Consider the following 144,179-nt stretch of genomic DNA (forward strand, 5'->3'; position numbering starts at 1 on the left):
AAATAAGGACAGCTGGTTCAAACAGAATATGATTAGACCGTTTTAAACAAAGTATTTATCTTGCACAAGTGTGTGGTTGTGTGACTCTTGTGTACTGGTTTGACAAAAAAACCTGTGTTTTTTTAAATCTGGTTTAGCAATTGTAAAAAGAAACTGTAACACTCCAGCAAACATGCCTGGAGCAGCGACTTTGTCAGAAACAGAGCAGTATCTGTTTACAGCACAGCCAAACAACAGGAATAAAGATGTCAGTCAATAATAATGGCAACTGTGATCTGATTTCATGCTGCACAGGGTGCAAGCAGTTTTCCACACAACAGGAGTCTTTATCTAACAGCTCTGAGGCTTCCTGTTACTTCCTGCAATATTCAGACAAAACTATTGTTTTTGTAGAGATTTTGTGGATGCACTTAACTTACTGACAAAATACAGCATGGGGGACTGTCTAACACTAAAACATATTTTAGGAGAGGAAATTCAGAATGTAAATACACTGAATGGCTGTTGTTTTACAATTGCTGACCATTTACAGTATAAAAGTTTGGTTTGATGAAAATCTCAAGAATTAAAACAACAAAAGTCATTTTTGGTGTTCAGGGGCTGGGGGTAATATGCTTATGTTTCTGTCTGGTATGACTATACAGGCATTTAAGATAATTTCTGCAAAAATATTGTATTTGTTCGAAGCTCCCAAAGTCCCTCACCCTTTGTCAAAGAGGTGCCACTAATAAAGGCAACAAGTCCTCCAACTCATACGACCAAATAGGTTGATTGTTCAAGCCCTTATTACGACCAAATAGGTTGATTGTATCAAGCACAAGTACGGGCACGAGCAAAATTAGGACTCAAGAGCACAACCAGGCAAAAAAGGTCTTAGTCAAGCGTTTAATCCAAAAGGCAAAAATAATACAGGCAAAGATAAAAAAATGAACAGACTGGAAGCAACGAAAAACAACCAACTAAATTGGTGGAAAAATACTAAAGCAGCAACAAAAAACAACCAACTAAGTTGGTACAAACGCTAAACAGCTAAAACTATAGCTTACGTTAGGAGAGTATCTTGGAGTACTTCCTGCTAGACAGACAAGACGAACTGGTACTGACCAAGGCACAGACTAAATACACAGGAGAGGAGTAATGATTAGGGACAGCTGAGGCTCATTGAGGCCAGGCAGGTGATTAACAGGGAAGGAAACCACACCAGGCTGCCTCGCTCCTCGGTCTCGGTCTCACCGGAAGTTGATTTGTCTGCGCCATCTTGAGTAGCGTCCCAATAGAGTGGCGAAGTCCCTCCCCTTCCGGTTGAGCCCCATGGGACCTTATTTCGGAAAAGTTATGCATTGAAGTCAATGGAGAGAGAAAGATTATCTTTCGATCCCGTTTGAATTGTGCCACGAATTACACATATGATGTTTGTCAATTTAAAAGATAATTTTGCAAGTCAAAGAAAATAAAATGTGTCGTAAAACTGTGAAGTAACACATTTTTTTGTGTGAAGCTCTCAAAGAACTACAACTCTCGTATTGCACACGTCACCAACACCAAAATGGCCGTCACGTTAGCAGATTTCACCTCTTTCTTTCAGAATGAGGCGAAAAGTATTAAAAGAGGTGAAAATCACTACAAGTCTGGCCATGTTGAGAGCTGTACTTACGAAAAAGGGGAGTTAGTCGGTTCCGTAAGAGCCAGCATGCGGGACCGGCTTTACAAAGTTTCGGTGAGTAACACGAGTGTAATGTGTAACGTTAATGTCAGCTAGCTAACATTAGCTAACAAGGTGCACTCGTGTTTTGTTTTAGTAGTCGGATTGAAGCGGCCAGTTTTATATCGACTATACTGTATGTGTGATCTCCTTTTACATCTCGTTGTGTCCTTTGACTTTATTTGCTGTGATCATAGATCTCTCTTTCAAGGGAGACCTGCAGCATATGCAACACAGTCTCACGGCATTTCGTGTTATAGTCACGAAATTAATCTATTGATTCGTGTTCACTAACACGATTTCGCCATTTTTTTCGCAAAAGCAATGCAAATAATAACAAATTAGAAGGAAAAAGATATATAGGTTCCACATGAAACATAAAACAATAAAGGACATCATACATTATATTTACAGGATACATTTACAAGTACCCAATAGACATTTACAAGTACCCAGTGTGTGAGTCTAGATCCTGACCATCCTTTTTTTTGTTTTGATCAAATGTTTTTATTCATACATATTTAGAAAAATACAATGTACAATCACAACCAATACAACACAAATTACAAAAAATACAGAAAAAACTAACAATAACAACAATCAGACAAGAGGACAAAACTATGGAAAATAATACAAATAAACCCTCCCACCCCCAGATCCTGACCATCCTTGTATTATTGCTCATTCAATCTATTATAGCATGCTAACAAATGGTACTTACTTTATTTTTACAGATCTGCATGGGAGACGATGGCGCGATGCAGAGCGCTGTCTGTGATTGTGCACGGGGGGTGTATAAATGCAGCCACGCTGCAGCATTGGCAATATTTGCCATGTGGCAGATCAGCTCCACAGATGTTGAGTGCCAGTGGAGGAAGCCTGGCACTTCCAAAGTAGTCCAGCCGGTGTCTCAGATTTATCAACAGCGAGAGGAGACATACAACCCCCTGGCCAGAGACATCGCCACTGAAGATGTGGACTGGTTCAGGTCTGCACTGAGGGGCACACAGTGTGGCATGGCATGGCTTTTGTCACCTGAGCCAGAGCCGCAGCCTCAACAGGCCATTGTCACCGTGCCGGAGCTGGTGAAAGCGCATGGCGGTCGAGGAATTGAGGCTATTCTTGCCTCAATGCGACTGACAAGAGACCAGCAAGCTGCCATCCAGACAGCCACCGTAGGACAGCGGAAAAATCCTCAGTGGCAGTTACACAGGCGGGGCAGGTTGACAGCCAGCAATTTTGGTGCTGTGCTGCGGTCAGGACTTTCATCCACTCCGAGCCCGTCCCTCATGAAGAGGGTGCTTGGGGGATACAACCTAGACGGAGTCATGGCTGTCAACTGGGGGGTTGTAAACGAGGCCGAAGGGGTGAAGGCTTTTGTGGAGGCCTATCAAGTGACAATGCTCGAGTCTGGTCTCTTTGTGAGTGAGTCGGGTGTTTTGGGAGCATCACCCGATGGACTTGTGCAGCCATCTGCCCTGCTGGAGGTGAAGTGTCCACACAGCCAGAGGAACAAGACCATCGCGGAGGCAGTCCAGTCACCATCCTTCTATCTCCGTGAGCAGGGTGGGTCTTATGTTCTCAAGGAGAATCACCCATACTGGCACCAGGTCCAAGGACAGCTGCACATCACAGACCGGAGTCTCTGCTACTTTGTTGTGTGGACCACGAAGGAGGCGATCGTCATCCCCATCCCCAAAGACCCTGCATGGCATGGAAATCTCCTCCTCCTGGAGAACTTCTACACCCAGCATATGCTCCCTGTGTTGGCCAGTAGGGAGGAGGACATGTAAATAAACACACACACACACTCTATTGTGGCTGGACGCTGGCTTGTGCCCCACACACACACACACACACACTCTATTGTGGCTGGACGCTGGCTTGTGCCCCACACACACACACACACTCTATTGTGGCTGGACGCTGGCTTGTGCCCCACACACACACACACCACACTCTATTGTGGCTGGACGCTGGCTTGTGCCCCACACACACACACACACTCTATTGTGGCTGGACGCTGGCTTGTGCCCCACACACACACACACCACACTCTATTGTGGCTGGACGCTGGCTTGTGCCCCACACACACACACACACACACACACACACACTCTATTGTGGCTGGACGCTGGCTTGTGCCCCACACACACACACACACACACACACTCTCTATTGTGGCTGGACGCTGGCTTGTGCCCCACACACACACACACACACACACACACTCTCTATTGTGGCTGGACGCTGGCTTGTGCCCCACACACACACACACACACACACACACTCTATTGTGGCTGGACGCTGGCTTGTGCCCCACACACACACACCACACTCTATTGTGGCTGGACGCTGGCTTGTGCCCCACACACACACACACACTCTATTGTGGCTGGACGCTGGCTTGTGCCCCACACACACACACACCACACTCTATTGTGGCTGGACGCTGGCTTGTGCCCCACACACACACACACACACACACACACTCTATTGTGGCTGGATGGGGTGTTATGCAGAGTGGAGGAAAACAGGACACAGCAGATTGGGATTGTGGTGGAGACGCTGAGTGGTGATTTATTTGTCCATGTTAACATGGGACATTCTGACCAATAAAAACAACCACAGTAACAGACAAAACATAAACATCTCACTCCCAAAACATACCAAAACGGGTAATTAAACATTTAAACTAACCCACTAGTCACACTCTAGTCACATTAGTCCCCCCCTCCCCCCGGGGATCACAGGCTGAAAGGTTTGGGAACCCCTGGCTTAGTCAACCGTGAGGGTGCTGGCAACTTCACTGATGAGGGGATTTTGCAGGTTCACCAAGGCACAACACAGCTGTACCAGCACATTGGCAGAGTTCCTGAGGTGGGAAGGAATCAGGCCCAGAATCCTGAAATCCTTTATCCTGCCATTTGCCCTCTCCACATGAATGCGGTTCTTTGCGATCTCCCTGGTTGCTCTCACCTCACTCTCTGTGAACTTGCCCTTGTTCAGGAAAGGGGGAATGTTGACAATCACACCCTCAGGCACAATGTCTGAAATCAAAAATCCCTTATCTGCCAAAATAAGGTCGCCAGCCACAAGATGAGCCAGAATGCCAGACTGCTGCACAATGGACTTGTCTGACACAGAGCCTGGGAAGAGTGTGCTGCAAAAATGTATGACTCCATTTGGGGCAACAGAGATGAGCACTTTGAAGGAGTGCATCCCTCTGTAAGTGGAGTACATCAGCTTCGCTTGGTCCATCTGACTTGGGGCGGCCACGTGGATGTCGGTGCAGTCCACAATCATTCTGCAGTTGAAGGCAGAGGAGTGGAAAGAAGCAGGCATGCTGTTCTGGTTTTTTTTACGACTGGGCACCGTAGACATCATCGCTTGGAAGAGCAACTTGTGGAGCAGATGGACCATGGTGTTCACCACATTACTCACTGTTGCAGTACTGCAGTGGAACAGCTGTGCAATATGCAGGTGTGGGTAATTTTGGCGAATCTTCATTAAGGCCATGAAGACCTGGTCTATCAGCAGGATGCCCTCCACTTTCCATCCAGCAAAATAGACAATGGAGCCCTCAAAGCGCTCCACCAACCCCACCACCCTTTTAAACATTGCCATATCAGGAAGCCCTGTTTCCATTCGGATGACATCATCAGGTAAGCCTGCTGCTGAATATTTTGCCATTCCATATGACCTCTTACGATCATCCCCTGCCTGGTCTTCGTAGCGACTGGACTGCAAACCGGAGGGTCCAGGTTCGTCGTCGTCGTCTGTGGACTGCACCCAGGAGGGTTCGGGGTTGGTGCCTGCAGACTCAGGCCCTTTGCTGTAGCCGTGGTCGGTGGACTGATTTACAGGTAAGCTCACTTTCTTTTTTGTCCACTCAAATAAACATGGCCCTTTCTCTTTTCCATGTGGAAAATGGCAGCTGCATATTCTTGTGTTGTCATCTGGCTCCCTGTCTGCTCGTCTACAATGAGAAAATTATATAATGAATTACTAATAATTTAAACCTGCCAAATAGTCCCCCTACCCATAGTTTTAACAGTCTGCACTCTTCTATTTATCTTGTGAAGCACGTTTAACATTCAGCTTGTGTGTGTTTTGGTTGTCTTTATTTCCAGGTAGAAGAGGACCAAGAGCGAGGAAGTAAGACAGAGCTCTTAAAAGGCCAAACACAGTGTGTTAGGCCTTTTTATGTGTGACACATATATGTAGTGATAAATGGCTTCACCTGAACACTGTTCCTAAATAAAAGAAGTTTTCTGCATCATCAGTCATTCTTTCAAAAAAATTACCAATATTTCACAAATTATGCATGTAAACTTAAGAGCACAGCTGTATGTTGAGTATGTCAACGTTGCTTGGTTCATCTTACTGGGGGGCAGCTACATGGATGTCGGTGCAGTCCACAATCATTTTGCAGTTGAAGGCAGAATGAATTTATTTATGTATGTGCTTATTTATTTATGTGTTTATCCAGAGCGACTTACATTTAACTCATTTCAGGGACAGTCCCCCTGGAGCAAAACGGGGGCAACTAACTAAGTGCCTAAGTCCAGGGCCACCACCAACCCAAAATAAATGTATAAAAAGTACATTTAAATGTTTTTATTTCATATATTGACTGACATGTAATACCATTTCAACTTCAATGAATGTTGGAAACACAAATATTGGTTGTAGACTCAGAATGAAGCACAACTTCATGTCATACAATGAATTGAGTTTATTTGTAATTGTGTAAAAAATATGAGCATTGATTAGCAAGCAGGACCTGCAGGAACAGAGAATGGTGATGGATGGAGCTGGGAAGAGAGAAGAATAAAGAAAACAGATCAACTTTATTATCGGATATTAAACATTTAATTTTCAAAAAAAATTGCTGCTCTTACAGTTTTCAAGTGTGTAAAGATGATTTCACATGACTTATGCAAAATATCACACTCAATACATGTGTGTCTATGTGGGGTGCAGCTCTGGGGGTGCATTGTGCCTTTGATGTATATAAATAATATACCATAACCAAATACGTACAGTGGAAATCAGGTTGCCAGAGCAGGTCAGTCCAGTGTGCATGTTCCTCAATGTCTCAGCAGAGTTACAGGTGAGGCAAAGAAAAGAAAAGAGAAAAAGGTCAGTCACAACACTTTAAACACTTAGAATAATTTTCTCTCAGTAATCACTCAACTACTGTCTTGCCAAAAAACAGACTGACTCACCCTCACTATCATCACAATGAAACACGTCCAGAAGAATGTCATGCAAAGCTGCCTGCCTGCCTGCCTTCGACTCTCCCTGAACTGCCTGATATTTTTAATGTTCAATGTTAACCATTTGTGCAGATAGCATGAAGTAGAAAAAAGATCGCCAATGCTAATGTAGCGTTAGCCACAGACCCCTGGGACCCCAGTGGAGGGTGTACCCGGGCTTAAACCGGTGTGACAGTACTCTTCAAAGGTTTCACAAAATACTTACCATCATGACTACTCTTACTGTTTAACATTTTGGTTTACTTATGTTACTTCATGTTAAGGCTAATAAAAAATGACAAGGCTAACTAACGTGCTTGCTACTAGCTAGGTAACTAACTTGACTATGTTCCATGCACAATATGTATTTTACCTGATGTGTTTGATCCAGCGACTCCTGGCCCTTTTATCAGACGGGAAGCGAAAGAATGAGCAAGAGGTATTATTACTGGAATGATAACAACCTGGTACAAAGCACACAGGCATCTTGTTCAAGTAAGTAAGTACATTTATTTTAGCTATCTCTTATATTTAGTGGAGGGAATAAATCAGCTATGACATCACTTACGCGAGGATTCTGGGATCTGGGATTTGTAGTCTTTCTAGTTTCGTATTTTTCAAAGTCTTATATTTCAACAGTTTTAAGACAAACTGTGACTTTTTTGACATGGAAATGATTTTTTAAGATTGACAAACATCATATGTGTAATTCATGGCACAATTCAAACGGGATCGAAAGATAAGTTTTCTCTCCCCATTGACTTCAATGCATAACTTTTCCGGAATAAGGTCCCATACCCCGGAAGTAAGTGGGAGGGACTTCGCCACTCTATGGCCTTATTTTTGCCGGAGGACCGAGGATCGAGGAGCAAGGAGCGATAACGGAGGAGCTATAATCGAGGAACCACCAGACCATCCTTCGATGAAATCCTCAGACACTCGCCCCGCCCCCTTACTGTGTATCGCTCACTGATTGGACGATGCAGCGCATGCAATGATCTGATGCTTCTTGACATGAGAGCAGTTTCCCAGCGGAGTGAAGAAAACACATGAAACTCACGGGACACACTCCTCAGTTCATACTGTGTTTTGTTTCAATTAATGTATCATTTAGTTACAAATATGTGATATATCTGAACAACAAAGTGGTCAAAAATCATTTTATTCATTTATTGGAAACATTTTCATGATCGCTTTTTTCGTTTTACATTTTCATTTATTGTCATTTCCATTCAGTCAGTCATTAAGTGCTATTTAAAATGTTAATTTTCTACATATCCACACAAACAAACTAAGTGTGCAGTCCAATGAATGTTAATCTAACTGGGTTTTGATAGATAACATATCTCTTTTTCTTCTCTCAATTATTTTATTTCTATTGTGCACTCTAATCAATATTAATCCAACTAATGTTTGTTTATACATTTTAAGAATGGCGTTTATCTTTTTTGAGAATGAGTTCTTATTTGATTTTATATACATTTTATTTATTTGGGTCTACAACAGATTTAAATGAAGTGAAACGCAGCCCAGGTGAGGGAGTGAGGCGATCAGCCAGGGCCAGGATGTGACAGATTGTTCAAGCGCTTATTACGACCTATAATCACGTTTTAAAGTTTTCGACCTCTAGTGCTCCCGTTGAATGCAAACGCTCCGGAGGATCGTATATTCACAAATAACCCTCTCTGGAAAATCCTAAATTGTAGGATAGTTTGGCCAGTAAAATGCTTTTTGATTAGATTTCTAGCGAGAAGTGTATATTGTACTTTTAGAATCTACGTCCAGTGGATGTGTAGGATCTAGTTTGATAGATATTACGAAGATTATTTGAGGTCACGCCAGGAGAACGTGTAACGGCAGCGTCCATGTAAAGTTACCGTCAACCCTCACAGGGTGAAAACAGTATTTCCGGTCTCGAAGTTTTCATAACAAAACCGTATTCCCCTCACTGTCAAATGATTTTATAGCTATATATGTAGTACTCATTCACTAAAAAACATCAGTTTATCCTTGTTAATTACACAACATTAATTGGTTTAAATTGTGTACACTGCTTTTGTGTTTTTCCCATAGGTTTTTCCCTTTCGATTCTGAGAGAAACATTTCTTTTTTCAGAGGTTTTGCTTTTTTTTCTTCTATCATTACTATGGTAACACATGTAAATAACCTCTGCCTTCGATGTCCCCTGTGGAAAGTAAACAGTCAGCTTAGCGGGACGTCGATAGTGTTTCTCACCTGTTAGGGCTCATAAGTAGCTGGAAGCCCCCGGCGCCATACGGCCATCTTTCTTCATTCGAGACATCGATCCACAGTTGACATCCCTCTCCTTCTCCCCTTCTGTCTGTGTCTTCCTGTGAAGGTGCTGTAGCTGGTCCTGTGTCATATTCATCACTGACAGAAGATTAATGCAAAGCAATGATGACGCTTTGAAAGAAACCTGTCGAATTAGAGGAAGAAAAATGAAGTGTTGTCAGAGAGTGACAGAGTCAGGGAAAACAAGAGTGTGTCCTCATTAAGTTCTCATCCATGTTAATTCATCTGGGCCTCGTTTGAGGGACCCAGACAGAAACCTCCCCTCGGTCCTGGGAGAAACCTGGCAGCTGCTACCACAATAAATCCATTAATTGATTTAGGAGCCACAGCTTTGTTGTGACAATGCTTCGCCATTTGAGGAGAATTTTCTGTGCAAATGCCACCCACACAGATTGACAGGCGTGTTGAGGAATTATTGTTGGCAACTCCCCAATGAAACATCAATTAAACCCAGAAGAAGAATCAAAACAAGCAGGAAACTCTCCACCAGCGTGACCCAGTTCGAGAAAACAAAGCACCAAGCCATGTTTTTTATAGAAGCGCTGCTAATGAATGAGAGTTCTTAAAGGTAGACCTTTGAAAGGACCTCAAATTAGGTAATAATTAGGGCTGTCAGTCGATTAAAATATTTAATCGCGATTAATCGCATGATTGTCCATAGTTAATCGCGATTAATCGCAAATTAATCGCACATTTTTTATCTGTTCTAAATGTACCTTAGAGGGATATCTTTCAAGTTTTTAATACTCTTATCAACATATGAGTGGACAAATATGCTTTATATGTTTGTTTATTATCATTTGAACAATGACAAATATTCTCATGAATATTAAACACAACAACCTCTGAACATTACAAATATTCGCTTCAAATCAACCTGGAACCTCTCTCATACAATAATAGTGTGTGTGTGTGTGTGTGTGTGTGTGTGTGTGTGTGTGTGTGTGTGTGTGTGTGTGTGTGTGTGTGTGTGTGTGTGTGTGTGTGTGTGTGTGTGTGTGTGTGTGTGTGTGTGTGTGTGTGTGTGTGTTGGAGCTATGTGCAGCTCAAGGCATATATGCTCCAACGGGAGCTGCCTGGATGCTGCAATCATGTTGCGTGTGCTGACTTTTCGTACAATGTCCCACTGTCTGGCTACCTGCATAAAGTCAAGTGCTCGGCGCAGTTGTCCGCGAAATGTCATTGAAACAGCTCCTTATATCCGTTAGCGCAGCTAGCTAGCACCAGATGCTAACAACAATACGTAAGGTGTGCCTCGCTCGCGCGAGTCGCGCCACACATACACACTCCCTCCCGGTCCTCCCGATGGCCAGTCCGGGCCTGCCAGTGAGCGTGGAAGTGTGGTCTGCCACAAGCGGGCGGTAGGAGCGGGGCTGTCAGCATCAGCGGGGCTGTCAGCATCAGCTTGTCGATGGTATTTTAAACTTGATGCGCTCTGAAACTACGGCGGCCGAGGACAAAAAATACACATGCGTTAATCGCGTTAAAATAATTAGTGGCGTTAATCTTTTTTTGCGTTAACGCGTTATTAACGCGTTAACTTGACAGCCCTAGTAATAATACATTAGTTTCATATCCGTGTGAAAATAAATGAGGTATATTTACCTCAAAAGCATCATAGGGTTAAAAGCTAAATTCCCTTCTCCACCGGAACACTTGTAGCGTTAGGTCATCTTAGTCAAACAACTTAAGTCTTAGAAGGTTATCTTTGTCATAATGCACAAAGCTGAAAGTCTTTCCAAAACTGAAACGGCTGCTGATAGACCTCCGTTTGAACTTTTCCCTGGCTATGACCTAGTCAGGTGGTATTTGGGTGAAGCTAAGTTGGGTTTACATGATGTCAACCAATTATATGACAACTGTTAGAACAAAAAACTGGTAGAACCAAAATGGGAATGGAGATGTCAATCCAATTATCCTTCTACGCTAACTGTGTAGGGCACAGCAAACTAGGCAAGGACTCCGCCTCCCTCTTACAACTTCACTGAGAATAAGTATTTTTCTGGTCACAAAAAGAGAAAAGAAAAATATAGAATAAATATCAGAGTAAAATCAGCAATTAGGTAAATGTGTCTAAACTGTGATTAATCTCGAGACTTTAACGCCCACTATTTTTTTTAACTCAAATTAATCATAGTATCCAGTTTAGACGGTAGGCCTATACTCCCTCAGTATTTCCAGCTTGCATGTTCACCTGGGAATTAACTAAGAGGCAGGCAAGTTAAACTAGCAGGATGACTGAGGAGATGCACCGCGGAGTGCTGGGCAGAAAATGTCACTTTAAAAATCTTCCAGATGGAAGTTTAGACAACACCAAAGTTGTGTGTACACTTTGCAACACTGAGCTGTCTTTCCATCGGAGCACAACAAGTCTTAACCTGTTAAGCCCGAGAGACCCCGGTACCGGGGCACTGCCACAACATCTTGCAGGAAACAGTGTCTGAGGGCATGTTCATTTAATAAACTATGAATATTTTATATCCATGTAACAGGAAGAAACTCATCTAACTGATATTTTTTTTTTTTTTTCAAAAGAAAACCCACAATGCTAACACTGAGCCTCTGAATTAGCAACGAGCAAAAAATGCTAACAGATGACTGCACCGAAAATCACTCACAAAACCTTATTATTTATCTCTTCTCCACATCCATGACATCGATTCACATCGTGAGGTGACACAGAATCGATGGACACCCACATTATCACTGAATTATACGAATTTGCGACGTTATAAAACAAAAACAGACATCAAAACAGGTGACGCTAGGTAGCTAAAAATGCTAACATTTTTACCTTGGCTCTGTAGTCTCTCCAAAGTGGTCTTCAATGGCATTAAAACGATAAAAAACGCTGCTGAAGTTAATCCATAGGTTAATCCAATGTGTCTGTGTCCCTTTGAAATGATTTCTGATAATCCATGAGCAAACAGACGGATAATCCATGCTTTTACGTTTCTAGATGTCACAGCTAGACTGTAGCTTCACTCTAATGCAAAACTGCATGTGCGAAGCCCCCACCTTTTCTTTTCACAATGAGTGTGTGTGGGGGACTCCCCCTTCGATTCTATTGGCTCTAACGGTCAGAAAGAGGTGTCAACCATCAAAATCGAGCAAGGGGGGCCAGAGATATGGAAAATCCACCCAAATGACCCCAGAAGTGGTTTCTTTTTGCTAAATCTCTCTAAAAAAGTCAAATGTCACTTGTTTTGCATCAATCTTGATACGGGGTAATTATTATATGTTGTACTTTGGATTCCTAAAGCTTTTAGTCTACCTTACCATCATCCAAGGGTAGTTTTCACTATAAGTAAAAAGAATTTTTGGACGGACACTATAATCTACAGTTTTTTACTATGTAAAATCTGAGTTTTCTTTAAAATAAAAAACATCTATATTGATTCTGACTTCTCTACATCCAACTCACAGGTTTATCATTACTTTGAGAAAAAAGATTATTAATTTAACCCTTTTAGAAGGGAAGATATGGTCATTTGTTCTGGGAATGTCATTTTCGAGCCTGAGACCTGAAAAACAGGCTCAGGGCTTAACAGGTTAAGTACCATCTTCGGGCAAAGCACATTTTTGCTGATATTAGCAAAGATGCTACCACAGCGACGGTATCGAGCCACACTCGCCAAACCACACTGGCAGAGTGCAGCAAGGGCAGGTCTGTCAATAAGGCAACTACAACTAGGCTAACAGGTGCTTTTGCAACATGGATTGCCATGGACTGCAGGCCCATCAGTATTGTGGAAGATAAGGGGCTTCAAGACATCCTACAGATCGCTTCAGTCGACCCATCTTAAAAGCTGCCTTCAAGAGGAACTGTTGTCACAAAAATTCATGAACTGTATGGGAGTGAAAAGGCAACTAAAGCAAAACAGTTAGCACAGGCTAAATGTATTGCATTTACTGGAGACCACTGGACATCAGTAAGTAACCACAACTACCTCGGTGTTACAGCACACCTAATTGATGACGAATGGAAATGCTTCAGGTGTTGTTAAAAGGGAGGAAAGGCATTTTGAGAAGCATGCGCCAGTTTCTTGAAGTAGCAAACGAGTGGGAAATAACGGACAAAGTGACCACAATAGGTACTTATAGCGCTCGCAATATGATTGCTGCAGCAAAGAAACTTCCTTTTCAGCATATGCCCTGTATAGCACACATTATACAGAGGGCCATTGCTGTCTCCCTCCGCGACTGTGGATTTGATGGTGCTTTAGCGAAGTGCCGTAAAATATTTGGACATTTCAAACACAGTCATGCAAACACAGCGGAGCTGAAAGCCCAGCAAGCCTCTCACGGGCAAAAGGAGGAGCCACTCATTCAGGATGTACCCACCCGCTGGAAATCAACTTTTGAAATGATAAAGCGGGTCCAACACAACAAAGATGCAATACATGCAACCCTGGCACAGCAGAAGCACAAGTTAGCCATGCTAACCTCAGCTGAATATGAATGACTGGCAAACTTGGAAAAACTGCTTGAGCCATGCAGTTGGGATATTTTCTTTAACTCTCCTTTTCTTAAATATGAAATGGATATATTATAGATAGAGATAAAAAATGATGAGGGCAACATGAGCAGGGATTTGGTAATTGAAAGGCCTCTTGACTAGCTGAGACAACTATCTCAGAGAAAAGCTTTATTTTAGCTTCAGCTAAATATATTTTTCGACAGCACAAAGCCCTTCAAGGATCATGTGGTAATTATTGTAGTTACATTATTACATTACATGGTATTTAGCTGATGCTTTTATCCAAAGCAAATGACATACACTGGCATACTGCAGACATGCCTACAGGAGCAATCTGGGTTAGGTATATTTCCCAGGGACATTTCAACATGCCTATTAACGCTCCATTACATAGGACAATTGTATCAAAATAATGATAAATAAATCTGAACTATCGAACTACCATGAACCATACAAACAGATTGTTTGATTATTTTTCCACATGATTACATTTTGTATGGCCTTTAACAAAACTGTATATATGTTGATCGATCTTTCTTTAACTATAAATATTTCTAAAGTAAACCATTATAGGTTTTTGGCCCATCTGCTAACAAATTGTAACATGTGCATCACAAAGCATAATTAATACTGAGATGAAAAGAAGAGGTTTGGCCCATCGGAGATCTAAATTCTAATCCCAAGGTGAATGGATAGACTAGTTGATCGCGATTGACTGAGAAGAGAGAATCCTCGGCGTAAACAAGTCACTTTGGAACAGGACTATTATAGAGTATTCAGTTCCGTTTAACAATTCAACGGTTCATTAACTACATGATGTTTTTGGCAGCTCTGAACTTAACATGTCCTGCTAGTGTGGAGTACATCAGGCCTTCAGCTCTTGTAAATGAGCAATGATGCCTGCACGTAGTTGAAAGGGGAGCTCATTGACCAATTATGAAAATAATTGGTTGCGAAAGGGGATAAGAGAAAACTGACGGTATTCAGATCAGTGCTGGTCAATATCCAGCAGAGCACTGTTCTCCATAGAGCCTATTGATGTTCTGAAGGTCAGCCACAGTCCATCGGGAGTCACGTGATCTCTCTCTCTCACACACACGGAGGATAATACAGTTTAATTGTTCCATGGTCAGTGGAGAGATTGTCGGTTTAAAATATTTAGTGGAAAAATGTCAGATGTATGATTCATATTTAGTAGTTTTTTCTTACATTTTATTGATGCACTGTTGAAAAGGGAAATGGAAAGAAGAACATTTGAATGTAAGAGTTCTTTTTTCTATAAAGAGGTGTTTTTAACTTACAGTATGGGTTCTTCATCTCAAAGTCAATTTTGTTTGAATGTGTTTGTGGCAAGACGCATTAAATAAGGTTTGTGGTTAACATAAAATTAAGAGATTATATTTAATAACCCCACTTATAAATGTCCGAAGCTTCTCTATGGAATAAAACGGCGGTTGCTACTAAATAAGACTACTAATCATTCTGAACTGAATAGCCACCTTTTTTTTCATTTAATCGTTTATTTGGCAGGGACAATGCACAGTGATGAACACTTAAAACATTCAAATGTATCAAGCGTAACAGTGCCAGATTTAGCTTTGAGCTCATTTCCATCCGCAGTTCCTCACATAAAACATTTAAGAAAATTACATTTTACAAACATAGCAAAAACAAAATACATGATATGCAAAAAGTGCAAAAGAGCAAGAGCAGCATACACAAGTATTTATGACATGGTGATACAATATAGCAGCTACGACATATAAAGTGCAAGAGAAGATACAAGAGCTGCAAGAGGAGAGACCCCTGTGTTAAAGTGCAGTTAGCGGTGATCGCACGTCTGGTTGTTTCTCAACCATTCTTTGAGTTGACCTTTGAAGCTATTGAGAGTGGGACAATCCCGTATGTCAGTTGGGAGGCTATTCCACAATGAGCTGCCTTTAATGGAGAGGACATTTTGTCCAAAAGTGGTCCGTCTATGGTGGACTTCACAGTCTCCTCTGGTTTCTGACCTAGTGCAGCGTCCAGTGTGTCTTTTGTGGATGAATTCCCCTAAGGACGATTTACGCTTCAAAAATCTGAATGTGGTGTTAATACAGGTGCACCATAGAGAGCATCCTGACCTTCTACAGGTGCACCATAGAGAGCATCCTGACCTTCTACAGGTGCACCATAGAGAGCATCCTGACCTTCTACAGGTGCACCATAGAGAGGGTCCTGACCTTCTACAGGTGCACCATAGAGAGGATCCTGACCTTCTACAGGTGCACCATAGAGAGCATCCTGACCTTCTACAGGTGCACCATAGAGAGGATCCTGCATCACGGCCTGGTACGGCAGCTGCACCGACCTCAATCGTAAGGCTTTACAGAGGGTGGTGAAAACTGCACAGAACATCACCAGGACGGAGCTGCCATCCATGGAGGATCTTTACTCCCAGCGGCTCAGGAAGAAAGCCCTCAGGATTAAAAAAGACCCCCATCACCCCAGCCACAAACTGTTCTGTCTGCTGCTGTCTGGCAGGCGGTACCGCAGCATCAGGACTAAAACCACCAGACTCAGGGACAGTTTCATTTCACAGGCCATAAGACTGCTAAACACCTGAGATTGCACTATTTAAATTGTAATTGTTGTTTTTTATTTAAAAAATGTATGTCTTGTAAATTGTACTGTTGAGGAACCTGCGATCTAAGTTTTGCATACATTACATAATTGCAGCGAAGTTGTGTATTTGTCATGACAATAAAACCTTGAATATTGCATAGGACAATCAAGCTAAATATGCTAGCCTCTAAAACTTGCCACGTTTTCGCAATGGGGGATTGACATTCAGTTCGACAGACCAAATCTAACTTAATGGTTGAAATGACGTGCTAAAGACGAACTTTTAAAAACAAGTTTGAAATTGATATGTATTCAATAAGACTATTATAATAGAGCCACTAGTTAGGACAGTGTAACATCACTATCAATACACTGCTTGTGTAGAATGACTTGCATGGAAATTCACTTCAAACAATTACTGTCCCCCCCGTGATAACTTGGTTTATTAATGTTTCATCTACTACCTTCCTAGGGTTCAGTATCATTTGGACATTCGGTTGCGATTCTAGCTCTGCTTTTCAAGTTAACAGTGTTTCATATTCAATAAAGTCTTAATCCACCTGTCTGGAAAACCCCCATATTAGCGATTTAATAGGAGAAACTCTCATAAAATATTTTAGAACTTCTCTCAAAATAGAGAAACTGTCTTTTACATATGTCAAAATGTTCCACACCTTCTCTTTCTAGGGACGATTTTAACGTCAAATTGCTCTCTTTCTAGTCGTTCTTCCTCTGTGTAACCCGCTGGTAGAGGGGAAATGTATTTCTTTCATTTTCATGCACAGAGCAGAATTTTTACCTGAAGAAATGTTTCTCATTGCAGCATTTGCTGGGACTTTACTCTGTATTCATTGTTGTCTTTACCTTGGTCCAAGATTGTATCCTTCATGAGGGTACCTTGAAGTCAGCAGACCCCTACCACTGCAGCTCCAGCCCCCGTGCCTCCGCCTTTTAGCTCGTCTCCCTTTTCGTTTCGCCCCAAAACAGCCAGTCAGAGGCACTTTGAAGTGAAGGCAAAGGCAAATATAAAAAGAGTGAGCGTCCTCCGTGAAGAGGTGCCTTTTTATTGTGGCTATTCCCCAGTCTCGCCTTGCCTCGGGCCTGCAAGGCACCAGCCGGGCACGTCCCACACTTTATCCAGGGGACACAGATTATCTCCTAATGCTTTGAAGGGGTTGCATGTGAAGAGGACAAAACAGGAGCACCTCTGTTGCCTGCTGCCGTGACATAAATACTGATGTGGCCCTCCTTTCAAAACACACCTTGACTGTGGGGTAGCTAATGTGATTATCGCTAAGCTAAGGGCCAGAGGACACACAGCCAAGGTCTGACTGTGCAGAAGGTGTGTGAACTCAATGTTGCACTTCTTTAAAAATATTTTAAGCTGTGTAGAGTTCAGAAAACGACTATGTGTTATTTGAATTCCCCCTGTGACAGTTTCTTCAGTTGACGGAAGTAAGGACTCAAGGTCGGTACTCGGGTAAGATTTTGAGTGTTTGAAAATATTTTCTATATTTATCTACATTTATCTGAACTCTAGAGTCATTTATGGAAGAACATCTCTGACGTTAAAGGTTGCTAGTCCTTTTTTGAGTTATTATGTATGTTTTACATTTTGGCTGTGGCCATCTTGGTATTTTTGAAAAACCAGAAGTCTCACAATAAGGCGGAGCTAAGTACAACCGATCAAACATATATGGTTGACCAAATTGTTACAATTAAATGTAATGACCTAAAACCACACTCTGGGGGGTTTTTGGACATCAAACCATTTCAGAGAAAATCCAAATTGGACAAAGCCGTAGTAGAACAGAGAACATAAACTTGTTAGGGAAATGTTAACTAAATCAAGTGAGACATTTTCTCATAGACTTCTCTACAATCGGGCTTCTTTTTAAAGCCAGTGGAGATAAAGTATGCTAGTTTAAAGGGATAGTCTGGGTCTTTTGAAGTGAGGTTGCATAAGTAAGTAAGTAAGTAAAACTTTATTTATATAGCACCCTTCTCAACACGGATGTACAAAGTGCTTTACAGTACAGTACACAGGACACAATTCAAAGTACAACTATAACATGTAGAATAAAAGGCATAAAACAGCAGCAGGTAATACATAGGATAAAACATACGATAAAACACCAATAAAAGACAGCCACTAACTCACCTCCTCCGACGACCCAAAGGCCTGTCGGAAAAGGTGAGTCTTTAACTGCCCCTTAAAAATCTCTATTGAGGCAGAGGTTTTTATTATCTGGGGGAGTTTGTTCCAAAACCTTGGGGCCACCACCTCAAAGGCACGGCCCCCCTTAGTTTTTAGCCTGGTTCGGGGCACCCTTAGGAGGCCTTGCTCAGAGGACCTCAGGGCCCGGGTTGTGCTGTGAGGGTGGATCAGGTCATTGATGTAGGATGGGGCTTGGCCATGGACAGCTCTATATGTGAAAACCAATACCTTAAATTGGGTTCTGAGATGGACAGGGAGCCAGTGCAGGGCAGAAAGGATCGGAGTGATGTGGCATGTTTTTTTGGACCGAGTGAGTAATCTGGCTGCAGCATTTTGGACCTGTTGTAACCGGTTTATTGATGTTTTATTGAGGCAGGAGAACAGAGCATTACAATAATCAAGCCGGGATGAAATAAAGGCATGGATAGCCATCTCCATTTCTGCATTTGATAGAACCCCCCTGAGCTTGGCAATGTTCCTGAGATGGAAAAAGCACGTACGGGTCAGAAGTTTTATGTGTTTGTCTAGTAGCATAGACTGATCGAAAGTTACACCAAGGTTTTTTATGTTTGCCCTTATGTTACCACTGAATGAACCCAGGTGGCTTGCTACCTTAGAGGCGATGTTATCAGCCGCTAAGATCAAGACTTCCGTTTTTGATGCATTAAGCTGTAGGAAGTTGCTTGACATCCACTCCTCAATTGCAGACAGACATGTGATGAGGGGCATAAGACTATAGCCGGGTTTTACAGAGAGTACATGTTGGTAGGCATACGAAGAAGCACACAGGAGCACTGGAAACTATGTGATGTACTGATGTGGGCTAAAAATAGTTTTTCTAGCCACCAAAAACAAATGCCCTTCTTAAAATAATATCAGTTAACTTCTGTCTGATCTAAACAATAGGACGACCACACCCAAACAGCAGATCTGTTGCAAAAAAACTATGGATATTTGGAATAAAGAAGTTTCACAATTGCGAAAAGCTGGTACCAAAGTAAAGGAAATTTGAAGTGGTGATAATATTCTGTTCTGCACACATAAGCTGTTTTTGTAAGGTGGCTTTATTTTTCTCTTACTGCCGGTACTACCTCTTTTCAACCTCTGTCTGAGACCAGAGCCCAGGCTGAAGTCGAATAGTCCATTTAGCTTAGGAACCTTCCTAACGGAGTGAAATGACCCGGAAGTCCCTCAGTGGCAGCCATGATAAGTGCCGTTCGAATTCTCGAGATGATAGGAAAGGAGGTTTCAAACTTCCTTTATAACCTCCTTTAGCTTAGGAACCACTGGACCTCCCTAACCGAAAGGAGAGGAGAAAATGCTGCCCCACAATGCCTTGCAGCCGCAGCATTTGCCGTCACACAACAGTCGGCCGTTCACGGAAACAACCGATTATGACCGAGAAATGATATCATGAAAGTTACGGTGCTTATTAAGCTTTTTAAAACGTATGTGGTAAGTTGCCAAAGTGCTTTGTTTTGAACGTTCATCAGTATTATAATCAAAAAGAGAAATATGAACGTTAGTTTTTACTGAAATGATCAAATAAAGTCAACATTTCACAGTCTTTACTGAGCTGTGTGGGGTTTGTTCAACTTTTAAAAGATGTTTGAATGGTGATATACACAGTGATAGATGTTAAGGACTAACGTTTACAATAAATACATTTGTATTGATTTTAAGATCTTTTCATACAATAATACGTATTGGGATCATTTGTATTAATGTGGACCGGAGGGAGAGGGTGACGAGCATAAGTTTCACTTTCCTTTTTTATTTCAATTCCAACTTTGGTCATGAAGAATATGTTTCTCTGTTGTCCCCGTTCATAAAGCATAAAACAACAGCATCAGAGCACGGTGCAGAGTCTCTAGATGAGTTTACAGTAGTCCCTCGTTCTTATTAAACATCCATGTTGTAGTCCGCTGTATAGAAAACTGTAGTTTCCCCACAGCAGCAGGCGCACATTTATGACCTCCGCTGGCGCATCATAAACACGTCGGATAGTGAAAGTGCAGTCGGATTCTCTAAAGTACCGCAGTCTCTTCTCCTAAATCCTTTTGAATTCTCCTATCCACTATCCCTTAACCCCGTGACGTTTCACTCAGAGGTCAAGGAATAGACGATAGGGTTAGAACTTAGGAGCTGATTTTTGGACCATTCGACTGCAGCCCCAGTCTGCCGATTGGTTAGCTGGCCGGCTGTTGTGATTGGTCAACCGCTTAGAAATGTCCTGCCCCTGGCACGTATAAGGTGTTGGAGCGCTAGCCAATAGAGCAAGTGTTACAAAGTGAAAGGAAAAAGCCTACAAAGCATAATACAGCCCCTTTAAGCAATGATTGACACCTTTTTAAGATAAATGCGCCCTGGTCTCATTGTTAAAAGGTTAGACAGGTACTTAAATACATCATCTTTCAACTGCTTGTCCATGTTTCAGTATTTTCAGTGGACTGAAACATTTTTTGAATACCAAAAGGACACTGTTGGTTTAAAAGTTAATACAAATCAGTAGTTTTTTGAGTGGAAGGGAAACTGGGAAAATGTGCTGTTGGTCTTGGGATCCAGAAAGTTCAGAACCAACCACTACATGAAATGAGCAAGAAGAACAGAGGAGCAACCATTAGCTCGCTTCAAAGTTGTATGCCAATCCCAAACAAGCCTTTAAAGAGCCCAAACTCAAGTGAAAGTTTCAAGACTATTTGACATATCAAAAATGTCAAGCTCCGCTGAAGCAGCTTTAGTGGTTTATTATCAATAACATCAAATATTGTAATATGGGTCATTGTGGCAAGATCAGCTTTTACAAGATGGGTGTCAACAGAATCCCTTGGGTGGGTATTTATTGTCTAACTTTGCAAGCTAATATATAAACGTGCGTATTAACCTACCATGGGTTAATAATCTATACACAGAATAAATAGACGACTTGAGTCGAATACTCGATTCCGATTCTTCGATTTGGACATGGCAGAGTTTGTAAATTCTTGATAGCAGACCGTTGCTAAGGAGGATCAAGGGACTATTTGTACTCATATCAATCCGCAGAAAGAAGTCCGGTAAGTTAAATGTAAGCTATGGACAAAAACATTAGTTTTCCCAATCAGATAACACCATGCAATACTTTTTGATACTAATATTTATTTTTTTAATATTTGTAGAGAGAACAAAACTTTGGATTAACGATTGGTAAAATGTCCCCAGAAAAGAAAAGACGTTAAAACCAATGACCATCAGAGAAATCAACAGAAAAAGTCAGACAGGAGGTAAATGCTAAAGCGAACAGCAGAAGAAGACAGACAGGAAGGAAACATTGATGGGAACACGGTATGGACACTGGGTGTTTCTCAATCGCGAGTACACTTGCTTGGTAGCACATGTCTGCCGAGCATCTTGCTTCAGAAGCGAGTCAAGAATACTTCCTGGCATTCAGAAAACGAAGTGTGGAACACGCTAGCAAGTGTGCAGGTGTGTGTCATATGAGAGGCCCCGCCTTACATTTTCCGCCACAGATTTGGGGAAATTGGTCCGTGCGCAAAGCATTGTGGGGATTTTAAGACCGCAGAGTCTACTCATGTGCAGCCTCGATATTTCTCCAAACGGAGTACGCCGGGCTCAGTAGATTTCCAAGTATGCTGGAGATTGGAACAGTACTTCGGCGGCACTCGATGACATAGTATGCTTGAAATAATGGCTCTGAAGCAGCTTTACTCGCGATTGAGAAACACCCTCAGTTTAAAGACTGGTTAGCGTAAAAGAAAGCCGTTGGTACACAGTGGAGCGGACAATTTTTTCCTAGCTCACGCAAATTGATCATTTTTAAATCTATATTGTGAAGGCTTCAGTTTATTTAGTATGTATCCGTGTAATAAGCGATACATATTAACCCTATTTATATCATATTAATGTCTTGGACTTGGTAATTAATCCAAATCACTTAAAGGGGACCTATCATGCAAAATGCACTTTTGTACGTCTTTTATACATGAATATGTGTCCCCGGTGTTCCAGGGAACTCACCAAGTGTCAGAAAACACAACCCTCTCTATTTTCCTCCATACCCAAATCTCTAAAAACGGGGCTGCAACGGATCTGATAAAACTGATCCAGATTTGAACACTCTCCTGACGTCAGGACAGTGGCGCTACGGCTATTGGGCCAACTCCACCAATCAGGAGGAGACAGCCATGGCCATTGCCGTTCGAAAGCGCTGGAGACGCTGTAGTACATATGCCAGGCCTGTAGATGGTGCTGTTCTCACTGAATCAGCCCTTGCAAAAACAGAGACAGAAATTGTCAAATTGAGCAAAATGAGGCATGGCTAAAATGCATGATCTGTTTGGTATTTAAAAAAAAAAAAAGTATAAATATGCCTTATATAGGTATGGTCCTACACTATATTATTCAAATATAGCATGATAGGTCCACTTTAAACATTTATGGAATTTATATTTCTATATTGGTTTGGTGATAAAAGACACACACAGAAGTAAAACAAAAATAAGGGATACCTGAATTTACATTTTTAAGTGCATTTAATACAAAGATTACACAAACAGAGACAGCTGTAGCTTGAATACAGCATAAGAGAAAAAACAGACATACAATTAGAAAATAACATAAATAGAAAGTGATAAAATAAACAAAAAAAGTCTTCAAAAAATAAATATGTACACTGACGCAGCACTCCTTAGACATACACACAGATACTTTGTTAAAAGATATTTAAAAACATGGACAGCTGTTCAGAGAACTAGCGCTTAACAACTTGAATTCCTCTCAACTGAATCTCTTAAATGTTAAAATAGAAGCTTTATAAAAGCTGGAAACTATCTCAAGATTAAATGTTAAAAGGCAGGTTAATTACAATCACGAGTAATAATATAAATCAGGTGAAATCAAGTCTACCCCACTACGATAAAACAACATTAAATGTCAGTTATTATAAAGGACTCATCCAGAGTAAGGTCATTTAAAAAAACAACACAAAAAAGGAAAGAGAGATTTAACTTGCAACTAAATAGACCACAAAACACACAAAGAGCTTAACAACCTGCATTTGTTGAATAGAAATACCTTAGTTAGTGTTAACACTGCAAAAAAGGTAACTAAACTGGAAGCTGAACAGATGACGTATAAACCGAAGATGTGACAGTTGAAGTATGTAGACAAAAAAGTAGGTGTGTCAAGGTAATCCAATTACAAACACAGATAAAAAGCAGAGCATCCTTCATATTTAAGAGTACATTAAGCCTGTAGCATGGCGCCGTACCGTTCCAGTTAGCTGCTAGCGACAGCGTTGTGCATGTTTGGAAAGATGCACCTAACTGCCTTGTAAGGTGCACATTTCTACCAGCTGAATGGTACGTTCCAGGTTGATGAACAATTGGTCTATTGTTCTAACCCTTCTCCGTCCAAGCTATGAAGCACTTTAACAGTAGCTGGATAATTTGGACTCCATTTTGCTCTGATTTGAGTCTAGGAGGAGTTGCTATTTGTATGGACAAATGCTAGTTTGACATATCTCACAGATAGCTTCCACGTTAGACTCGCACAGGTCTATTAGTGGCAGTCAAAGGCAAAGGAAGTGAATAAAAAAAAGAGTGTGTGGCCCCTTGTTGGTGCTCAGTGTCTCAGATGAGGTGGGTGGTTGATCGGCTGAAGGTGTGGTACTTCCTCTCAAACATGGAATGCAGGTTGACCATGGAGGGGGAATGGCGGGCCTGTAAATATGAAACAGAGGAACACGTAAGAGAAATAACAGTGTGTGTGTGAGGCAGTTGAGAAGAACATGTTAATACCCACATGTGTTGTTAGAGGATCACTGATATTGACATGTATTCTGTCTTCCTACACATCAACAAAGTCCAATCAGGGAAAATACATCAGCAGTAAAAGAGCGAGAAACAGGTTAGTTTTTTTGTGTTAAAAACTAAGGTAAACAGTGCCATTAATACCCCATGCTGTACATTGCCAACATCCTACCCACTCCCCCTAATGTACTATTTGTGTGTGCAGTAGGGCTGTACGTTGAAATTGTACTTTGAAAACTAAATTCAGTTTGATGACCTTTACTTATAAAATGGGTATGGCTGATATGAAGTTAATAAAATACCACAATATTTTTGATCAAATACAATATGGGTATTACCCTGATATTGTAGCATCAACTATTGGAGCTTTCCAAAATATTTTTGAAATAAGATAATAATAATCATCATCGTCTTGTGGATGTAATGACTTAGGTTGAGACAAAAGACAGGTTGATTCTGACAATAACATCACTTTAAAGTAATGCAGGTATAAAAACCAGGAAAACACACTTGTGATATTAGGTCTCATATGACAATATTAATATATTGCTCATAGGGTTGGGGAGTAATGGATTATATGTCACAGGATTACATTATCATGATACCAAAAACTGTAACTGGAACAGTTGATCAGATGACTGTTACAATTCTAAAAATTGGGGATTACTAGCAGGAATACAATTTGAGAAAAAAACTAAAAAGAGCATGTACTGTTCTGTAGGCTAATACTCAGAGTGAATCTATACGCCTACTGCCTGAATCTGCTTTATGGTTTTCACTTTCTTTGCTTCATTTGTTCTGTTTTTAATTCAGTAGGTGAACCTAATATGTTCATAAAATAGTGTGTGTGACTAAAACAGAGCATTTTCTGTCAGCTCAGATTTTATTTCTGCTTTTTTAAACTGTAGTATGTGCTCATGTGTTTCAGTGTTGGTGTGTAGGCTGCTGCCTGAATATGCTGAATGAAAGGCAGCTTTTCTATCAATAAAATCCTTGCCTTTAATTTAGGTTATCTAAAAGCAACGTAAAGTAATCAGGTTACATTACTCTTACATTTCATACTCAGATAAGGATACTGATTACACTATTTTACAGGTAAAATTGTGTAACAGCATACAGAAAATATACCAAAAAACATAGGAGGACCAGCTCTCCCATTTGAAACAGGAAATTACCACCATCCCAACTCCCTTGAAATGCACACTTTAAAAATGCCTTTGCAACAAGATCGGTTGTCATGTGAGCCATCTAGTTCAGAGTGTGTGTGTGTGATAAGGTTGGTTCATGTGCCCCAGTCTAATTTGAATTGCTGAGCACACAAAGAAAAATGCTGTTACTTCCTACTCTCCGCCTTCAAATCCAAACATTGGCTCTGAACTCATCAAGAAAGGCAACTTTAGCCAACACAATTATAGTTTAGTAGCCTCCTACTAGGCGACACACGCGGTGCGCTACCAGCATGTAGGCAGAGGCTCCGTTTCTCTTTCCCTCTGTGTCAGCAGATGAAGATATCTGGTGAATGGCGGTTCAGATTAAACGTGAGTAAGTGGTACTAGAGCGCTTCAGAAAAACATTGCGGAGTGAGAGAACAAATTACGGCGCTGCTCTCACTGGAGGGGAAGGCCAGGTTGAGGGCAGTCCTGATCACAATGCAAACATATCTGACCCTCATTACCTGCCTGAACTACGCGTGCATTCTAATGAACTCTTGATTTATGCCAGTGTGCATGAATCATCTACATTTTGGATTCAGTCAAGGCACACACTCGAACACAAACATCAACAGATTGCCATCGCTTCCAGTGATATAAGGTCATGACCCGACGATACGTGGTGGTATCACTGGTATACGATATATGCTAGGAATACGGATTGATAGCAGGATGCTAAAGATAATACCTATATTTCACCATGAAAACCACAACCGCTGCACTCTGTGAGGAATAAATAACATTTCTTACAAATACCTTTCAAGTGTTTGAAAAGATGACCTTTATTAATTCACTTGTTTATTACAGTTCATGCATATTTATTTATTTTTTGGACCTGTTTTTGGTTAGATGCATGAAATAAGGTCTGTGATTTACACAAGCTTAAGATACTTTCCTGTTTGCTTTACGAGATAAAATGTCAGTAAATACCCCACTGGTGAATGTCCGAAGCTTCAATGTTACATTTCATTTTAATGTGTATAAATTAGATAACTAAACTTCATCACACCAAACATTAGCCACCTTTAGCTTAGCGATGTTGTGACTGTGTAGTTCGTTTATAGCCTAAAGTTGTCGATTTACTTCGGAAGATTGTCCTTTGTTTCAATCATTATTGAGGTAGTGTTAATGTGCGGGGGATAACCTTGCGAACAAAACATGTCATTATTCTAAACGTGTGTTAGTATCAGAGCTTGGTTCCTTCGATATTCGGAATGTATTGCTTTTTGTCAAGGGAGCCTATAGCCGCTTTCACACCAAGTACTTTGCGGTACTTAGTCTCCCTCCCCCCCCCGAACTCTTTAGTCCCTGTAGATCGCGTTCACACCGGAATAAGTCCCCGAGGGAGGATTACGCAAATGAAGCCGCTGACGTCACTTCTTCTTCTTCTGCTGCTTTGGGTTTACTGGCAGGCCGCAAACAACTTCACGGCGTATACTGCCACCCGAAGTCCCGGAGTCCCCCGGAGTTGGGGACTGGCTTCAGTAGAAGCTGCTGGGTAGCATCTTCCGAGTAAATCGCCAGAAGCGCCGACACCTCCTAATCACTCCACCGCTCACATGTTTTCTTTTGTGTTGCCATAAGTTAGTCTCTCTCCGTTGGTGCACTGGGCTAATGCTAATGCTAATAATGCGAGCAAATAAAATGGCAGCTTCACAAAACTTTTTGGAGTTTTACGGGGCGTGGTTTGCAATTTGCCCAGCCAATCAGAAATTGTTAGTGTGGCCGACACACCCACGAACCATTTCCTCCCCAGGAAAGTACCACCTCTCTAGCAGGAACTATCTGGGGGTGAAAAGGTTAGAGCGTACTAGGTTCTAGTTCCAGATCTGCAAAAAGCAGTTAAAGGTGGTACAAATACTGCATGACCTGTCAGCACCAGCTCAGATGAGAGGTCAGCCTGTCTCCCATGAAGACTGACATTTCAATTCAAGCGAGCTGTCTTTGAGTAAACTAGCCAAAGCATCCAAAACCAAAGGCTTGACATTTGGATTCTCACCCTTGATATTTTCTTCAAATGGAAGTTACCGTCGTAGTCCTTGAAGTTCTTACTATAATAAAGACTTAGAATTTAACAAAGACCTCTGAATTAAAGATTCTTTCATAATGTTCATGTATCAGCACGTACTAGGACTAGAAACACCTCACAGGAAAATAAATATGTTATATATAATGGAATGCTTTTAAAGGGGCCTCCCTCCCCCTGAAGAAAACAGGACTCAACCCGTATGAAATCTCTTTATGTCCCAGCTCTACACCAACTCGTTTACACCATTCTGAATACAGCACAATATTAATAGCAACCACTTAGTGAACATTCCCAGCCACCACCGACCGTTAGTCACCCGTGTGATTCCAAGGAGCAGCCATATTCCAAATCAACCCTTAAAATCTCTGCCCTGTGAACCTGATCTCAAATGGGGAGAATCCCTACAACACGTTCTAACCCCCTCTTATCTAGACCCTTATTAATCTAATCCATTTCTTCATAGGGTCTAAGCTTCTAAGGAGTTGATTTGGGACGGGGTATGCACCCTATGGTGATTGGATGTTAAAAAGGCCAACATACAGGTAGAAATGATTAATTTTAAATTAAAAATGTTTTATTGGTGCACCCCTACACCAGAATTATGTTTGCTCACATCAGAGTCCAGAGTTGGGTTTAGCGCTGGTTTAGAGCAGAGTCTCCCTGCGAGGACTGGTCATGGTAGCCTTGCATGGGTCCAGGGGGGCTTGGGGTTCCCTGCCTTTGACATAAATGGGCTGCTGAGCTGGGAACCTAGGCTGGAACCCTACGGAGGGGAGGTGTCTGGACACAAGCTGGCTAGACTTTGGGCGGGAGTTTGGGACAGCTAGAATGGAAGCGGAGGTTGGGCGTACTGAAGAAGACTGTCGGGAAGGGGAGCGGCCTGACTGAGCTTGTGCTGGTTGGGATAATGGAGCATGGAGAATGGACCTGGATTCTCTGTTACTCGGGTAAAACTTGGGACTTTGGCTGCTCTCAGGGGCAGCGTTACGGACGGGGCTATGTGCTGGGCTGCAGGGGGTACGGATACAGACGGGGACCCTGGCTCTGACGGGAGGGTGGTCCAGGGAGTTAGAGCGCTGCACCACTGCACTGCTCTTGGCAGAATCGCTCAAACTGAACGTGGAGGTAGAGCGACACATCTAGAGCACATGACAGAAGGGAGAAACATGGAGCAGGCATTTACACATGAGACATGCAGAGAATATACATGCTACAATTCAAAGAGAAAGGATATCCTTGAAATAAAAGACAGAAATGACTGCTTTAAAAAAAGGAATAAGAGGCAAAGGAGAGAAAGATTAAGTAAAGCTTTATGTTTGAGCAGAGCAGGGGGGGGAAATGTAATTATGGAAATACATCTTGATGGGCCAATAATGTATTTCTAAAAAGAAAATGCAAAACCTGCCCTACCCTGTTAAATTGTTAAACACAGACTTTAAAGAAAGTTCTAAAATGTAAATCCTTAGGGTTTTTGGTTGGATGCAGTATTTATAGCTGTCACTCAACTACTCAACTACTCTGTTTGTAATGAAGGAAGTGCTAGAGGGGAAAAATAATAAAGAACGCTTCCCGTTTTACTGAAGCTAAATTCAAAGACCAATTTTGACAAATATCAGTTAATTTAGCAACTTATTTAACTCAAATAGGCCAGAGATTTTGTTGCACGTCTCTGCATTTTATTGGACACCTCTGCCTATCATGTATGATGTTTGTTTTTCGACACAGCAATCATAATATGCTAATTAATGTAGTATTCCAAAAATGAGCCATGGACCTGCATTTATGCACCTGGCCACCCCCGATTGTTGCTGGTAATAACCAATAGTTTTTTTTTTTTTTACATACAATAAACTTGCCTGCCAGAATCAATCTAAGGACAATGTTGTTTGAAATGCATCCTAACTACAAGGCCAAACACACAATGCATTTACATTTGTGCGTCATTGGGAACAAGGTAATAAAAAAGTGGAGGTAGTGTTTTAATGTTGTGAAAATTGCAGAAATGTTTATATTCCTCAACTTTTAACCTGTTAAGCCCGGCAGCCCCCGCTGTGAAACTGTGTCTCAGGGCTTCTTAATATTTAACAACCTATTAATGTGTCATACCCACTTAACGGGAAGAAACTCAACTAACTGACGATATGAACCATTTTTTGTTAAACAAAACACAACTCTAACGCCAAGCCTTTGAATTAGCACTAAGCGAAAAAATGCTAACGCACTTAGCACAGAACTCACGGTAGAAATACTTTATTACTTATCGGATCTGCACAAACCCAGACATCACACAACGTAGCTTTACGGGACCAAAATGGAAAATAAGTCTTACCGTTGCTGTTTTCTGATCAAAAGTTGTGTTCAATGGCATTAAAACGCATAAAACGATGCTGAAGGTTAATCCAATGTGTCTGTGTCACTTTGAAATGATTACTGATAATCCATCATTCCATTTTTGTCAAAAACGGAGATTTCATATTAGCTGTTATTAGCACTATTAGAGCTACAACCCAGCTTCCGGTTTTGGGCATTCTGGCTACGCATCACTCATTCACCAATGGGTAATGTTTAGATGGATTTTAGGAACTTCCCCTCGATTCTATTGGCTCTAAAGGTTCAAAAGAGGTGTTAATCATCAAAATCGACCGAGGGGGGCCAGAGATATGGAAAATGCACCCAAATGACCCCAGAAGTGTTTTTTCTTTCTTCTAAATCTCTCTAAAAAAGGAAAAATGTCACTTGTTTTGCATCAATCTTGATACAGGGTACTTATATGTTATATTTTGGATTCCTAAAGCTTTTAGTCTACTATCCCATCATTCAAGGGTGGTTTTCACTACAAGTAATGTTTTTTTTTTTTTGGAAAACTATAATTAACATTTTTTTTTACTATGTTCAATCTGAATTTACTTTAAAATAAAAAAATTCTATATTGATTCTGACTTTTCTACATCCAACTCACAGGTAGAAAAGTCAGAATCAATATAGATGTTTTTTATTTTAAAGAAAATTCAGATTGAACATAGTAAAAAACTGTAAATTATAGTGTCCGTCCAAAAATTATTTTTTACTATAATATAGAATATAGAACATATAATAAGTACCCTGTATCAAGATTGATGCAAAACAAGTGACATTTGACCTTTTTAGAGAGATTTAGCAAGAAATTCTGGGGTCATTTGGGTGGATTTTCCATATCTCTGGCGCCCTTGGTCGATTTTGATGGTTGAGCCAATAGAATCGAAGGGGGATTTCCCCACACACACACACGGTAACAGAAAAAGGTGGGGGCTTCGCGCATGCAGTTTGACATCTGGAAACGGAAAAGCAGTTTTATTCCTTATGGATTATCAGAAATCATTTCAAAGTGACAGACACATTGGATTAACCTATGGATTAACTTCAGCAGCGTTTTTATCGTTTTAATGCCTTTGAAGACCACTTTTGACCAGACTACGACACAGGTAAGCCATGTTAGCGTTTTTAGCTACCTAGCGCCACATGTTTTGATGTCTGTTTTTGTTTATAAAGTCGCAAGTTCGTATCATAGAGTGATAATGTATGTACCCATCGATTCTGTGTCATCTCACGATGTGAATCGATGTGCAGAAAAGATAAATAATAAGGTTTTGTGAGTGATTTTAGGTGCAGTAATCCGTTAGCATATTTCGCTCGTTGCTAATTCAGAGGCTCAGCGTTAGCATTGTGGGTTTTATTTTTGAAAAAAAGAAAAAAAATGATCAGTTAGATGAGTTTCTTCCCGTTACATGGATATAAAACATTCATAGTTTATTAAATGAACATTCCCTCAGACACAGTTTCCTGCAAGATGTTGTGGGAGGGCCACGGTACCGGGGTCTCTCGGGCTAAACAGGTTAACAGGTTAACCTACAGTATTTAGAAAAGTATGAAAAAAAGTATGTAAATTGCTAAAATAACAAATAAATAACAGTCCTGAAATGCTTAAGCGCACAAGCCTTTTTCCTTCTTTTTATTAAGCCGGATCAAAACAACCAAGACTCACTAAAAGCTGGTTCATCATCGATTGACCGAGTGATCAATCGCCTGGTTTCTCAGCAAAGATAGAAAGAGTAGAAATGAAGTTAGGAACAGATATACGGAAAGAGACTTCTAATAGATTAAAACCTTCTAATAATTGTGTTATGATGTTGATCATAAAAGAAAAAGGAAATTAAAGAAGACTTTCAATCACTAAGAACTTGGACATGAGAGCATTTTATCGTGCATGAAACAGAAATACTTACAGCCAGAGTGGCGCTGCTGCCGATGCGGTTTTCACAACTCAGCCTTTTCTCATCAGGAGTGTTGTTGGCCATGAACGCCCTCTGGATCACACGCTTCGGGGTCTTAGTGAAGGAAAACGCCCTCGTCACCTAGAACACAGATACACACAGAATCTTAGCATTGCGTATTGTATTTAAATATTAGACGGCTTAGTTGAATACTGGATTCTGATGGTCAATTTGTCCATTTAGATCAATTAACCATCAGTTGTGGCCAAAACTGGGATACTTTTTGAATATTCATTTTTTTATATTTGTGGAGAACACAAAACCTTGTATTTATGCTGGCTAAACCGTCCTCAGCAAGGTAAAGAAAAAGAGAACAAGAATACAGCGAAAGAAAAGTCAACAGGTTACAAGACAAAGAGAGCTGGACGCCAGAGAAATCAGCAGAAGACAAACCGGAAGCAAACACTAAATTAAACAGCAGAGGAAGACAGACAGGAAGTGAACGCTAAAGGGAACAGCAGAAGAAGACAAACAGGACTTAAACACTAAAGCGAACAAAAGAAGACAACAGACAGGAAGTGAACACCAAAGGCAACAGCAGAAGAAGACAGACAGGAAGTATACACAAACGGGAACATGGGCCGTTTCTCAATGTCGAGTATACCTGCTGCAGAGCCACTATTTCAAGTATACTACGTCATCGAGTGGCGCCGAATGCTGGGCATTTAACATGCATTTAAACAGTCCTTCGGCGCCACTCGATGACGTAGTATACTTGAAATAGTGGCTCTGCAGCAGGTTTACTCGACATTGAGAAACGGCCACGGTTTGGGCTAGGGACTGGTAACTAAACCCAGTATTAAGTGGGCCCCGGGGCTACATTTTTAAAGATCGTGGTGTCAATAAGCTCTCATGTTATCGGTACTGGAGCAATTAAAAATAAATATTTAAAATTGATTTCATATTTATTATTTCGACATAAACGTTATCTTGCACATTTTGTCCAACCAATTTGCAATGTCATTATTTTCGCTCTCTTCACTGCATAAGAGCGATCTCTCTCTATGTGTGCGGGGGGGAGAAATGACTAGTTTGCGACTGCCATAACTCGAAGCTCTGTAGGCCCAATTACGTGTAAGGTGGGAGCAGTACTCAGATCTTGTACTTGAGTGATATAGAAGTGCCAGAGTGGACTTCCGGTGAGCAAGGCGAGTGAGATGGCTGCTTAATTTTTAGCTCTCGATAGCGATTGGAAATCAACCCCCATAACTCGCCAAGTAATATACAAATCGATGTAATTTTATTGGAATGAGAGGGGGAAAGAGAACTAGAAGTCAAAAGAAAGGTGACAAACTAGAAAGACAGAATTCACCGGAGATGGAAGATGCTCCGTTAGCTCCGTTAGCTCACAACAGGACTCGGCAGACACCATGCGCTCAGTGCTCCAGGAAATACGCGATTTCAGGGCTGAGCATAAAGTGGACTTAAACAAACTTAAAGAAGAAATCAAGGGAGACATGAAATCTGAACTCGAAAATATGAAGCAGGAAATGTACCAAAAACTTTCTGCTAACCCAGGCCCACGAAACTAGGCTGAAAGAAGCGGAGGAACAAATCGATGAGGCGGAGACAGTAAACATGGCTATGTCAGATGCGTTGATTAAATCAATGAAAGAACAGAGAGCCATGCAGGGGAAACTGGTGGATTTGGAAGGTCGATCCAGGAGAAATAATATGCGCATTTATGGAGTACCCGAAGAGAAGGAAGGTAACTCCATGTCTGACTTTGTGGATCAACTTTTGAAAACTGAACTCGCTTTACCGGACACCAACCTACAGATACAACGCGCCCATAAAGCTGTGGCTCGCAAACCGGAAAGGAATGCACCGCCAAGGTCCATAGTGGTGAACTTTCTGGAGTTTAACACCAAAGAAAGGGTACTGAAAAAGGCCTGGGAAAAAAAGATACTGATGGAAGGGCGACGTCTATCGTTCGATCACGACTATGCAACGGAGGTCGTCCTGAAGCGCAAGGCGTACGTGGGAATAAAGAGGGTCCTTAAAGAGAAAAATATACGTTTCCAGACACCTCTCGACAGGATGCGCATTCACTGGGACTCGGGAACATGCACATACGACAGTGCGCAAGATGCAGCGCAGGAGCTGAGGAGGAGAGGTTTCTCCGTGGAGATACCAGACCGCAACGCTTTGGAGCTGTACCCGGAGATGGAGCGTCTCCACCAGACCAAGACATGGCAGCGCGTCGGAGAGAGTAGTGCAGGTGGGGACGAGACCGCGAGCAGAGTAAGGAAGAGGCTACAAGAGTATGAGCGGATCCCTCCCGGGACTAACTGATTCATATTATATATCAGGGGTCGGCAACCCCTGGCACACGTGCCACCAATGGCATGCGGCACCGTAACCAGTGGCACACTAGGAATAAGTGGAATAAGTGTGCAAAATATTTAAATGTTATTTTCGGATCCTGAACGAGACCGCCGCCAGAGCGCGTCTCCCCGTTACCTGCAGAAGGAAGCCATGCACGCAATACAGCCCCGCTCTCTTTAACTCCAGGCGACTTTCTGCTGCTTTCCTCCGTGGTGCAGTGCTGATAATTTCACCACAGAGGAAAGCACTTCACAAATTGCATTACCCATAAGGAGCTGTAAAAATGCCGCAGTTTTTGCGTGGCGGTCGATATCGGCCGATACTCACTCTCTGCTGATCGATCGGTGCTCTCTAAAAAGGCCGATCGTGAGACGTAAAATACATGACACTTTTCTCTGTGTGCGGCAAAACAAGCTCGCCAAAATCGCTTCACCAGTCTGGCAGTATTTTAAGGTGTCCGAAAATGACAATAAAATAGCGGTTTGCAACGTGTGTGAAGCAGAAATCCTGCAGCTCCACCCGCTGTGACGGACCGGTGAGCGGAGCAAAACACACAAGAGTTAGACCTAACACACTTAGCTATTTTATCTACCTCTGGAACTAGTTATAAATATATTTATTCTTCACTGTCACTCATTACTGGATCAGTGAGCTGCATGAGATACTGACAGGCTGTCAGGAGAGAGAGAGAGGGGTAGAGAGGAAAAGAGAGCGCTTCCGCTCATTTCTCCCGTGTTATTATCCAAAGTTAATGTAAACTTGAATAATGTAGGCTACTTCATTTGAATCTAACAATTATGTTGGTTGTTGTTTGTGGAAGCGCCAGTGAATGAGCCCCATTAACTGAGTTTTAAACATCACTTTTCACGAGTGTTTTTGTCGAGCTCTTCACCCCCCCCCCTTTTTGGCTTTACCAAATCTTAGGGAATACTTCTATGCAGCCCAACTCAGACCTTTGGCCTACTGGTGTAGACCAGATTATGAGTCTGGATGGAAAGCCATGGAAAAGGGAGGTACAGGGTCAGCACATTCAGGCCTTGGTAGGAGATAGGAATTTTGTGAAGTTTCTGAGAGGTGAAATTAATACGGTAGTTGCGTTTACACTAGAGGTCTGGAATGTTGTAGTAGCAAAATACAAATTAAAGAGAGGGATACACACGCTGAGGTGGTTTGCATACGATTCCAATTTTAAACCAGGGGTGTACGATCCAGCATTCAAAGAATGGGTGCAAAAGGGCATAACAGCAATGTGTACGGTTTCAGAAAAGGGTGAATTGATGGGTTTTCAGGAATTACAGGCAAAATATGGTATTACAGACAGGGATTATTTTAGATACATGCAGTTAAGACACTATTTTGTAAAAGAGATAAGGCTGAATGCAGATGAATCTTTAGATACTGTAACTGGGGTGATTGTGGATGCATATCAGCAGAAGGGGTCTCGGATCATTTCTGCTTTCTACCAGGCTTTGGGGGGAAACAGGGGGGAATCGACTATCTACATAAAAGCAAAATGGGAAGTAGAGTTACAAATTAAAATTTCAGAGGAAGAATGGTTTCAAATGTTTGAGACGCAATTTACATTCACAAACTCATTAGTATGGAGGGAATTCTGCTGGAAGAACCTGACTCGCTTTTTCATAACACCCAAAATAAAGAGCAGGCAACTTGGTGTACAGCAACAGTGTTGGAGGTTGTGTGGGAACATGGAGGCTGACCACTCACACATTTTCTGGAACTGTACAAAGATAAGGTCATATTGGGAGAAGGTTAATGCAGTTGTTAAAATTATTTTGGGTTATGGAATCCCAAATACCTGCCCGGTGATGTATCTTGGGAACATTAAGGATGTTGTGATGGGAGGCGATCTATATTTGATTAAGGTTTTACTTGCAGCGAGTAAGAAAGCTATAACCAGAAATTGGCTTAATGTGAACGCTCCGACTCAGGAGCAGTGGCTGGAAATTGTTCAAGATATTTTTGTCATGGAAAAGCTGACATATGTTTTGAGAATCCAAGAGAATGCATTCAATAGGAAATGGGAAAAGTGGAATATTTACATGGTTGACACCAATGAGTAAGTGAATGACTAATTCAATCCTGTACGGTATGTGTGAATATTGAAGGTCTTCAGACAACTAGTATTTATTGTGCTTTATTTTACAACTGATTTGTGTGTATTATGTTTTGTTGTTCTGTTATTATTGTTGTGAAAACTCAACAAAAGCATACGTGTAAAAAAAAGAAAATAAGTACCAGTGTAGGAATACTCTGTTAGAATTAAAAGTCCTGCATTCAAAATGTTACTCAAGTAAAAGTACAAAAGTATCAGCATCAAAGTAGTCATTGTGCAGATTGTTCCATTTCAGAATAATATATATGATATGTTTTATAATTATTGATCATTAAAGTGTTATCAAAGCTGGTAAAGGTGCAGCTTCTAAAAGGGTTAAATTAATAATATTTTTTCTCAAAGTAATGATAAACCTGTGAGTTGGATGTAGAAAAGTCAGAATCAATATAGATGTTTTTTATTTTAAAGAAAATTCAGATTTTACATAGTAAAAAACTGTAAATTATAGTGTCCGTCCAAAAATTATTTTTTACTTATAGTGAAAACTACCCTTGAATGATGGGTTAGTAGACCAAAAGCTTTAGGAATCCAAAGTACAACATATAATAAGTACCCTGTATCAAGATTGATGCAAAACAAGTGACATTTGACCTTTTTAGAGAGGTTTAGCCAAAACCACTCCACCTCTGAGGTGATTTGGGTGAAAATGTTTTTTTTTTTTTTCATATCTCTGGCCCCCCTTGGTCGATTTTGATGGTTGACACCTCTTTCTGACCGTTAGAGCCAATAGAATCGAAGGGGGAGGCCCCCACACACACACTCGTTGTGAAAACAAGCGGTGGGGGCTTCCCGTATGCAGGTTTGCACCAGAGTGAAGCGATCTCTCGCTCTGACATTTGGAAACGAAAAAGCAGTTTTATTGCTTATGGATTATCAGAAATCATTTCAAAGAGGACACAGACACATTGGATTAACTGCAGCATAGTTTTTTTATCGTTTTAATGCCATTGAAGACCAGTTTTGACCAAGGTAAGCCATGTTAGCGTTTGTAGCTACCTAGCGCCACATGTTTTGATGTACGTTTTCGTTTATAGCGTCGCAAATGTTTATCACCGAGTGTTGAGGTGGGCACCCCCAGATTCTGTGTCTCCAGGAGATGCTAATCGATGGGTTGGCTGTGCATCTAGGATAAGTAATAAGGGAGTTATGAGTGAGTTTAGGTGCAGTGATAGGTTAATTTTTTTCGCTCGTAGCTAATTCAGAGGCTGAGTGTTAGCATTGTGTTTTTTTTTTGGATTTAAAAAAAAAAAAGATCAGTTAGCTGAGTTTCTTCCCGTTACATGGATATAAAACATTCATAGTTTATTAAATATTAAGATTCCTTAGACGTTGTTTCCTGCAAATGACGCGTTTATCCGCCCGGTACCGGGGGGGCGGTGCGTAACAGGTTAACACATGGCATAGATATTATGTCTGTACATAATGAACTGTATCACATGGTTAGAACAAAGTATAGGTAGTTTAACAATAATTACAATACAAAAACATCCAACAATACCAATATATTAGAAAGGTTTTCTTTACGATTGCAGGCAAGCTTGCACTTAACAATGTAGTAACTCTGAAATATTTTCTTTAAAGGGGACCTATCATGCAAAATGCACTTTGTGATGTCTTTTATACATAAATATGTGTCCCCGGTGCGTCGGGGAACTCACGCAGCGTCAGAAAATAAAACCCTCTCTCTTTTCCTCCATACCCAAATCTTTTAAAAACGTGTGTGTACAACGAGCGGATACAGATTTGCTGCCGATCTGACGTCAAATCGGCAGCGGACCCACAGAAAGTTGCTATCAGAAACAATGCCTGACATGTTTTGAACGTAATCTCGTCTTTGTTTACATTAGCAAGCCTCGCCAACACTCAGAGCTAACCTGTACTGTAGAGCACATGTGTTTAAAAAGCAGGAAATAAAAAAAAGGAACTCACCTTGTGATAAACCCGCAAGAGAAAAAGCATTTGAGCTCCATACTGTTTCAGAAATAATACTTGATGTGGTTTAGAACAGGATGGTGTTTTATCACAGCAGAATTTAACTTTATCTCCGGTAGAATTTGACATTTTGCTTAAAAAATTACTTGACAGTGCTCTCTGCTTAACTACATTTTTAGTCCGTTTTTTTTATTCTGGGGTGAAGTTTAAATTATTGTCATTTGAGTTTGAAAAACTGTTGTAATTATGTTTTATCACAGAAGTATTTGAATGCAATCAAAGACCTGACGCCATGTAATGACTGCGTCAGTGGAAAAATACTTAAAGATGAGACAGGTAGAACAAATTTAGCATTGTAATGTTTCTGTGCCTTTTAAAAACACGTTTTACTGCTATCTTACCTTCTGCTATTAGCTTTTGTGAAACGTACTGAAAATGTTCAAGTTTTTCTTATAAGAGGCAAAACATCTTGCCATCTGTAGTGCTTTTATTATTATATGGGTTGAGCAGTAGTCACGTAGATAATGAATAAATGCAGACCTAATTATTGAAAAGCTGACAACTGTTGACCTCTACATATGTGGCCGTGTTTTCTTACAACATGGTCTCTTCTTTATACTTGAGTTTATGTGATTTCTTTGATAGTTAACTTTATATTTTATTAACATGTAATAGTACAGTAATATAAATAATTATTGACAAAATGTACATTGCAGATGTTAGCCACATTGGTAAGTTAGCTAAAAAGATAGCCATATTAGACAGTTATCATTGCCATTAATTGCCTCGTCAAACTACGAAAACGTTTGTTTGTCACAAAATAAATGACACTTGTTTGACTTAGATTTGAGAGCATGGGCTTGAGCATGATGTAATTATGTTATCTATCACATTCGCTAACCTGTCTGTCTTTAAATTCTTTAAACAGCTCTGGATGCCGGTCGGCGAGGTGCTTAGCCAAGTTTGATGTGTTGGCTCCCTTGGTTTGCAGGGATCTAAAACATGTCTTACAGACAGGCCTCGTGGTGTCCGTAGGCTTGCCCTCACTGTCAGAGATATAGCTCAAATACTTCCACATTTAGCTTCTGGCGTCTTTTTTGTCAACAAGCCGAGGCGCAGCGGCAGTTGCACTCCCACTTGCAGCCATGCTTCTCGTTTTCTCACATGCTCTGGCAGCTAGCGCGTGCATGAGAGAGGGGAGGCACTTAGAGCGTGCTTGAGAGGGGAGGGACTGCAGGCACGGCTGCAGTGCAGGGAGTGGAAGCAGAGCGCTGAACACACACGGCTCTTATTAAACAGCGCTTTCTCACCGGAGTACTTTTCCCCGTCATTCTTAAAGTACCGATACTAATGAAACGGAGGAATCGTAACGTTTTTAACGGCAGGGTATCGCGGTACTTTTCAAGTATCGGTACACCGTGCAACACTATAACATACTATGTTGTTGTTCTCGGAACATTATTCCAAGGTACTTAGGTGATTTCTTGCTGACATTCAGTTTAAAATGTAACTTTTATACTTCAGATATTCATCAAAGGAAAGTCTGCACTTGATGATTTGTGCAGTTTCATTCATGTAATTCAAGTCAGTTTTTTTAAAAAAAAGGGTAATTTGTAGTGCTGTCAATTGAATTACAAATGTTATTGCATTAATCACAATAATAATCTGTGATTTGTAATGATCAATCTCAAGTTTAAATACTACTTTAAAACAATAAAACAAACATGTGTGGTATTGTAATAAAGAAATGCATGACAAATTAGTAAGAGAAATCAGAAGGCTTTTTCTTTTATTATAACATGATTCCGGAATTTTTGGCATGAAGTCGACCATTTTCTTACACTTACGGACCGTCTATACAGCAGCGTTAAAACAAATCTTGAAACGCTTCTGCCCATTCACTTTGAATGGGGTGACGTCACTTTCCCTCACTTTTCGCCGAACTGCATTGTGGGCAGGCGAGCGGAGATTTTCAGGATTCAAAGTTGAACAATGTTCAACTTTTGAGGCTGAGGTGGAAGCGTCAGCCAATCAAATCCCGTGTACGCAAATCTGACCGTTCAAGCTCTAGCCAATCAAACGGCGTGTATGCTGGGAGAGACGTACCGCAGGTCATTTCCTCATATTCCAAAAAATGGAGGAGAAATTAGCGGTAGCGAATCAATCACCCGGTGCTTTATGACCAGTCCCTATTTACCTACCGGGATATAAACCGGAGGAGCCAGGCATGGAGGGAGGTGGCAGAGACAGTGGTAGGTTTTCGCCTGTTTTGGGGAGTTTATATCCAGTTTACTTCGGGCTTTTTTGCTTCGTATGTCGCGGGCGGGAGATTCATGTGATTGGTTGTTCGTGCCTTGCTCGCAAAAAATCCTCAAGCTTCAGATACGCCCACCTCCAAGATTTTTTTTAACGCTGCTGTGTAGACGGTCCGTTAGCTAAAGCTACAACAAAGCCGCTGACACAGAAAGCCGCTGTGATTTCCCTGTCTAACACAGTGGTTCTCAACTGGTCAGGCCTCGGGACACACTTTTTCCTTTGTCAATAAATCGCGACCCGAAATTTGAACGACTCAAATCTATTCAACAAAAAAATCATGCTGTAATATATACGCTTTTCAGCATACAATATTAATTAAAGTGAAGTACAGTACATATATCCCTTCACAGAACGAAAGTATGCTTTTAAAAAAGGTTTAATGAGATGATGGAATCAAAGCTGAACTGTATAACATAAAAAGGCCCACATGCTGAAAACCCAACCGCAGAAGGGGGATCTGGGGGGATTCTCAGACTCCCCCAGGAGATTTTTATAAACTACACATTCTGGTACACTCTGAGAAGAAAATAAATAAATCTATTACTACCTGACATATTAATAATATTTTATGCCATTGTTTGTTCTTCACTTTGTTCTGACAGCTGAACTAGTCTGTGTGAATTACTTTAAATTGTGGGTAGGATAGATAGCCCCCATTGTTCTGTGACCTGTCAATCATCAAACCGGGGGTCATATTTCATTACGTGTTCATTTGTATCTGAAGTTGTACCCATGGATGTATAAAGAATAGTTCTACTGCAAAGTTATTCTCCGTGGGGACTTCCGGCAACAATCTTGATTCTGATTGGCCAGAAGACTCGAAAAAACATCAGCAAAGATGTTTTATTGAGAAGATGATCACTACGTGACAGAAGTTTTCAAAACCGTTTATGGTTTCCGGTACTTCCAGTCCAACGCCTACTGCACGCACATTGTTAGAAAATCGGGCCTTCAAAATAAAAGTTTGACTTTTTTCAACAACAAAAAAAGCAAAAAAAAATTTTTTTTTTCTCTTCACTCACATCTGCGACCCACTCGAAACGGGTCCGCGACCCAATTGTGGGTCGCGACCCACTAGTTGAGAACCACTGGTCTAACACATGCTAGACAAGGCATATTATCTCTGCTGCTATCCTATTGCAAGCACTATCTGTTCCTTCAGCGACCCTCTCCGCTCTTGCCCACTCCTGTGCAACTTTAACAAAAATTAATAAAAAAAAACGCATGGTTCAACAAAATGCCTTTTCTCTGTTTTCACCACACCTGAATAACAAGTGCAGTTTCGCCTTTATACCAAGAAAGTGATGTCCAATGGTCTGTGATACATGTCTCTTGTGCCGATTCCTCCGCTTTCTTTGCCTTTTAACTGACATGTTATTTCATTCATGGTAAACATCAGCGCTGGTATTAATATTAAGCAACTTTCAGCCAAACTTGTTGATGTGATTAAGTTGCATTATTTTAAAACACGTTTAGATATTAGTTATATTTATCTCATGAACTGGACTACAGTCAAGAAAGTCCTGTCAGTCTGAACCAGGGCTGTACCTGATTGGATACACTGGGGTCAGCTAAGAGTCGGCACTTGAGGCCAGTGATTTTCTCTTGTGTGGCTGCTGACAGATCTGTCAGCTGAGGAGTCAATCCCACAGCACGCAGTAGAAGGAGTTTTATGAGCGTCCGGTTATAAACTAGATTGTACCATAACGCATCCCTGTTCTCTGTTTAAAGAAAACACCCATGTCTTTTCACATGGAACTACAAACTGCTGAGGTAGACAAAATAAGGGAAATTATGGTAAAGAAACACTTCCTACCTTCACTTAATCCTGTCACTGTACCATTCTGTATGATGAAATGTTGGGTCCTAGAGCGAATTCGGAGCATGAAAATCTCAAGGACCTTGCAAAGTAAATTTAGGGAGGAATCAACTTCAAATGTTATAGATCAAAGAGTAATCTCTGCCTCAAATTGGTAAGGGCTTCATCAGAATTAGTATTTCTGTTGTTGAACATTCTGCGGTCTGTTTTTTTCTACTAGCAAACCGCTGCTAAGGATATCAGACTGTTACTATCAGGACGCTCTGATCAAGGGACTATGTGCAGTCATATCAATCTGCAGAAAGAAGTCCGGTCAAGTTAACATCAGCTTTGGCCAAACATAAAACAACCTCTGTAAATCACAGTGGAATACTTACATGCTACACAGTGTTATCATTTGACTTTTGTTTTAATTTAACATTTTCACTCATTTAAAATGGGTGACAGCATCACAATTATTATACTGTACATTAGAAGATACAGTAGGTCTGAAACAAACTTGAGTAATGGCTGCACATTCGTTATTTCCTCTACATTGCATCGCCCAATAATAACACTGCATGAGCACTAGAGTTGAGCTGCTAACAGAATTAGATAGTACTTTCTGCGTTGTGCAGCTGTTTCTATCAAAGTTCGTTTTTTAGTTGGCAATTGTGAAACAAGACTTGTTTGTACAAGTAAATGGCCTTATTATATATGCGAAGGCATTCTACTTAACTGTACAATGTAAAAAGTGCACTGATTCAACTGATAGAATGTGAACCAACCCATGATTCAATATCCATATTAAGGGGGCAGTATTGGTCTGCAAAGAGTTGGCAGCTCAACATAAATACGTAATCATGACCTCCCCCTGGAAAAAGTGCAGCTGGGAAGGTTAATGATGAGAAAGTGATTTTTCTACCTTTTTAGAGGTCTTCTTGATGGCCCTGGAGGCTTTGCTCAGGGTGCTGTCCATATCCTTGGTGCTGACCTGGAGCTTGTCAGGGTCTGTGCTCTGAATCAGGTCCTCCTGGTAACCACACAAAACACAGCTTCAAACTCAATGCAATAAATAATGCCCAAAAGTGTAAAACTCATGCAATCAATGCTAACAGATACATTATGATTTAGTTGCAGGAGGGGGTGTGTAGTAGGATTCAAGCAGACACATTGTCTTTCTCTCACACCCCCCACCCTGCAGTGGGCTTGTTAACAAGCAGGACTCCATCTCGTTGGTATTCACACTGTAGCGCTGACCCAGTGAAACAGCATTAGGAATGCAGCTGCAACATGGAGCAGACCGGAGGCCAACATCGCCCCCTGCTGCTTCTCTGCTAAATATAGCAGGCAGCCTCCCCTCTATGTCTTCCAGTGGACTCATTAGGCCTAATCAGGCCTTCCATTATTTCCCCAAACCAGGGTAAATCAAGAGATATTCTATGTTTCTCTTATTTAAAAAAATCATAAAAAATAACTAGTAAAGCTTAAAAAAATAAGCATGTATTCTACTTTGCTACCTTTTGTTCAGTACCTTTTTTAAAACACAGGGCTCTGTCTCAGGAGTGTTCATGAACCATTCAGTCGGTTGGTGGTTCAATCCCTCACTCAACATGTCCAGGTGTCTTTTAACAACTGCCAATAGTCCTCAGGAAATGAGAGAGGATATATTCTGTACTAAACATATGTTTTAATCTGTCTTTAAAATATGATTTAAAATGTATATTGCTACAGCACAAAAACACAAAATAGATTTTTATGACCCCAAACAAATATCGCGATTCCTGCCTTTTGAATATTGCCATTTTGATACATTTCGATTAATTAACAGCCTCACCTGGAGCCAGGTTATAGTATTCTTTGGAACACTATGTTTTTTACTTATTTGGCTGTTTCCAGAAAATACATCATGTATAATACACACACAATCACCCACGTATTTGTGAATTTAAAAATCAACTGTGGAATGTTTGTAGTAATGTTACTTAAAATGCCATTAAGAGTGTGTTATTGCAGCTACTTTTACTACAGTAGTAGATTACTAGATTATTTGTATTGTTTTTCCACCTTTATATAAACAGAGCATTAGAAAGTACCCAATACCTACATACCTAGATTCTGTAAGCTTCATTTTAAATTAAAACCATCATTGCAATAGACAGCAATATTATGGGCCAGATATGAAATGTTATGCTCTTGTAAAAAGACTTTTGCTCTAGTAAAACATTTAAAATCCCTAAGAAGTTAGTTGTATCGATAGACAGTGATGACACGGCAAAAAAAGTAGATTCCGCGAGCATCTTTTGCCTTTGGCCTTTTCAAAACGACCCACTCAAACAGGTCGGGCGCCAGCAGAGGCGAGCGGCGGTGATGACCCGCTGAGATGACCCGCTGAGATGAGGCCTCTGGGCATACTCTCTGCTCTCTGTTCCAGGTTATAATAGAACAGAGATCCCACGGGCAAAGCAAGTCATCTGCAGTATATTGCAACAACTTCTATCCTATTCACATTAGGTTTGAATTAACTATTTAAGAGCTAAAAAAGCAACTCATGAAAAATGGTTAACCATCGACACTACTTTACTCGCGCAACATGCTGACACTGTCCAAATGTTACGGTGTTGGTGTAAAGGCTAACATCACAGAAAAGGCACATAAGAGGACTGCCATTGTTAAACCACAGACAATGGTGAATTACATTCTTAGAGTTTGCTACGTGCATGGTGTGCAGGAGGGATTTTATCAACATCAACGTTTTTAAGAAGGGTTAACCCTAATTTCGCAGGAGATCAGGTCCATTTAAATGTGGCAAGAAAAATAGCTCGACAGAAGAAGTTTAGAGTGTCCATAACATCCATAAAAATGTGTTCACACCAGGAACAAATGGATAAATGTGATCCTGATCAAGACCGCATCTTTTCAGCTTACGTTTCAACTGTGTGTCTGGATAATGGTTTGGGGATGTTTAAAAAATGTCCACCAAAGAAGGATTGTGTGAAAGCCTAAAACTGTACCAATGTTTTTTGGAGAGGAAAGAGCGTATTTACTGTAAACTGATGTTGGGAATAACACAGCTATCAGAGCTTCCTTTACTACAGCAGTCTGTCAAACTACCTATGTCCTTAACTCTCTCTGTGTGTGTGCGTGTGCGTGTGCGTGTGCGTGTGCGTGTGCGTGTGTGTGTGTGTGTGTGTGTTTTAGGCTTCTCACCGCATCAGTCTTGCAGATGGTGTTGGCGACGTGGCGGCAAAGTGTTCGCAGCCAGGCGACTTTAACTGTTTCCTCTCCAGCCAGTTGGAAGCTGAACAACAGGTTCTCCTGTTCGGTCGGAGGGCGAACCACCAGGGCAAACGCATTCGCACACTCTGAAGGGAGGAGGGGAGAGAGCGGGAAAAAATGAGACAACTTGGTAACCTTACCAGCGACAAAAAAGGGAGGAAACAAATTGTGCCAGTGAGGAGAAAGAAGTTAATAGAATGAAATTGAAAACGGATGAAGAGAATGGAGGCAGGGTATTTGACCGGGATAAAGAAATGAAAGACAGAGTGAGGGATAAAAGCAGACAGAAATCATGAAACACAAACTCACTTCATTACATTTCATAAACATAACATCACTGTTTCCTTTTCATCAGTTTTCTTGCTGGTTGTTCTTTAATTTTCTATAATATTTGGGACAGCTGCATTATTCTTTATCCAGGCTTTTTACACGGCTTTGATGAAGACTTGCTGATTGGTCAATTTCAAACATTCTTAAGTCTGCTCTTTTTTCCCAATAAAGTGACAAAGTGCAGTCAAATCAATCAGCAGGTTAACCAAGCTCAGATTGTTAGTCTTCATTGGGATTCACGGAGCGCATGTGTAGGCACACTAAAATATAGGTGAGCAGTGAAGATGTAACATGGGAATAAAAAAAGTATAAGCCACTTCCAATTTTGTGGCCATGGTGAATTGACCAACACCAAACCAATAATCAGTCACATTCGTATAACACAATCATTTTATTATAACATACATTTAAAATACCTTAATAGTCATATTAGAATTTCAGACAAATCATTACTGGTTTGGTGTAAATAACGTTATCGCTGACACATTTCCTCACCATTCTGCCATTATATTTTGTTCTGTAATTGTCAATTGATTTAATTTAATTTTAATTAGGAAAAACACTTTGCAGTGACTCGAATATGGCAATGAGAGCTAAATTAATCATGTTAAAGAGGACATAATATGCTCAAATTTGTATTTTGGGAGAATGTGTGTGAGAGAAACTCCCTCTGGAGGGAACACAGGGATTATTGCCTTTGCAGATTGCTTACCATTTACATGCACACAAACCTATAGAACACATTACAGGAAAAAGAAAACCTCAGAAAGCATATGAGACTGGAAAATAAATTCAACCGTGTATTAGTTTGTCATTGTTTCAACCTGGTGCTGTATTATATGGACACTCTTGTGTACAATAGCGTCCAGATAGAGCTGACATGCAGATGAAGCGATAAGCAGTAACCATTAGTTTGACGTGTGTGTTGTTGCTGTGTTACCCTCTGTGTCCTGCAGGTCCAGCACTCTCCGAATCTGAGACAACGGCATCAGTGCGATGTGTTTGAGCGAGGGTGGAGGTCTGGTCTGTCCCATAGGGCTCTTAAACGTATTGATCACCTTGTTTCGTTTCCTCGCAATCTGCAGAGAGGCACACACAGCCACAAAATGAGACGGCAACTTTGGAGGTAAAAGTGAAGAAGGGCAACTTGTGTGTGTGTGTGTGTTTGTTTGTGTGTGGGCGGCGGCGACTTAGAATTGAGTGTGGGTGCATTTTTGCAGTGTGTTGCTAAAGCTGCTATCAGCTACTTGGCCGATCAATGAGGCCTTCATAGAGGTAAACGATGCAACTCATTAATGCCAAGGTAATTAGAAGCTGAGCGAGACGAAATAATGGGGGGGAGGAAGAGATGGGGGGGAGATAAAATAGGACACTACATCATAGGTCATTGTTGTTTTAGCAGTGCAAGTGAAGAGGTTATATGAATAAAATCAATGCATAGTAATGATGGAGGGGAGTAGTGAGTCGACCCATTATAAGATCACTCAATAAACACACAAGACGACATGGAAGGTGGCCAGCCACAGCCACACACACACACACACACACACACACACACACACACACACACACACACACACACACACACACACACACACACACACACACACACACACACACACAACACCACACACACACACACACACACACACACACACACACACACACACACACACACACACACACACACCACACACACACACACACACACACACACACACACACACACACACACACACACACACACACACACACACACACACACACACACACACACACACACACACACACACACACACACACACACACACACACACACACACACACACACACACACCACACAACCACCACACACACAAAACACACACACACACACACACCACACACAACACGATTGCTTTGTGTTTATATATATATAATAATTTGACACAACACTGCTCAGCAAAAGGCTGCTTTTGTACCCTATCGCTGCATGTGTGCATGAATCGCAGCGTATGTTTAAGGACATGCTCAGATTCATGCTGAGTCGCACCGAACAATTAAGGTGCAGACGAAGAGAGACACAGAAGAATAGAAGATGGAGGATGGTGGAGGTATCACAGATTACATAACTAGTTAAATTATATAGATAGACTTATTGAAATGTTACATTTAAAAATATTGGATGTAGTTGATATCCATTGTATTCTAAATTCAACACTACATATCTAAACTGCATCCCGAAAGCCAAGAAACAGATATAAGTGCTATCTGATTCAATCTTTTGGTAGGTCTTAAGCTGCCTTCATATGACGAGCTGTAAAACGGCTCTGAACTGACATTCAAAAATGTTTGAAAAAACTAAGCAGAAGCGCTACTCTTGGCTTCACCGCTCAAAATGATTTATACATTATTTCAACTTTGACCTCGATTACCGCTGACCTTTCAACCCACAACCAATCAGACAACAGCTAAATGTAGCGCCATAAAAACAAAACCCCCCATTTTCACTGCAAGGCTCTCTGTCCAACCTAGCAAAAGGTGAAAATCTGTTAACATGATTTAGCATATCTCTGCTTTTTACAATCCCGTCAGATTGCATGGTTTTTGACAGACAGCACTCACTGAATATTAGGGATGCTCCGATCGCCAATTTTGGGGCCGATCGCCGGAATCAGTATCGGACGATACCGATCGCCGATCCGATCGAGTGGGTGGGGGCTATGGGGATCTTCCATTTAAAGTGATGTTTAAAACTCAGTTAATGGGGCTCATTCACTGGAGCTTCCACAAACAACAACCAACATAATTATTACATTCAAATGATGTACATTATTCAAGTTTACATTCACTTTGGATAATAACACGGGAGAAATGATCTTTTCCTCTCTCCATCTCTTCCTTCCTCCCTCCCTCCCTCTCCTGACAGCCTGTCAGTATCTCATGCAGCTCGCTGATCCAGTAATGAGTGCCCGACAGTGAAGAATAAACATATTTATAACTAGTTTAGCTTGTTCCAGAGGTAGATAAACTAGCTAAGTGTGTTAGATCTAACTCTTATGGCGCGTTTCCACTGCAGCGCGGAGCCCCGTTTAAGAGAGCTGTGACGTCCGCGGCCCGTCTTTGGTTGCGTTTCCACTTGGCCTAGTACCGGCCGGCGGGTCCTAATTCACAGTTTTTCTGGCCCCATAAAATCGCGGGTCTAGGGCCAGAAACAACCAGGCTGAGTCGGGCTGAGTATGCTAAACTAGAGAGAGAATCGCTGGCAAGGGGGCTACAACTACAACAAGGTGAACATATTTGACCGTGATTTAATTGTAATACACGTTTCAAAATGATGCCGAAGTAACAACATACTGATACCGGTTAGTAAAAACCATGAATTAATGCTTTGTCAAGTCTGCAGACAGACGGCAGGCGAAAAACCTTTTAAAATGCGTGTTGTCTAGATGGAGATTGGCTAAGCTAACGCAGTATATGCTCCGACCGTCCACACTCACAACAACGGCCTATACAGACATAAATAAAGCAGCGACTGTATTCACCATGACACAGGCAGTCTGTGGTTTGTACTTGTTTAACTTTTGTCTAGTTTCTGAACATATATGAGGAGCTGTGAGCTCTGAGTGCTAACAGCTAACGGCTGTGTTGTTTTTCTGGGGTTCTCATTGAAGATGACGTCACGGCTCCGCCTACACTGCGTTACTATAGATACTACCCCAGTTCCTAAAATGTAATGGAAATGCGCCATAAAGTGAGCCAGTCCTAACGAGGCCTAGCCATACCGAGCGAGGCCGTGTAGTGGAAATGCGCCATTAGTGTGTGTTTTGCTCCGCTCACCGGTCCGTCACAGCGGGTGGAGCTGCAGGATTTCTGCTTCACACGCATTGCATACCACTATTTTATTGTCTTTTTCGGACACCTTAAAATACTGCCAGACTGGTGAAGCCATTTTGGCGTCATGTGATCGGCTCTCCCGATAGGCATTTATAGAGAGCACTGATCGATCGGCAGAGAGTGAATATCGGCCGATATCGATCGGAGCATTCCTACTGAATATATTTAGAAAATAATGCTCAAGTACATATACAAGTAAGGAATATTAAAAGGAAACACTGGGTCAAATTCAGATGCCTGTAATATGTTTGCTGTCTGTAAATTCATAGCATCACCAACCGGGTAAATTATGTGTTCCGTCTTAGATTGTCAAACGTTTATTGGCGTTTGTGTGCATTCTCACCTCGAGGCAGTCATTGAAGAGGAAGAGTGTGACATGTTCCCCGCGATCACAAGGCTGGTCTCCCAGGGCGATGGTTTCTACTCGATAAACCAGGCTGCGGTGGGAGGACAGCAGGTTGGCCTGCAGAGAGCAAAAAGAAAGTTAGAGGGAAATGTGGAAAAAGGTGGCTGAAACAAAGAGAGATTAGGGTGGAAAAGGCAAAATAAAACAGGAGCAGTGAGGATGGTGACAGTTGCAGATGCGGCAAGAAGTATCTGCCAAGAAATTAGCCGGATGAAAGAAACACACTGCACAACATCAGAAAAGGATGCAAGATAATTACGATTGCAGCCCACAACGTCTACCTACTACCCAACCAGACCAAGTCCCTAATATGTAAGTTACAGCCCGAAGAACAGAGAGAGGAGAGTCAGGATAGCTTAACCAAAACAAACATTGACCCAAGAACAGTGGAGCTACCAGCTGCTCCGGTCTGTCCGGTCTGTCCGGTCTAGAGATGGGTACCGAACCCCGGTATTAAACGGGCCCCGGGGCTGAATTATTAAAGACCGTGGTACCGTTAAGCTCCGACGTTATCGGTACTGGAGACATGTAAAAAATATGTCATGTGTATTATTGCTACACAAACATTATATTGCAGTTTTAGTGTCGCCAACTCCGTTTCTAATACGCAAAAAGACTGCAAAATGCGTCATTTTTTATATTTTCGATCTCTCCAATCCAGGCGAGAGATCTCTCTCCCCCGTCTGTGTGCGAGGGGGTGGGGCAGTTTACACACACGCAGCTGCTACATGCAGCAACACACACACACGGAGGAGATGGCGGAGAGAACGCGCTCCGAGGTGTGGTTAAACTTTACCCGTCTCGCTCGTTGCCTAAAGTGCAATAAGAGTTTAGCATGTCAGGGCGGTAACACGAGCAGTTTGTCTAAACATCTCTCAAAAGTGCACCACGTTCAGACGGAGAAATGCACCGGGTTCGACTGTCTTTCTAGTAGCTCTGTAGCCCCATCACGAGTAACGTTTCCACGTCAGGTATATTATGTATGCTAGCAGCAACACACGGAGCTAACTCAATTATAAAAACATGGGCTAATGATTAGAGGTAACTGAGTTATTTATTTTGTTAAAGTTTCAGCCATTCTGTTTACAGTTCTGTCATCAGATTATTTAATACGATTTGTTAAAACGTTGTTGTTTCTTTTGATGTGAAATATTATTTATTTAATTTAAATAAAAAGCAATGTTAGTTTTGTTCACAATTTGTTTATTTTAATTTTTAATTTAATCGTTTATTTGAATAGGGACAATGCACATTAATGAACACTTTAGACAAATAATGCTTCAAGTGTAAATATGCCGGATTTTAGCTTTGAGCTAATTTCCATCCGTAGTCCCTGACATACAACATATAGTTTACCTAATTTTTCTCTCCAAAAGAACCGATAAAAGTACCGTTAAAAGACCGGACCGATAAGCGGTATCGACAAAAGTAGTAGTACCGTTAAAACTTTAACGATACCCATCCCTAGTCCGGTCAAAGGTAAATTAAATGTCTGAAATACGACTCAAGAGGGTCGGCCACATTTAGAGTTGTTCCAAACCAACTAGCGGGGAGTGGGAGTTATTAAACCTCCAACAGAAACTCTGCATTGGTCTGGACTTAACCAGCCGTTAAAGCTCAAATTGTAAAAAAACATTTACAAAAAAATAAATTAAACAACACTGAATATTTGTCCAAGAGATGCTGATTCTAAACTGTGGTTACGTAAAGTTACTGCTAGAGAGAGAGGATCGCCTCGAAGCTTGCTGCTGTATTATCACCCTCCACCTTAGAGAAGGAGCTCTTTTGGCTGAGAGTGTGACTACAGAAGGAGTTCACTCTGTCACTGAGGCTGCTTTTACACGGGAACGTTTGCGTTTATGCACAGTATGCGCTTTCAAAAAAGTCTTCCGTTCACATGCATTCGTTTCATTTAACGTGTCTGTTCAAACGAGACCGCTGGAAACGCTGTAGTACATATGCCGGGACTGTAAGTGGCGCTGTAACTTCCGCCACAAAATACACCAAAAGCAGCGAAGAAGACCCCGGAGCAGCCCCGCAGCAATGTTGCCATGGCTACCCTTCTGTTTATGCCCCGCGGTGGATTTAGCAACATGTAGTAGTTCATGTAATTCTCCATGTCCACTTGTTGCTGATGGTTGTGGTAGAGGAGCTGTAGATTTTGCACTAACATCTGTAGCATGGTCGAGCTGTAGATGTTGTACTAACATCTGTAGCATGGTCAGTAGCAGTAGCACTAGCAGTAGCTACTGACAGGAGCTACTGGCCATGCTACAGCAGTGAGCAGCAGAGGCGGGGAGAGGTGGGGCTATCGTTAATTTTTCAGGAAATATTCGTATAGAGGCGATTACACGGACTCGTTTGACCCCCCAGAGAGTTTCGTTTGCAAATCAATCCACCTTGGGACCCGTTATCGTTTGTGGGGTCCGTTTGTTACGGCCTCGTGTAAATAATAGGGCTATACGTAAGAGAAACTATGCAGATACAAGCCGTTTTGTTCTCGTGTAAATGTGGCCTGAGTGGGAGTGCGTAAGGGTTGGTTTGAAATTGGGCCTGAAACTGCTCTGTGCCTCCATCCCTACAGAGGGGTTGTGTGACTTATTCAAACTCATCAATACATGCTATCGGGTCCTGCTGATCGTCTCTGGCGTACACATCTTTAGACATCTCTACTATTAGTCAAAAGACTAAATTATGATCTATATCTTAAATTATCAACAAAACAGTCTAGTCAGACATGGGTTAAAAATAATCTTCAGTGAGTCTGAGCATGTAATACACGTACATATCCAACTATTGTGGGGCTGATCTATTTCGAGGCAGTTGGTCGACAACACCACAGATAAATGGAACAACATGGATCTTTAACTTACAGGACAGCCGTCGACTTCATAGACCACATCAAAGATCTGCTTCTGGCCTTCAGTCTTCCTCTTGTCCTCATTGATGTGACTAGTGGGGAGGAAAGGAGGGGGGTTGGAAACATTTAAGAACATTTTGTAATTTTTAAAGTAGTACTGAAGCAGCAATTTGCATCATTTGTTTTAGTCGTTGACAACATCAGGTCAGGGACTACAGATCAAAAATAGCCTGTTAGATAATTTTCTAATGATAATGACGCTTTATTTATACAGCACTTTTCATACAGTAGGTGCAGCTCAAAGTGCTTTAAAAAAATGGCACAAATCACAAATTAAAACGGAACAAGAAATTCACCTCAGATCAGATGGTAAGACCTTTTTGGAAACATGCCGCATAGCAACATAACATAACATTTGAACAGTTTAAGAGAAACAAGGAGGTAAAAGCTAGGATACAAAAATGTTTATAAATATTGATCCCTCTCGGAAAAATAAAGGAACACATAAGACAAAAATAAATCAATACAATAAAATATAAAAATGTATCAAATATATATAATAAACAATAAAATTAAAACGTAATACTAATGCAAACTTATTGACCTTTCCAAAGCGTTTGATACCGTCGATCATCGCATCTTAAAGCAGAGGCTACTCAGTATTGGCTTATCCAGCCATGCAGTGGGGTGGTTTGTGAACTACCTCTCTGAAAGGTCCCAATGTGTTCACTTTGATGGGCTGTCTTCTGAGTGGTTGAACATTGCTAATGGTGTTCCCCAAGGTTCTGTTTTAGGTCCACTTTTATTCTCCATCTACATCAATAGTTTAGGTGAAAATGTGGATGAAGCTACTTTACATTTGTATGCGGATGATACCGTGATGTACTGTGCAGATCCCTCGATTAAGGAGGCGGTTGTTAAATTACAGGCTGTTTTTAACATTATTCAGACTCAGCTCGCTGAGCTTAAGCTTCTTTTAAATGTCGAGAAAACCAAGGTAATGCTTTTTTCAAAAGCTAAAAAGACTCAAGAGATTGCTTTGGATATTGTTACTATGCAAGGACAAGTACTCCAAGTGGTTACCTGTTATAAATACCTTGGTATCTGGCTTGATGATTGTCTTACTTTTAAACTTCAGGTCATTAATCTGCTTTAAAAGCTGAGGGTTAGACTAGGTTTCTTTTTCAGAAACAAGTCCTGTTTCTCTTTTGAGGCCAGGAAAAGGCTAGTCACTGTGACCATTTGACCTGTGCTGGACTATGGTGATTTGATCTATATGAATGCACCTGCCCATTGCCTGGAAAAGTTAGATGCCGCCTATCACAGTGCTCTGAGATTTGTTACTAACTGTAAAGTACTTACTCATCACTGTACCCTGTATGCCAAGGCAGGTCTGCCTTCACTAACGGAGTGTCCACACAGCAGCGTTAAAAAAAATCTTGGAGATGGGCGTATCTGAAGCTTGGGGATTTTTTGCGAGCTACGCGACCAACAACCAATCACATGAATCTCCCGTCCCCGACATACAAAGCAAAAAAGCCCGAAGTAAACTGGATATAAACTCCCCAAACAGGCGAAAACCTACCACTGTCTCTGCCACCTCCCTCCATGCCTGGCTCCTCCGGTTTATATCCCGGTAGGTAATTAGGGACTGGTCATAAAGCACCGGGTGATTCCCTACCGCTAATTTCTCCTCCATTTTTTGGAATATGAGGAAATGACCTGCGGTATGTCTCTCCCAGCATACACGCGGTTTGATTGGCTAGCGCTTGAACTGTCAGATTTGCATAAACGGGATTTGATTGGCTGACGCTTCCACCTCAGCTTCAAAAGTTGAACATTGCTCAACTTTGAATCCTGAAAACCTCCGCTCTGCTTCCCACAATGCAGTTCGGCGAAAAGTGAGGCAAAGTGACGTCACCCCATTCAAAGTGAATGGGCAGAAGCGTTAGAAGATTTTTTTAACGATGCTGTGTGGACGCTCCGTAACTGTACGGAGGCTCAGTCATTGGTACATGTTTATCTATAAAGCCATGTTGGGTAAACTCCCAACTTATATATGCTCTCTGATCTCACAGAGAGTGGCAAGTAGCTATTGCCTGAGATCCCAGGATGTGTTTTTATTACATGTGCCAAGTGCTAGGACTGTTTTAGGTACTAAAGCTTTTATGTGTGCTGCTCCTCTAGCTTGGAACACTATGCAATTTTTTTTGAAACTGAGCATTTTGGTTCCCTTGCATCATTTTAAAGCACGCCTGGATGAAATGTTATTTCATACCTGTCATTGTGAATAGGTTGCTAATTTGTACCTCTGTAATTATGTTGTGATGTCCTTTTTGTTTTCTGTTGTTTTTATGTGTAACCAATGTACTGCAGGTCTCCCTTGAAAAAGAGATTGTTGATCTCAATGGGATTCACCTGGTTAAATAAAGGCTACAAACAAACTGTCCCTGTCAAATACATCTTCAATTATACCAATACCAATTCAATTTAGTCCGGCAGTGGCTCAGTAGTCCGGCAGTGGCTCAGTCAGTAGGGGCTTGGACTGGGAGCCGTAGGGTCGCTGGTTCAAGTCCCCGACCAGACCTAAATATGGAGTGTGGACTTCTACTTGGAGAGGTCCCAGTTCACCTCCTGCCCTGCCGTGGTGCCCTTGAGCAAGGCACCGGACACCCCCCTTCCCCCCCACTCCCATTTGCTCCCCGGGCGCTGTACAATAGCTGCCCACTGCTCCTAGTACTAGACTCCTTGTACTAGGATGGGTTAAAAGCAGAGGCCAAATTTCACTGTGTGTGCTGTGTGCTCTGCATGTGTGACCATTAAAGAGGGTTTCATCCCTCCCTATTCTAATTAAAGTCACTTGTTTCTTGTTAAATCTTGGCTCGACAATGGTCAATTATTGAAGTAAAACCTATACAATGGACAAGCTTTAGTATGATAGGACAGTGTTCAGATGAGGGGTTCAGATATTTCTGTCTGTGATCATCACAAAAGAAAGGGTAAGGTCACGGCAACTCACGTCATGACTTCTTTCAGAGACTCGATTGCTTTATCCAGCTTTTCCTTGTCTGGGTTGTCATCTGGCGTGTGCTTCTTTACGTCTGCAATGGAGGAAGAAAAAAGGGAAACGTTATGCAAGAAGGAGACGGACAGGAAGAGATGGAAATCACGTAGACCAAGGCGAGTCGAAAAGAACAGTGGGGAAGTAGAGACAAGAATCAACATTAGATAATGGAGGAGGAAGGCAGGTATGGATGGAGAACACGGACAAAGTGAGGGATGTGATTATAAGAAAGTATTTTTGTCTAAATGTATTTGACAAAGGGGTGGGTGTGTGTGTGTGTGTGTGTGTGTGTGTGTGTGTGTGTTACCGTTAAGAAGGAGGGCCACACTTGGCAGTCTCTGTACAGGTCTGATGAGCAGCTCCACCAGGGTCTGCCTGCCACACTCTGGCTTGCACTGGTTGATCTGAAAAAAAGGATATATTATTGTGATAAGAAGTGTCTGTGTAAACCTCAAATACACATTTAATTGAGAAAAAAAAATGTGCTGACCATCAGCATGGAGTGGTGTTATGATGACGTATTTTTGTAGGCAGAAGTATCAGAAAAGCTCCCTCAACAAAATCTCCATTACATTTCAGAATATTGCATGTAAATAAGATATTTGGTAATTACATGTTTTTTATACTTCCATGTAGCATTCAGAAGGATAATCTTCACATATCAACACTACTTTAAAGAGTTCTGAAGTGCTAATGCCTCTGCTAGAAGTTCAAAGCTAACTGAACTACATTGTGGTCGCATGGCTGTGCATTACCTCTGCTAAGCTAAAGGCGGCTAATGTTTGGCATGATGACATTTTGTATTTTCATTTAATCACTTGTTAGCTAATGCTATTTTGATGACACATAGAAGCTTCAGACCTTCACCAGTGTGGTATTTACTGACGTATTAGAGGTCGTACAACAAAACGTGAAGGACTCTTAAGCTTGTGTTTATCACCGACCCCATTACATGGATCTAACCAAAATAACTTTCAAAAACTTTGCGCAAGTGATCTGGAAGTGGAAAACTGCTTACTCATTACTGGGTTTTAGAACTCATTCCTGCACCACTCACAGATCAATTCACTGCTAAAAATATTGATATTGATTAATTATTATAAAGGCATCTTGCTCCCTTCAAGTCATCCAAGGTGATCCTATCATATCAAACAATCAAAATACTTTATTGATCCGAGGGGGAAATTGTGTTTTGTGACAGTTCGGCACAAAACAAGCTTACAGGAGCTATCCTCCATAACAACTTAAAGGACGCCTGTCATCTAGGATTGATTTTGCCTGAAAATGAGTGCTATATCAGTGACACTGTGACCGTGTTACTGTACACCTCAAGTATTGTCAAACCTAGCACAGGAAATCAGTGTTTCCCGGGAGTAATTCCGCTGGGAAGAACGTTTTTTCCCCCCAATATCCTACAAAGATTGTGAAGACTGGGTTTCTCATTGACATGACTTTCCTAAAGAAACTTGATTGAAGACACCAACTGAAACATGTTAAGGCACTACACTTTCCTATAGAATGGTGCAGTACTTTATATAGAGATAGGGATCAAAAAGACATTTCCCCCAAGAACAACAGCCAAAATGTCTAAAGTAATGGCATAACCTGGGACAAATGACAACTAAACACTCAATCATTTTCAGACATGATGACAAGGCTAGAGTGTGTGCGTTGATGTGAAGAAGTGACATAAAGGTACAATCGTCCTATCTATTTTTCTCATTTCAACCCCCTTGCAGGTCTCTTCTGCAAGATCTGTCTTTACGTGACACCAACCTGTCAGGCAAACAAGCACGGAGTAGCTGCAAAGGTCATACCTTGAGGAAAGCGTGGAAGCGTGGCTTTTGTTTTTCACAACGAACAATCGTCCCCTTGCTCATTTCAAAGAAGTTGACAAAGGGAGGGTAGGCCTTCACCAGATCGTTAGACTGGAAAGACAGAAAAAGAGGACAGGTCAGAAGATTCACACACAGGGGGAGGGAAAACAATAAATCACAATTTGGATTGTTTCAAACCAGTGTCTATGGAATCATTTGCAATACCACAATACTCCCTCCATGTGACTGCCTGACAATCACTGTTAACTATGACTGCTTTTTTTTGAGTAGCTACAAATGGTGCATTACTGTAACAAGCATTTATGCTCAGCAAACCTGAATCGTCTGAATAACATTATATATATTTTTTAGCTGAGGCTTTTATCCAAAGCCACTCACAATAAGAGCAATCAACCGTGAAAAAATAAATCAAAATCAGAACAGCAGGAATCCTGCAAATTTGAATGCATATAAATAAATAAATGATGAATAAAAGCAAGAAGCATTAAACCCATGATGATTTTCAACACAGGATCACAGGCAAAATGTCCCCGTCTCAACTGTTTTGGTCATTTATTAGAATAATAGGCAAGACAAGTTTATTTATATAGCACATTTCAACACAAGGCAATTCAAAGTGCTTTACACAAACGAAAGTCATTAATAGCATTTAAGAAACATATTATGAAATTATATCTAAAAACACTCATTTAAAAGCAAAGATACATGAATCACAGTTACAGTGCGAGATACACACATCTGAACGAACCCCCCTTTGGAAAATTATAATCTGACCACATGGTACCTTTTAGTTTTCGCCGAAACTATTCCTCTTTTTTATTTTTTAAATGCACATAGTTAAAGGTGGGGTAGGTAATTTGGAGAAACCAGCTCGAGTGCGCAAGAATTTGAAAATACACAGCCGGAAAAAATCTGCCACTTCCTTACAGAGCCCCTCCAACACACACGAACGCGCTGGGCCGGCTAAAATGATTGGTCGTGCTTTTTACAGTACTACAGCTTCCACAGATGACATTTTTTTATGGATTTTTTGTCAAAGCACTTCAGATATTCATTGCTATCGGGATGTTAAGAGCATTCCATGGAATATAACAAAAAGTGTATCTCGAGCCGGTTTCTCAAACTTACCTACCCTACCTTTAAGTTTACCTTGTCTTTCTAGGACTTTTTTGGTATCCTCCGTGAACCAGGGTCTTGAAACCAAAACTAATTCCTGTACCCCATGGTACCTTTTTAGTTTTCGCCAAAACTGTTCCTCTTTTCTTTAAATGCACATTAGTTAAGTTTAAGTTGTCTTTTCTAGGACTTTTTTGGTGTCCTCCGCGAACCAGGGTCTTGAAACCAAAACGGCACACGTGGGGGACTTTAACCCCAATAATGACTTTAAATACCTTTGGGGGGACTCAAGACAATTCAAAACGCTTTACAAAAATGAAAGACATTAAGAAAATGGCATTAAAAAGCAAAGATAATAAAAGTTACAGTGCAGTTTAAGATATGAATAGTTTAAAAGCAGCGGCAAAAAGAAAAGTCTTCAGCCTGGATTTAAAAGTAGTAAGAGTTGCAGCGGACCTGCAGGTTTCTGGGAGTTTGTTCCAGATGTTTGGAGCATAATAACTGAACGCTGCTTTACCATGTTTAGTTCTGACTCTGGGGACAGAAAGCTGACCAGTCCCTGAAGACCTGAGAGTTCTGGATGGTTCATAATTTAGCAGTAGGTCAGACATGTATTTTGGGCCTAAACCATTCAAAGCTTTATAAACCAGCAACAATATTTTGAAATCTATTCTTTGACACACAGGAAGCCAGTGTAAAGACTTCAGAACAGGAGTGATGTGATCCACTTTCTTAGTGTCAGTGAGGACTCGAGCAGCGGCGTTCTGAATCAGCTGCAGCTTTCTAATATATTTTTTAGTGAGACCTGTAAAGACACCATTACAGTAGTCGAGTCTACTGAAGATAAAAGCATGGACAAGTTTTTCCAAATCCTGCTGTGACATTAGTCTTTTAATCCTAGATATGTTCTTTAGGTGATAGTAGGCTGATTTAGTAACTGTTTTAATGTGACTGTTGAAACTCAGGTCAGAGTCCATGACTACACCTAGATTTCTGGCTTTATCTGTTGTTTTGAACATTGCAGACTGAAGCTCAGCGCTAACTTTTATACGTTCTGCCTTGGCTCCAAAAACCATTACCTCAGTTTTATCTTTGTTTAATTGGAGAAAGTTCTGACACATCCAGTCATTGATTTGTTCATTGCACTTACTCAGTGTTTGAATTGGAGCATAGTCTCCTGGTGAAATGGTTATGTAAATGTCTGTGTCAGCCGCATAGCTATGGTAACTTATTTTGTTGTTTTTCATTATCTGAGCCAGTGGTAGCATGTAGATGTTAAAGAGAAGAGGCCCCAGTGTTAATAGGTAACACTTTATGTATAAAAACCGTTCAAACAGAGTTACAAAGTGCTTTCACATAAAAACAGACCCTTAAATACACAAAGAGAATAAAATGACCTAAAAAAAAGCAACTAAACACACAATGAAACACAGTAAAATAAATAGAACGTAATAAAACCCAAATAAAATCACAAAAAAGCAATACTATAAAAGTGGGATTTTACTAGTAACAGAATAAACAATGCAAGCCCAATGCCACAGGTCAGAGTTAGCATGTCGCAGTCTCCTCAGGTAGACACTGACCAATCAATGGCTTCAAACTCCTTTTTATTTGTTTATGCGTGTTAATATTTAGTTTGATGGATGATGTGACCTCACATTTAAACTGATTCTATTTCAACAAAGGAGCTTCATTTATTATAAAGATTCCTACAGATGAGTGTGAAACTTCAGAAATGACTATGTGTATGTACTTTGTTGTATAAACATGCAAATATGCAAAGAACAATATTTGCAAACTGTGTTAGTACTCACATATTTGAGAATGATGTCTCCTACACTCTTGTCATCTGACCAGTCTGTCAGCAGATCCTCCAGGTCACCCTTATGAATAAACACAGAGAAATAATTAGGTCAACAGTGCCTCTTCAAGATTAAAACCATCACAATCTTTTGTTTGAAATGTGTATGAGTTGAGTCACATTACCTTTATTCTAGTGTGAACATCGTGGATTTCTGGGATGCTGCCAAATATCGTCTTCATTTCCTCCTGAGCCAGGATGGGTCCGCCCACCTGCTCCTCTTTTTCCAATGGAATCTTGAAAAGCTGCAAATAAAAAACAGACATGAGAGAAGTGCAGACACATTAAAACTGCAGTAAAGCATAAATAATAACACATGTTCTGAGAGTTAAGATACACATCCATATTTTCTACTTGCAGTATTTTCATATTTCTATCTTTACATGATGTAGCATGTCTTGATTCTGTCAGTCAACAACAGGTTAGCAACTGACTTCAGTTTCAATACTCTCATTCAGTAAGTGTGAAAAATAAGGGGGAAAAGGCACATTGTCTCTTTTTTAGTTGCCACAAAGAGCCCATGAACAAATAACTGACTGAAATAAGACTGTAACAGGACCTCAAGATGTCACAATTATAGAAGAACAGATGCTGTTTTATCACTATGTTAAGACAGGATGGTTACTGTGTAGTGGCTTAGTATCATCCATTTGCTTAAATATAGGATGTACATTTGACATTGCATTCTTGACAGTTGAAAAATAAGCAGCTGGATTTAACTGTAACTGAGTTCCTAAAATTGTGCTCAAACCCACTCCTACAACAAAGTCACACTGAGACAGTGAAACTATAGGGCAGAGGTCTTTACAGGTCTGCCTGGTGCATAGCAACAGAGACCGGGCCAGGGGCATGACAAGATGTCATAGGGTAGGGATGTGTTGTATTTCTCTGGGGCTGGGACATGTGTGTCAGTATGAGTAATGAGTCCAAGTGGACACGCCATAAGCTCTGAACAAAAGGACTTTACATTACAGAAGACAGTGTGTATTTAAGACAAGATGGGAAATTGCAGAACTAAAGTGTAAAATGACATGTTCGTTTTAATGTTCTTTTATTGGTGCTACAGGCATGATGCGCCAGTTGGGAGACGATGACATTTGGTGGCTTGGTATAACCCTACTCTGGGTCATTTGGGGTCCTATACAGTATAACCTTTAATATTTTATGCACTTTTCATATTCTGTGAAAAACAATAAATGTCCCAGGATTAAATAAATACACTTTTATTTATGAAGGAAAAAACAGGATTTGGCTCTCAATACACTGTACAATGTTAAGGCCATACACACATTGGCAGTCTACCTTTGTTTCTGTTGTGTTCAGATGAAAAATGCAATCTAAATTGGCAGGTTGCTGTCTTATTAACATGGGCCTATATTATCTGCTGCCTCACCATTTGGTGTGTTCCTTTTTTGTATTCATGCCAGATAATTCCATAAGACCTTAACCGTATATCCCAAGATAAAGTTAAAATCAGGCGGCCTTTTGTGAGTAAAGAACAGTTAAAGCTAGTCAAAAAACAACAAAAACACAAGACAGGTGACAAGAGAGGGAGATGGAAAAACATGCACCATAGATGTGTGAGGCAGAAAGGGAGTGAGTGTAGAAAGGCTAAATGAAAGGGAAGTTCAAGAAAGATAATGAAGAAAAAACACTTTCATTTGTAGTGAAGAGAAAGAAATGGTCAGGCAGGGTTTTTTATCCCTCACTAGGCAGCTGTCTGCTGGGAATAACTGATAAAACAGGCCAAGTGAGGGCATGCAAACACGCACACCTTTAATAATGGTAGCTTAGTCTCAAACTGTTGTCAGTGGCAACCGACTGGCCCACCTGTGAGTGAGTGTTAAAATTGCCCACATTGTGTGAACACATACACAGTTACCTGTAGGATGGTGTTTAAAATCTCCACATAGTTGCTCTCAGTCTGGTAGAGCTCCTTGGAGACCTGCCACCTGGCTGACTGCTTGGAAACAACCGGAGTGGAACTCTTGGAAGGCTTTAAGCTTTCTGGAGGAAAAAGACAGCGGGGGAGGAAGACTAGTTGTTAATACTGCACTGATGCAAGGGCAGACACTGCATGTTCCAATGTTTCTTTTTAAGCAATTGGAATGAAACGTGGGCTGAATCTAAATAACAAATTGTAATCAATTTTCATTTAGAATTTAAAAGGGTTATGTCTGTAGTTCGCACAATGGGCCACACAGTATGAAGGCACAGTAAACTGGGATGTGGTCATCTGGCTACTGAATAACATGCAATGCAGTAGGGTGGGGGTTCAACATCCTTTCAAATCCTTTAAGGGATTTATTGAGGTCAAGTGGACTTTAGATTTGATGAATCGTGCACTTTTTTATGACAGGACTTTCATTGGACTTGTAATGAGTATGATCATAGGGTCACTTATAACATTAGGGGTGTATGCAAATATCAATATTGTTTTAATTCATTTATTATTTATACAAGTTTGGTTTGCTTAGGTTTTTTTATACGATGACTTTTCTAAAAGTTAGGTTCTGTTTTGTTTATTTAATCATACATTGAATTGTAAAACTTTGTATACATATTGTGAGGCAGATTCTCGCTTATACAAAGCCATTTTAACAGTCCAACTGCAGGGTTTCCCACACATATACTTTACTTGGGCGGGCCGCCCAGGTATATTAACGGCCGCCCAAGTATATTTCACGACCCATTTAGGTTTTTGTTTTTTTCCGTCCGCGACCACAACGCCATCTGCGATCGATTAACTTGTGGACAATGATCCCTCGCTCTACGCCTCCTGTACCCAGTCCCGGACTGGCCATCGGGAGGACCGGGGGGTTTCCCGATGGCCTGGTCTGTTAAGTGGCCTGCTGGCCTGAGGATATTTTGGGTGACTGGCTGTCTACATGATGTGGCCTGCTGCCATGGCCACTGTCATACAGATCATAAATCAAAGCCCTTGATTGGTCTCTGTGTGTCATTCAAGCTCGGGATAACCTCAGCTCAGGTGAGGTAAAGGACTCTCTGAGTGTTTAGATAGTTAACTTATGGTGCATTTCCACTACAGGGCCTCGCTCGGCCTCGTTAGGACTGGCTCACTTTATGCTGCGTTTCCACTACAGTTTAGTAGCTGGGGCAGTAACTATAGTAACGCAGTGTAGGCGGAGCCGTGACGTCATCTTCAATGAGAACCACAGAAAAACAACATCAGCCGTTAGCTGTTAGCACTCACTCAGTCCATTAAAGCATTTAAAAAAAAAAAAAAAAACTGTTGGGTTAGTTATCATTGTTGATCATTTGAAAGAACATTGTTTTTGTTCGAGCAACCTAAAGAGACATCTTTTTTGTTCAAAACAAGCTGTTATATGGCCTACATTTGGGTTGTTTTTGTGTGTTGATGTTGTCAATTTGGAAATGCAGTTTTCTGAATAAAATAAATGGAAACCCTTTTTCTTTTTGTGCCTTTTTTCGATTATCAAATTAGTCGTTTGTTGCAGCCCTAATGTAAGGTCAGGTGACACTGCACACGTCCCTGTTCATGTTGGTACTCCATTACTCTCAGCTGGCCGGGGTACTTCATATTAGCTTTGAGTTGGACTCTCTTCTGACGATCAATACATGTCATCCTGAAGCAAAGCCTGACCTGAGGTTCCTGTCTGCTGCTCCTCTTCTTGTTGTTGAAGAGTCCCCAGGTAGGACCTCCTCTTCCTCTCTTCCCTGTCTGTCCTACTCCTTCTTTCCCTGGTTCTCCTCCTTCTCATCTTATTCCTGGCAACAGGATTGCTCTCTGAACTGTTCCCTACTCTGTCTTCTGAAATAGAGATTAGTCGATCTTGTTACTGCTTTCCTTAAAACTATATTCTCAGTTATTTTGCTTTTAATACATACAAGAAATGGTGTAACTGTCACTGAAAAAATAAAAGGGATTAAGGGACGGATGGAGAAGGTGTTTTATAGTCAACCGTCATTTCTCTGTTACCTGCCAAGGCCTTGCAGGTGTCGGGGGTGTTGGAGATGTCCAGCAGAGAGCCCATGGACAGGGAGTGCTCTGCTGAGGGTCTCTTGCGTGGGGGGGGGAAGGGAGAGATCTCCGTCTCCTTGGTGAGCTGAGCCAGCGTGTCCCTGAGACGCCGGCGCTTGCGGTTGCTGTTGGGGGTGGTGAGGGACAGCAGAGACACGGCCTTCTTCATGGCCGGGCTGTCGTTCTGATCGCAGCGGCAAAATAGAGAGAGAGAGTGAAAAGGAGAAGCAACATGAATACACGGAGAATCTCTTGAAGATGATGATGAAACCTGAATCAGAAACTCTTAAACAGTTATCTGTGAGGAAGGCAAATAGAGAATATATATCTTTTTTTTAATTTTATGTATAAACCTTGATTCATGGTTGTGTAATGCTGTAGTCCAATTCTTATACATTGAGATAAAGAGAGATACTCCTTTTGCCGTTCGCATAAGGTGAGTGTTTATACATTTGGCTTGAAATAATATTCATTTAGTAACAATACCCATAAATAGAGGTGGCCGGATTTTGCACTACTGTCGTTACGGTGATAAAACAAACACACACACACACATACAATCTACTTGCCACAGCTCTCAATAAACTATGTTTCATATAAACAGGTACCATTGTCTCGGTTATGTACAGGCAGTATAAAACATGTGATGTGTTGTTTCCACACAGACTGCGTTGCTACTGCCAGCTCTCCACAGATCATGTTTGCTGTCTGATTTAACAAGAATTCTATTAATTAGGGATGCTCCGATCGACAATGTTGGGGCCGATCACCGATCCGATCGAGTGGAAGGGGCCTATGGGGATCTTCCATTTAAAGTGATGTTTAAAACTCAGTTAATGGGGCTCATTCACTGGAGCTTCCACAAACAACAACCAACATAATTATTACATTCAAATGAAGTACATTATTCAAGTTTACATTAACCTTGGATAATAACACGGGAGAAATGAGCGGAAGCGCTCTCTTTTCCTCTCTCCGCCTCTCTCTCTCTCCTGACAGCCCGTCAGTATCTCATGCATCTCACTGATCCAGTAATGAGCGACCCGACAGTGAAGAATAAATATATGTATAACTAGTTTAGCTTGTTCCAGAGGTAGATAAAATAGCTAAGTGTGTTAGGTCTAACTCTTGTGTGTTTTGCTCCGCTCACCGCTCCGTCACAGCGGGCGGAGCTGCAGGATTTCTGCTTCACACACACGTTGCATACCGCTATTTTATTGTCTTTTTCGGACACCTTAAAATACTGCCAGACTGGTGAAGCCATTTTGGCGAGCTTGTTTTGCCGCGCACAGAGAAAAGTGTCATCATTTTACGTCATGCGATCGGCTCTCGCGATCGGCATTTTTAGAGAGCACCAATCGATCGGCAGAAAGTGAGTATCGGCCGATATCGATCGGAGCATCCCTACTATGAATTATGGTGGGAAAAGGTCAGCACGCCAAATCTCTAGATATTCTATGATTGAGACGTAAAGTTTTAGGACAGCTTTCTGTTTCTTTAACAGGTTAAAGATGTTAATATAGAATAATGTCCTTATTAGTTTGGCTTGTCGGATCACAAATGATGTGGCACCCTTTACTTTAGAGCTTTTAAACATTTGAAATAAATAAAAACCATTGTGAAAAAAAACATTTGTTCATATTGCGGTTGCTTAGCAACAGAGTTCATTCACAACCTCAAAATGAAAGCATGGCTGTTAAATCTGAAAAGATATGCATATACTATATAACTACATTATGGGGCAGGGTATTTCTCAAAAAAGGTATACACATTATTTGTATTGCTTTTAGGAGTCAATAACACAACGTTTTATTTCTTTCTATTTTTCTTAAGATATTTTCCCATACATACCGCATAGAATGAAATAAGGCAAAATCATGTAAATCATTTTTTTTATTTTGTAATACCGTGATAAAGTACTGCGCAAAAAACACAACAAAAAAAGGAATGTGAATCTAAATTTCAGTCATATACCCAACCCCTAGCGATAATGCACTCACCTTCTCGTAGAGGTACATGGACTCTCCGGCCCGAGCGTCCATCTGTATGCTTCCCCAGAACCACTAACACAGAAGGGAGAAAACAAAACAAAAAAACTCTGGTTTTATAAGGACCACAACTTCCTTTGAAATAACCTCACCCAATCCACCATGCTACCATGGCTCACATTATTTACTGAAATAGGGAAATACATTAAAACGATCATTTAGAACTCAAGGCAATACCCTGTTTTGTCAAAATGGTGCTAAAGTAGTATCAGGTGTTAAACTTCACTCTTAAACAAAAAACAAAAAAACCTACCTCCTGTTTGACCACAAAGAGTTTACTGGAGGGAGGAAATGGCAGCTCCTTTACTGCGTTTTCCTCCACTACCATGTGTGTACAGCGCTCGTCTCCAACCTCAAGATAAGTGCCACCTTGGAGACAGAGAAAAGGGATATGATGATGAAAATACATGTTCATGTGCAAAACACAATTGTACAATACAAGTGTTTGCATTGTATGAAACAATGTGTATATTCACTGCTGCACAGGTTTAATGACACTGACCATGTTTGAGAGTCCTCTCCTCCATGTTGGCCTTATCTTCATCTAAGAAACCCAGGAAACTGAGGATGCAGTCCTGGAAGGGAGGCACTTTGAACTCTGTTCGAAACTCCTCTTCTCCTGCATGGAAGAGCCTGAACACATGAAGGGAGAAAGACAAGGTTACAATTAATAACATGTCATCATTTCTGAAATTTTGTTTTAGATTAGGTACATTAAACATAATTGATTCTACATCGTTGAATACATCAGGATTTGTTCACCCCCTAAAGCTCCTGAAAGGCTTACATACACATACATGATGAGACAGCAGAATGACTGTTGAGGCCTCTCAGATTCCCAAGAGCACTGCTTTTTCTGGATTTAAGATTCATTTTTAACACCAATAATGAAGCTCTTTAAACTGTAAGGTTTAATTAATATATAAGTTTATTTAATAGTACCACGATCAACTACTGCTTAAAATCGTCTTCTTTTTCCTCCAAGAGTCAGATTTTTGGGCATGAGCAAGAGTATATACACACAGCACAACACATGCCATTAAAGTGTTTAGGGGTTGTTAGCTGCAGAGTTTCCGTTAGCCGGTAATTACCGGACTTTGACCGGTAAAATATGCTGAAGACCGGCAAATCTAAATCTCTTCGGTCAAAATAATTTCCCCTTAGCACAATACCGCATCAGTTGCGCCACTTATGTAACAGACAAGAATAGTTTGTGACAGACAAGAATAATAAACGCGAGTGAAGTCTAATCTGACGGGAGAGAGAGATCAGGATCAGCTGCTGCTGACGGAGACACGCAGCTCTAGCGGATCACCTGCAGCGGTGAACGGAGCAAAACACACACTTCAGGTTAGAAAATTACACTTAGCTATTCAAAACCTCTCAAACTACCTAAACTAGTTATAGATATGTTTAGTTTTACTGTCGGGTCACTCATTACTGGATCAGCGAGCTGCATGATACTGACGGGCTGTCAGGAGAGGGAGAGAGCGCTCCGTTTATTATTCCCGCGTTATTGTAAATTACTGTACACTTTTGAATAATATATTTAATCTACTATAATTAGTTTGTTAAATATCGAGTCGTTATCAATTTGTTTTAAAGCTCAATAAATAACAAAGAAGACCTTTGACCGGCACTTTTCTCATTTTGTCCGGAAGATTTAAACTTTAACGGACATCTTGACCGGCAAAAATAAATTCTAACGGAAACTCTGGTTAGCTGTGCTAATAAAAATCAATTATCATTCATATTATTCAACCCCCTTTCCTCAAATGTATGTGGGACTTGGCTTCATCATTCAGCACACCTAATTTGTATGGTTTACAAAGTGTTGTGCATCAGCAGTTGACTTTTTCATATGTTAAACAAAAAAAGAAGAGAAAATAAACCACAAAAAGAAAACTGGGGATCTAATATTTCCCTGTGCTCAAATACTGGCTGGCAGAGAGAACATAAAGTAAACAATAGATATGTTTCACTTTGGCATGCCTTTGCCACAGGATACACAAATGAGAAGCTAACCAAATAACTTTTCTCATTCACACTTTCCCCTGCATTATGTAGATATTGTTGTAAAGGAGAGCAGCTCCGATAGCCTTCCTTCCTTTTCTTCACTTACACGTCTTCTCTTCTCTCCCAGGCTTTATGAATCCATGATGGAGTGAGAATCGGCGTCCCCATGCACACTGCCAGCTGAGAGAGGAGGGAACAAGACATAGTGAAGACGCAGACGAGTAAATGTGCAACCAGGAGATGATAACAGAAAGAAAAGAGAGGCATGAAATATATCAACGTACAATTGTATCAGTATAAGCTCTCCTAGTTCCCCTGTCACACTCTCAATACAACAATTTCCCTAGTCTGTTTGCATTACTTCTGATCGGTGTGTCTAAAACAAATCTGACGGGGACAAACCACTTTCAATTCAGGTGTAATACCAAACAAAGTTTGAGGCTCCATTGGATAAAACTGGGAACTTCTTACTACATTTTGTCTCGTTGTGCTTGAACAAGTGCAGTTGTATTGACAGGGATGCAAACTCATCAGGTATGAAAAAGGAGACAAGGATCCGAGCCAAAGAAAATCTGAGAAAAATAAGGTGCAGAAACTAAGAGATATAGCTCGGAATATCGGCTTTAAAATGAGGAATAACAGAGGATTTTAGCAGTCAGAACAACTAAAGCAGTTAATAACAGAAATGCCAAAGAGTCACATCTAATAGAAATGTATAAAAGCATTTATTTGAATTGTGTAGCAGTCAGTTTATAATTTTGGCAGCACTGTTGAGTATTTTGAAAATGTATTTTCATGCCTCTGTGCAAGGCTTAGTCTTTCTATCTGTATAGCCAGTGGTGTAAAGTAACTAAGTTCATAAACTCAACAAGTACTATACTTGGGTACAATTTTGAGATACTTGTACTTTACTTAAGTATTTCAATGTTTTGCTACTTTGTTCTTCTTCTCCTCTACAATTCAGAGGTAAATGGTGTACTTCTACTCCACTACATGTATTTAATACCTGTAGTTACTTTACAGATTTGGATGAATGATGTGAAATATAATAAACTCTTAAATCAGACTTTAGTTCCACCTGGAGTAAATTCACAAGCTACCCTGCAGTATACAAAGTCATTCAAACTAGCTGCTAGTGATGTTACGTTCGCGAACGATCCGATTCTTTTGAACGGCTCTTTGGTACGAACGCAGGGAACCGAGTCGTACTTGGTGAGAGCTGTTCTTTTTATCAATGGTTCACTGCCTGCCATAAATCCACTCGCCTTTACGGGAACTTGCTTTCCTGATTGCACATTTGCCGTAGATGATAGCATAACGCATGCTGCTTGAGTAGTAGTTTGGCTGGCTGGGAGATGTAGCAAGTTATACATTTTTCTGTGAGAAAAAGTAGATTGCTGGCAATACAGTCAATCATTATCATGGTGATTATTTCGTAGATAAACCTATTAACCCCGCCCCCTTAAAAAAAACGGCTCTTTTCCTACACTCTGGTACTTTTACTTTTATTCAAGTACAAGACCTGAGTACATCTACTTTTAAGTACAAGATCTATACTTATGCCACCTCTGTTTATAATCTATGAAAAAACTATTAGAAAACGAAAATTAAAGCTAACGTTAGCAGATAGTGACAATGTATGCTAGTTAGCTAGCTCAACGATTCCTTAAAGTGGACCTATCATGCTATATTTAAATGATATATATTGTAGGGCCATACCTATATAATTAAGCAATAGCTCACGACAGGCCATGGTATATGGCCATTATATCACAGTTAAGGGGCGTGGTTCGGCCCGACGCGAAGCGGAGCAAACGCTTGCCTCGGGGAGGGAGAAAAAAAGCCACAGCGGAGAATAAACAGAAGGGTAACCATGGTAACTATGGGCGGGAAGTCTTCTTCGCTGCTTTTGTGGCAGACTACAGCGCCACTTACAGGCCTGGCATCAGAGTTCCCGTTAGAATATTTTTTTGCCGGTCAACATGTCCGTTAAAGTTGAAATCTTCCGGACAAAATGAGAAAAGTGCCGGTCAAAGGTCTTCTTTGTTATTTATTGAGCTTTAAAACAAATTGATATGATTCGATATTAAACAAACTAATTATAGTAGATTAACTACATCATTCAAAAGTGTACAGTAATTTACAAAAACACGGGAATAATAAACGGAGCGCTCTCTCCTTCTCCTGACAGCCCGTCAGTATCATGCAGCTCGCGGATCCAGTAATGAGTGACCCGACAGTAAAACTAAACATATCTATAACTAGTTTAGGTAGTTTGAGAGGTAATTCAAATAGCTACGTGTGATGTTCTAACCTGAAGTGTGTTTTGCTCCGCTCGCCGCTGCAGGGGATCATGCAGAGCTGCGTGTCGACTCGTCAGCAGCAGCCGATCTCTCTCTCCCGTCAAATTAGACTTTACTCGCATTTATGTCCATATCGATCAGATCTAGCTAGTTCTAGCTAATGATATGACTACCTGCTTATTAAAAGACACCTAAACAATAAGCGTCGCTATGCAACCGGGTGAGGCCACAAAGTATAGCGCAGCATTATGCATTTGTTTACATTCCCACCGGAACCCCGAGGCATTACCAACAGATCAACGCACAATCAACCCATACAGGACATCTCTTTCTTGTGTTAGACATTAGAATTGACTATTTTTGTCTGTCACATACTCTTTTGTCTGTCACATACTATTCTTGTCTGTCACATAAGTGGCGCAACTGATGCGGTATTGCGCTAAGGGAAAATTATTTTTGACCGGACATTTTGACCGGAGAGATTTAGATTTGCCGGTCTTCAGCATATTTTACCGGTCATAGTCCGGTAATTACCGGCTAACGGGAACTCTGCCTGGCATATGTACTACAGCGTCTCCAGCGCTTTCGTGCGGCAATGGCCGGACTGTGGCCCAACCCCACATTCCCCTGATAGGTGGAGAGTTGGCCCAATAGCCGTAGCGCCTCCGTCCTGACGTCAGGACAGTGTTCAAATCTGGATCAGTTTTGATCAGATCCGTTGCAGCCCCTTTTTTAGAGATTTGGGTATGGAGGAAAATAGAGAGGGTTGTGTTTTCTGACACTTGGTGAGTTCCCTGGAACACCGGGGACACATATTCATGTATAAAAGACGTACAAAAGTGCATTTTGCATGATAGGTCCCCTTTAAATAATATTGTGACAGAAAAACGTTTCAGTTCACATTACGCTCTGTCGCTCCGACAGGGAGCTCTGCTCTGAACACCTGAACGGCCCGTTCTAACAGCTGTTCACCAGCGGTCCAGTCTGTGCCACAGTGACTCCGGACCGCACAGTTAATATTAACGAACGCACCGTAGGTAATGTAGCTGCTGAAGTTAGACCCTCATGCCAGAGCAGCAGAGTTCAGCCGACAGACAGGAAGACTCGAGCACACAGCTCGCGCTTCATTATAATATATAAAAAAACAACACCAATGCGCGTCATGATGGCACATAACAGCTCACGGCCGCAGATTACTCCGGGTCCCAGACCCCCCCTTTTTATTGCAGATCTACATGAATCACAGAAACAACCTTTTGGATTCAAAACGGCGAATTTTGCCGAAAGGTGACAAGTTTGCATCCCTGATTGAAGTGAGATACCCACTGATTTAAAAGAAAGTTAGACTACAGAAAATAAATAAAAATGTACACACCCTGTATTTCTCTCCATGTGTGGAGTAGGCGATGAGATGAGTAACCTTGGTGCTGAAGTCTTTCCGGATGGTCCCCCCCATGTGATGAACCAGATTCACCAAGTTCTTCTGCAGGACAGAAAACAAACATGAGCTCAGCACTAGGAGGGAAACAATATTCACCAAACATTTGGCTTTGCTGGTGGCTTTTTCTATAACTTTTCATCTTTAGCAGGGCCAGAGTGACCAACACGACCACGCTGGCTGAATGCGTCAAATGCTGGTTGAAGAGTGGGATGCCATCCCACAGCAGTGTGTGACCAGCATGAGGAAGAGAGGCTGTTGTGGCTTCTATGGTTCTTCCCCACGCTACTGAGGCTGCTGTTCGTTAAATTAATGAATTGGTAAATTGCCAATATGTCTTGTTTTATCAGACTTCAATCATCCAATTCACCAAACAAGAGTCAACAGCAAAGAAAAGCTGTTTGGCATTGGCAGAGAAGATTTGGCAAATGTTTCATGGGCGCAACCCACATACTCAGCTCTGCTGCTCATCCCACAAATGCATGTTCCTCACAAATGTGGCACCATTTAAGAAGGGAAATAAAAAGCCCCCCCCAACGGTATAAGATGTATTGCCAAGAAGCATTGTTACAACAAAGAAATAATCTGCCAAACACAAATTTCCGTACTTTTTGTGCTTAGTTTAGAATATTGAGTTGCATTGTATTTTATGTCCAAATGAAACAAGAGCAACTAATTGTGTACAAGGATTCCATTTTATCTGTAATAACCTTATATCAATCTTAGCTCTCCCACCCCCATGGGATCCCCCACCTGACCTGAGTCATGTATCGCTGTGCTAGTTAGCAGACACAAACTCTAAAAGGATATCTGTTTTGGAGTTTAGTTTCACTCCTGTTCCTGTCACTGTTCTTCCATATCTCAAACTGACAAACCAATCATTTCAGACAGTAGTGACGAGAAGGACAGTGGAAACCGTAAAGCACATAAAAACACAGCAATGTAGGAAAACTGTTCCCCACTGTTTTGTATCATAGAGAAGCTAAACGGTGAATTGTGCCTGTGTATACATTTATTTTCATTTCATCGTTTATTTGAACAGGGACAATGCACATTAATGAACACTTAAGACAAATAATGCTTCAAGTGTAAATATGCCGGATTTTAGCTTTGAGCTCATTTCCATCCGCAGACCCCAAAGGGCTGCTTTATTTGACGACCTAGAAATGGGAAGAGGCTGCACACCCTGCTTAATGGCTGGGGGTCAAACAACCACATGTGGTTCAATATGTCTTGTTGACACCCAGACACTCAGCTGCATGGCCTCAGTGGTTTCTTTGGGATTTTGCTGCATATGACACAATACCGATCTTTCCACGCAGAATGATCATTAAGAAAGTATCCCATTTTCATCCCTCAACAAAAAGAGTTGCATCATTTGAAATGAGTATACTCACAATTTCCTCCTTGTTCCTGAAGCCAGTGAAACACAGCGACAGGTTCAGCATGGTGGCGGAGTAGAGAGGACGACATGAAAACTGTAGAGGCTGCGGGGCAGAAAATAAAAAAGGGGTGAAAAAGATAAAACCCCCAAATAGCACTATAGGTTCTGTTTAAAACAGAACGGCTGCCAGAGAAAAAAAAGGAATCACAAACTGATGCATCAACGTTTGTTTAAGTGCAGGGTTTCCACAGGGCAAAGGCATCTTTTGTGATTTTTACAAGATGTTTATTTAACTCAAGTTATACGTCAGTGTGCAGGTTGTGTTTAACACACGCAGGTGCAGTTAAAGAGGGAGATAAGTGTGTGTGCTGGCGGTTTCATAAATATGCTTTTATTTAGCTGCTAATCTGACACCACGACTTGAAAACCAGTTTTGCCCACAGTACAGTAATGAGTGACAGTGAGGTTAGTGGAGAGAGAATAGTTAATGAGTGTGTGTGTGTTTATCATGATAAATAACATTGAATGGGTTCTGATTATCCTAGCAGTGCAAACAATAGCTTAAGGTTGAGGTAGTCTGTCCTTCAGCTATGGAGTGGTGCAGGAATGATTCTTCAACCATGTAATGAGTTAGCAATTTAGTAATGTGTATGTGTTTATGGTTAAATTAGCTAAATAAGGTAAACACAAACACCCATTTTTTTTTTTAAATATATATTTTATTCTATTACATAAAATATGCCACTGTGAATGTAAAGATGTTATGTGTCTTAAAATCAGAGGTTGCTTACAAGTGACTAAACCTAACCATGCACAGCTTTAGCCGCCTTTAGCTTAGTGGTGGTGACGTGAAGTCATGTCACCATGATGTAACCCCTTTATAGCATAGCTATTTACTTCTTCTGATAGCCTTTATGCTTGTATCAGGGATGCAAACTCATCAGGTATGAAAAAGGTGACAAGGATCCGAGCCCCCCGACCCCACGGAATATCGGCTTTAAAATGAGGAATAACAGAGGATTTTAGCAGTCAGAACAACTAAAGCAGTTAATAACAGAAACGCCAAAGAGTCACATCTAATAGAAATGTATAAAAGCATTTATTTTAATTGTGTAGCAGTCAGTTTATAATTTTGGCAGCACTGTTGAGCATTTTGAAAATGGATTTTCATGCCTCTGTGCAAGGCTTACGGCCCCTACACACGGCGGCGTGCGTTGGCGCTTCAACGCTTCTGCCCATTCACTTTGAATGGGGTGACGTCACGATTCGCCGAACTGCATTGTGGGAGCAAAGCGTAGCTTTTCTCGCGGTGCTCGCTGCAAAAGTAGAGCAATGTTCTACTTTTGAAGCTGAGGCGGAGGCGTCAGCCAATCAAATCCCGCGTATGCAAATCTGCCAGTACAAGCGCTAGCCAATCAAACGGCGTGTATGCTGGGAGAGCCAGACCGCAGTTCATTTCCTCATATGCCAAAAAATGGAGGAGAAAATAATCGTAGCGGTAGGGAATCACCCGCTGCTTTCAGTCCCTGTTCACCTACCGGGATACAAACCGGAGGAGCCAGGCATGGAGGGAGGTGGCAGAGACAGTGGGTGAAACTGGTAGGTTTTCGCCTGTTTGGGGAGTTTATATCCAGTGTACTTCGTTTGAATGGACAGCTAGCAGGCATAAACAGTATTTAGCCAGCATGGAATGTTGTATAAAATAGCACCATAGACATTAATTAAAAATCGCTTTTTAGACATGAATGTCTATGGTGAGATTCATACACAGGAGCCTTTTTAAAGCCTTTTTACCCGGGGGAGACACGGGAGATTCATGTGATTGGTTGTTGGTCGCGTTAACTCCCCAAGCTCAAGACACGCCCACCGCCAAGCGGCAACGCACGCCGCGTGTAGGCTGCGTTAGTCTTTCTATCTGTATAGCAGTGGTGTAAAGTAACTAAGTTCATAAACTCAAGTACTATACTTGGGTACAATTTTGAGATACTTGTACTTTATTTAAGTATTTCAATGTGTTGCTACTTTGTTCTTCTACTCCACTACAGTTCAGAGGTACATGGTGTACTTTTACTCCACTACATGTATTTAATACCTGTAGTTACTTTACAGATGTGGATGAATGATGTGAAATCTAATCAAGTGTTAAATCAGACTTTAATTCCACCTGGAGTAAATTCACAAGCTACCCTGCAGTATACAAAGTCATTCAAACTAGCTGCACCTTTACCAGCTTTGAGAACACTTTCATGATCAATCATTATAAAACATATCATATATATTATTCTGAAATGGACCAATCTGCAGAATGACTACTTTTACTGTCGCTACTTTAACTAGATTTTGATGATAATACTTTTCTACTTTTACTTGAGGAACATTTTTGAATGAAGGACTTTCACTGTAACAGAGTATTCCTACACTCTGGTACTTCTACTTTTGCTCAAGTACAAGATCTGAGTACTTCTACTTTTACTCAAGTACAAGATCTGAGTACTTCTACTTTTACTCAAGTACAAGATCTGAGTACTTCTACTTTTACTCGAGTACAAGATATATACTTATACCACCTCTGTTTATAGCCTATGAAAAAAACTATTTGAAAACGAAGGCTAAAGCAAACGTTAGCAGATAGTGACAATGTATGCTAGTTAGCTAGCTCAACGATTCCTTAAATAATATTGCGACAGAAAGACTTTTCAGTGCACATTACGCTCTGTCGCTCCGACAGGTGAACACCTGAACGGCCCGTTCTAACAGCTGTTCACCAGCGGTCCAGTCTGTGCCACAGTGACTCCGGACCGCACAGTTAATATTAACGAACGCACCCGTAGGTAATGTAGCTGCTGAAGCTAGACCCTCATCCCGGAGCAGCAGAGCCTTATTATACATCCATGAGCAGAGCCGACAGGCAGGAAGACTCGAGCACACAGCTCGCGCTTCATTATAATATATAAAAAAATAACACCATGCGTGTCATGATGGCACACAACAGCTCGCGGCCGCAGATTACTCCGGGTCCCAGACCCCCCCCCCCCATACCCCAAAAATATTTTTATTGCAGATCTACATGAATCACACAAACGACCTATTTTGGATTCAAAACGGCAAATTTCGCCGAAAGGTGACAAGTTTGCATCCCTGTTGTATGTAGAGATTATCCTGCTGAACAACAAGTTTAAGTATAAAAAACTTCTGCGTGCAAAAGACATTATTTTCTTCAATATTCCAAAATCCAAAAGGAACAATCCAATTGTCTCAGCTCTTAGCTGAGGGAGCCTTTGTTATAATCACTGCCTGGTCCTTTTCAAAAATACATCATCACCTCACCATTCTATTCTCCTCGATGAGTTGGTACTCCGAGTTTTTAACAAAAAACAAAGTGTAACACATAAATAGTGAATTCAACATAATAGTTTGTCTTCTGCTGACAAATGTGAGGGTGCGGTCATTTTAATAGGAGCTACAGTCAGGACCTATTGTTCATGTTCTGCATCAGAATCCAATGTAAAGTCTCTGTCAGACAGACAGCTGTTCATCACCCCGTTCCAAACCATGATGTATCTTTTGCATCCTGTTCTTTTTAGGTTTCATCTAAGGCCTCCATCTGGTGGTTCCTCCACTGAAGTACATTTCAGTGTATTCTTAATTTCAGGTTGAAAAGGTTTAAGAGGCATAGCTTTTGGGGGGAAATGCCACTTTGAGATATTCTGTTGAAATTCATTTCTTCCAGAATACATGTCTGTGAAACATGCCCCAGAGATTCTAATAAATATGTGGTGAATCAGTTACTTACTTCCCCCTTTGCAGCGCAGCGCAGCACGACAGGAGGCCCGACGATGCGGTTGTCCCGTTTGTAGAGGTAGCTGTAGTCAGGAGAATCAAAGTCTGTGAGGACGAACACCGTCTCAAAATCAGTGTTCTCTCCATCTGCAAACTCCTGGATGCTGTCTGTCATAATGCAAGGGGTGTTGATGTCCTGAATAGGAAGAATCACAGGATTTAGTACCGGAACAGTTCACGATGGACAACTAAAGGTAATGCAACATACAGAAGTGTGCGATTATTCAGCAAATTAGCAGTGAATCAAGGGTTGGTTAGCCTTGTTAGTGAGGCTGGTTGTAATTGATTAGTTTATATTATAAGCATTTTTCCTGTTATTGGTAAACGTTAGAGAGGAAACTAACTGATTATGCTGGAATTAAACTATCATTAAGCACTAAGACTTAAATTGCACAACCTTTTCAAGACTGTTGAATTCGACCTAGTTCTTTACTGAAGTGCAGGCCATTTTATATGTTGCATCACAAGAAGCAGAAAGTCTGTAGCCAGTAAGCTGTTTTTTTTATTAAGATTTTCCTTGTATTTTGTTAAATATGTGTCTTCCTGACAATGTACTAAGGTCAGATAATCTGTCAATACCATTACAGACATCTTGAAACTATCAAGAAAAATATGTGTAGAAAATACTCTACTTCGTCATTCACTCCTACACATAAAGAAACATGCACATACTATTCTCTCTGTGCCGTACACAAAGCATTCTCAGTGCTGCAGAAAAACAATCAACGCTGCACTGTAAAAGGAGAGATTGCGCTCATTTGAAACAGAATAGAACTGTTTGAATCAAGTGCCGGAGTGAATACCTGGAAACCTGCATAAAAGACAAATGACATCCAGTAGGTGACACAGAAGAAAGTGAAGTGGCACACAGTTAGAATTACATTGGTTATTACAATGTTACGATCCACCTACCTTTAGAGAACTGTGAGAATAGTTAAGCATTATGGTACAAACATCTTATAGCTTCATTTCTAAAAGTGATATGAGAAGATTGATACCAATGTTACCCTCGCTTAGCTTAAAATCTGAATCAAGTTAAAACAGATGGCTGTCCAATGTTAAAAAATACACCTACGAATGCTTCTACAGCTAGCTAGTGAACATGTCTTATTTTGTATGTTTTATGTGTTCATACACAGAAATGTATCTGGCAAACCACACTGTAGCTGCAGACTTGATGAAGGCCAGAGGAACAAATTGTTACCACATCCTGACTTTAGGTATGTAAAGTAGAGATTGTTATCAATCTTCTTAACTCAGTCTCAGAGAGGAAGCTAATTCACACATAATTCACATTTTAACGGAGGAGGACACTCAAAAATCCAAAGCTTTAGTTACCTTGTTAATTACCTTTCTAATTACATTTGCATCAAATGGGTCTTCTTGAAACTTTTAACAGATGGAAACTGCCCATTTTCAAATGCAATGAAGAAATTGTCTTAAATGACTTCAATATTACTCTTAAGCCTAGGAACTCTCTTTGACATTTGAGTGCAAATCTCCATTATCAAGTATTACATCACATATATTTTAATATCCACCCACCAATTAATTCCATATCAGTGATTTGGACATGCACGGTGATTGAGTGAGTACCCAGTGTGAATTAAGAGTCATGCAGCACATCCCAGTCCCCATCAAAGTGTCAGACAGTAACACGGAGAGGCAGACAGCGTACTGTACCATATTGACTAGAGATTTTATCATGGTTTTCTCCTCGGCTCCTGCCTCCCCTTCTCTTATCTTTACCACCGGTACCTCCATTACTCTGATGGCCTGTGAAAACCAACCAGCAGGAAGTGGATGTCAAATACTGGTATTTGAAAGGAGGGAAAGGACAGAAGGTTGAGAGAGAATGACAAAAAGAGAAAGCCACGGACAAATTCATATAAATTAACCAGGACTTGCGGACAAAAGCTAGGATGGCCAGGTTTTAGGATTCAGAAAGGAGGCGGTGTGGAAGAGATAGGGTGGGGTCCGTGTCCTTGCAAAGTCCTAAGACAGTGACTTCAAACGAGTATCAAGCCTCACAGGGGGTGGGCTGGGGAGGAGATGGAATTTCTCTTAAAAATGTATATAAAAGTTCAAAGCCCCGAGGAGGAAGGGGAGGAAAAAACGAGGACAGGCGCAAAGGAATGGTAGGGGGGCTTCTGTTTTTCCGTGGCTTGCATGAGTGATGGCGGCGGGCGGTCAGGCAGGCAATCGAGAGAGCTCTGATGGAGCTGTCGGCGGATGTCTTTGGTTGTGGCCGTGTGGCTGATCAGCAGGGAGAAATAGATGATTTAAGCTGGGAGCCTTCAGAAGTGACAGCCTCGGGAGACCTGGGGAGAAGTCATTCTCGCAGCACTTAAGTCGCCGCCACGCCTTCAAATCACCTTCACATGGCGCTACTCAAAGACAGAAACCTGGGCGGCTTACTGGGGCAGACACAAACACGCAGTGATAGACATGTACCTTTCCCCATGGGAAGTGTCCCCATTCTGACAGGATGTTGTATGCTGTATGTTTCAACAGCCTGACCAGGTATACTTTTGGTTTGTTTCAAGGAAACATGTCAACACTGGGAGGTTGATCATCAATACAAATGTACTATTTCTAGAATATAACGCAGCAGGTAAGAGGTTTGCTTTCAACTGCATCTATACTATGCTTAGGTTTCATAAGGCGCAGCATTAACTGTTCATATTCCATCATGATGGTGTTTTTAGAGTCTTAAAACCCAATAGGTGTGGGCAGCATACCCGTTTTGTCATGACTTTGCCATGCCAATTCCATCATTAATGGGATACACACTCATATGGTTTATGCACACAAATCCTCAATAGAGGATTTGTTTTTGTTGCTTAAAACCATACGGGAAAATAGGGCTGTGCGATTATGGCAAAAATCATAATCACGATTATTTGGGTAATTATAATTGATATCACGATTATTAAATACGATTATTCATTGACTTTTAAAACAAATACAAATAATAATTTGAACAGTATCTTTTTAACTGTTGATTACCCTGAACGTATAATTCAACTGAAAAACCAATACAAAAATAAATAAAATAAATGTATCATTTACATTTAAATAAATAATATCAAAATAATAAATACCAATAAACAAGATCAACAAATATTTTGGAGCGCACTTCCCAAAGCTACTAAACATATATAAATATGATAAATACAAATAAATTAGACCAAAATTAATTAGATCAAATATGTTGCAGTGTAGTGTCACAACCTAGCAAAGCAAAATAATTGTTTTTTCCGATTATGTTGTTTTCGTAATTGTGGCAGGCCAAAATCGTAATTGTGATTCAAATACGATTAATTGCACAGCCCTAGATCACAGTACACACAGGTTTTTCTATCACAGGATTCTTCAGGCCTACCAAACAGGACTTAGATTCAAGACAGACCTGCTGCGAGATTTTAGATACCAAGAATAGAAAGGGACATCAGAAGCGAAGAAGCCTTTGCGATATTAGCAACAAATTCATTTACTCAAATTCTTCATTTTAAATTTTACTTTTACTTTTGCCCTGGAAAGCAGCAAAATCCGGAAAGCGCAGCGAACTGTCAGACTGCCACAGAGGACATGCACCCGGGGAGGCCCAGCCAGAACCAAGAGGAGGTCCCACGAGGGATCTTCACATACCAAGCTCAACTGCCGAGTTGGAATTCCCCCCGGCACACTAGTGCCCTCCCCGTTAAGTGTAAAAACATATTTTTAGGAAACTGTAAGTTTGATAATTTTGGCCTCTTAATGGCGCGTTTCCACTACAGCGCGGAGCACGGTTTAAGAGGGCTGTGACGTCAGCGGCCCATCTTTGGTTGCGTTTCCACTTGGCCTAGTACCGGCCGGCGGGTCCTAATTCACCGTTTTTCTGGCCTCATAAAATCGTGGTTCTAGGGCCAGAGGCTGAGTCGGGCTGAGTCGGGCTGAGTATGCTAAACTAGAGAGAGAATCGCTGGCAAGGGGGCTACAACTACAACAAGATGGACATATTTGACCGTGATTTAATTGTAATACACGTTTCAAAATGATGCCGAAGTAACAACATACTGATACCGGTTAGTAAAAACCATGAATTAATGCTTTGTCAAGTCTGCAGACAGACGGCAGGCGAAAAACCTTTTAAAATGCGTGTTGTCTAAATGGAGATTGGCTAAGCTAACGCAGTATATGCTCCGACCGTCCACACTCACAACAACGGCCTATACAGACATAAATAAAGCAGCGACTGTATACACCATGACACAGGCAGTCTGTGGTTTGTACTTGTTTAACTTTTGTCTAGTTTCTGAACATATATGAGGAGCTGTGAGCTCTGAGTGCTAACAGCTAACGGCTGTGTTGTTTTTCTGGGGTTCTCATTGAAGATGACGTCACGGCTCCGCCTACACTGCGTTACTATAGATACTACCCCAGTTCCTAAACTGTAATGGAAATGCGCCATAAAGTGAGCCAGTCCTAACGAGGCCTAGCCATACCGAGCGAGGCCGTGTAGTGGAAACGCGCCATTAGTGGCTTTGCGGATTTCAACTGTCCTTTTAGTAGGGAGGCAGTGGTAACACCAAACCCTCCCCAATGGGACATTTTTACATGTATACTTTCCTGACAACGTCATCTTCTGACTTTATATTTTCAAAGTTCTGTGTTAGTGTCCTGCCTTTTTATATGATCATATCAATGAATTGCCTTATTCGTCTGATTCTTTGCAAAGATTTTAAGCAAACTGGAAGAAATAACCTTCTCTCTTTTCTCACAGAGACAGTTGATGTAAGGCCCTGTTAGCTTGGTGGGGTTGTGTACTGAGCTGTGTAGCGAGCTTATAATCTTTGTTGGGCTGATATGGCAGTCAGGGAGCAGAGAATGACTGGGATGTAAACAAACCAGAAACAGCTAGCAGCTGTTAACGGAAATCACAAGTCACTCATTTGAATGCAAAAGCTACACTTTAATACTGTAGGGTGTAGAGGCTCTGCAGGCTGTCAAATATTACACCCAGACTCCTGTATTACCATGCCTTATCTCCACAGACAGGCAGGTGTGCGTGAGGCACAGCGACAGACTGTAAGAACGTGTGTGTACTTCTCCCTTACATAAACTCAAAAATAAAGATGTTCCTTTTGTAGGCTAAACAAGTACAGAATTGAGAATTGAAGGAAAAAAAAGGGTAACTACTAACTGAGGCACTCAGATGCCTCTCAGCATGCAGCAGCAAGAAAAACATATATATGACTAGGTAAAAGTGTTAAACCAAACATAACACAGTCATTTCCCAGATGTATCACTTGGGAAAAGATCCTTCCTTTCTCCGAGACATTAAACTTCATGTGGGTCTGGAAAAGTGCCATCCGTAATGTGCAACTACATATTTAGGGGCCTATTGTGGATTTCTTGTGGCAGCAAAAGGCGACTTTCAGAAACAAAAAGTCCATTAGTCACTGGCTATATTGTTCATAAGAATTATTAAAAGGGCAATAAGAATGGTTACTTTCAACAAAATAAGGTAAATGTTCTAATCGAGTTGGTTTTGGGGCTGCAATTGATTGAATTTCACTATCAATTAAATCTACAAAATATTTTTTACAATGAATAGTTTGGTCTACAAGATAGTAACAAAAAGAGAAAAATCCTCAACATTTAAAAAAGCCAGAAGTTATGCAATAAAGTGTTGCATTGTGTCCGATCAAAAATCCAAAACAAAGGTTTTCACATTTTAGATTTAAGAATAACACTATGTTTCATTTCAGTGGCTGAAAGCAGATGCTGAAAGATTCCTTTGTCAAAAAAAACAGAGGAATAATCAACTAGCTGCACAAGGAATTAAACTCATAAGTCTATACCAACATCCATTGAGGATTTTTGTATAACTTTTTTTGCTGCTTAGGATGCATTTCTCCAACCCGACACCCGCGGGTGGAATCACTGAAAAAATGTAACAAACAATGGAAAAAAGTTCTCCCTCTATGGAAATTTAAAGCATCCAGATTGTCCTTTACAAAAAAAAAGAGTGTCCATGTCCTACTTATCGAACAAAGAACAGCAGTGATGTTGACAAGCTGAAATTGTGAAGGCCGCCAACCTAATAGCAGACCTTCAGGAATAATGTAGGAATGATGTACCTGCAGTGCTTTGACCAGCGCTCCATTTCTGCCAGCTTCTCCCACAAGAATAACCCTCGTCTCCAGTTTTGGCAGCATGTCTGAGAGAAATGAAGAGAGACATAGTGAACAAGGGCAAATAAGGGGGATGAAAAGTGGTAGATTGTCTCTTGGACTTTTTTCCTTATCAGCACAGCCAGTACACCTATAACATTAATGAAGAAATTGTGAGGAGGATTAATATAAAGTCCTATATATGTCCTAATATTCTATAAGGTTTAATTTTACTTTGAACTGTTTGTGATTGGTGTTGATTCTACATTTTGAATATAGTTTATGTTCAGTGGTGTTGTGTTTTACCAAAGGGCGGTTCTCTAACATTTCCTCCAAACCATGAAATATCAATAAGGGTAAACTCAAAATTAGAAATACATCCAATACCCCTTTTCCGCTGAAATTAGTTCTGTTTTAGTTCCCTGCTGGTGCTAGTTTGGTTTGCAGTTGGTGCCCAAGTTGAACAAACACTATGCTTTTTATCAGTAACGCCATCATGAACACCCCTCACGACCATAACAACAACGACGGACTGCGTCAAAGCTTTGTTCATGTTGCTCAGTTGGAAGAAGTACCAAAAGTACAAGTCCTTGTTAAGCAGAATGGCATCATATATTTTCAATTGTTTTATTATAATTCTTGATGCAATAATGTGTTCATCATTTTAAATGTTGCTCTTGGTAAAAGTGGGGTTTATTTAAATGACCTTTTATACTACTGTGTAGCTTAACATATAACAATGCATGATATATTAGTTCATATAGATTTTGTATTAATAATCAAAATCTGTGAATTAAATGTAGTGTACTTGAGTAAACGTATTTAGTTATAGTCCACCACTGATTGTCTGCCACTATGGTTCAGCATTTGCCAACGCTGCTCGTGCTCCACTGGCGCACCCTAAATAACGTTTATTTCGTATTACATGTCAGCACAGCCAGTCTGACTAATGGATAACAAGAGTTAGAGCTAACAGACGTAATAATACTTGTGTCAAGAATGCATTGCATATTATATAAAACTCCACGTCCTGGAACATTAAGTAGACACAAATGATTGCACAAGCCGTTTTCCACTGGCATATTTTACCTGTGTATTTTTTACTATGAATCTATAGTCTGATATGAGAAGTTGAATGCATTTTTTGAATCAATTAATGTATTGATTATGGTGTTTTCGGTTGAAAACAAACAGGCTTGAACAAATATAGGGAAAGGATGAGATTACACACTAAGAGGATATATTCTACGCTGAAATTTGATGCGTATGGGTATTTAGATATACTGTGTTAAGAGGGAGGAAATGATGGGAGAGGAGGAAAAAAGGGTAACCCCTGAAAACTGACCTTCCCCATCTTCATATGCCATGCCCAGGAACACATGGTCCTTGGTGGTTTCGCCGATTCTCGAATCACAGACTGAAGAATCCAGCAACAGACTCCGAGCTGTCCCTAAAGTCAGTATGCTGCTGTCAGCCATGGCAGGATCCTATGGAGGCACCGAACTGTCCAAACTATCAAAAGTTACAGGGAAAGAACAGAGGGAGAAAACAGCAAGGCAGAGAAGAGAAAAAGAAGGTACAGGAACCAGGAGGAAAAGAAAAGGGTGACAACTGTCAAACTCAAGTCAAGAAACATAACTTTGCATGACTTCAAACACAAACCCTGCCTAAGTTATAATTCGATTGGCAACAAAGCAACCAAGATAACTTTGGCATGGTGGTAAAAATCTAATACTTAAACTTATGTGTTAAACTATAGTTTGTTTTACATACCAGCAGCCATACAAGAGGTTATACTGGACTTAATGAAAAGCACTTGTGAATGCAGATAAGTTGTGCAAGACTCAGTGCTGACAAAAAAACACCCAAATTATGATTTTGGCGAATAAATGACAAAGAGCATTGTGGAAAAACATGTCACAGGTAATGAACACTTCTATCCAAACTAAACACCCTTATTACGTTATTATGTTAGTCGGTTTAGGAATGGCCAACAGTTACCTTTCCCTCTTGGGTGTCTCAAGACATTCTTTGTGGAATATAGTAAACACAATCATTATTTAGCCAACAGGGGACTTAACTGTAAGGATATATCTAACTTCATATCAAGACTAGGCCAGTTAACGTTGACTGTTACACCCGGTATCAAATTCCCCTTGCTTAACGTTGTTAAAACAGACGTTAGCTAAAGTTAAGATAGATGCATTTCTAACAGCACAATATAAATAAACAAAGTCAACTATACTTACCAACCTGTGGCTGGTACCTTAGAGGAAAAGAATAAAAGAAAAATATAGCAAGCGGAGCTAAATTAGCTACCGTCAAATTCAAAAAGCCCTTTAGCTAACTTAGCTAGCCACCTAGCTAGCTAGCTAGCGAGTCAACTCTACAATGAAGAAATATTGATAAGTCCTCTTCGGTCCAAAACAATCATAACATATGAAACATTTCTCCGTTGAATCTCAAGTGTGGTGTCAATGCATGATGATCTTTATGCGTTCAAATTGTCCAAATTGTCAAAATGTTGCTGCGTTAGTTTGTTAACAGATAACTACTTCATAATTAGTCCTGAGAAGGCGTCTGCCTGCTGTTAGAGCACAATTCAAAAAGGGAAGGCAAACAACGGTGCTGCGCTGTGATTGGGCAAGAGTGACGGAGAGCCAGCGTCGAGGCCGTTGATTGGTCTGTTCATTCAAATCACGATGCTCACTGCCCATACATGTTGCTTTTGGGTACTGTGGGAAATATGACTTCCGAAGCCAAAAAACTACATGGATGATTAATTAATAGGCTATATTTAAACGTATTTAAACTTTTATTCAACACTAAAGCCATGTTAATTAAAATATACCACTTTACGATTCACAACTAAGGCTTTTATTTCTTTGTAAGAAAGGAATGGCACCTTTCCGTGCAAACATAAAAGCACCACATGTATCAGAGGTAGATGTCTGTTTTCTAAGATAAACACCCTGACCTGAATACAAATCAGAAATCCTTTATTAATCCCACAGCGGGGAAATTGACATTGTTACAGCAAAAGTACATCGAATTTAGAAAATGTATACTTCCAATTGCAGAAATCGATCTCAATCACTGATTTTTTTTGTAATTGTCTCTGGAGAACCATAAATCTCTTCATCTGCTCACATTCTGCCATGTGTGACTTTCCAATGTTTGTTTGTTTGTTTGTAGCCTTTATTTAACCAGGTTAAAAAATCCCATTGAGATCAACGATCTCTTTTTCAAGGGAGACCTGCGGTACATTTAGTTACACATATAAAAACAAACAGAAAACAAAAGGACATCACAACATAATTACAGGGGTATACATTAGCAACCTATTTACATTTACAGGTATCCAATAACATTTCATCCAGCCGTGCTTTAAAATGATGCAAGGGAATCAAAATGCTCAGTTTCAATATTTTTTGCATGGTGTTCCAAGCCAGAGGAGCAGCGCACATAAAAGCTTTAGTACCTAAAACAGTCCTAGCACTTGGCACATGTAATAAAAACACATCCTGGGATCTCAGGCAATAGCTACTTGCCACTCTCCGTGAGATCAAAGAGCATATATAAGTCGGTAGTTTACCCAGCATGGCTTTATATATGAATATGTACCAATGACTGAGCCTCCGACCAGTAAGTGAAGGGTATACAGGGTACAGTGATGAGTAAGTACTTTACAGTTAGTAACAAATCTCAGAGCACTGTGATAGGCGGCATCTAACCTTTCCAGGCAATGGGCAGGTGCATTCATATAGATCAAATCACCATAGTCTAGCACAGGTAAAAAGGTCACAGTGACTAGCCTTTTCCTGGCCTCAAAAGAGAAACAGGACTTGTTTCTGAAAAAGAAACCTAGTCTAACCCTCAGCTTTTTAAGCAGATTAGTGACCTGAAGTTTAAAAGTAAGACAATCATCAAGCCAGATACCAAGGTATTTATAACAGCTAACCACTTGGAGTACTTGTCCTTGCATAGTCACAATATCCAAAGCAGTCTCTGGAGTCTTTTTAGCTTTAGAAAAGAGCATTACCTTGGTTTTCTCAACATTTAAAAGAAGCTTTAGTTCAGAGAGCTGAGTCTGAATAATGTTAAAAACAGCCTGTAATTTAACAACCGCCTCCTTAATGGAGGGACCGGCACAGTACATCACGGTATCATCCGCATAAAAATGCAAAGTAGCTTCATCCACATTTTCACCTAAACTATTGATGTAGATGGAGAATAAAAGTGGACCTAAAACAGAACCTTGAGGAACACCATTAGCAATGTTCAACCACTCAGAAGACAGCCCATCAAAGTGAACACATTGGGACCTTTCAGAGAGGTAGTTCACAAACCACCCCACTGCATGGCTGGATAAGCCAATACTGAGTAGCCTCTGCTTTAAGATGCGATGATCGACGGTATCAAACGCTTTGGAAAGGTCAATAAATAGAGCTGCACAACTCTGCTTTTTATCTAAAATACTTGTAATGTCATTCACCACTTTCATTGTGGCAGTGATGGTGATATGTTGCTTTCTGAAACCTGACTGATGTTTAGACAGGATGTCATTGTTACATAAAAACTCCTTTACCTGTTCACTCACTAGGCGTTCAAGAACCTTAGCCAGAACTGACAATTTCGAGATTGGCCTATAGTTATTTAAAACAGTTGCCTCCCCTCCTTTTAGTAGTGGCAGGACATACGCTGACTTCCATACTTTAGGAATTGTGTTTGTGCTGAGGGAGAGGTTATTATTACAATATTATTATTCATTTGCTCCAGCTCTAAATTGTTGCTTTTGCATTGATTTCATATCAAGTATATTCGAGTACCTTAGAATTTACATGTGGATTTGTTGTGTTTGGCCTATTCCTAAAATAACAGAAGGTTATGCATACCTTTTTATGTATGACTATAACTATGATTATAAATGCAATTAAACACATGCTCCACAATGGATTAATTACAGCCTTTTTGTAATACCTCCAAAAAGAACCATCTCACTGTTCCTGAAAGAGCAAGGCATGTTGTATTTATCCAGGTGAGTAATCCTTCTCAGGTGTGTCTGTATGCTCTGTACGCTAACCCTATCAATAATAAAATATGTGCGGGATGCGTGGATTTGACTTGTCAGACAGGAGGTGAAGAGCATATTTCCCTTGGGGGTTTGTATGAAGGAGTAAAGCATGATTTGTAAAAGGACTAGAGCTCTGTGAACCTGCTGATGTTTCCCCAGCATAGTGAAACAAAATAGTTGTCCCACACACACACACACACACACACACACACACACACACACACACACACACACACACACACACACACACACACACACACACACACACACACACACACACACACACACACACACACACACACACACACACACACACACACACACACACACACACACACACACACACACACACACGTAGAATTGCTCTCAGGCAGGCAGAAACCACTCGGCTTTAGGTTACGCTCACACACACTAAACCCATCTTTGTATTATTTCACAAGAAATGCACTTTTGCTTTTGAGATTACTTTTGTATTTAATGTTTATTTGGATGTATCAAGTATATAGAATGAACCAATGCTTTGCAATGCTCACAACCAGTAACATTTCACCTGGAGTTACAATTCTTTAAATACTAGGGATATCATTCATTCTCCATGTTTATATACTAGTAAAATAGATTAACAATAGATGTATGTAGTTTTGTTTTGCTTTTGAATAAATGCCATTCTATAAAAAGTTATGGTGTGAGTCTATTTGGTTTTATAGATTCAAATATTTTCTTTTTGACAAATTACAATTATATGAAATGTATAAATGTTTGCTAAACCCATTACTCACATTAAGAGCATCACACTTTTATATTGAAATAAAAATGAATTACATTTTGTAGAGTTTTGTTGTCATCAAACCCTAATAACATTGCAGTCTGTTCATATCTCAACTGGAAGAATACAATCTGCACAGTGTGATAATTGTCTTATAAGTCTATCATCTAACTCAGGGGTGAGCAAACTTTTTGGCTCGGGGGCCACTATGAGTTTTAAAATTTGACAGACGGGCCGGGCCAGTAGCAGATCGGTGAAAACATATTTAGCTCCTCATTAAACACTCGGCACTCATTGTCGACTATAATAGTTAGATTCTAACTCATAACAGGGAGGGAGGCTTGTGGCGCAGTGGACTAGTGCGTTGGTGTTCGGATCAGGGGAGCACAGGTTCAAACCCCACTGCAGTCAGCATGTCGTTGTGTCCCTGGGCAAGACACTTCACCCCAAAATTGCTCCTGTGGGGATTGCCCACAGTATTGAGTATGTAAGTCGCTTTGGATAAAAGAGTCTAACAAGTAACATGTAATGTAATATTTTATTGTATGTAATGTAATATTACATTACATTACATGTTACTTGTTAGACTCTTTTATCTGCTTATCCGGATAAAAGCGTCTAACAAGTAATGTAATATTTTATTGTATGTAATGTAATGTAATATTACATTACATGTTACTTGTTAGACTCTTTTATCCAAAGCAACTTACATACTCAATACTGTGGACAATCCCCACAGGAGCAATTTGGGGTGAAGTGTCTTCCACAGGGACACAACGACATGCTGACTGCAGTGGGGTTTGAACCTGTGACCCCTGATCCCAACACCAAGGCTCTATCCACTGTGCCACACGCCTCCTACATAATAATAAAGCAGTATTGCTTCAGGAAACGACCAATAGACCATTACAACATGCATGACGAGGACAGGGATTCTTTGCCAGCATTCCTGACTGTGTCCACAATGACCCTTGTGGTCTCTTAAGAATTGTCAAAAATGACACTGCTTTTGTTGACAATTCAACACTTCGACATGTGATATCCGATCACAATACAGGCAGAATCAAGATAATGGGGTCTTATTTCCAAAACAGTTTCAAACCTGGCAAACCTGTTTGAAGGATAACATGGTTTTGTCAACAAGAAGTACAATTATTAGTACAACTATTACATTACATTACATTACTCTTTACACACAAAAAATAAGCAAGTTCACGCATACACAATGATGCAATCAGGGAGACATCAAGTTAAAAAGACAGACACAAACAGTGGCCTTATGGGTAGCAGCATGTGGTCTGGAGGACAGTGAAGCTATTAATTTCCAGCAACTCCTTTGATTTCTTCCTTTGTATGCTTGTCGCATTTCTGGGCTCTTAGGCTGCAGCCACACGGAGACGATACGGGTCGTAGTCGCTACAGTTCTCTATCAGATAGACGGTTCGGACACACGAGGCCGACAGGGAAACGCAGAAACGATAACGATAACGATAACGGGTCCCAAGGTGGGTAGATCTGCGGAGGCAACGCTCTGGGGGGCCAAACGGCTCCGTGTCTACGCCCTATACGATCATTTCCTGATAATGAAAATACTGACGGGCTGTCAGGAGAGGGGGAGGAAAAGAGAGACTCTGTGTATTATTCTTATATTATTATATAGAGTCGTTATTCATTTGTTTTAAAGCTCAATAAATAACAAAGAAGACCTTTGACCGGCACTTTTATAATTTTGTCCGGAAGATTTCAACTTTAACGGACATGTTGACCGGCGAAAAACAATTCTAACGGAAACTCTGTCGCACGGTTCCCTCGTCCCTTGGAAGAGGCGGAGAGGTGGGTGTTCATCTGCTGGTGGACTACCGGGGAGATTTACAGCAGGAGCACACGCTTGCCTCGGGGAGGGAGAAAAAGAGCCAGAGCCCTGGCCCCTGCCTCTCCCCACCTCTGCTGCTAAATCCACCGCGGAGAATAAACAGAAGGGCAACCATGGCAACCATGCATGCTCGTGAAGTCTTCTTCGCTGCTTTTGGTGTATTTTGTGGCGAAAGTACAGCGCCACTTACAGGCCCGGCATATGTACTACAGCGTCTCCAGCGGGTCGAGCGGTCTCGTGTGGACGGAAGACTTTTTTGATATCGAATTCGGTTCGTTTTCGTTACCGTCTCCGTGTGGCTAGGGCCTTAGACTGCTCCTACAACCATCTCTCTTTCACACACACACACACACACACACACACACACACACACACACACACACACACACACACACACACACACACACACACACACACACACACACACACACACACACACACACACACACACACACACACACACACACACACACACACACACTCAGTCTGTCTGTAGTAAGCCCTTAAGAAGCTCACTGTGTTCAGCAAAGCTTTGTCAAGACTTTAACTTCCTTCTACCCAGCTTTGTCCTCAACATACATAAATATAAATACACAAAGGTCAATTATTTTTTAGATATAACCAGGCAGGCTTGGTTATATTTTTTTGCACGTAAACTCTTTTTCAGTTGTCCATGTGGTGTGAACTCGGGGTCGCCCATACACCATAGTGTAAAGGTAGTTGTTTATAATATTACATTCAGGCTTGGGGAGTAATCAATACCTTGTAACAAGATTACGTAATCAGGTTACAAAAAAAAGGTATTCAATTACAATTACAAAAACAAGTAATCATATTACTGTAACAATTTAAAACAAATTGAATTACTAGCAGGATTACAGTGTTACAGTACATTTTGAACTAAATATCTATTTATTATAGATAGATGTATTGAATTAATATTCTTTATGTTTTATTTTTAGGCTACTTTAATTCTTCTTTATTTCAAATACATTTATTTTGTAATGCAGTAAGTGAACTGTGAAAAACAGCATTTGTAAAGCATTACTTTTACAACATTTTTCAAATTAAATATCTTGGTTTCTTCTTTTCTAAGGTTAGAATGTTACATACACTTAAAGGTGGGGTAGGTAAGTTTGAGAAACCGGCTCGAGATACACTTTTTGTTATATTCCATGGAATGCTCTTAACATCCCGATAGCAATGAATATCTTAAGTGCTTTGACAAAAAATCCATTAAAAAATGTCATCTGTGGAAGCCGTAGTACTGTAAAAAGCACGACCAATCATTTTAGCCGGCCCGGCTAAAATAACTGGATGGCCTACCTGCCTGTCAGCCTTCCATCTCGTGCACAAACTTATCTTGTGCCCTCATTGGTCATGTGCGCGTTCGTGTGTGTTGGAGGAGGGGCTCTGTAAGGAAGTGGCAGATTTTTTCCGGCTGTGTATTTTCAAAATCTAGCGCACTCAAGCTGGTTTCTCCAAAATTACCTACCCCACCTTTAAGTAAAAAACATCTCATTGCTATTCAATCTGTGTATCTACCGTCCAATTGTTTTTCTTTATTAAACAAGTAAACGGAAGAGCGTCTGAGAGACGTTTTTGCTTTTTGCTTTTTACCTTACTAAATGGTAAAATGGTCATTGGAGCGAGGGGCGGGGCTAAACTCACGGAAGTGATTTCAAAACAAAAGCACTCGTGTGCTTGGAACGGTGATAATTTATAAACAAGGGGAAACTAGGTGAATTTAGCGATCACAACGAAAACGGCCAAGACACATATTGAGCCCAGAAAATGAATGTTATTAAGGGCTGTAAATATAATAAGTCTGTGTCTAAAATTGACAACTTTTACGGTGTAATTTGTGAATAATCCTCTGTCAGAGTCCCCTCCAAAGTACATAATGCATGTTTTCTGCTATCTTTGATGAATGATAAAAAGACAATGTTACCATTAGTTTAGTGGGAATGCTGATACAGCATATGTTATGCTACGGACAAAAAGTTTATTATTCCACCTACTTATTTTGGCCCTCTTCTCCTCCCACATTCAACATCGCAGAAACTCCGTTCAAACATCAAAACGTTCAGCTCGGTCGGGAATCGCAGGCTATTACTTTTATCATTCATAACTTTCATAATTCCAGAGATACATGCCATAATTCATCACATTTTTAACCATTGAAGTCAATGGAGAAAATCTTCAGACTTCAACAATCTTCATGCGACTTCAACTGCTAACTGTTCATTCATACTTTCACTCAGAAACCTCATTCCAACTTAAAAATGTTACACATCTTTCTGACATTATTCGTGTAACACAACTTTTAAATCTGATTCTTACTTTTAGAGATATTAAACATTGTTCAGACCTTGTTAAAGAGGTTTTCTTCAGATTTTAACATTAACTAGAGTGCGTGATGTCAAAGCTAGAATGGAGCAAATCTTGAAATTTGCCTTCATATATTTTTTTAAAACTGCCATAATTCCCAAACCCTACATTCCTGAGACATAATTTTTCATGACAAACGTAGGAAAACATCTCGTAGCTGGAAAAATGACAAATAATTAAGCAAAAAATAATTAAACAAAATGCCTCTTGAGGGCATGAAGTGACAAAAACATTCAACATGTCTCCATTAAAACCCATTGTAATTTCAGGCTGATATTTCCTCACAGCAGCAGCCGCACACCTTTAGTTAAACTGCCAAAAAGGCCACATTATTAACCCGAAAGTACACAAAAATTACACTTCAGATACTCAACTTCCTTGACATGCTTCACGTTTTGAGATTTCACAGATATCTGTTATCGTTCTTCCACAAAACGTTCACATGTAAGAGGTTCATCTCTCATTCAGAACAATGAAACCTTTGAAGTCTAGGCACCTCGTTAGCTCAACTATAAACACCTGTGCAATGGAACACGATGATGTCATCACTCCAACTGACATGCTCAGAGCAGCAGACTTCAGATAATGGTTAATGGTCGTGCCCTCAACAGCTCTACGTCAATTATGGGGTGTCATCATATGCCGTTCAAGAGAAGAGAGAGAGGACGATCAAGAGTCAGTTCTAACTGTTCATTTAATTCCCTCTCTCTCTCTCTCTCTCTCTCTCTCTCTCTCTCTATCTTCCTCTTCCTCAATATCTTCCTCTATCTTCCTCTTCCTCAATATCTTCCTCTCTCCATCTTCCTCTTCCTCAATATCTTCCTCTCTCCATCTTCCTCTTCCTCAATATCTTCCTCTTCCTCAATCTCTCTCTCTCTCTCTCTCTCTCTCTCTCTCTCTCTCTCTCTCTCTCTCTCTCTCTCTCTCTCTCTCTCTCTCTCTCTCTCACACACAATGTTCCAAACGACCCAAAACTTCACAGGTTTGGTAACGATGCAGCCATCAACGCATCTAAGCGTAGTATGGGGTGTCATCAAATGCCGTTGCCATGGCGACAGACCACTCGCCATGAAACACGATGTCGCTGTAAGCCCAATGGACACGGTCCAACCGTCCCCCAAACTTCGCTTGTATATCACCGGTCCAGCCCTCAACAGCTCTACGTCAATTATGGGGTTTCTTCAAATGCCGTTGCCATGGCAACACAATACTCGCCATGAAACACGGTTTTCTCATAACTTCAGTGAAAATGTTCCAAACGGCCCAAAACTTCACAGGTTTGGTAACGATGCAGCCATCAACGCATCTAAGCGTATTATGGGGTGTCATCAAATGCCGTTGCCATGGCGACAGATCATTCGCCATCAAGTTAGTTCAAAAGTTTGCAGTTCAAATATTCTTCTGCTTTTCCAAGCCTTTTTACTTTCTTTTCTTCACTCATCACACATTCAAGCCCCCAGTGTTCATGTATCATTTCAATCTAAATTCTTCATTTTCTTCTTACACATTACATTTCAGCATAGCAGTTTAGCGTCAGCTTTTCAGCATAAAGCATTCCCACTAGCAATTTCTTCAGGAATTGCATTCTCTAGTTCTTAATGATATTCATACTGTGTGACTGTGTATTAGTTAGCCTGCTACTAACAATACATTGAAGTACTTTTACTGTGTATTCTTTTAGTAATCCTCTGTCAGAGTCCCCTCCATAGTACATAATGCATGTTTTCTGCTATCTTTGATGAGTGATAAAAAGACAATTTTACCAATAGTTCTTAATGATATTGATACTGCTGGACTCAGTAGTCTTACACTTACTACCACAATACAATGAAGTACTTCTAGTGTGTTGTTTAAAAAATCCTCTGACAATGTCCCCTCCTGAGAACAAAGTTTGATGAGGTAAAAAAAGATTGTTGCCATTAGTTCTTCGTGAGATTGACACTGTTGGACTCAGTACTAGTGGAACTACTCCCACAAGTACTATGAAGTACTTTTACTGTGTACTCTTTTAGTAATCCTCTGTCAATGTCCCCTCCTGAGTACAAGAATGCATGTTTCTCTGCTATATTGAATCAGCGTTTTATTCATGAGACTTATATTGTTGGACAGAGTATTTTAAGAGGATATGACATGATATCAGCACTACTTCCAGTCAGTACTCTGGCAGCAGCATTTTTACACCTTGGAAAGTCTTTAGAGACTGGCCTTCAGCAAAGTGACAAACCCTTGCTGTCTTGCTGTCTTTTAAATAGGACTATTTCTCTACTCCTAGACTAGTTAATTCCTCGCAGATTCTTCCATCAGTCATTGCATGTCAGTCAATAGAATTTCAAAAAATGTGTCCAATTCAACAAAATGTTTTTTTGTGAGTGAAGAGCTAAATTATAGATTGTTTGATTGTGTAATTACAAGGTGAAAGAAAAGAAATTCCACATCCTCCTATGAAACGTATTTTATTTCCTTCTCCATGTTATACTTATACTTACTTGTAATAGAACATTTGCATGTTGAACTGCTGGATATCTTCCCCAGCCTCAAGGAAACACAATAAAATAAATGGATTCATAATTTTAAAAAAATGATATAAATGTATAAATTAATTAAGCAATCAGGTTACATTACTTTTATATTGTAATACTCAGGTAACTGATAACAATGTAACTCATTATTGTAACAGATTACATTTTTCAAGTAACCCTCCCAACCTGAGTACATTAATGCAATTCTCCATTGTTTTATTATCAGTAGGAAATAAAGCGGACCTAGCCCATGTAGTTATTGGGGGCAACTAAATAAGGCAGATTGGACACACGGCATAGCAGTGACAGCTCCAGTGGCGACTGGTCATTAGGGGCAGGTGGGGCACAGCCCCACCTAGTGTCAGCAGAAAGTATTACACATAATGATTACAAAAAATGGAAAGAGATGCAAAAAAAGAAATTAAAAAATATATAAAATATATTTTAAGGTCATGTTTAATCATCTGATTCGTCTGTACATTGCTGTTTTAGTCTGTGTTCTTCTAATTAGTGTCTACAGTGCCGTTTTGAGCCATGTGGGACAAAACCTGATCATGCCCCACCCTCTCACTGTCAAAGTGAACGGTGACTGTAAAAACTACACTGCGCATGCTCAGAGTATTTTTCAATGTAATGTGTGTGGCAAAAAAACAAACACCATAGGGGCACAGAGCTGCCATCCCCACCATACGTCATCTCACATCATTCAGAGCTGATTGGCTGTAAGTACGTGTGCCGCGAAAAGTGTGGTGTGTATAATAAGAGGAGACGAGAGCTGCAGTGACGCGTCCTAAAACCAGGAAGTAAGCTGCAAAAAAGCAATGAGGTTTCTCTATAGGATTTTAGAAAATAGCTTGAAATAAGATCTGTGGGAAACGTACCTGTTAGATAAATGCACGTTTTGTTCAGCCGGATAATATCCACATGTCTACCCTACTTTTATAATTTTCGAATCATAAATCTATCGATTAGATTTATGATAGACTTTTGAAACTACAAGAAGATAAGGAGGACTTTTACAAAAAAGTTATAGAATTTTTTGACCAGAAGGATAGGCAAATGGACTTCATCTTCGAGTCAAGGTAAGACCGCAATTTTTTGAAAATGGGATCTTACTTAGAGAGAACAATTCAATATTTAAATGATCAAATTACATTTTTTGGGTATCCTTTTGTTGAACTGTCTGTTTAAAATTAATCGAAGCATCAGACAAAAAAAGCTTTTGAAAATAATATTATATTTTGGTTTAGGTCAAAATATAAGATTTGTAAACCTGAAGAGTCAGTGCCAGTGCCTCACCAGCCATGAACCTCACTGCACGTCACTGCAGAAGCTTATATATAGACATCTACGTTTTTTGTGCCCCACCACTTTTGTACATATAAAAACGCCACTGGACAGCTCTACTGGAGAATGGAGCCTGTGCCCCTGTGTGGATTAGTCCTCCGGAGCCTGGGGAACCAAATAATTAGCAGTTGATTGGGTGCATTGACCAGGTACTGATTACCTGACTTGTGTGGATGAATCGTAACTGTTCTCTGGGGAACGGAACATATTAGCCGCGTTCACACCGGAGTACTTTTCACCGTACTTTTCGCGTTTAGTTCCGTTAGTACCCCTTATGTCGCGTTCACACCAAAAAGAGCACTTAATCTCGGGAACCTTTACCCCCATTTTTAGTGCCTGCTGAGAGATGGTACTTTCCTGGGGGAAAAAAGTGCCCCAGTTATGATTGGCTGGGCGAATTGCAAACCACGCCCCGTACAACTCTGAAATGTTTTGTAGAGCCGCCATTTTATTATCCTGGCATTAGCATTATTAGCATTAGCATTCGCCCAGCGCACAAACGCAGAGAGACTAACTTATGGCAACACAAAATAAAACATGGGAGCGGTGGAGATGAGCAGGTGTCGGCGTTCTGGCGATTTACTCGGAAGGCTTCAGTAGAAGCTGCTGGGAGTCCCAGCAGCTTCTACTGAAGCCAGTCCCCAACTCCGGGGACTTCCGGCCGGGGACTCCGGGTGGCAGTAATATACGCCGTGAAGTTGTTTGCGGCCTGCCAGTAAACCCAAAGCAGAAGAAGACAAAGTGACGTCAGCGGCTCATTTGCGTAATCTTCCCTCAGGGAAAAGTACTCCGGTGTGAACGCCGGATAATGCCCTGGGGTAATAAGTGCCGGGGTGAGGGAACTGGATCCCTAGATGGAATGATGTGACAGGAGGTCTTCTCCCTCCGTACCGCTGCACGGCACTGTGCCATGTGCCTCCGCGCATTTGTCACTACTGCAATATGGTCTAGCTGCGACCGCGGCAAGTACACGATACTACACGACACGCCCCCTACACGACACGCCCACCTGACACGACACTACGGTGGCTGAGAGTAGAGATGGCAAATCCGGATCCTTTTACGGACTCAGGGTCTTCTGAGTCAGTCATTGAAGAGATCCGGATCATACGAGTCATTTGAGTCATACGAGTCAGCATCACCAAGACCGTAGAAATCCTATCGGTGAAACCGAAAAGTTGATGCATTTCACGAGCATATTATTATTCCATATATTTTGAATATATATATATATATTTGTATATATATATATATATAATATCTGCATGTATATTTTCTATTTCGACATGTATATTTTATATTTTATATTTTATTTTATTTTTCTTTCTATTCTTGTATATTTTGTAGTTTTGTTTTATTGTAAAATGCCTTTTATGCTGCTGTAACAACAATTTCCCAATTTGGGATCAATAAAGTACTATCTATCTATCTATCTATTAAACTGACGTTATATTAACCTCCGCTACACAGTGTATTTTGCTTTAATAAAAAATGTTGATCACAAAAAAAAAGGGTTATTTTGCGATTTGGCGAATCTGAGTCTGCTGTTGACTCGTGCATGAGGACGAGTCTGCTGGATCTCTGGATCTGCTGCTATATGGTTACGGCTCCGAGTCCGCACGAGTCTGCTCTGCTGTGTGTTGCACAGTGAGTCAGGATTTGCGAATCTGAGTCTGCTGTGGACTCGTGCATGACGACGAGTCTGCTGGATCTCTGGATCTGCTGCTATATGGTTACGGCTCCGAGTCCGCACGAGTCTGCTCTGCTGTGTGTTGCACAGTGAGTCAGGATTTGCGAATCTGAGTCTGCTGTGGACTCGTGCATGACGACGAGTCTGCTGGATCTCTGGATCTGCTGCTATATGGTTACGGCTCCGAGTCTGCACGAGTCTGATCCGCTGTGTGTTGCAGCGAGTCAGGATTTGCGAATCTGCGAATCTGCGAGTCTGCGAGTCTGCTGTTGATAGCGCGGGAGCCGGGTGCTGGAGGAGGGGCTATGCTCGTGCACATGACGAGTATGGATCTCTGGATCTGCTATGCTATTACGGTTAGGAGCCGTCGGCTCCTCTGAGTCCCCACGAGTCTGCAGGAAGTTTCACTGATCCGCGTCCCCTCCCCTGAGCCAAACGATCACTTCTGGCAGGCAGCTATCCTGTATACTTGCTAAAGGCTAGGTAGATGGACTGGGGTACGTTGTAATGTGATTTTACATGTTATAAAGAGAGTAGCGAGTGACGCAATTTATAGTTTTAATTTGTACGTCACACCAAGTGTGGGACTCAAGGACTCGGGTTAATGGAGAGGGGAGACTCGTCACGACCAGCTCATTTCTAGGATCCGGGTTAATGATCCGGATGAATCAGGACTCGCCCATCTCTAGCTGAGAGACATTAGTGATCTCCAGTGTGCTGGGCAGTGTGGCGGCGGAGGGAGCAGAGGGCACCACCGGAGGAGAGGCGAGCGATGACAGCAGCATCACCGTGGTGCAGCTCCCCGCACAGACTGAGGGGACTTGTTACACGGAGCCCATCACCGGGGAAGCCTGCGGCGGGAGAAGGCGGTCTGCTCGGCCTGCCCTTGGCTCTGGGGTCCCTCCTTAAAAAAAGTCTCATCATACTTAATCCTAGACAGTAGCACATGGTATATATTGTACGACTTTGTCATTTTTTTAATGTTGATATGTATTCGCTCATAGTCTACTGTGCCTTTCACGCAGACAATACAAGTGAATTTTGAAATGACAAATAGGTTTATGTTTCAAGTTTATTTGCATTAAAAACGTGTTTTTAAACCCTTCTGTTCAAATTTGATATTTTGTTTCTTAAAAGATTAAATCTTTAAAAACATGCTGTTTGCCATTTTTAAAGTTTGATGGAAGAAATTAAAATATAGGTCACTGACGTGGAGCTTTAGGCCTGCAATGCTTTCAAAAAAATGTTGGTGTTGTTTCAGTTTTGAGCAGTGGCGGCCGGTCCATAGGGGCGCTAGGGGCGCCGCCCCACCTCTTCCCATATTGAAAAAAAATAAAAATAATAATAATTAAAATTAAAATTAAAAAAAAAAAATATGTTTAAAAAAAAATATATGTTTTTATTTTTATTTTTAATGAACAAGGTAAATATTATATAATTGGTATCAGTAAATGTATAATCTACAATAAAATCTCGTTTAAAATTGTGTTACGATGTCTAAAGTTACTGATAAGTCACATGTTTCCTGCCTGGCCTTGCCCATGCACCTTCTCTCGTCTGGGCGCTAAGAGAGGAGCCTTCAACCAGTGCAGCATCAGCCACTAGCAGCTGACTGTTGCTATCTGTAACGTGTAAACTATGCCGCGAAAATATAATTTCAGCCAATCAGCGTCGTCAAAGATGACGGTCACCAGGCGCCAATGTCAGCGCCCAGTGCAGTCTGTGAGTAGTTTGGACAGTGACTCGTATCCGGTTGACGCAGTAGTTGATGAGGATGGCTTCGTGTGCAGGTGGAGTCTCCGGACCTCGGTCCCCGGCTAATTCTGTTCAAGAGCTAATCTCCAATCCTTTCGAAAGGAGAAGTTTGGCAGATAAATTGTTGCTTAAAGACCTTGCACCGGACCAACCCGATTTGAATATATCGCAGCAATCTCGTGAAAAAGACAACATTTATACACGAGGCTTCACAAGTAGCTGGTACACAAGAAAGGCTTGGCTAGCTGGATGCAAACAGGTAAATGCTGTCTTTTGTTTCCCATGCTTGGATATCACTTTATATGTAGAGAGGAGGTTTCCCATGGTTGTTAGAAGTTTATTAATAAGTGGGCATTTATCACAGAAGTGATTGTTCTGTCTCCACGTTTGTTGCATTGTCTGTGATGTATTTTCCAACGGTTATAGCTCCTGTTCTGTCCCAGCAACACTACAACGGTTTGCAGCTCCACCACATTTTTGGTTTATCTTCGGTGTCGCTTAAAATCTGCTTCCCATCGGACTAAAACCTCCACGTAATCTGAAGACAGATACTTGAAGTTATTTAAACCTTTTGCAAACTTATGTTCTTTCTTGCTCTAGCCTTGCCAGTTACATTGTACATAACACATATATTATCATTATGCTAACTGGTTGTTCGTGTTAGACGATGTAGCTTTTTCATTTCTGAGTTATTGCTATATGTAAATAAGCCTGTTTGTAAATAATCCTCAGAGAAACAAAGAAAAAACACAATTTATGACATTTTGTGCTGTGGTTATTTTTTTTAAATTGCATTTATTCACAGTTCAGTTTGAAATGCTGTAGTGACTTGTATTGAACCACTTAAATATTTATAATTAATGCTACTGAAAAGATGCTATTAATTTTATATCTCACATGCAGTTCACTGTAAAGCTACTTGGTGAAGGTGTTGGTTCATAAAACATGAACAGTTTTAAGAAAGAAAAAAACAGACCAGTTCTGAGAACACAAATTCCTGGTAAAGTAGTAGATGTTGAGGTTGATAAATAATATTTTCCACACTGAAGATTATGGAGGTATTGATCAGTCTTCTCATATTTTTAAGCCTCGATTTCTCCTTTCCCCCCCCCTCTAACATCACCAGAAGTCATCATTTAAGGGGTCATATCTCGAAAACAATTTCCGGGGGGAAACCCCCCGGACCCCCCGGGTAGGTCACTTACGGTACGTCAAGAGCCCCACCAAAAAAAAAGACCACCGGCCGCCACTGGTTTTGAGTGAATATGGATGTTAAATTCACAAATGAGTCTGAATAATCTTAGAACAGGATCTTGAGCCATGATGTTTTTAAAGTACAGAAACATTCAGAATGCATGACGATTCCTTCAAAGGTTTTGTAATAGACCCCTAGTACTTTTAATTTATAAAGTAATAATAATACATGTGAATGATTGAGCTCATTAGTGGCCTGACTGGCCCTCCTAATTTGGTCCTTAATGACCCCATGATGTGATTATGTATATCTTAAAACCTTTAACAACTATATTTAGATGTTCACAAATATCTACATTTATGTATAAATACATGTGTAGCAGTTAGACAAACATAATTAATAGATTATCTCATTAATACCTATTTTATATATTAAAAAAAAGTTTACTAAACCACCGTTTGTTGACAAAATGATTTGGGTTGAAAGTTATACTGTTGTGTCTCAAACGGATAGACTAGGTTATTAATTTATTTGCCTAATAGTTGCTTAAAATGCTACAATAACATTTGCAATTCGTTTTTAATCTGCCATGTACGGTAATGTCTCTCAGCCACCGTAGTGTCGTGTCAGGTGGGCGTGTCGTGTAGGGGGCGTGTCGTGTAGTGTCGTGTACTTGCCGCGGCCGCAGCTAGACCCAAGCGGCAAACTCTGGGGAAGAGCCGGGACGCCAATACGGAAGTGCCACAAACTGCAGTTCATATATTGGCCGATAGGCGCTGACTGCAGAAAGGAGCAATTTCCATAGACCCCCATGTTAAAATGCCCAATTTTACAGCCTAAAAAAACATGTTTCTACCCATGGATCCAATAAATATTATTATAGATATAGTTAGATTCCACCTTCATGATTATGGATCTGTGAGTGAATTGTTTTCTAACATGACCCTTTTATTTATATTAGGTCTTAAAGTTTTTGCATAAATTAGGGCGTGGTCACATTGAGTGACAGCTCTGTCAAGTGACTGCTGCTGTTAGCTTCTTGTCTCTCTGCTAGCTGCTCCGTCTCCGTGAAGCTACAGGGACTCTGCCTGCTCAGTTCATCCAGGGAACACAACTTGACCCCGGCCGTGTTTGTTTGTTCTTCATGCTTATATATCGGACTATTGTGACTCGCTCTGCGGTTAAAACAGACGGTGCATGAATGCGGTTTTGCGGTAAGTGAAATTTGAGTACTTTATGTATGTATTTATGATTTTAATCAGCTACGTAATGAATGTTAAGGCTTGGGTTAGCGTGTAAGCGAGTGGTAGCTACATCGGTGCTAACGATGCTAATCGTATCCTCCAAGTTAACTTAAAACCATAGACTGTATATATAAAGGTTAAAATGAAATAGACAAGTGTTAAGCGTTAAGTGAGATAGTACTGTAGAACAAACGGCTTCTGTTTGAGGTTGATAAAATAAGGTCATCCTTGTAACTTAGAGAGATATTTTATTATGTAGGTAGGAACTGTATGCATCGCTAAGGTTAATTTAAATTGGCTATGCTCAAGTATGTAGACAAGCTAACGTCGAAGTAGTGTATGTGAAATCAACCTCACAATAAGATGTGTGTATATTACAATTATTAATGTCATATTTCAAGATGATTACTTAGATATTACAATATGGATGGTTGAGCTGGAGTTCATTATTGAGCTTACACGTTAACGTCACAGTCATCTGAAGAACGAACCCAAACCTTGTTGTTTTTATTAATTGCATTACCAAATTGGTATCAAATAAACAGTAAGCATTGGTAACACAACTTCCAAAGTTACAGTTAAATAAAAAGGACCCTGACTCGGAAAATACACAATCCAACATGTTCAACAGAAGAGAATAAGTTATATTGTTTGTACACATGGTTCTTTACATATATATCTGTTTGTTTAAAGTTTCCAGGTGATGCAGACAGGCTGGACCAGAGAGTGAGAGACAGAACTGGACTCCTCACAGCAGTGAACTTCAGCACAGGTACAAATACTCTTTTTTCATACTGTACAAAGAATCAAGAAAGATATTGGTTTAAATAAATGAAGTATTGACTTTAATACACTGATATACATTCCATTAAACAATACTAAATACTAGATCACCTACACATCAGTGAAGTTGAGGTTTTTTTCCATGCAAAGGGTTACATGTTAACAAGCAATATTACTTTGTCAGCTTTCTAATTTAAGGTATTGAAGGCAAAGCTATTAGTGAGAACTGCTACTATTTATCTCTCAATATTGTCTGTAAAAAACGTGGTAAAAGTTATGATTTCAGTGAGAGAACAGAGCAAGCTTCTACAGTTGCACTAAGTTTTGATAACAGTTAAAGCTCCCATGTCATGCTTTTCCGGTTATTACCCGTCCCCTTGTGTGTTATGAAGGTTTTTATGCATGTAAACGGTGTGCAGAGTCAAAACCCTCAAAGTACACCCTGTAGCGAGTAAAACTCTAACACAGAAAATACCTCCCCAAAACGCCTCGTTGGAGATACGTCACTGCCCATTTGAGTCTTCCATTTAGTTCCGGGTACCGCCTGATGTCATGCGGTACCCGGAACGAAATGGACCAATCCCGAAGAGCTATGGCCACACCAGCAGCGGCGTGTTCCTCCTCCAGAGGTTCGAAGAACCGGCATTTCACAGACGAAAGCTTCCAAAACATTGCCCAGTTTGAGGCCGGATATGCACAGCTTGTTTGGACCGTTTGGAGCAGGGGAAGATCTGGGTATACAACCTGTAAGTTTGCATTGTTATTTGTGTATTTATCAAACAAGACTGTTTAAATGTGTAAACTGTGTTGGACTGCTAAGCCATTGACACAGTGCTAACTGTGCTAACTAAGTTGCTAGAGTTTCCATATATCAACTCTAATATCAGCAGATGGCCTTGCATACATGTATCTCATAGCAGGAGAATGTCTGCATTCACACACAAAATACCTATTGACAGTATACTGCGGGTGATTTGCCGGTCAGTCGCGAAACGTAATTACATTATAGCTGGCGTAGCGATCTAACACACGGAGCTTGAGCTAGTTTTGGTCAGAAAAACATTTTTGTGATGCTACGTTGCTAGCGTTTAAATATATCAACTACAATGTCAGCAGATGGCCTTACATGTTTGTCATGGCAGGAGAATGTCTGCAGTCACACACGGAATACTCATACAGTATACTCCGGTTTACCGTACATTGTGACCGTACATATACTGCATGTAGCTAACGAGGCTAGCTGTATGCTAGCGCAAAACAATGTATTCATGCAAGTTACATTGTATGGTAGCAGAATACCCGTATACGATTGCAATTATAAACACGTTATTGCTAGCCTAATATGAACCACTAGCTTTTGTTCATAGTAGTTTTATTACACTGCATTATAGTTGCCTTTCCTCCAAGCTAACGTTCATATCGTGTTAGCTACCAAGGTAAACAAAGCTAGGTTAGCATATTAGCAGGCAAGCTGTTCATTACACAACTACTACTAACGAATCTAAAACAACTAAGTTTCTCTAATATTTTGTGATTTGCATTTGATTTCGTCCAGCCAGATCCTGGCGGACAATCCATGACGGGGAAGGGATTCTACTACTACTGAGGCGTCGTGCTAAAAGGCACCGCACCGCACCGGCTGTGCGCAGGCAAGAGGAGGAGGAATGGATGATATACCGTGTATATATGTATATTTATGTTCATTTTGTACATTTCTAAAAATAAAGTTTAATGGAAATACTTAGTAGGCCTATCCTTTCTTCCCTGAATTCATATATAGCAAACCATGATTTGATTTCTCATCAAACAGTAGTAGTTTATAACGGGTAAAAATAACTTACTCTTTGTTATGAGAGTAGCTCGTAGGCCACAACGGAAAGACAAGGAGACATACACGAGTTTACAAAACCACGGCACATTTATTGTGGTAAATGCAAAGATAGGTGGTTGAGAGGATCGCAGAGTTAGTCTTCCTGCAGCCGCTTTGGAGAGAGACTGGGGCCGTAGTGTCCGGAGGTGTCCGTGATCGCGCTGATTACCCTCTTCAGCTCCACCCCATCGTAAGACAAAGGCCCTGGGGCCGTCACACTCTTCTATAACAACAGTTAAAAATATATATGTATATAAAATATACCGCTGTACCGACGCCATGATAAGACTGATGTTACGCTGAGAGCAGCCGGGAAAAGCACTGACATGGGCGCAGCCTCTCTGGTGGTTGACTAATCAGAACAGAGTGGCCGAGCTGACCAATCGGAGCACACTAGGCTCACAGGGAGGGGGGGGCAAGAGCTCCAACGAGTCGTTTAGTGGAGAAAGTGAATACTGCTGAATACACATGCTTGACAGAGATGCTGTATGCGAAACCAATGTGAGTTTGGAAAATTGCACAGTATAAATCTATTTTAGTATACCTCAACAATGTAATTATGATCAGTGGAAATGGCCATGACATGGGCCCTTTAAATATTATTTTGATAATAAAATATATTTCAATGTTGATGAATGTCATACTGTTCATTCATAATCTGATTGTCTTTGTAGCTCACTGTTGAAATAAAATAAAACATTACAATTACAAAATAATTATATCTACAGCCCCTAAACACAAGCACACCTCTTTCATAAATAACACACTTGTTCTGCAATAATATGTTTTATGTTTCCTGTAATTTTTGTTAGGAAAGGACATGCCTGAAAGACACGACTCAACATTTTCTCCTTCTCTGAGGGTCAAGAAGAACATCCAAGAGGAAAATTAAAAGCTGATGTTATGAGATTTTAAGACCAGTACAGGACATTCACTAAGAAACTACTTTTATTGTGAAGTCAGCTGATCGAATGCACCTATTTCCACATCTACACTCCATCAGCTGATTAATTCTATTTGCCTCACTTTATGAGCTTCACAACACCTGTACCTTGTACTGCAGAGTTTGCAACGTCACAAATAAATGGGGCCAATCTTCAGTCAGATGTGAATGTGTAATCTAACATTTTCAGTAAGAATAATGGACAAAAGGAGTGCAAATACAAATCCAATTTATTGAAATGTGAACCAAAAGTTGATCAAACATGTTTTAAATAAAAAAGCACATATGGACAGAAGGTGTAAACCTATTAAATGTATAAGTAAACACATTTAGTCAAATAAAGTGACAGACAAGGCCTGTGCAGTTGGTATCAGCTATGCCCAGCATGGGCTCCTCCATCAGGCCTGGTCCTCCTCGCTGAAGTCTCTGCAGCTCTCTGGACACCACGCTGTCTCAATCCGTCCACACAGAATATGAGTGGGGGAAAATGAAAATAATAAATGCTTTAGACAATAAGAAATATAAAGTTGACTGTTGAGTTGCTCAGTTTTTTTAGATTGTCAATACTATTACTGTATAACTAATATCTCAGGTTAAGAGGCACCTTCAAATAAAGATTGGTCTTTAAATACATTTTGTCTTTTGAATTGTTTGTCTAAAGTCAAGGATCTAGAACTGGTACTTATAGTTTTAATGATACAGTCTGGTTATAATGCTGTTTGGAGGAGGCCTCACAGGTAAGAGCACTAACTAGCTACCATCACATGTACTGTACCTTAGCTTGACTTAAATGTATTAAACGTATAATTAAGTGATAGCAAAATATAAATAACTAATGTCATGCAAACATATTAATTTGCTTGATTCCAGTGTTGCATTTAGCACATTGCATACAAACGTTAAGGGATTTTAAGATTCTGAAGTATTATGCTAAAAACTCAATAACTTAGATTATTATTTATAGTTTTGCTGAATAGTTTCATGTCCGCTTACCGTAGAAACGTAAAATGTGACGGCAGTGTGCAGATGGGGAGCATGTTAGCTTAGCTTCTTAGCTTGAGCTAGCTCTGTTACTTCCCAGCTGGAGGCAGCAGGTCCCGCCTCGGCTCCGCCTCTTTGCCCTTATTTGGAGCAGGCGGGAGTTAGACTCTGACGTCACTGTCGAGCCGTTAGTGGCCGACTCCGCCTACTAAGGGCTTCTCGGCAACTCTGCAGAATCCGATGGGTGACGTCACGGACCCTACGTCCATTTATATATACAGTCTATGAGCTAGACCCTTCTCCACTACTGGGCGGCGCCGGAAGCATAAATACAGGTGTGTGGCATAACTCGTGACTCACGGACCGTCCACACAGCAGCGTTAAAAAATCTTGAAACGCTTCTGCCCATTCAATTTGAATAGGGTGACGTCATTTGCCTCACTTTTCGCGGAACTGCATTGTGGGCAGGCGAGCGGAGATTTTCAGGATTTTCAGGATTCAAAGTTGAACAATGTTCAACTTTTGAGGCTGAGGTGGAAGCGTCAGCCAATCAAATCCCGTGTACGCAAATCTGACCGTTCAAGCTCTAGCCAATCAAACGGCGTGTAAGCTGGGAGTGACATACCGCAGTTCATTTCCTCATATTCCAAAAAATGGAGGAGAAATTAGCGGTAGGGAATCACCCGGTGCTTTATGACCAGTCCCTATTTACCTACCGGGATATAAACCGGAGGAGCCAGGCATGAAGGGAGGTGGCAGAGACAGTGGTATGTTTTCGCCTGTTTGGGGAGTTTATATCCAGTTTACTTCAAACTGTTTTGCTTTGTATGTCGGGGGCGGGAGATTCATGTGATTGGTTGTTGATGCCTTGCTCGCAAAAAATCCCCAAGCTTCAGATACGCCCACCTCCAAGATTTTTTTAACGCTGCTGTGTGGACGGTCCGTCACCTGTCAACTAATTCGCTGGTGGCTGGAGCACGGCGTGGCCTCAATGAATTGTTTGGCTTGGCAGCCGTTTCGTACACTCGCATCCGGACAGTGCATCTGACTGCCGGTGCGGTCGCGGAGAAATTGCTCCGCTAGAGACTCCCCTGGGCGCAGTGTTGTTATCATCTGGTGAGTTGCCGTTGTCTGCCTCCCTTTATCACCTGACACTTGGCACCTGGCTTATTTTATTATATTTATTGCTGCAGCGGGATTTTGCCGTGGCCTGTGTGTCTCTCTCTCCCCTGACGGCTCGGGTGCTATGCTGTGGCTGAATAGATTGTATGTAGCCTAGGGCTGTGCAATGAATCGTATTTTAATCGCAATTACGATTTTGGCCTGCCACAATTACGAAAACAACATAATCGAAAAAAACGATTATTTTGCTTTGCTAGGTTGTGACAGTGCACTGCAACTTATTTGATCTAATTTATTTGTATTTATCATATTTATATAGGTTTAGTAGCTTGTTGAAGTGCGCTCCAAAATATTTGTTGATCTTGTTTATTGGCATTTATTATTTTGATATTATTTATTTAAATGTAGATATAAATGTATCATTTATTTTATTTATTTGTGTATTGGTTTTTCAGTTGAATTATACGTTCAGGGAAATCAACAGTTAAAAAGATACTGTTCAAATTATTATTTGTATTTAAAAGTTCAATAAATTGATGTTTTCAAAGTCATGAATAATGGTATTTAATAATCGTGATATCAATTATTGACCAAAATAATCGTGATTATGATTTTTGCCATAATCGCACAGCCCTAATGTAGCCTATGGGAACCTGTAAATGCAGTTATCGACATCCAGGTGTTTATTTGGCCTCTAAATAATATTATATGCACCTGTGCACTTTTCAGGGGTGCTATTAATTGTAAGGCCCACCTTCGGACAACTGGTCCTGCTGTTTTGGCTCTTTGCAGTGACTCACTGCTGGGATAAACTTGCCGTCGCTTTGCAAGCTCCGTGGCTGGTGACGTGCCCCCTCCCCGCCCCTGCTGGACTCTGGAGCGGTTCGGGCTCTCAGGGAACTCGCCGACCAATTCTCACAGATACAACTCACTGTTTAATTTGAGAAACTGTTATTTTGGTTTTGTTATTTTGTTTTGTTCATTTAGTTGATATACTAATGTTTTCCTTATTTAATATTAACCATTGTGCACAGACTTTATTTGGATACCTTCATTCATTTGGTTTTGTTCTTTAAGTTTATTTACTAGTGTTTTCCTTGTTTAGCATTGACCATTGCATACAGACTTTGTTTGGATAAGTCCATTCATTTGGTTTTGTTATTTAAGTGTATATACTAGTGCTTTCCTTGTTTAATATTAACCATTGTGTGCAGACTTTATTTGGATAAGTTAATTTATTTGGTTGTATTTGTTTGGTTATTTATTTAATTGTTTATTTAAGTGTAATACTGTGTGGAGGTTTTAACCGTCTTCCTCTTGTCAGACAGGTGCTGTGGGCCTGAGGCGGCAACCCCAATCCCTGGTGGTGGTGTTCTTCACGAGTCCTGTTGTTTGGTTTGCGGTGTCACGGGTGGTTTTGAGTTGGACCCTTCCCCCTTTTTGATTTATTGCCGCCTGGTAAGCCCCAGCCCTGTCTTGTACCTCCTATGTCCCAGTATTAACTTTTAGCTGATTGTATAATGTGTATCTGGTGTTTTTAGAATAGTTAATTGATTGTTATAAAGTAATTGTGTTAACTGTAACTGAAACTGTCTCTGGCCCGTTATGTAAAACGAACATGTGTTCCTTGTGGGGTAAATCTTTTATTATCAATAGTTATTACCCCAGGGCACTTAGTACAGATCGCGTTCACACCGGAATAAGTTCCCTGAGGGAAGATTACGTAAATGACTTTGTCTTCTTCTGCTTTGGGTTTACTGGCAGGCCGCAAACCACTTCACGGTGTATACTGCCACCCGAAGTCCCCGGCCGGAAGTCCCCAGAGTTGGGGACTGGCTTCAGTAGAAGCTGCTGGGACTCCCAGCAGCTTCTACTGAAGCCTTCCGAGTAAATCGCCAGAACGCCGACACCTCCTCATCTCCACCGCTCCCATGTTTTATTTTGTGTTGCCATAAGTTAGTCTCTCTGCGTTTGTGCGCTGGGCGAATGCTAATGCTAATAATGCTAATGCGAGGATAATAAAATGGCGGCTCTACAAAACATTTCAGAGTTTACGGGGCCTGTTTTGCAATTCGCCCAGCCAATCAGAACTGGGGCACTTTTTTCCCCCAGGAAAGTACCATCTCTCAGCAGGCACTAAAAATGGGGGTAAAAGTTCCTCTTTTTGGTGTGAACGCGACATAAGGGGTACTAACGGAACTAAACGCGAAAAGTACGGGGAAAAGTACTCCGGTGTGAACGCGGCTATTGAACCCAGGAACAGTGTGGGCATGCTCTGCAGTCCCAGCCAGGCATTCAGTTAGGGGTGAGTTGACATTTTGAAGCGGGCGGCCTGGCTCACCCTTGGGATGACTGGAGAGCCTCTTACTTTTACTTGATAGATAGATAGACACAAAATGGTCGGTACTGCTGCTCTATGACTGCAGTTCTCCCAAAGGGGCTGCTGTCATTCTGTTACGGTAAGTGTGCTACTGCAAGTATGCAAGTGGTCCTGAATGGGCCATGCAGATCAAGTCTATCAACCCTAATAGGCGCTTTCACACCGGAGTACTTTTCCCCGTACTTTTCACGTTTAGTTCCTGGGATTTTGCGTTCACACCAAAAAGAGAACTTAGTTCATGAGAACTTTTACCCCCTTTTTAGTGCCTGCTAGAGAGGTGGTACTTTCCTGGGGAGAAAAAAGTTCCAATTTCTGATTGGCTGCGAATTGCAAACCACTCCCCGTAAAACTAGGAAACATTTTTTGAAGCCGCCATTGTATTTGCTGGCATTAGCATTATTAGCATTAGCCCCGCGCACCAACGGAGAAAGAACAAGTTATGGCAACACAAAAAAAAACATTGGAGTGATGAGGTGTCGGCGTTCTGGCGATTTACTCTGAAGCCAGTCCCCAACTCCGGGGACGCCGTGAAGTTGTTTGTGGCCTGCCAGTAAACCCAAAGCAGAAGAAGAAGTGACGTCAGCGGCTTCATTTGCGTTATCTTCCCTCAGGGAATTTATTCCGGTGTGAACGCGATCGGCTCTTAGTTCCATGGGGGTACTAAGTGCTGGGAACTAAGTACGGCAAAGTACTTGGTGTGAAAGCGGCTAAGGGCTGTATCAACGAGGTCATCCAGGCTCGGAAGGAGAGTCATGGCAGCCATCCCATCGGACAGTCCTTTGTAAAACCCATTGTGGCAGTGGGTTGTGGTTAGAGCGCCAGCTGCTGGAGTGATGGGAGTGGCTCAGCCGGAGGCCAGACAGCTGATCAGGATCCGGTTATGAGTTACTAAATAAAAGCATGATGGTAACCTGGTTCTGGTCTGTCTTGCAGTAGCCACCCCGGATATTTTTTCAATACACTTTGTTTGTTTTCACAACCCGCATTCTCTTTCCATCATTTTTAACTCCAGTGTGAGCCAGAACACTCACACCCATACAAAGGTGCATTTTACATACACCCACAAATTAAATGTGGAGCATTGCCTTTCCTAGCAGTTTACCGACCTTGGCACCCTCGTGACCTCTGAGATGATAGAAAGCTCCTACGAGATTGAGTTGGGATGTAGTTTTAAGATGAGAGAAGGGCTTTGTCTTGGTTACCAAGTGAGATGGTAACATTGGAAACCAGGCAGAAGTAATGAATGAATAAGTAAATGATCAGAAGGCATTGGTGACGGGCAGAAATCTATCTGTAAACTGTGATAGAACGGACAGTTTTGGTAATTATTTTTGCATGACTGTAATTCATGAGCAACTGTTACTAACTGTCCAAATTATAGAAACTAATACCTTTTGGGTTTTTATAGGTAGACCACTACTCAGAATTGTAAGCCCATGAATGAACAAAATCATCAATAACAAAAACTGGCAACTGCTTCTGAAATTATTTCTGAATTCACAACACCAGGTCAAATTTGGTGGGAAATGTGTTGGATTACTTTATGGCACTAGGCAGGGCACTGTTCCTCCAGTGAAAACTGATGACAAATGTTGACAAGATTACACAAAGCAACCAGAAAAGAAAAATGAAGGTTTGTTTTCTGGAGCTTCCGCACGTTTTCCTTCTGATGAGGTGGTCTTCTCCTGGCTAAAATGACAAATCAGGTCCATTTCTGCTGGTTTGGATTTGTGCAAAAACTCTCAAAAACAAAATGTACATGGAACAGTTAATGCCTCAGTTATTACATAATTGGCTATAGTACCTATAAAACAACACCACACATGAGGATTATAAAATGTCAGTGATATTTTGTATTTTTAAGTTTGGAATAATGGACCAAGTTTAAAATTGAAATACAGGGCAACAAAGTTCATAATGAAAATGCATATTATCACAATAAATCAATATGTACATTAAAATGACAGATTGTGCAATATACAGACTTGATACATTCCATAATATGGTTAAATGTTAAATTACAGCAGGATGCAGTACAATAGAAATATTTCTTTACAAAGATACAATATGTTTCATTTAGGAGAGGATAAACAAAATGTACAGCATGTTTAAGAGGAGTGAATGTCTTAATCACATTTGTGTTAAATGTATAGGACTTTTAATAGAGGTTTCCCATCTGTTATGGTAAGCAAGTTATGGTGTCGAAAAATATATGGATCATCCATACATTAATCCCTGAATTCATCCTTCCTTCCATCCACCTACCTACTATTAGTTCTATGTCATCCATCCATCCATCCATCCACCTACTTTATACTTCCATCCATCCATCCATCCATCCATCCACCTACTTTATACTTCCATCCATCCACCTACCTACTTTATACTTCCATCCATCCACCTACCTACTTTATACTTCCATATATCCACCAATATACCTATCCATCTATGCATCATTTTTATTTGCCTATCAACGTTGGGGCGTTGCTTTTAAAGACTGATTCCAGTTATGTATTCAGTCCTCAGGTGAATATGCAGACTATAAGATCATCTCGATTTCTCCTTTCATTTACATAAGTAAATGAGTATGTGTAGGAAGCTATCTGGGACATGCCGTCTATCCGGAGTACAGTGATGCTGTCTGAGATTTCTCAGTAAATAGTCCGTAGAATTCAATCTATCAGTAGATATGCAAAACAATGCCGAAAGCCTCTTAGGGAAAATGGTGTACAACATTACAGCGGACATACAGAACAATTGATCTTCAGCCGAAAATGATGCAATGTTAGACTGGCAATGGCAGTTATTTACATTTACTGTAATGTTCTCCATTCCCTCTCCATGAATGAAACTTCAGTGTACAGAGCCATTATACTCTCTGGAAAAGTGAATCCTATACAGCTGTGGGTAGGAAACAGCCCGGGTGCAGCCTGATAACAAGCATCTCCCTGAAAAATCACTTGCAGCAAATTGCCAGTTCCCTGACATGACTTTGCAGCTTAGCTTACCTGAAGCTTACAAATAGCTAACAATTGCTAATATCTCAGTAACAAAAACACTGGTTTCAACTTGGACTTCACAAGACTCTGAATCTGATAATGCTGATGCAAAGCTGGGCTATAGAGTAGTGCAGTAGTAAGTACTAAAACGCAGAAATGAGTTAGCATTTTAGCACTTTCTTCCTGGGTTTTGGGTTAGATTCCTGAAATGCGGCCTGTGGGACAGAAACTTCAAAATGTCAAAGTGTTGTTCTTCAACATAAAGTTGGTCAGTAAATTCCCAAGTTGTGAATATCTATAGCTTCTCTGTTTCATAAAAACAGAGGTTGCTAACAATTGGCTAAAAAATGTTCATGCTAAACACAAGTCTGCTGTTAGCTTAGTGGTCTTGATACTAAGCCGTTCGACCATGATGTAGTTAGTTTATAACCTAAGGTTAGCTTTTACTCCTGCGGATTGTATTAAGGCTTCAAAAATAATCTTAAATATGTGTTTGCCAAAGAGCTTATTTTCTGAACCCTTCTAAAATCGAATGGACAAATCCTGTTGCTAATATTGTCGAGGAAACCCCAAAATATGTCATCGCTGCACCGCTCTATTGAATTCAGCTACACAACCGGTATTCAGATTCTTCATAGTATCTATAGTGAAAATACAATCAATCTGGTCGCTGATAATATATGTGTATGAACATTGCTAGCTATGAGTCGATGCCAATGTTGTTGAGATAAATTATGTAATCAATCAAATGTCCTAAGTGAGTGACAGATAGTGTGATATTCCTATATCACTTACTGTTTAAAATGTTGTTATTTTTGCTAAAGATGAACATGTAAATGCATTATAGCAAACATAATAAGTAGTCAATTAGGAGAACCACATCTTGGACCTTGGAAAAATTGTACAAAATGTTAACATCTCCAACCATGAAACCTTCTATGCCAAAAATGGCATCATGGATCAAAATAAACAATGATTTACATATAAAAGGTTTCCGACCAAAACATCATATTTTATCTGTATGACACATGTGAGGACATGCCCTAAGTTATTTCAGATTGAATAAAACCAATGTAAATTATTTTTCTTTTATAATGACAGGGTTATCTGGGGTAACTTCAAGTATGAAGGGGAGATATTTCTTTTGCAAGTCTACAGGGTGCAAGAGCTGACACTTTGAGATAACATAATCTGATGTAACGTAATGACATTATGTGGGGTTCTACAAGAGTGAGTAAAGGCAAGTGAGACAACTTCAAAGTTGTTCTGGAGCATGCAGCTACTGCAAGGTGTCATAGTTTGAACCTGAAGAGTTGAGCGACTAAAGCAGGGCAGCAGAGGCAGAACCTGGTCTGAAAGAGTTTTACTTCAGCGAAGTGTAGCAGCTAAACAAGGCACCTTGCCAAGGTCTGCTCACAACCAGCACACAGACTTTATCACGTTCCCTAAGGTTTTCAAAGTCAGAAATGGGAACTGAGTGTTTTAGGTATTCAGCCCAACCACTCTGGAGTTGCATTGTCTACAGTACAATAGAGTTAATCCAGTAAAATCCAATAACTACAACGATTCAGGTTTTCAATCTCCACAGATGACAGCTTGTAGTTCTTAGAATTAAAAGTCTTACAGATGTAGCACTCCACTCTCCCGCTGTGGCATTCTGGCATGTTAAGGTTCCAGCTTTTTCCAGAGGCTTCACAGAGAAGCTTCAAAGTGTCAGACATGAAAACAGTTGAAAAAAGGATAGCAGGGCATATTTGTAGTCCATCATGAATAACTACAAGTAGAAAACTAGGAAACTGTGGTTGAAAAACCATGTTTGTGATCCAACAAAAAATGTTGTAGTCCAATATAGTCAGCCAGGTTCATCAGCTGTCTTGAGACACATCTCCCCACGTACTGGCTTCATTTTCATCCGAGTCAGAGAGTATTGCTGTACACAGATCACTGAAGATATCTGAAAAAAAAAATATTCAAGTTAGTTTAACCTTTAAATACAATTGACGATCTTTCTTATATAATAATTCACAAAAAAAGTATTTGACGTGAACAAACAATGGCATTCAAACATAATGCTTCGGGAGGGGGATGCACAGCCAGGACTGCCCTGCCAGTATAAAATAACACAGAGACATAATAGTAAGGCATTCAAAATCTGCAACATATCAAAAGGCAAGAATTATGGGGAAGGCAGACATAAGTGACCAAATCAGGTGAAGAGGGATTTATAAAAGGGTTACACTTATCCAAAATACTGAATAATAACTGCTAAGCGTGTTAAGTATAGCAAGTTCTGTCTTCCTCAAAAACTTAAAAAATAGATAAAGGGAAGAGAAGAGAAGGGAAAGTGAGGAGAGGGAAGTGATGGTTGGAGAGAGGCGGACAGAGCGCAGGAACAAAACAAGTGAGGCCGCTGCGAACACTTCCAGAAGCTTTCCAGCCGGCGTGATATGTAGGAGATGTGAGGATGGGGAGTGAGGGTAGAGGGGACATTAAAGCGAGGGAACAGAGACAAAGTCATCAATACGGTATTGCAAAATACATGTCTCTGGTTTCAGAAATACTTTTCCCAACTTTAAATTTAGGGACATTTTTACCGTTCCTTAACATTGAAACAAAATAGTTCCCTTTATAATTTAATATATAAAATATTTTTTCAAAATAATGATCATTATGATTATTATAATTATTTGACTATAGGATCTTTTGATTTTGGTTCCAGGGTTGTAGGTTTTCATTAAAAAATATATATTTGTATGCAATCTTTTATTTTTTCATTAATGAAACCAGGACAAGTCTTGATCAATCAAAGTGAGATAATAAATCTTGGCATCAAAATATATTTTTTTCTTCCTACTGTACGTCCACTCCCATCATCTTTAATGGAAAGAGATGTGCGAATGTGCTCCAACCAGTGATATCATGCTCTGATTATTCAACTGAACAAGCCAAAGCTCTTCCATCCCCATCCACTCCATCCAACCTGAAGCATGTCCAACAGCCCCCCCCCCCCCTTTCCCAGAGCAGCTTCCCACCCAATCCCCTGGCCCAACTGCCATGTGAGCGAGAGAGAAGCAGCTGAAGTTGGAGTAGTGGAGCGGAGGGAGGAGTGGTGTGTGACTGAGTGAGTTACAGCATTGCTGCCAGTGGTTAGTCAGATGTAGCGTTGTTACTTAATGAGTGACCTTCAGATGCTGTTTGCAGTATACTGGAAGGAACCAGTCCTGTCTCCTCTGTTAAAAGGTTCTTCACTAACCTAGAACATGAGACACAATGCAGCAGAGGGAAAGTGGATACAGTAGCTCTGAAATGTACAGGAACCATAGTTTATTTATTTATTAGACTTGACTCTGCTTTTTATGTACATGTTGAACCAAAGCAATCTTTCTTTGTTGAATACCCCAAATAGGAAAGTACATTTTCATAGTGTAAGTGCTGATTTAATAGGTGTTTGTAGTAGAGGCATGTGACTGCAGGGTTGGGAGGGTTACTTTAAAAATGTATTCCGTTACAATTACTAGTTACTTGTAAAAAATAATCAGTTACCTAATCTGATTATCAAAATATAAAATAAATGTAACCTGATTACTTTTGGATTACCTCTATATCCAAGGCAAGATATTTAGGATCAGAAAGGATTTTGTTTATAGGAAAACCTGCCCATATATAGCCTTAGTTTAATACACACAGTTAAGCTCACACACTATTTTATGAACATATAGGTTCACCTGCTGAATTAAAAACAGAACAAATGAAGCAAAGAAAGTGAAAACCATAAAACAGATTCAGGCAGTAGGCGTATAGATTCACTCTTTGAGTATTAGCCTACAGAACAGCACAGTTTACAGAGAAGAGAGAACATCTGGTCCTTTACAACAAACACTATACTGTATGCTCTTTTTAGATTTTGAGAAACATTGTAATCCTGATAGCAATCCCCAATTTTTGGGAAATGTAGCAGTCATTTTTATACAACTGTAACAGAATACAGTTCCTATTATTTGCATCCTGATTTGATAATCCCATTGCCTGTAATCTGTTCCTCGCCCCAGTCTGGTGACTGACTAACATCACAGCCTGAAAGCAAACCTTGGTGAAATGGAAGTCTCATGTTCAAATGGTACCACTCATGTTTCAGATTTTTTTTTAATGAGGCTTCATGTGAGGGGTTTGTCAGTTATATGCTTCGTCCTAATGACCGACATAATTGGTTTTGCAGAGCTGGTTTTCCGACCAAACACACCATTAAAGACCTGGAATAGAGCCAGCTCATTAAATGTCTCTTAATTATTAAACATGCAAATGTATCAATTAGGAATAAGACCACCTTAAAAAAGGTTTCGGAGGCTAAGAGAAAAGACATGGATAACAAAATCCCAAAAATTGAAAATTGTGGGATCTGTTGGACAGGACAAGAAGAAGAAAACACAAAAGGTCAGCAGAAACTAGATTTTCAGCTCTTTTAAGCTACTTTTGAAGCTGGAACCGACCTCAAGAATATGGAAACGTAAGAATAATGACTTCTTCTTCTTGCCTTGAGTTAAAGAACATAAACCACAGGAGCACTAACCTTTGAAAATACAAATACAGAAATGTGCCAATTTGGTTTGATTTTGTCATTTATGGGGCAATTAACAAAAAGGCAATAAACACGACATGCCAAATTGCATTGCTCATTTGCTGAAAACAGAGTTGGAGTCTAATAATGTTCGCAAAGTGACCTTCATCTGTGCAGTGGTTCTGCACTGTAACCTGAACTATATTATAAAACAATATTCATAATTACAATATGTATTTTCCCTTTCCATTTCCCCCAAAAGCAAACAATAAAAAAAAACACTCTTAAAAGGTTACCAAAGTAGTTCCAAAAAATGCAAAGGATAAAATAAATTCCAAACTCGGTTCTTAGCTCTTAGCAGAAAGACATGGACTTGACGCTGGCTGTCTGGCACATGGGATGAAACGAACTGGCAACAAGACAAGGGAGACAGGATCTATATATAGGCAGGCTAAGGGGGCACAGGCTAAGGGGGCACAGGCTAAGGGGGCACAGGCAGTGCTGAAGCACCCCCCAGGATAGCCATAGCACCCCCTAAGCACCCCCAAGAAATGTATGTCTTTTTTTTTTTATGTGTGAAATTCATAATTTGAAAAAGGATTGATTCGAAAATAATATGCTACAGTACAGTACAAGTAGCCTACTTCTGGGTCTCTGTGTTTCATTCAAGCTATGCTCTGTGTGTGTGTGGCACAAGCCATTTTGTGTGTGTGCGCGAGCGAGAGAGAGAGAGCGCGCACTGGTACCGGAGATCGTTGTGGTTAGCATCTGGTGCTAGCTACGCTAACGGATATAAGGAGCTTTTTCAACAACAAGGTGGAGGGAGAACTCTCTCCTGTCAGACTGAGAGTCTCAGATAACCTCAGCTCAGGTGAAGTAAAGGACTCTCAGTGTTTAGATAGTTAACTTTAGTCTTAGTTATCTCAGTGGGTCTCAAAACACAGAATAAGTATTTCTGAGGCACACGTTTATATGATCATTATAGGTATAAAAAAATAAGAGCATAAATGAAAAACAGGTATGAAATACTATATGACAGTAAAACAAGAATACAGTTTAAAAGGGGAGTGATTTGTAAAATATCCATAAAGAAATAGAAAATCTGTTTACTGTTCTGTTTCATATGGGTGTTGAGAGATATCCATAGATCTCTTGATGTTGCTCTCAGAGTGCACCAGATTGATGCTTTTAACTTCAATATTTAAAAAAAAATCGGGTCGCGGGTACACTGTGTGTGTGCGTGTGGGGAGTGTTGCAGTAGAAAATTCCACTGTAGCGCCCGGGACATTAATGGGAAACCCTAAATGTTTGAGCACCCTCTATGAAACGTCAAGCTACCCCACAGCACCCCCAAAAGAAAATCTCTGGTGCCGCCACTGGGCACAGGTGCAGACAATCAGGGCGGGGTCGACAATCACAGTGGAGGGAAAACACACAAAGGGAGGAAGTGAGGTGATCTGCAACAAGAAGGAAAGGTTACTACAAAATAAAACAGGATACAAGACTGAACTAAATACATTAACTTAACAGATTTTACAAGACACAACAAAATATAAATATGCAAACAGCGTGCATGAGCTGTAAATAACTTTATACACAGTTGCACACTAACTAATCCAACAAAAAGTAAAAAGGGAGGATTCTAAGTTCTTCACTTCCCTCAAACGAAGAGTGTGAGTTCTTTTAGCTGCAGATGCGGACGATAAGAGATAGCTTTTAGGGCTGAAATTTGCAAGAGCTGATGTAAAATGAGCAAATTCAAAGCAAGTCGAGCTTTCATCTAAGTGTGTTAGTCTCTTTAAAGCTCCCATGTCATGCTTTTCCGGTTATTACCCGTCCCCTTGTGTGTTATGAAGGTTTTTATGCATGTAAACGGTGTGCAGAGTCAAAACCCTCAAAGTACACCCTGTAGCGAGTAAAACTCTAACACAGAAAATACCTCCCCAAAACGCCTCGTTGGAGATACGTCACTGCCCATTTGAGTCTTCCATTTAGTTCCGGGTACCGCCTGATGTCATGCGGTACCCGGAACGAAATGGACCAATCCCGAAGAGCTATGGCCACACCAGCAGCGGCGTGTTCCTCCTCCAGAGGTTCGAAGAACCGGCATTTCACAGACGAAAGCTTCCAAAACATTGCCCAGTTTGAGGCCGGATATGCACAGCTTGTTTGGACCGTTTGGAGCAGGGGAAGATCTGGGTATACAACCTGTAAGTTTGCATTGTTATTTGTGTATTTATCAAACAAGACTGTTTAAATGTGTAAACTGTGTTGGACTGCTAAGCCATTGACACAGTGCTAACTGTGCTAACTAAGTTGCTAGAGTTTCCATATATCAACTCTAATATCAGCAGATGGCCTTGCATACATGTATCTCATAGCAGGAGAATGTCTGCATTCACACACAAAATACCTATTGACAGTATACTGCGGGTGATTTGCCGGTCAGTCGCGAAACGTAATTACATTATAGCTGGCGTAGCGATCTAACACACGGAGCTTGAGCTAGTTTTGGTCAGAAAAACATTTTTGTGATGCTACGTTGCTAGCGTTTAAATATATCAACTACAATGTCAGCAGATGGCCTTACATGTTTGTCATGGCAGGAGAATGTCTGCAGTCACACACGGAATACTCATACAGTATACTCCGGTTTACCGTACATTGTGACCGTACATATACTGCATGTAGCTAACGAGGCTAGCTGTATGCTAGCGCAAAACAATGTATTCATGCAAGTTACATTGTATGGTAGCAGAATACCCGTATACGATTGCAATTATAAACACGTTATTGCTAGCCTAATATGAACCACTAGCTTTTGTTCATAGTAGTTTTATTACACTGCATTATAGTTGCCTTTCCTCCAAGCTAACGTTCATATCGTGTTAGCTACCAAGGTAAACAAAGCTAGGTTAGCATATTAGCAGGCAAGCTGTTCATTACACAACTACTACTAACGAATCTAAAACAACTAAGTTTCTCTAATATTTTGTGATTTGCATTTGATTTCGTCCAGCCAGATCCTGGCGGACAATCCATGACGGGGAAGGGATTCTACTACTACTGAGGCGTCGTGCTAAAAGGCACCGCACCGCACCGGCAAGAGGAGGAGGAATGGATGATATACCGTGTATATATGTATATTTATGTTCATTTTGTACATTTCTAAAAATAAAGTTTAATGGAAATACTTAGTAGGCCTATCCTTTCTTCCCTGAATTCATATATAGCAAACCATGATTTGATTTCTCATCAAACAGTAGTAGTTTATAACGGGTAAAAATAACTTACTCTTTGTTATGAGAGTAGCTCGTAGGCCACAACGGAAAGACAAGGAGACATACACGAGTTTACAAAACCACGGCACATTTATTGTGGTAAATGCAAAGATAGGTGGTTGAGAGGATCGCAGAGTTAGTCTTCCTGCAGCCGCTTTGGAGAGAGACTGGGGCCGTAGTGTCCGGAGGTGTCCGTGATCGCGCTGATTACCCTCTTCAGCTCCACCCCATCGTAAGACAAAGGCCCTGGGGCCGTCACACTCTTCTATAACAACAGTTAAAAATATATATGTATATAAAATATACCGCTGTACCGACGCCATGATAAGACTGATGTTACGCTGAGAGCAGCCGGGAAAAGCACTGACATGGGCGCAGCCTCTCTGGTGGTTGACTAATCAGAACGAGTGGCCGAGCTGACCAATCGGAGCACACTAGGCTCACAGGGAGGGGGGGGCAAGAGCTCCAACGAGTCGTTTAGTGGAGAAAGTGAATACTGCTGAATACACATGCTTGACAGAGATGCTGTATGCGAAACCAATGTGAGTTTGGAAAATTGCACAGTATAAATCTATTTTAGTATACCTCAACAATGGAATTATGATCAGTGGAAATGGCCATGACATGGGCCCTTTAAGACTAACACACTTTCCGTGGTGGATTCCAGAGGCTGTTCCCCCATAGCCCCCGCCTCTGGTGTAATGTATTGATCATGTGGGGAAAGAAACAGAGTAACCTGAGTTGGCAAAGAATATCAGTCAAACGTTGTGTCGTTGTATCTCCCCCTACTTCACCAGGGTAATGTTAAACTGAATGAATTCTAAAGGAGCCCCACTGAGACTTAAATCCTTGTAGATTACAGGAAGCAGCTGTTACATTTTTTGCTATAGCGTGATTGATAAATGTGGACCAAACTCTACATAGAGTTTTTACCAGAGGTCCCATGGGGGTAATGATCAAAGATAGCAGCAGAGGGAGTGGAAAAAATGCTTTTCTTACGCAAAACTACAAAATACCATCAACGCTGAGACTATCTCAAAGTCATCAAAACAGATCTGCGTCAAATGCTGCCTTTCTGAATTGTGATGTTACATTTTTCTCAATACTCTGTCAGCGAGGATGGATTCAACTCGATATCCGATGCTGAAGTTTATGGAGTTGTTGTAGTGCACTGCTTTATATTCTAAGCTCCATTATTTTTCTATGAATGCTCTTCAGGGTTGTGGGCGGCTGGAGCCCAGCATGCATCAGGCTACAGGCATTGTACAAACAGGGTACAGCAAATATAACTGCATGTACAGATATTGTATGGTGTTCATGTTCATTTGTCCATCTAGACAATCAGTATGATACCAAAATGAGAAGAAATCTGAGAAGGATGATTAGTAAATACTTTTTCAGTCAATAGAAAAAGCTAGTCTGTTCAAAATCTAATATATTATATATATATAAATATAATATATAATTATATTATTAAAATGTATGGTCATTTTGTTTGTGATAATTCGTTATTTTTTATTGATCTATGGGAATAATGTCTACTTGCTTAAGGGGAATATATTCTGCTCATTTTCAGGTTCAATATTAGTGTCTCTACTGTAAAATGTCTCCATGCTTTAATGTTAAAAAAGAAACACTAACACTATACCAAAACATCAATGAAATAAATATTTCTGAAGCTGACTTTAAGCCCGAACGTCAAAATGCGTACAGTTGTACATTTCAATTAAAGCTCTGAAGTACTGTGTTGGTACCAACTCTTTTAACATGTACTTCACTATTTTGGTGGCAGATGATGCATGAATAAAAGGACACAATGATACAGTGATTCTGACCGCTGGATGATCAGTGCTTTCTAATTAAGAGAGCAGCAGGTAGTACACAGTGCCATTAAGGTTAGTTGAGCAGATTTCTGGTGAAACATTGACACTAATATGTCCCAGTGACTATAACACAGCTTCAAGGTATTCATAGGGCTGATGGTGGCTGCCAATAGTCTGTGAAAAGTTCCTAACATCAGTCATAATAATATTATACACAAGAACCCATTGTAAATGTGTGAAAATGAGTGTTGGGGTTGCAGATGCTAACAACTAATTACCTCTCCAGCAGCCCTCCCTTTTTCTAGAGTGCAAAATCTCTGGTATCACCCTGATATATTCCCGGAAATTAGCCTTGCTCAGAGTCCTTCCTACGTTATTGAAAGCAAGTGCATTCTTAACCTGGAAGACTCCAGTCCACTCCTCATATCCAGATCTTCAGCAACCTCTTCTCATGAGCATCAACATCAATATATTTGTCTACTCAAAAATAAGTCTCTCCTGAATTAACTTTACCAGCAATGCACATTTAGGCTGGTGTTACCACAGTTTAAAAGTGTGTCCTACAGTAGCCAGGTCATTTAAAACAAAATATCTAGAGTCTGGATATTGTGTCCTCGGGTACTGTAAAAACACTAATGAATGACTTTTTCTAATTTTGCCTTTTGCCTTTATAAAAGTGATGACGGACAGTAAAGGGGGAGGGGAGAGGGGATGACTTTCAGTTAATGGAGCATGTTGGAATGAACCTGGGCTGTAGGTGATTAAAAAATGATGAGTGGAGAGATAATGTTCAACTATTAACTAAACCTATAAAAACCCAAGTCCATTTCATTCTCAAAAAATTCATCTGATGAACATATTATGGGGTGTAATATCATCTTAACACTGCCTGCTGCTCACAAATTAACTCTGCCTCCAACGTATTCCACATTCAAGCATGCAGGTATTGACAAGCCTATTTTCAACATAAAAAAACTAAGTACACAAGTTAATAACTGCATGGTCCTTTTCCTGCCATGGAATATTTGCTTCAACATTAGTAATCTTCTTCAAAGAATGATGAGCCAAACATATATATTCCTTAGGAGAACTAAAAGAACTACATCCAAAGTGAGATTATAAGAAATGCTGCTTTTGTTGAACTGGCATCAAACCAGTGTTAATTTTGGCAGCTGTTTTTGATTTAGTCTTAGTCTTAGTCTTTAGACGAAAATGGTTATTAGTTTTAGTCACATTTTAGTCATTTCTATCCTTCATAGTTTTAGTCTAGTTTTAGTCGACGAAAACTCAAAACGTTTTAGTCGAGTTTTAGTCGACGAAAACTCAAAACGTTTTAGTCTACTTTTAGTCAATGAAAAATTACATTTTAGTCAACTTTTAGTCAAAATGTTTTCTCTCTTTAAACCAATTCAGTTAGGCAAATACAGGTATCTGAAATTGTAATTAAGGTGACAGCATCAAGTGTTGAAATTCGTAAAGCAACATTTCACTTTCTTAACACTTTACTTGTGTAATATCTAGGGATGGGTATCGTTAAGGTTTTCTACGGTACTACTAGTCTTATCAATACTGCTTATCGATCCGGTACTTTAACGGCATTCTTGTATTTACTTTTTGTTATTTTTTTAAAGGAAAAAACTAACAAATTGTTAACCGAATTAATTGCTTTATTTAAATGTGAAATAAATGAAATATATATAATTATTTTTAAATATTGTACTGTAGTTGAGTAAAATGTTGAGGTACTTGTACTTTACTGGAGTATTTAAATGTTATGCTCCTGTGTACTTCTACTCCACTACAGTTCATAGTTAAATGGTGTACTTCTACTCCACTACATGTATTTAATACCTTTAGTTACTTTACAGATCTGGATGAATGATGTGAAATATAATCAAGTGTTAAATCAGACTTTAGTTCCACCTGGAGTAAATTCACAAGCTACCCTGCAGTATACAAAGTCATTCAAACTAGCTGCACCTTTACCAGCTTTGAGAACACTTTCATGATCAATCATTATAAAACATATCATATATATTATTCTGAAATGGACCAATCTGCACAATGACTACTTTTACTGTCGCTACTTTAAATATATTTTGATGATCATACTTTGACTTGAGGAACTCTTTCTACACTATGGTATTTTTTTACTTAGCTACAAGATCTTAGTACTTCTCCCACCTCTGCACACCTGATGTGATAACGTTACTCGTAATTGGGGCAACAGAGCTACGAGTTAAGGAAGTCGAAAATTGTGCATTTCTCCGACTGAATATGACGCCTTTTGGCCGGCTGTTTGGACAGACTACTCTACTCGTGTCAACGCGAAAACATGGCAAACGAGCTTTGTCCACATCGAGACTTGTCGAGTGTCTCTATACTCTCTGAACGCTCCGTCCCCGGCAGATCTGTGTGCCGCTGCAGCGTGTCTGTTAGGCCCCGCCCCCCGCACACAGAGAGGAGATCGCTCTTCTGGAGTGAAGAGAGCGGAAATAATATTGCAAGTTAGAAATGTAAGATGCATTTTGACAGACAATACGGGCAATTGGGGGGAAATACCCTGCATTTTTAATGTCCGATAGTCCACCATTAACACCTTAGTCCCGTCTCGTCTCGTCAACGAAAACTAAATATACATTTCGTCAAATTTTCGTTATCAAGAATCTATTTTTAGCTCGTCATCGTCTCGTCTTAGTCATGTAAAAAAGGTCGTTGACGAACATTTTTCGTCATAGTTTTCGTTGACGAAATTAACACTGCATCAAACTGGTAAATGTGTGTTCCGGGACCTGAATTTAGTAACAAAACGTGTTTGAAATGAAAGATCGGGCCCACTATGCCAAAGGTTTTTATATATAATGCTAAGTGGAGTAGAACTGCAACCAAGCAGGGAAACAATGAGTTGGCATGAAAAAGCTCACTGACATCCCACATTTCCAATAAGAGGTGACTAAAACTCACCAGTGTCCGCTCTCCGCCTCCTCCAGAAACTGGACCAGGTCCCCCGTCCCCAGAGAGAGATCTTGTGCATCACGGGACTGGTAGGTCAGCTGCACCCGGTAACGACTGCTGTCTCCCTGCACAAATAAAACAACCCAAGTCACTTCCATTTTGGACCTGGTTCAATTTCGTGAAAACATTTGACTTTAAACTTTTTACAAGTGTAACGGCCCGTCCACACGGCGGCGTGCGTTGAAGCTTCAACGTTTCTTCCCATTCACTTTGAATGGGATGACGTCATGCTTTGCCGAACTGCATTGTGGTTCTGTCGCTTCGCTTTGCTTGCGTTGCTCGCTTCAAAAGTTGAGAAAAGTTCAACTTTTGAAGCTTCGACGCAAGTGTCAGCCAATCAAATCATATGCCAGTACAAGCTCTAGCCAATCAAACCACATGCTTTGTGTGTCCGGGGCGGGAGATTCATGTGATTGGTTGTTGGTCGAGTTTCAGACACGCCCGCTGGCAAGCTTCAACGCACGCTGCCGTGTGGACGCTGCGTTACACGCCAAACGGCAGTTTGATTGGCTAGAGCTTGTACTGGCCAATATTGATTGGCTGGCGCTTCCGTCGAAGCTTCAAAAGTTAAACTTTTCTCAACTTTTGAAGCGAGCAACGCGAAGCGACGGAACCACAATGCAGTTCGGCAAAGCGTGACGTCACCCCATTCAAAGTGAATGGGAAGAAGCGTTGAAGCTTCAACGCACGCCGCCGTGTGGACGGGCCGTTACACTTGTAAAAAGTTTAAAGTCAAATGTTTTTAATGACCATTGCTTTTGCTTGTCAAAATGGCTTTGAGCAGGCTCCACTTGTAAATTCTACTGTATAGGACATGGCAGCCATTTTTAACGTACATGGAAAGTTTGAAACTGCCTACTCTTCCCTAACTGATTCTTTATTTTATTTTTTTACATTAAAAAAAAAAAAATTAATTAGAACACAGATTTTCTATAGTCAACCATGACTAACATGTATCTCGACCTTAACAAAAAATGGACAACCTGCAGTTTTTTTTTTTGTCACTGAAACTGTATGTGTTGTTTAAGAAAAAGGAAAATAAAGTTTCTAAAAAAAGGCTTTGAGCTAAAGCTAATTAATGTTCAAAAAGTGAAACCTGATTAACTTTGCTGTATATCATTTATTGGAAAAAGACACACCACTCTATGATTGCAAATGGTCTTCTATATGTTTGAACTTAACCTGTTTAGCCCGAGATACCCCGGTACCGGGGCACTGCCGCAACATCTTGCAGGAAACAGTGTCTGAGGGCATGTTCATTTAATAAACTATGAATGTTTTATATCCATGTAACGGGAAGAAACTCATCTAACTGATCATTTTTTTTTTTTTCAAAATAAAACCCACAATGCTAACGCTGAGCCTCTGAATTAGCAACGAGCGAAAAATGCTAACAGATTACTGCACCGAAATTTACTCACAAAACCTTATTATTTATCTTTTCTGCACATCCAACACATCGTTTCATATCGTGAGGTAACACAGAATCGAAGGGTACCCTCATTATCACTCAATTATACGAAATCGCGACTTTATAAACAAAAACAGACATCAAAACATGTGGTGCTAGGTAGCTAAAAATGCTAACATGGTTTACCTTGTCTCTGTAGTCTGGTCAAACGTGGTCTTCAATGGCATTAAAACGATAAAAACGCTGCTGAAGTTAATCCATAGGTTAATCTAATGTGTCTGTGTCCCTTTGAAATGATTTCTGATAATCCATAAGCATTAAAACTGCTTTTCCGTTTCTAGATGTCAGAGCTAGAGTGTAGGCTCGCTCTGATGCAAAACTACATGCGCGAAGCCCCCACCTTTTTGTTGTGCCATGTTAGTGAGAGGGGAGATTCCCCTTCGATTCTATTGGCTCTAACGGTCATAAAGAGATGTCAATCACCAAAATTGACCAATGGGTTCCAGAGAAACGGTAAAACCCCCATTTCCACCCAAATCATCAGAGGTGGAGTTTCTTTTGCTAAAACTCTCTAAAAAGGTCAAATGTCACTTGTTTTGCATCAATCTTGATACAGGGTACTTATTATATGTTGTACTTTGGATTCCTAAAGCTTTTAGTCTACCTTACCCTCATCCAAAGGTAGTTTTCACTATAAGTAAAAAATAATTTTTGGACGGACACTATAATTTACAGTTTTTTACTATGTTCAATCTGAGTTTTCTTTAAAATAAAAAACATCTATATTGTTCTGACTCTTCTACATCCAACTCACAGGTTTATCATTACTTTGAGGAAAAAGATTATTAATTTAACCCTTTTAGAAGGGAAGATATGGTCATTTGTTCTGGGAATGTCATTTTCGAGCCTGAGACCTGAAAAACAGGCTCAGGGCTAAACAGGTTAAACAAGCAAAACAGACTGTTTGGATCTCCCTGAACTTTGTAACTAATGTGTATTAATACTTTTCAAAGCTTAATTAATGAATAGTTTATAATATAGCTGTTGAAAGATATGATGTGGAAACATAATAATACATAGACAGGATTAACATATGCCCTATTTTGCATGATACTTAATGTAAAATGTACATGTCTTTGAAGAAGTGTGCCAAAGTGTGGGCCATTCCCAGTTTGTGTCTTTCTACTGTCCATTCCACATATTATAATGGATGTGATACCCAGCAGACCTGTGCAGCTATAAACCGTCCATTCCTCGTTTCTTAAATGTCAAGTCATCAGTGCCTGCCCATAACGAGTCACGTGTCCATGGGAAAACATTAAGCAAAGGTGGGACCCTCTGTCAGGAGGATCATGAGGGGATTTTGTAAAAAATGGGAGAAAGTGGAATATGAGTAGAGAGGAAACTCGGGATAAGTGGGGAGCTGTCATTGGGCGTTGACCGTAGAATGTACGTTTTTTAGGCGAAAGCTGACGAGACCTAGAAGAACTGGAATAGGTAGGGTGGAGCTACATTTTCCTTTCGGACCAATGTTTGACAGGTTTTACAATTTTAAGAGTAACCTACATTTTTATTGTTGCCTTCTTCTTCTGAAGAGTTGGAGGATTCCTCAGCACTGGAGGGGATCGTCTCAAAGTCGTCTGTGTCCATGGAAGGGTGACGCCGCTGGGCCCAACCTGCGGAGAATCAATGCAAATTATTAGCCACAAAATTTACTCAGAAACAAGAGGGATATCACTATTCCATTTGGAAGGTGACGTAGCTCCATTGACATTATAGCAATGGTGATGTGCATTTAGGTGGTCTTGCATCATCATGAAAGCTTGATGCATCTTATCGCAATAATTAAACCTCTAACCAAGCTTCTTGCACACAAAATGACTGCAATACTGATTCAAAAGACATGACCATGGCATAGCCAAACAACATATGATGAATCCCAATTTTCCAGGAAGTTTAAGTCAAAATGAAAGATCCATGATACCCTTGTTGGATTAAAATGTGCTGGCAACAGGAGATAATATATAAAGCTGTGCAATAATTGGCGAAGTACTGCACATATTTTGTAAATCTTCAGAAGCAGAAGGTTTGAGGCATTTACCAGAAAAGCTAATTATGACAACAAATTCAAGGCAACTTTTGTTAGTGAAAGCAATGGTTACATTTAGAATTGATGTTGGATTTCAAAGTTTAGGAGTTATATAAAGTGGCCAAGCTGTTGGGTGGAGGCTGTTTGCCTTCTCTGGTTCACTGATTGGGTAAAGTCTTCTACACTTTCAGTCAAAGCTTATTGCACAACGCCAGAAAACAGTTTGTTAGTAAATAATCACCAATCACTTTTGGTTCATAGTGTTTGAATTCGTCAAAGAAGGCAAAAGTCAACGCATTGTTCTGAACATGGTGACCACAACCTCTCTTCAACCGTTCATACTTGCATTAGCTGCCTGGACGTAACCCTAGGGTTAGGGTTAGGTTTGTAACAGTAATATAGGTAACTCTGGATGTTACTGACAGACTATTGGCACAACCTGTTTGGAGTCATTTGATGATTACATGGCTAAGATAGACCTAGAGGTTGCATTCGAGCAAGATTTTTCAAGATCTATTTCTTTAAGATCAGTACGAGGCTAACATGATGTAGAAAGAAGTTAAACCAACACATCAGAAGGACACACTGATCTAAAAAAGACTGCTCAAAACCAAATTATTAACCAAAGCCAAACAAAACGTTCTTCTCAACTTATCAAAACCGACAAGACAATTGACCGTAGGAGACATTGTTTCTCTGCAGTTACCTGGTTGGGATGTGGATCTAGGGACAGTTGAAGTGGCGCTAGCAGCAGTAGCAGTGCTGCTAATCAGGCTCTGACGCTTCCTGACTGCAGCCATAGCACCACGCAAAGTATCTGGAGGGAAGCCAAACGCTTTATACCAATCCTTTACGTCATGATTGCCACTCAACATCGTCAAACAAAAATCAAAACGTGAGGCTACCGATAAAGTAGTGAGACTCAACTCATGCAGAAATCAACCAATAAGTCAATACACCTAAAAAACACCAAACCCCTCACCTCACCAACACTACACCAACACATTTGATCTTATCTTTCTTTGATGCTCATGCATTTGGAAACGACACGGCACGAATCACAACGCAAGTCAACACAGCAGGCAAGAAATGGAATTGAACAATCACATAAATACGTGCACACACACTACACACATCAAAATAAAATAAAAATCTCACAAATACATTGTACCTTATAAACCAAAGAAAACGCTAAAAGGCCCAGCATGCTCAGTGCCTGTACAGAAATATATCTTTGCATGTTCAAGTACCTTCATAACCAAATGGAGTGGGATCACTCTTTATCTCATGTCTTTTGCTCTTTATGCTAGCAGACAGGGGACCTGTCCAGGGAAGATAACATGCAACAAGAAGCTTTATTAGATGGTAAAAAAGAAGGCAGACACACAGCATTGCCCCAAAACCCCATTTGGACAATAATTGTAAAACACATTTAGATATGCAATGTGTAACAATGAGCTTCCATCTGTTAGAGTAAACACTTTTTATCGTTCAGAGTGTAAGTTTCATAAAAGGTTTGCTATGATTTTATTCAGACCATTGTTAAAAGAGTCTGAATTCTCATGTGATAACTGCCATCTGGTACACAGCGTGTATCAGTGGTTTTACAAGATCTTTGCAGTTTGACTGTTTATCTCTACGTCTTACTAAGTGACCATCACAAGCTTTGGAAGACACAGACTGTCACAACTGTAAGCATCCCTATTTTCATTAGTTGTATTACTTATTAAGACAGATAAAGAAATCGTATGCTGTATCATTTCTGAGAATTCCGGTGAAATATGTATAATATACCGTAGGTTGTGACTCCAATTGACCAAAATGAAAGCATAAATATGAACTATGAACTATTTTCCTTCTCGTTTGAAGCTGAAACCGATTTGATTTTGTTGAGGTAAAAAACATTCATTATTCTTTCCTTTCTGTCCATATTGTTGTTTCTGTCCGTGTTCGAGGCCAAATCTTGATGAATTTAATGCTATGTTATCAGTGTAATGCTTTTCTTATACTTATTCTAAAAGAAAAGTATCCTTTAAATATATTAGGTCATGAATGTTATTTACAAGGCTGAAATTAGGACAGAGATAAGATATGCATTGTAAATTAAAGACACAAACATGTATGAATTGAAATCCTATTTTTCCCTGCTATAAGTGCACATGTTGGACGGCAATTAAAATCAGAGGTCACTGCATTGAAGGAGAAAAATTACAATAAAGGCAGAGAGCAGACAGAGTGAAAATAGCTCTGTGCTGGTTCTTTTAATTCCTCCCCTGCCTCGGCCCTGTTGAAATGAACTTCTCATCTATATTCCTATAGTAAATTGCACTTCTACGGCCACTTTGAATGTCACCCTATGTTCCAAATGTCAGCTTATCAAAATTCTTATTTCCTTACCGTTGCTGTAAAAGAAAAAAAAAAGTATGTCTACTCATTTGCAGCCTAACGTTGTTTTCATTCCCAGCAAAGGCTTGACTTTCTCTATGCATCTCATACATTCCAAGAGAGCAGTACATGGGGTGAAGGTAATAAGAAAATAGGGTTTTTCTTTATAAATGCACACACACTTTTCTCACTACAGGTTCAATGTGAGTGTGTGTATTGGTCATGACTGACCTGAAGTCCAACAGAAACCATAATTATTCAAAACCTATATCCAAGAGATTTTAAAATGTATTTCAAGGTGCAATAGTTTGCCTTTAAATACATCATTCTGACAACACTGATCTGTATAGACAGAGATAAAAAACAAAGAGGGTCTTGTTATTAAACCACCAAAACGTAATTATTTTCAAAATGTTTCATGTATTTTTTTCTCAAACGAGAACAAAGTAAATGTATTTTAGAAATGTTTCTTTATATTGTTGCCATTGCAAAGTTGGCAATGGGCTAAGTTCTGCATACAGTTTGGTACAAACCAAATTTAGAGTCGTAGACGAGGTGAGGTTTTGCATTATTGAATAAAAACTAGGATATTTGTTTTTCTTTTGCTATTTCTTCATATTAAAAAAAAACCTGGCGAAAGGTCTTAATTTACCCATCCTTTATTTCAACACTGCAATGTAGTGTAATAATTCGTTTTCTACCAGTGTGATCCGCACCATCTGTGTGAATGAATCAAAAACGCAAGCAAATATAGAAAAAATAAAAACATGGCGGCAGGGAGACCGGTTGATGAATCAGGTACCTTTTGTGCGTCGTGCGGCGAAAGTGGAGGAGGAAGAGGAGGTTAGGGAGGAGGCGAGAGAGAAGCGACGGGTGACCTCTGCCTCCTTAGCAGCAGGAGCTATAGCCAGAGAGGGGTTAGGAGGGAGGAAAGGACGCCGAAGGAGACAAGGAAGGAAAGATAGAAGGAGGAAAAGGGAGGATAAATGAAGAAGCAGAGGAGCATGGTCAAAGAGATGGTGTTATAGATTTGAAATGAAAGAAAAAGAAAGGTGAGAGCATAACAGGGAACAAAGGAAGGGAAGAGTTAGTAGTTTAACATCCCACTTCCTGACAACCGTATTGTTAACATTGTTTTAAAATCATTTAGAAAGAAGATTCTACTACATTTCATGCTAATGAAAAGAGGAAGCGGGACATGCATGAAATGATGTACTAATGTAATCATGTTTTTGACAAATAAAACTTAAGTTCAACTTTCTATTTCGATATGAGCCCTTAACCTCATCTCACGTTCTTCCTCAGTGAATGGAGTTTGTTTGGATATTGTAACGGAAACTACGGACATTACCACGATTAAACTTTGCAAACTTCGTAAACCAATCGAAGAAGACCATTTTATTTAATAGAAAACTTCAAAAAGTCAGCAAGTGTTTCAGAGGGGGTTGTGAAAGAAAACTTGCTTTTTTTGTATTGAAGTTATTGTTTATTTGATGTTTCATCCCAATCCTAGAATTTTAAGAATATGATGGAAGTGAAAGGATATTCCAAACACAATGTTTGCGCTACTCTGGATAAACCAAAGAAAGCACTCTGAAAAGTCTTCATTGGATATATTTTTCTTAAGACATATTCCTTTTAAGTTTTTTGAATGTCATTCGTAAATGTCATTGCTGTCCTTTGTTTTGAGGTGGCAGAATGAATCTGAGGGACAGATAAAACCTAGCTTTCACATATTTTTAAGGAAATTGTCCATCAATTGACATCAATGTCTGCCCCCTTGAATTGTAATGACTGGGGCTAAAGTTGCATGTTGAACTCCACCTGCTTTTCACCACTGAGTTGAAATGCTGTGTCACTGTAAAAAAAAACAGCAATGTCACTGTGAGTCAAAGGACAGAGCACTGATCCAACATGTTGGGCTTATTGAGTCAAGCACTCCCATAAAAGGTCAGTATATATACAGCAAGCCTGATTCCAATACAAGCCTATTCTCCTACTTTTAAAGTTTAAAGAAGTCTACAACAGGAAATCTATTTCTATTTAAATAACATTTATAGTTTGAAACAAATCTCTACAATGCATCATTTTCACTTTCTTCATTCATGGGTTCTGTGATCTCAATAGGGGCATGTTTGGCTTGAAGAGTAACTGAACTGCTGTCACATGGAAAGCTGTACTTGGAATTAGCCCGTCCCCCTCCAAAAATGTTAATGAGCCTCCAAATGTCAAGAGGGCTTGAATATTAGAGGGTGACATTTAGCGCTGTGCTGCGCCGCATAATTTAGCCTCGCCGCTGTGTCACTACTGCCGGGACTCTGGCAGATTCTCCCTTTCTATATCGCCTGCTGTCTCTGCAACAGCAGTCCATCCCTCTCTTTCGGAAATCACAGGTTCCTTGTTGTAGTGCGGGCGGATGCAAAGGATACTGACATGAAGGGATAAAATATGAGCAAGTGTAGTAAAAGAAGATGTGGCCTTCATTATGCTGACACAACAGCGACATGCAGAAATGTATGTGACATTTGAAGATGAGAAAGACCACAGCAGTTATGTGAATGGAGCCTGGATGTTGATGATGATGATGATGATTGGTGATGATGATGAGTGGTGATGGTGATGATTATGATGATGATGAAAGCAGTCACAGATGAAGAGAACCAAGAAAAGACTGTGCGGTCTATAGAGTGGTGCAGTTAAGAAGTCTTTTTGTATACCTGGGTTTAGATTAGGGTTAGGGTTAGTTAGCATCCAAGCGGTCCCTTGACAAAAGCAATGAAGACACCACTTTGAATATTATTGAAGCGTAAATGTAATCCCCATAATAAAAATGCTAACGCAACCTATGAACGAAAAAACATCAAGTTCACATGGCTGCGCATCACCACCGCTAAGCTAAAGGCGGCTAATATTTGGCGTGCTGACGTTTAGTAGTCTTGTTTAGTCACTTGTTAGCTAACCTCCGTTTTTATGACACATTAGAAACTTTGCACATTCATGAGTGGGTATTTACTAACGTGTTTTATATCGTAGAACAAAACCTGAAAATCTCTTAAACTTGTTTTAACATCAGAAAAAACGTTGACTTCGAGAAGAGAAAGCGGAAGCGGTAAATTGCTAACTCATTTCCAGTTTTAGGACTCATTCCTGCACCACTCTAATTGTGTTGACATATATCCCAGTGGTGGTGATGATGGTGATGCTCATGGTCATGATGAAGGTAGCATAAGTGAGCACTCAAAGTCTCACACTGCGCTGTTACCTGCTTGAAGAGACCTCCTGTTGGAAAGTCCCTGCAAGGTGAAGCGTTTCCTAGCGTTAGCAGCCGAGAGGCCTGATTGGCTGGCTGAAGCATCAACTGAGTAGGAGAGCAAGAGGGAGCAGGGCTTAGTTCAGGAGCGAGAGAAGAAGAGCAGGCTGGAGTGTTGTTAGGAAGTGTTCTTATATTGGTGTCAATGTGATACATGAGTTACAGTGCTGTCGAAACCTTAGTTTGTATGTTTGGTAATTTTCATTCCACAAAATATGCCAATTTGTGCATGCTATGACTGAAGTAATGCACCTTGAGGCATAGGCAGACATTATAAATTACAAGTTGGTTATAAATCTCTATACATTCAGTTGTTTATATATTACCCTGCCTTTTTGGCATTCATTCCAGAGAATTTCCGATTACATTCAATTTAGCTGATGTTTTTACCCAAAGCTACTTACAAAAACTTTAACACCATAGACATGCCTTACACTTCCAATGTCATCATGATTATGATTTGCAGGGTCTGGGGATCACACCACTGACCAGCTGATTGGTAGACAACAATTTGGCCCACAGCGGTGGCAGGTCTAAGCAAATACTCTAATCATTTACAACATGGCAATATTTTATTGCAGAACAGCTTTTTGATTGATACTATAGGGAATGACTGTTTATGAGAGCTCTGGGCCTCTGTTGCATGGTGGAGTTAGCTTTCTAACTGCTCCTATTATTGCCGTCATCATCAGCGCACTGATAGAGAGCAATAATACCACATGGAAAAAGATCATAATGATGTGGGAAGCATTATGGTGCAGTATATAATAACTAATTTCCCAATTTGATCCTCATTTGTATATTTCAATGCATTAAAGGTGGGGTAGGTAAGTTTGAGAAACCGGCTCGAGATACACTTTTTGTTATATTCCATGGAATGCTCTTAACATCCCGATAGCAATTTGACAAAAAATCCATAAAAAAATGTCATCTGTGGAAGCCATAATACTGTAAAAAGCACGACCAATCATTTTAGCCGGCCCGGCTAAAATAACTGGATGGCCTACCTGCCTGTCAGCCTTCCATCTGTGCACAAACTTATCTCGTGCCCTCCATTGGTCATGTGCGCGTTCGTTGTGTGTTGGAGGAGGGGCTCTATAAGGAAGTGGCAGATTTTCTCCGGTTGTGTATTTTCAAATTCTAGCGATCTCGAGCCGGTTTCTCAAACTTACCTACCCTACCTTTAAGGTTTTGTGAGATTCAAATCTAGTCAAATCTAGAAATATTTAGATTCAGTTGACTTCACACTTTCCAATGACATCATTACCTTCAGGTATGTGAGGTTCATCGCTTAGTAATACAAGAGAAAAGGTGCTAAAGTCGCCATGAATAATTAAAGACCTACTGTAGCCAACACATTCACTGAAATTGGCCAGGGTCTGTATTTCTGGAAACACAGTTTTCATTGTTTATGTTAAGTCATACTGAATCTAGAAATTAGGGTATTTTGTGCAGTGGCAGATGTGCCGGAAATGTGTTGGTTTTATCCTTGTCAAAAGGACATTTTGCAATGGTACATATGTACAAGGTACACTCCCACTATATAGAAGATGAGGCATCTGAATGAGCTACAGATGTCAGAACTACATTATCCACGACAGACGTCATAAAGCCTGGAGAGCAGAGGCTCGGACAGTCCAGCGACTGTGTGTGTGTGTGTGTGTGTGTGTTGTGTGTGTGTGTGTGTGTGTGTGTGTGTGTGTGTGAGTGTGTGAGTGTGTGTGTGTGTGTCTGTGTGTGGCACAATCTTTGATTTGGATGTGTGGGCATGATTTTTTTCACTGTCACCGTGTCAGACCCCAAACAAAATGACTCGGCACTAACAGATATTCCACTTGTTGTAGTATATCAATATGCAGAGCACAGTTTTTTTATCGGGTTAAACGTGTCACATGTCTGGTACAAACCCACAAGCCAACACCTGTTGTGTGTGTAGACTTGTATAACTCATGTTGTGGGGACTCACCTTCCGTCGTTTGGAGACATAATGCAATTCCCTTCAACTCACATTGAGGAAAAGGATGCATACGGTAGTTTCCGTTACCGTTTTGTGTCATATAGACCGTTCGGCCACACTAGGACGACAGAATATGGCAGTAAACGACTACGGTAACGATAACGGGTCCCAAGGTGGATAGAACGGCATACGCAACGCTCTGGGGGGTCAAACGGCTCCGTGTGTACGCCCTATACGATCATTTTCTGATAATGATGACGCAATAGCCCCGCCTCTCCCCACCTCTGCTGCTCACCCCGCGTCAAAGTAAACTGCACACTGAATTCAGATTATTTATCTTTCTCTCGATATGGACATAAACGCGAGTGAAGTCTAATCTGACAGGACGGAGACACGCAGCTCCTCCCGCTGTGATGCAGCGGTGAACGGAGCAAAACACACACTTCAAGTCAGATCATCACCCTTAGCTATTTTAATTACCTCTCAAACTATCTAAACTAGTTATAAATATGTTTATTTTTACTGTCGGCCGGGTCACTCATTACTGGATCAGCTGCTGCATGAGACAGACACTGACGCTGTCAGAAGAGAGGGAGGAAAAAGAGAGGCTCCGTGTATTTTATTATTATATTATTATATAAAGTCGTTATTCATTTGTTTTAAAGCTCAATAAATAACAATGAAGACCTTTGACCGGCACTTTTATAATTTTGTCCGGAAGATTTAAACTTTAACACATGTTGACCAGCGAAAAACTCTGCCCGGTTCCCTCGGCCCCCACCACGGAGAATAAACAGAAGGGCAACCATGACAACCATGCTTCTTCGCTGCTTTTGTGGAGGAAGTTACAGCGCCACGTACAGGCTCGGCATATGTACTGCAGCTTTTCCAGCGGTTGGAGCTAAACGGAGCTGTCTCGTGTGAACAGACACTTTCCGGTGTCTATTGCGTGTGGACGGAAGCCTTTTTTATGCGTTTGCGATTGCGTTTGCGTATGCGTTTTACCGTATGCGTCCCCGTGGGGCCGGGGCCTAAATCTATGGAAACAAGACTCTTTTCCTGTTTGCTCAGTGTGTGTGTGTGTATGTGTGTGTGTGTGTGTGTGTGTGTGTGTGTGTGTGTGTGTGTGTGTGTGTGTGTGTGTGTGTGTGTGATATATAATCAAGAGAAATGAAATGCAGGGAAGAGAGTGAGGAGTCTGAATTGAGCAAGGGGAAACAGAAGATATGGTGTGGTAAGAAAAATGATATAAAATACTGTATAAAGTAGTCAAATGTATGGTTTGTGTTCTCTTCACATATTGATTACATCGAAGGAACCCAAAAAGACACAAGGATGCATGAAGGGAGGGAGTTGGGCAGCAAGGTTGTAGAGAAGGAAGCGACAGATGGGCAGAAAAAGGAGAAGGGAGAGAGAGGAATGATAATAGAGAAGTATGGTAGGTGACAAGGTGGCTCCCTGCAGGCTCATGTCGATTTGACTTAGTCTGTGATTCATACCAACACCCTCCCCCCCCCCCTTCTCCTTTTCTCTTTTGCGGATAGAATGTTGATATACTAGCTCAAAGAAAACTAGGGTTTTCTCACAAGTGTTACATTGTACTTGCTATCTTATCCTCGACTGCAGTTGACAACATTGTGTGTGTGTGTGTGTGTGTGTGTGTGTGTGTGTGTGTGTGTGTGTGTGTGTGTGTGTGTGTGTGTGTGTGTGTGTGTGTGTGTTTGTGTAAGTGTGTTTGTGTGTGGAAAGGCTGTCCTGCTATCCCTGACTGCTTTTGACTATGTGTGCGAAGGGTTGATAAGTGTGTTTGAGATTGTGTGTGTTTGCAGAAGAACAGGAAACAAAATTAAATAAAGTGTGTGAAGAGTTTATTTAGTTTGGAGTCTGTTCTAAGGTAACAATGTAGCTCTTACCTCTCTTCTGCCTCATGTTAGGGCTGGGGTTGGATCTCCTCAAGCCTGACTCTGGACTTGATGAATCCGACTGTCTCAGCGCCTTCTTGTAGACATTCCTGGAGTACATGGAGTAGAAGGACAAGTAACATTTAACCAAATATCTGGTATACCAAGTTCTAAAGATTTTTTTTTGGATGAAATTGCTGAATCATAATGACTCTTACTTAATTTACACAATCCAATCAATTCTCTTTCCTATATTGAATGATCGGATAAGCATAATTGAGATCCAGTGCAAAACCTATGTAATGGTACTTTTTTAAACTCTTGTTGGTGAGAATGTGAATGTTGGGTGCTCACCTCATCGGGGCCCCAGAGATGTTGTGCTGGCTTGCTTCTGTGAACACAAGAAAGACATTAGATTTCATTGTGACATTGTTCCTTCAGTGCCTCAACAGTGGTCCATAACCCTAACCCTACTCATACAGAATTATTTTAGGTGACCGTTTTTTGATCTGCTGCCTTGATGACTGAGGTCTTAAGTATACGAACCTAGAACGTCTTATGCAACATTTTCAACTGCATTGTGATCCACTTCATTACATCTTTGGTACCAAGTGCTTTTTATCTGTTTGATTATCCACTGTGAATGGTGACCTGACAATGGCAAGTAAAATAATCATCTTAAATGGGGCACTAACCCTAACCCTTGCTTTGCTACCACAACATTGGCTTAGGGTAAATGGGCGTCTACCAATTGGAGGGTCAGTTGTTCAATCACTAGCCCCTGCAGTCAACAATGTAAGATACCTAAATGCTCCTGTAAGCATGTAAACAGTATTGAAGTGTATGTAAGTTGCTTCATACAAAAGTGTCAGCTATATCTTTACTTTGTCAAGTGTATGGCGTAGGGTTCAAGAAGATGTTGATGATTCTCTCTGACCAATAAGTGTTCTGCAAAGATTTACCCCCACCTTCTAGTATCGGCTAAGCTTGCTTGGAACCTGGGCCGGTCCTTCGCTGTACAGGACATGAAGGATACTGGACAGAATAGTAGCTGTATCGAGTTCAAGGTGAGTCCTCGTAAAAGACAAAGCTATTTAAATAATAAGGAAGAAGAACCAATACTGGGCAGGATATAAAAAGATCGAACATATATCATTGTATTTCTGATAGGCTGTTCCCTCTGGAGACATATTTACAGCAAAAGCTTCTCTGGCCTTTCACATCATGTGCAATTCTAACATTTCTGCATTATCTCCATGCATACAATTGCCCAAACTGCTGCGTCAACTCCGTAAGCTGCTTTTATTGGCCTGATAGAAATCACTTTGTGTTGCTATAAAAAAAGAAAGAAACATCCACACACTGAAGTCATCGGGGTTACAGCTTCATATCTAAACAAGAGACTTCATAAATGCAAAGTTAACAAATGTGGCCTGCCACAGGATTCTGCTGTGTGACAAGAAATCTGTGGAGAAGAATCTCGTAAAGAAACTGCAGCGAGGCGCAGCCTTGGCCAAATGCATTGCTCACATAAGTGAAATACCAAGCTCTGAATGATCTCGCTTGTCACCTCCCATTCCCAGTAACCAATGAACCTGTCGCACAAATGCAGACTCAGCATGGAGCCATTCCACATGCTCCAAATATTGTATTCAGCAAAATGGAGATATTTTTTCATCATGGATCTAACAATGTTTTATTCATAAAGGCTGAGCACATCGAGGTGTGTGCAGGCCAACAGCAGTGTGAGCAGAGAGCATGGGGAGTGAACCCAAAGTCTATTCTTTTCAAATGAGAGAACAGCATTTACACATCTTGCAGTTCATTCAAATACACATCACTTTATTCCGTTTTCTAGTTCCCTCTACACTTACTGATATATATATATATTAGGGCTGTCAGTCGATTAAAATATTTAATCGCGATTAATCGCATGATGTCCATAGTTCATCGCGATTAATTGCAAATGAATCGCACATTTTTAATCTGTTCTAAATGTACCTTAGAGGAATATCTTTCAAGTTTTTAATACTCTTATCAACATATGAGTGGACAAATATGCTTTATGCAAATGTTTGTTTATTATCATTTGAACAATGACAAATATTCTCCTGAATATTTTCAATACAACAACCTGGAACCTCTCTCTCTGTCTTCACTCTCTCCCGACCCTGTCTACTTCTTTGCACTGAGCCAGTTGCTCAAACAGACAAGCCTGTTTACAGTTGTCGGTGAAATGCCGCTCCTCTGTCTTCATAACAGTCAAAGCATGAGACTGAAGTTCCCACCTAGGGTCAAAATAATGCGCTGTGATGCAGTCAACACGTTGGATGCGATCTGAATTATCTAACGCAGCCCCTCGTCCTCCACAATGTTAAGCTGTAGCCACCCATTTAGCTATCGCTGTTGTTGTCCAGGCGTCTCCCCGGCAAACTTTCAAGCGTGGCCTGCCGCAAGCGAGCGGCAGGAGCGGGGCTGTCAGCATCAGCTGTGTGCTTGGCTTGCTGTTTTTGTATCCATATCTCTCGCTAGAATCTCCCACCATCCAACTAACAACAACAACAACAATGTCAAGCCTTTGCGCTCTGAAACTACGGGGCGGGCCGAGGACAAATACATATGCGTTAATCGCACGTTAAAATAATTAGTGGAGTTAAAAAATGTTTGCGTTAACGCGTTATTAACGCGTTAACTTGACAGCCCTAATATATATATATATATCTACTGTACTGTCTTCATCACATTCTCAGATCCCAGTCAAGAGTGAAAGATCTTTCTTGACTTTGGAAATAGCTAATAATCTTCAGTATACACCGTCATTTGACTAACAAAAAGAAAATGATGTGGTTGAAAGTCCAGAAAAAGCTTGACCTTGATTCTAAATGACTTTGGTCAAAACAGCATTTAGGCTGTGTATTGTACCCCATCTCTTCCTCTCCTCACATTCACACTTCCTCTCCTCACATTCACACTTCCTCCTCTTTCTGAAGGAGTGCGGCTCCTCTTCGTCCTACTTCTCTTCATCCTTCTCTCTCAAGCCTCCTTCATTCCCCTTGTGCTGCCTCTCAGCCTCCATCTCCACCCTGAAAATCTCTTTCCTCTCTGTCCGTCTCTTATTCTCCCTCCACCCATCATCCCTCATCCTCGTCTTGTCTCTTCCCATCACTTTCAATCTCCTCCCTCTCCCTTTCCCACACCAATTCACGCTCGCTACGACACCCTCCTCACATGGACACACACACACACACACACAC

General features: G+C 40.6%; 2 protein-coding genes across 7 annotated transcripts in view; both read right to left on the bottom strand.

Annotated features, from left to right (window-relative positions):
• Positions 1-23,091: 23,091 nt before the first annotated feature.
• Positions 23,092-86,867, bottom strand: ect2 (epithelial cell transforming 2). 6 transcript variants are annotated; one of them, XM_034140816.1, is made up of 27 exons: positions 86,516-86,867; positions 85,612-85,778; positions 84,234-84,313; positions 79,792-79,884; positions 78,062-78,244; positions 74,282-74,371; positions 72,822-72,929; positions 69,250-69,323; positions 67,630-67,760; positions 67,381-67,496; positions 67,080-67,142; positions 65,038-65,263; positions 64,702-64,869; positions 62,959-63,083; positions 61,202-61,321; positions 61,030-61,098; positions 58,079-58,189; positions 56,569-56,665; positions 56,217-56,298; positions 53,211-53,289; positions 50,275-50,394; positions 46,996-47,134; positions 45,657-45,811; positions 43,372-43,479; positions 31,891-32,019; positions 28,242-28,767; positions 24,206-24,298 (listed from the first exon to the last, which is right to left on the bottom strand). In XM_034140816.1, exons 2-26 carry the CDS (start codon positions 85,742-85,744, stop codon positions 28,273-28,275), a joined length of 3,294 nt encoding a protein of 1,097 aa, XP_033996707.1. In that variant the 5' UTR covers positions 85,745-85,778; positions 86,516-86,867; the 3' UTR covers positions 24,206-24,298; positions 28,242-28,272. The 6 variants fall into 6 exon arrangements, with proteins under 6 accessions (XP_033996711.1, XP_033996713.1, XP_033996707.1 ...); XM_034140820.1 differs by lacking the exon at positions 28,242-28,767 and having other exon boundaries at positions 23,092-24,298; XM_034140818.1 differs by lacking the exon at positions 79,792-79,884.
• Positions 86,868-114,553: 27,686 nt separating this feature from the next.
• The window catches only part of mcf2l2 (MCF.2 cell line derived transforming sequence-like 2), a 118,802-nt gene continuing 89,176 nt past the window's right edge, over positions 114,554-144,179 (bottom strand). The window contains 9 exon segments of the mRNA XM_034140752.1: positions 114,554-117,152; positions 127,822-127,937; positions 130,850-130,959; positions 132,079-132,189; positions 132,623-132,694; positions 134,560-134,658; positions 137,020-137,115; positions 140,938-141,035; positions 141,280-141,316. Coding sequence (XP_033996643.1) covers position 117,152; positions 127,822-127,937; positions 130,850-130,959; positions 132,079-132,189; positions 132,623-132,694; positions 134,560-134,658; positions 137,020-137,115; positions 140,938-141,035; positions 141,280-141,316 — 740 coding nt within the window. The 3' untranslated portion in view covers positions 114,554-117,151.

This window comes from Trematomus bernacchii, unplaced genomic scaffold (genome assembly GCF_902827165.1).
Source record: "Trematomus bernacchii unplaced genomic scaffold, fTreBer1.1, whole genome shotgun sequence".
NCBI classification, from domain to species: Eukaryota; Metazoa; Chordata; class Actinopteri; order Perciformes; family Nototheniidae; genus Trematomus; species Trematomus bernacchii.

What these genes read in the sequence shown, in the direction of transcription:
- ect2 (XM_034140816.1), bottom strand. Translation starts at nt 85,744, where the DNA reads ATGGCTGACAGCAGCATACTGACTTTAGGGACAGCTCGGAGTCTGTTG. An exon ending in TCTTTGTGGTCAAACAGGAG is followed by an intron (nt 67,143 to 67,380) that starts GTAGGTTTTTTT and finishes CTTCTGTGTTAG; the next exon opens with TGGTTCTGGGGAAGCATACA. An exon ending in GCTTCCACGCTTTCCTCAAG is followed by an intron (nt 56,666 to 58,078) that starts GTATGACCTTTG and finishes CCTTTTTTTCAG; the next exon opens with ATCAACCAGTGCAAGCCAGA.